Source organism: Helianthus annuus, chromosome 10 (assembly GCF_002127325.2).
Source record: "Helianthus annuus cultivar XRQ/B chromosome 10, HanXRQr2.0-SUNRISE, whole genome shotgun sequence".
In the NCBI taxonomy this organism is placed as follows: domain Eukaryota; kingdom Viridiplantae; phylum Streptophyta; class Magnoliopsida; order Asterales; family Asteraceae; genus Helianthus; species Helianthus annuus.
Window position 1 is genome coordinate 123813704 of NC_035442.2, and position 144179 is coordinate 123957882.

At 38.7% G+C, this 144179-nt stretch overlaps 1 non-coding gene across 1 annotated transcript; it reads right to left on the minus strand.

The window, feature by feature from the left end:
- Positions 1-74948: 74948 nt before the first annotated feature.
- On the minus strand, positions 74949-75054 carry LOC118483606. Its single transcript, XR_004870893.1, has one exon. It is a non-coding gene; the product is annotated as a small nucleolar RNA R71 (small nucleolar RNA).
- Positions 75055-144179: the final 69125 nt, after the last annotated feature.

The following is a 144179-nucleotide window of genomic DNA, read 5'->3' on the forward strand; positions in this document are numbered from 1 at the left end:
TCTAGTCAAAATTTGTGGTCGTCACTCCGCCAAACCCTCAGCCTATACCTTTGCAATCTGCTCCCGCTACCTTAACTACCACACCACAACAAAGAAACTACACTAGGACATGGCCCAAGTGTAGCCAATGCACCTACCATCATACTAATGGCACCCCATGTCGCAAATGCATAACCTGTAATAGGCTTGGGCATTTCGCTGATCGTTGTCGCTTTAAGCCAAATCAAGATCAAGCCATTGTTGCCAACCCTGCTCCCAACCAGGTTCAACCCCAAGCTGCTCCTATTCAAGCACGTTTCAAATGTGGCGAACTTAACCATCTCGCCAATGCTTGCCCCCAACGAAACCAACCTCAGCAACAACCCCCGCAACAACAACAACAACAGTAGCAGCAGCAGCTACAACAACCTGATCGAGGTGGAGCATTTCTCCTTACCACCGCTCAGGCTCAGAACGTAAATGATGTTATTACTGGTACGTTCCTCGTGAACCATGTTTATGCTTTGTGTTTATTTGATACCGCGCCGATAAGAGTTTCGTATATATAGAATTCGAATCTTTGCTTAAGTGTAAATGCTCTAAGTTACCAAGATCATTCACTGTCAAAGTCGCAAATGGTAAATCTATCACTGTCAATTCCGTTCGTTCTAAGTGTTCCTTGATTCTTAACGATCATACGTTTTGCATTGACCTCATACCTATCCAAATGGTGATTCCCTACACGTCTATGGCGAGAAATCTTCTCAAGGTCTCAAGCTTATGTCGTGTATCCAAGCGAACAAGTGCTTGCGCAAGGGTACCATCGCCTTTCTCGCCCACGTTGTGGAAAAGAAGGACAAAGGCCTAAGCATGAGTGACGTTCCTGTTGTACGTGATTTTGCTGATGTGTTTCCCGATGATCTTCCTGGTCCACCACCTACTCGCTCTGTTGATTTTCGAATCGATTTAGTGCCTGGCACTATGCCTGTCGTTAAGTCTCCTTATCGTTTGGCACCCTCAGAGATGCAAGAGCTTTCGAGCCAACTTCAAGAGCTTCTTGATAAAGGCTTTATACGCCCTAGTACTTCTCCTTGGGGCGCTCTCGTTTTGTTCGTCAAAAAGAAAGATGGATCGTTTAGAATGTGTATTGACTATCGTGAGCTCAACAATCTTACTGTCAAAAACTGATATCCTCTTCCTCGTATTGACGACCTCTTCGATCAACTACAAGACGCGACTTGCTTTTCAAAGATCGATCTTCGTTCTGGATATCATTAACTTCGAGTCCTTGAAGAAGATATACCCAAAACCGACTTTCGTACGCGCTATTGTCATTATGAGTTCGTGGTCATGCCCTTTGGTTTGACCAACGTGCCTACTGTTTTCATTGATTTAATGAACCGCGTGTGCAAAGCGTACTTAGATCGCTTCGTGATCGTCTTCATCGACGATATCCTCATCTATTCCAGGACTCAAGAAGAGCAAGAGCGACACTTGCGTCTTATCCTTCAGCTTCTACGTACTGAACAACTTTATGCCAAATTCTCCAAGTGCGAATTTTGGTTAAAAGAAGTTCGATTTCTTGGTCATACGCTCAATGAACTTGGTATTCACATTGACCTTGCTAAAATCAAAGCTGTGAAGAACTGGATTGCACCTAAGTCTCTGTCTGAAATTCGTTCGTTCCATGGTCTAGCTGGTTATTATCATCGTTTCATCTCCAATTTTTCTAAAATCGTCGTTCCTCTTACCTCCTTGATTAAAAAAGATAAACCCTTTGTTTGGGGTCCTGAACAAGAGGAGTCTTTCCAAACCTTCAAGGACATGCTTTGCAATGCTCCTATTCTCGCGCTTCCCGGTGGTAACGACGACTTTGTCGTGTTTTGCGATGCTTCAAACCTTAGCCTTAGTTGTGTCCTTATGCAACGAGACAAGGTTATCACTTACGCGTCGAGGAAACTCAAGATACATAAAAAAACTACACTATGCACTACCTTGAACTTGGTGCAGTTGTTTTTGCCTTGAAGATATGGTGACACTACCTTTATGGTACTAGGTGTGTGGTCTTCACCAACCATAAGAGACTCCAACACATCTTCAACCAAAAGGAACTGAACATGCGTCAACGTCGTTGGGTAGAGATGTTAAACGACTACGACTGCGAAATTCGCTACCATCCAGGGAAAGCGAATGTAGTGGCCGATGCACTTAGTCGTAAGACTCACGTTAAGGGTATTCGTTGTCTCCAACTCGTTAACGATTTTCAAAACCGCATTCGTGAAGCTAAATATGCCTCTATTAACGAAGGTAGCCTCTCCTTCGAGATACGAAGTGGTGTTGAAGAAGATCTTGTGTCTAAATCCGATGGTATTCTATACTATCTTAATCGTATCTAGATTCCTAATCGTGAAAACCTCCGAGACTTACTGTCGCAACCCCCGTCCCCCTTTAACAAACCCAGGAACGGGCGGCCGCGGCCAGTTTCGGTGGTATCCTGTTTTTGTCTATTTTGGCAGCAGAATTTACATTAGGATCGTAGTTAGGAAATATTTTATCAGAGTAAAATACCACGCTTTCATAATATTAAACACATGGGATAAAACCCAAGTTTTCAGTACACACATTTTCATAGGAATAAATCCCATTTTTATTTAATAAAAACATCTAATTCTTTTAGGTAACTTTATTGCCACTTTTCCAAGCCTTCAGTGCTGTCCAGCTGGCTTCTATTTGGCTTTTACATCTTGTTACCTGAAACGCGTTTTAAAAACATTTTGTCAGTGGGAAATACTGGTGAGTGAATCCCAGTTCAATCAAGTTTTAATAAAAACATTTGTTTCTAAGTCATATCAATTACCACCCATGGTACTGTCGTTCCGACTTACGGTCATGTTACTCCTCGCAAGGCAGTAACAAATTTTGTATACAAAACCCCAAATTTACCGACTGTAATTGTATCCTTACAAATACTCAATAACTGCTTAATATATAATTAATTGTGTGAGGTTTTTTAAAAACAGTTTGCAAAAAGGAGATTACTCACATTGTTGTCTTAGGTTTTCAGTAAGGATTTCCTGGGAATAATCTATACATTACACAAATGCACACGTGTTAGTATAATAACCCATTTTAACATTAGTAATACCCTCCCCGAGACGGCATTCCAACGACTACGTCGGGTAGAACCACGACAGTCGTTACGGAACCCTAGATCAATCGGGCAGAGTATCTAATACGTATCCAGGGGTTATAATACTTACAACGGAGCAGAACCTCGTTATTTAGGTGGGTATTATGCCCGAGTATAATACCTACTATAAGAAAATTTGAGAGAGAAAGTCGAATTTTGAACGATCAGACTGAAGGCCCGAGCTCCAGCTTTATAGGAGCTGATTCTGGGTTCGTCACGCCCCGCGTAGCCCATAGCCAGGGCCTTCGCGGCTCGCGACTTGGTGCGTAGGGCCTAGCTTTGACTCGTCACCCAGTATAGCTTCGCCACGTGTCGCCACGGGGCGGCTTCCGGAGGAGGGCGGGTGGCCAGCCTCGTCGCGGCCTGCGTCAACTAAAGACAAGGGGCGTCGCGCCCTGCGATGACCCAATTATTTTTGTTTTTATTTTATTTTTAATGTTTTAACGTATTTTAGGCTCGGTTTTCGCATACGGGTTATATTCTAAGGCATATTGGGACATTTTAATATATTTTTAGGGTGTCAAAATATTTCGAGAGTGTCGGTTTAGGATTATTATATCCTCCCCACCTTGTTTTAGAGCTCGTCCTCGAGGTCTACTGGAACAGGTGTGGATATTTCCTTTGCATTTCTGATTCAAGTTCCCATGTGTATTCTGGTCCTCTTTTGGAGTCCCACTTCACTTTGACTAGAACTAATCTCTTATGCTTGAGATTCTTAACCTTCCTGTCTTCAATTTGTAGAGGCCTTTTTACAAATTTGAGTTGTTCATTTACCTCTATGTCCTTAAGAGGTACTACGAGTGATTCATCAGCTAGGCATTTCTTGAGATTAGATACATGAAATACATCATGTATTCTTGCCATTTTCTCTGGCAGTTGTAGCTGATAAGCTACAGGTCCCATTCTTCTAATAATCTCAAAAGGTCCAATATACCTGGGTGTCACGGCCCCCGTCCCGGTTTAACCCGGTCCAGGAGCCGCGGGACAGAAACCCGTGGTATTTATTATTTGATTTGACAGCGGAAGTTTAACAGGATCTTTAAACTTGAAAATACCCAGTTATTTTATTTCATAATTTGGGACGAACCCCGTACTTTACAATAGAGGAATTTAACGAGCCAATGATTCAAGATACCCCACGACTTAATCCCTGTAATTATCACTGTTAGGTGTATGAACCTAACCGTGAGAAATTAGTAATGTGCACAATACCCCACTAGCCAGTGATTCAAGATAACCACGACTTAATCCCTGTAATTATAACTTTGAAAATAATTGGAGTATTGTAAAACATTGTTGATAAAAAGAGAATGACTCACATTGCAAGTTTAACCGGACAGAACCTTGCCTACTAATTTAACCTTGTAACCTAATTTAAATAACAATGCACACGAAACTAGGTAAGTAACTTAATACAACATTTACGATAAGCTCACAAGATAAAAACCCTCACGACGAATGACAAAGTATAGCCCTAATTTGGGCTGCACTTAAACATCCATCGGATTGGTTTCAATCGATCGGATATTGTATCGTAGCAGTGATCGAGTTAATACCCAGTAATCTTAGCAGCGTTTCCCTACTTAGAACTTCGAATTTGAGCAGTATACTTCGTGTTTGAATGAAATTTTCGAGCACAGGTGAATGTCCCATGCACAGGCTACTTATAGCAGAAAAATGAGTTTTACGCGGCCCGCGTAAACCTTAACAAGGTCTTACGCGGCCCGCGAGGGTCACCTATTCTACAACTAGGGCTAGCGTGTCACACCTAGGTGCGCCACGTGTGCGACGCGTGGCCCGGGAAGCTTATCCGGTCATTGTTAAGTTGACGCGGCCCGCGTAAACTTCTCTTATGGTTTACGTGGCCCGCGTGAAACCCAAATTTCTTGATTTCTTGGTTTTTCATGTACATTAGGGTTTTGGAGGTCCGGGTTTCCACTTATGGGTCGTTTTGGGATATTTTTGCAAGTCCTTACATCCTCCCCACCTTATTTAAAATCTCGTCCTCGAGATTTACTGGAATAAGTGAGGATACTTTCGCTTCATTTCCGATTCTAGTTCCCATGTGTATTCAGGTCCTCTTTTTGAATCCCACTTGACCTTGACCAACACTAGTCATTTGTGCTTCAGAAACTTGACCTTTCTGTCTTCTATTTGGAGTGGTTTCTCAACAAATTTTAGCTTTTCATTTACCTCTATGTCCGGAAGAGGTACCACCAGTGATTCATCGGATAAACATTTCTTGAGGTTGGATACATGAAACACGTCATGTACTCCAGCTAGTTTTTCTGGTAGTTGTAGGCGATAGGCAACTGGTCCTATGCGTTGAATTACTGGGAATGGTCCTACGTACCTTGGACTTAGCTTTCCTTTCTTACCAAAACGGACTACCCCTTTCCAAGGAGAAACTTTTAAGAGTACCTTATCTCCAACTTGGAACTCTAGCGGCTTACGTCGGTTGTCTGCATAACTTTTCTGGCGATCTCGAGCCATCTTTAGTCTTTCCTTGATTTGAGTTATCTTGTCAGTGGTTTCTTGTACGATTTCGGGACCTGACAATTGACTTTCTTCTATTTCTGCCCAACAAACTGGAGTTCTACACTTTCGTCCAAACAGTGCTTCGAATGGGGCAGCTTCAATGCTTGCATGATAACTATTATTATAGGAGAATTCAATTAAGGGTAGGTGGTCGTCCCAATTTCCACCAAAATCTATCACACATGCCCTAAGCATGTCTTCTAGGGTTTGGATCGTCCTTTCACTTTGTCCGTCTGTTTGGGGATGGTAAGCTGTACTTAAATTTAACCGCGTCCCCATGGTTTCTTGGAAACTTTTCCAGAAATGCGAAGTAAAACGACTATCTCTATCTGATACAATAGAGAGTGGAACTCCATGTAAGGATACTACTTCGTCTACGTATAACTTGGCTAATCTTTCCATACTAAAGGTTTCCGTCATGGGTAAGAAATGAGCGGATTTGGTTAATCGATTCACAATTACCCAAATTGCATCGTTACCTCTTCTGGTTTTAGGTAACTTAGTAACAAAATCCATGGTCATTAGTTCCCATTTCCAGACAGGCATTTCTAACTGTTGGAGTAACCCTGAAGATTTCTGGTGTTCTGTTTTAACTTGCGAACAAGTCAGACATTTAGATACATATCTAGCTATGTCCTTTTTCATTCCTATTCACCAGAAATTATTTCTTAAATCTTGGTACATCTTATTGTTTCCTGGGTGCATGGTATACCTAGATTTATGGGCTTCTTCTAATATACGGTGGCGTAGATTTCCTAATTTAGGTATCCACATTCTCTCTTTATGGAATCTCCAAATTCCATCTGTTCCTTGTTCTAATTCTTTAATCATTCCTTTTAGTTTTTCAGTATCATTCTTGATTACTGATTCTTGTGCTTTTCTAATCTGATTGTTTAAATCAACTTGTAGATTTAATCTAAGAGAACGTACCCTTTTTGGCTTTTCATGATATTTTCGACTTAAGGCATCAACCACTATATTGGCTTTTCCTGCATGATACTGAATATTACAATCATAATCACTAAGAATCTTCATCCAGCGTCTTTGTCTCATATTCAACTCTTTTTGCCCGAAGACATACCTTAAACTCTTATGATCTGTGAATATGTTAAACTTACTACCATAAAGGTAATGTCTCCCAATCTTAAGGGCAAAAATTATAGTTCCTAATTCAAGATCATGGGTTGAATAATTTTCTTCATAATTCTTAACCTGTCTAGAGGTGTAAGCTATAACCTTTTGCGGTTGCATCAACACACATCCATAACCAAACTTAGAAGCGTCGCAATAGACTACAAAGTCCTCAGTTCCTCCTGGTAACGCTAGTATAAGTGCGTGGTGTGACACCTGTGTCACTTCAACCATCAAACAAATACCAAACCAATGAAATATTGTATTTCATACTTGGGATTTGTATAAATATGTGTATCGTTTGCACATATTAATTCTTGTTCGATTTCGGGCTTTAAATCGCTTTCTGGAAGGTTATACGAGATCTGATGCGTAAATATAACCAGTTTAATGCAAAAAACACTCTGGAATAGTGACATTGGCTTAACATACCTTAAACAGCCCTTACATAACTTAGAAATAAGTTTTGGATGGTTTGGTATGCCGAAATCAAGTTTATTCGCTTACAGGGACTAAATTCGACAAACAGCGAAAGTATGTCAATTTGCACTGTAACAGACCTTCCGGAACTTGATCATAAGTTAAACACACCCTAAATATCCTTTACATAGCTTAGAAATAGGCTTTGAGGTGTTCGGTGTGCTAAAATAAACTTTATGCTCATTCAGGGACTAAAAGCGTCAAAAAGTGCATAAGTTTGCATTTTCACGCATAACTTACGTTCTGAATACTTCCGGACAACCAAAAATTTATGTAATCATTAAAATATTATGTTTAGTGATTGGCATGATAAAATTCCATTCGTCGCTTAATTTGGATCGTTTTTGCGTCCGTTACGACTTCCGTCGTAATTAACCGAACAACGCAACCGTACGACCAAACGAACCGACATCCGAGATGTTTTTGAGCATGTTTTGAGTTCGCTATACTTTAACTTCATTTTAGAGCCTTGAAATGAGGTTAACGGGGTCTAAACGCATCGAAAAAGGCCTTAAACACGTGTAGGGACCAAAATTGTCATTTTTGAAACTTTTCTGAAGCTGGCACTTGCTAGCGCTGCGCGAGCAACTCCTGCCTACCTTGTGGCGCTATGCGAGCAACTGATCTGGGCAGAAACTCCATTTTTGCACTTGCAAGTCCATTTTCAGCACTTCTCTTGAAGTTTAGGGTCTATTTTGTAAGTTTTTCAATACTGTTAGCTGGTTTTGGGGCACCCCTAGTATCCCAAAACCATGGGCCACATGTGTACGATCCTGATCGAAGCTCAATTATCGAGGAACGATCCTAACGGTTGTGCAAAAACTATAAATACCCACCTCCTCTTCACTTCTTCTTCACACATTTGCTCTCAACTTCTTCTCTAAGTTGAAGATCCCCTTGTGGAACTTCATACCTGGGAAATTTTGGGTTCAAATGTTCAAGGCTTGGACCCGTTGTAAGTATTCTTTCGTTCTTTTGTTCGTTTTAGCGTTAAAGTCAAACTTTGTTTGACTTCCTGCATTGACGAGTTTATGGTCAACGCGAAGTTCGGTTGAACATCATAACGTGAGCGTAATCACGATGGTTATAGTCCCTAGTGACTATACCTACTGATTACCACGTTATCTAGGCTCAGTGACGAGTCGTAGTTTCGGCCAAAATGCGTTTTCTCGCGTATTTTGTAGCCAAACTACTCTAGGGTATCAAAACCGTTTGTTTTAATACCAAACCTGTTTTCTAACTTTACTAAACATGTTCTAGCATGTTTAGCTCGTCGCTTTTAGTTTTGTGCTTGTCTAGCGTCGTAAGGGTAAGCGATCTAAACAATCGCTTATGCTTTCGAACCCTACCCAATTGGTAAATCTTTAGGATTCGATCAAACGCATTACGTGACCATAGTTGTATAGGGAATAACCTTTTGAGGTTATACCTTATGGTCACGTCGTTTAAGTAGTTGTATGATAAGTAATTCTTATGCCTTAGGTAAATTACCAAAATACCCTTTTTACGCATAAATTCATTTTAAGCATAAGTAACCTAAATTTTGACATCTAAACTGATTAGGCAACTATATTAGACATGTTAAGGCATATTCTACTTGTCATAGGACTAGTTAGGCGGTCCAAACGCGTTTCACGCGAACGATGCGTTAAAATAGCATAAGCTACCTAAACGGGTCGTAATGGGTCGTAAGCACTTAGGTTAGGTTTCATTTTAGTATGTGGGTTTTGTTTAACCATATCATAAGAGTTCCAATACTCATTTAGTTTACGAAACCTCATACTATCCAATCCTCCGTTAGGTCCGGTTATTTATGTAGTTATCTATATAGGGTGCCGTTTGATTCCGTGATCCCTCTAGCTTTGCTTGGTTGTTGTTCAAGACTTCTAAGCACCCTCAAGTGAGTACATAGTCCCCTCTTTTACTGTTTTTCAAACATTTTGGGGTGAAACACATGTGCCTACTTGTTACTTTCATGTTTTCATATCATATACTTGCTATGTTCACTAGTACACTATTAGTACATGATTTCATTGTGTTTTTGCTATGTATGCCCATTGTGTGCATACTTAGTACATCGTTTTACATGACATTTCATGCTATGTATGTTCATCATACTTAGTACATTTTACATCACATGCTATGTATGTCCAATTGTCGCATACTTAGTACATTGTTTGTGCATGTTTACCTATGGTTTAGTTGATACATATTTCACTTGCCATACATGACATTATGTTTACACATTACTCGATTGATGTTTGACATTGACATTTTGATATTGATATACACATTTCAAGGGCTACATTTTGACATAAACATTTTGACATGGTTTTCACAATGACATTTGACAAATGGTTTAGACGTGGGCAATTTACATTGGAGGTTTGTTTGGGTAAGTTTTTTAAGTAACGAGACGTATGTAATGTGATATAAGCATGGTGGATACGCCGCTGGTACTTCCTATATATAAGTGCTTGTATTATATTACATGCCGTAGCGTTATTTAATTCATTCAATTTGGGCTTATACATTTATACACAAATAACATATTTTTCACAAGGCTTGTTTTACAAAACAGTTAGTTTTATACAAACTCATTTTACTTGGTTATTTATTTAACCTTACATCATTTTTTTACTATACATATCTATCATCGCTTTTCAAACGATTTATAAAACAAAACTTTTTACAAGGATCATGACTGACCTTTGTTAAACAACTTTTTCTCAACTTATAAGTCATGAATCCTAATTCAACAAAACCTATGTACTCGCCGGCATTTTTATGCTGACGTATTTTCACATGTGTTTCAGGTACAATAGTTGGTGATATATGATGATGATATTGGTGTATGCTCACGTAGGAATGGACAAGGCCTTAGTGACACTAAAAGATGCAAGACTAGTTAATTATGTTGTGTTTCCTTGTTGTTAAGACATTGTAACTCATTTAATTCAATAAAACGAAATTTGTTTAATCGATGGTTGTGAAACAATGATTCTGTTACAACACTCCCCGACGTTTCCGCCACGTTTTGTTGTTTTACGTGGTCGGGGTGTGACAGAAAAGTTGGTATCAGAGCTAATGGTTATAGGGAATTAGGTTATTAGTAATGCTTTGACCTAGTCTATAACCTTCCTAGGACCCTAACGTGAGTTTACTTGCGTTTAGTCATAAAACAATATCGTCACTTATCCTTAGGTGACAACCACAACAAGAACATAAATTTGATCTGCCTTGAAAACTAATCATCTGTTCTAGGATGATTTATTATAAGGTTTTGAACCCTTCCAGTTTGACTCATATTGGCTTAGTGCCTTTTGAGTTTTCAAACTCGTCAAAGTTTGGGTCTAAATAATGTGAACACGTGCAAACTGGAAGAGTGGGTGCCTGTACTCTGAGTCTTCTGTCTAAGGCTAGAGTGTTCGTACAAATCCGCAGTATCGGACCAATCACTCTTACCTGGGAATTCTTGGGTAAGTGTCCACTTATAGGCGAGCATGTCTTCGCGATACATTATATTGACCCGCTTACTTTGATTAGTCACCGTCTCATTTGTTTGCCTTTGGTAACAAACAAATGGTCACAATCTTCCTGCGTTGTCATTCTCTTTTGGCTATCTTTCGCTTGTTTCCTCCTAAGCCTTCCATTGTCTTCAAGATGCCTCTTCATCGCAACAACACTCAAATGTCCGAACCAGGTGCTGCAACTACCCAGCAAATAGGCGTCGTACTCCAGAGGACCGTTGATTTAGCTATCACCATGACTCACCTCAGGGATGAAGCCGTATAAGGGAACTGCTCCTTGGTGCAATCAATGCCATCGTCATCATCCGAATCAAATACCCTGTTTCAAATGTACCCACAGTGGACGATGGGGACATTTGGTTAACATGTGCCGCTTTGCAATCCAAAGCAAAGCTGTTATAAATCCTGCTGCTGCTCAACCTTCAAATTCTGCTTCATATGTCGCCTTGGCATATCTAGCGCCTCAACCTGATGAACTTTTTACCCTGTGTATCGACTTAAGCACGCCTAGTGCAAGGTGTCGGAACACCTCTCGTTACACAAATTCCAAAATCCATGTAGGATCTTTCTATCCTCATAATTAGATCCGTGTCGATGGGTATCGTTCATCGGAGCCCTTAATTGAATTCTTTGTATGATTCAATACGTACATTACAATTCAATAAGGACAAAGCCGAATTCCTATTAAGATTTTTCTATCTTCATAGATAGATTCTTGAAAATGATTAAAGTGCCAGATGAAATCCACAGATTGGATTCCTGGTGTGCTTTAAGTATTCGCGTCCAAAGATAACAAATTAAAAGTCAAATTAAACAATTATGTGATTATGTGCTTATGTTCTCCCTTTTATGTTTTTTGTGATCCAAATTTTTGTTATCCAAATCCTCGTAGAATCTTCCATATCTTCGTATAAGGGACTCATAGTAGGATATCAAAAGGTACTACCTCAATCCTTAATGGGCTTCAACATTATAGTTAAAACCCTTGGATTATAAAGTACTATTCCAAAGTTTAAAGACATCATGTGTTGATGTAATTGAAGATTCCTCTTGGGTAGTGTAGTTAAAGAGATTGATTCGTCAATCTAGTTAAAGACATCCTCCGTTGATGTAGTTAAAGATTCCTCATGGGTAGTTTAGTTAAAGAGATCATTCGTTGATCTAGTTAAAGAGATTGGTTCGGCAATCTAGTTAAAGATATCATGCGTTGATATAGTTAAAGAGGCCCTCTGGTGGTCTAGTTAAAGAGATCATTTGTTGATCTAGTTAAAGAGATTGGTTTGGCAATCTAGTTAAAGATATCATGCGTTGATATAGTTAAAGAGGCCCTCTGGTGGTCTAGTTAAAGAGATCATTCGTTGATCTAGTTAAAGAGATTGGTTCGGCAATCTAGTTAAAGATATCATGTGTTGATATAGTTAAAGAGGCCCTCGGTTGGTCTAGTTCCAGAGATTGTATGTTAATATAGTTAAAAAGATCCTTTGGTGACCTAGTTAAAGGGACTCTATTGAAGTCTAGTTAAATCACCATAGGAATATTCGTTTGATATTTTCAACTTCATGTTTCAAGCCCTCACAAGTTTCCTCTAAGATAAATTTCGGGACGAAATTTCCTGAAGTAGGGGAGACTGTGACACCTGTGTCACTTCAACCATCAAATAAAAAAATACCAAACCAATGAAATATTGTATTTCATACTTGGGGTTTGTATAAATATGTGTATCGTTTGCACATATAAATTCTTGTTCGATTTCGGGCTTTAAATCGCTTTCTGGAAGGTTATACGCGATCTGATGCGTAAATATAACCAGTTTAATGCAACAAACACTCCGGAACAGTGACATAGGCTTGACATACCTTAAACAACCCTTACATAACTTAGAAATAAGTTTTGGATGGTTTGGTATGCCGAAATCAAGTTTATTCGCTTACAGGGACTAAATTTGACAAACTGCGAAAGTATGTCAATTTGTACTGTAACAGACCTTCCTGAACTTGACCATAAGTTAAACACACCCTAAATATCTTTTACATAGCTTAGAAATAGGCTTTGAGGTGTTCGGTGTGCTAAAATAAACTTTATGCTCATTCAGGGACTAAAAGCGTCAAAAAGTGTATAAGTTTGCATTTTCGTGCATAACTTACGTTCTGAATACTTCCGGACAACCAAAAATTTATGTAATCATTAAAATATTATGTTTTAGTGATTGGCATGATAAAATTCCATTCATCGCTTAATTTGGATCGTTTTTGCGTCCGTTACGACTTCCGTCGTAATTAACCGAACAACGCAACCGTACAACCAAACGAACTGACATCTGAGATGTTTTTGAGCATGTTTTGAGTTCTCTATACTTTAACTTCATTTTAGAGCCTTGAAATGAGGTTAACGGGGTTTAAACGCATCGAAAAAGGCCTTAAACACGTGTAGGGACCAAAATTGTCATTTTTGAAACTTTTCTGAAGCTGGCACTTGCTAGCGCTGCGCGAGCAACTCCTGCCTACCTTTTGGCGCTACGCGAGCAACTGATCTGGGCAGAAACTCCATTTTTGCACTTGCAGGTCCATTTTCAGCACTTCTCTTGAAGTTTAGGGTCTATTTTGTAAGTTTTTCAATACTGTTAGCTGGTTTTGGGGCACCCCTAGTATCCCAAAACCATGGGCCACATGTGTATGATCCAGATCGAAGCTCAATTATCGAGGAACGATCCTAACGGTTGTGCAAAAACTATAAATACCCACTCTTCTTCACTTCTTCTTCACACATTTGCTCTCAACTTCTTCTCTAAGTTGAAGATCCCCTTGTGGAACTTCATACCTGAGAAATTTTGGGTTCAAATGTTCAAGGCTTGGACCCATTGTAAGTATTCTTTCGTTCTTTTGTTCGTTTTAGCGTTAAAGTCAAACTTTGTTTGACTTCCTGCGTTGACCAGTTTTTGGTCAACACGAAGTTCGGTTGAACTTCATAACGTGAGCGTAATCACGATGGTTATAGTCCTTAGTGACTATACCTACCGATTACCACGTTATCTAGGCTCAGTGACGAGTCATAGTTTCAGCCAAAATGCGTTTTCTCGCGTATTTTGTAACCAAACTACTCTAGGGTATTAAAACTGTTTGTTTTAATACCAAACCTGGTTTCTAACTTTACTAAACATGTTCTAGCATGTTTAGCTCGTCGCTTTTAGTTTTGTGCTTGTCTAGGGTCGTAAGGGTAAGCGATCTAAACAATCGCTTATACTTTCGAACCCTACCCAATTAGTCAATCTTTAGGATTCGATCAAACACATTAGGTGACCATAGTTATATAGGGAATAACCTTTTGAGGTTATACCTTATGGTCACGTCGTTTAAGTAGTTGTATAATAAGTAATTCTTATGCCTTAGGTAAATTACCAAAATACCCTTTTTATGCATAAATTCATTTTAAGCATATGTAACCTAAATTTTGACATCTAAACTGATTAGGCAACTATATTAGACATGTTAAGGCATATTCTACTTGTCATAGGACTAGTTAGGCGGTCCAAATGCGTTTCACGCGAACGACGCGTTAAAATAGCATAAGCTACCTAAACGGGTCGTAAGCACTTAGGTTAGGTTTCATTTTAGTATGTGGGTTTTGTTTAACCATATCATAAGAGTTCCAATACTCATCTAGTTTACGAAACCTCATACTATCCAATCCTCCGTTAGGTCCGGTTATTTATGTAGTTATCTATATAGGGTGCCTTTTGATTCCGTGATCCCTCTAGCTTTGCTTGGTTGTTGTTCAAGACTTCTAAGCACCCTCAAGTGAGTACATAGTCCCCTCTTTTACTGTTTTTCAAACATTTTGGGGTGAAACACATGTGCCTACTTGTTACTTTCATGTTTTCATATCATATACTTGCTATGTTCACTAGTACACTATTAGTACATGATTTCATTGTGTTTTTGCTATGTATGCCCATTGTGTGCATACTTAATACATCGTTTTACATGACATTTCATGCTATGTATGTTCATCATACTTAGTACATTTTACATCACATGCTATGTATGTCCAATTGTCGCATACTTAGTACATTGTTTGTGCATGTTTACCTATGGTTTAGTTGATACATATTTCACTTGCCATACATGACATTATGTTTACACATTACTCGATTGACATTTGACATTGACATTTTGATATTGATATACACATTTCAAGGGCTACACTTGACATAAACATTTTGACATGGTTTTCATAATGACATTTGACAAATGGTTTAGACGTGGGCAATTTACATTGGAGGTTTGTTTGGGTAAGTGATTTTAGTAACGAGACGTATGTAATGTCATATAAGCATGGTGGATACGTCGCTGGTACTTCCTATATATAAGTGCTTGTATTATATTACATGCCGTAACATTATTTAATTCATTCAATTTGGACTTATACATTTATACACAAATAACATATTTTTCACAAGGCTTGTTTTACAAAACAATTTGTTTTATACAAACTCATTTTACTTGGTTATTTGTTTAACCTTACATCATTTTTTTTACTATACATATCTATCATCGCTTTTCAAACGATTTATAAAACAAAACTTTTTACAAGGACCATGACTGACCTTTGTTAAACAACTTTTTCTCAACTTATAAGTCATGAATCCTAATTCAACAAAACCTATGTACTCGCCGGCATTTTTATGCTGACGTATTTTCACATGTGTTTCAGGTACAATAGTTGGTGATATATGATGATGATATTGGTGTATGCTCACGTAGGAATGGACAAGGCCTTAGTGACATTAAAAGATGCAAGACTAGTTAGTTATGTTGCGTTTCCTTGTTGTTAAGACATTGTAACTCATTTAATTCAATAAAACGAAATTTGTTTAATCCATGGTTGTGAAACAATGATTCTGTTACAACACTCCCCGACGTTTCCGCCACGTTTTGTTGTTTTACGTGGTCGGGGTGTGACACATGGGTTAATCTTTGCTTAAGGGTTCTAAAGGCTTCTTCCTGTTTTGATCCCCATTCACTTAATGGATTTACAGATTAACTTGGTTAAGGGAATGGCTATTCTAGAAAAATCTCGAATATATCTTCTATAATATCCAGCCAATCATAAGAAACTTCTAACCTCTGTTGGTGATTCAAGGGTTTTCCATTTGGTAATTGCCTTGATCTTTGCTGGATCCACCTGAATTCCTTCATGATCGACTAAGTGTCCAAGAAATTGTACCTGTTCTAACCAAAACTCACACTTGGGAAACTTAGCGTAAAGCTTTTCCTTTCTTAATAAACTTAAAAGTAAGTGCAAATGCTTTGCAGGATCCTTCTTACTCTTAGAGTAAATGAGAATATCATCTATGAAGACAATTATGAATTTATCCAAATATGGCTTACATATTTGGTTCACCATGTCCATAAATGCGGCTGGGGCATTGGTTAAACCAAATGGCATGTTAGTAAATTCATAATGACCATACTTTGTTCTGAATGCAGTTTTAGGTATGTCTTCTTCTTGTACCTTCAACTGGTGGTATCCGAAGCGTAAATCTATTTTTGAAAAATATCTAGCTCCCTGAAGTTGATCAAAAAGATCATCAATCCTAGGTAATGGGTATCGATTCTTAATTGCAACCTTATTCAATTCCCCATAATTGATACACATTCGCCTCGAACCATCTTTCTTCTTTTTCTTTTTTTTTCTCAAACAACACTGGTGCTCCCCACGGGGATGAACTAGGTTGTATGAATCCTTTTTCCAGCAATTCATCTAATTGTTTCTTCAGTTTCTGCATTTCGGCGGGTGCCAAATGGTAAGGTGCTTTGGCAATCGGTGCCGTTCCTGGTAGTAGATAGATTCTAAATTCAACTTCTCTGTCTGGCGGTAGTCCTGGCAATTCTTCTAGAAATACATCTGAAAACTGAGACACTACGGGAATGTCTTTTAGCTCCTTTCCTTTAGTGTTATTGATTATAGAAATCAAATATACTATAGATCCTTTTCTTATATAACTTGCAGTTTTCATCACCGAGATGAATTTCGTGGATCTAGATGGTTTATCTCCTTTAATTGTGATCTTTTCACCCTTTAGTGAATTTACTTGGATTGACTTTTGATCACATAAATTATTGGCTTTATTGGCTATTAACCAATCCATTCCTAATACAACATCAAATCCTGCCAGATTCATTGGGTAAAGGCTTGCAAAACGAAGTATTAATAAAACTTTGGTTTGCACTAGAGTCAAATAATACTTTAGCAAAAATATCATTAACTAAAAACGTACCAGTGATCACATCCGGGATCATCTTTGCTTCTTTTGTAGTTAGAACAATTGCTCTAGCATTTTCTTAGGTACTTTAGTCATCTTAGCTAACCTTAATTTATAGGTTTCACAAAAGAAAATCTTTATACTTTTAATGAAATCCCAACTGTAAAGAGTTACTGCCGTTCATTTCGTCGTATGAATTACTAGAGTGATGATTAAATAAAATAATGTTTATCATCAAAATTTATAGATACACACACACTGATAAACCTAAATTTATCATTTGTCATACATGTTCTTGATTTATCCTTAAGGGTCAGTTATTTAAGGCTTTCGAATTTCCTTATAGATATACATATCTATATAATTATTTATTTCATGTACACCTTATTCATAAGGTCAATATATATAATAGGTTTACGTTCCCAAAAATAGGACAGACATTGCTGGAGTGATTTTATTAACATATACCCCATCTCACCCGGTTTCACTGGAGAGGTATCCTCATCTTACCCGAACAAGCTGGAGTGTTACCACATCATACCTAGCTTTGCCGGAAAGGTAATTATTATTGTATTTCTCATACTTAGAATCACAAATGTTCATTATTCAGTATAGCTTTTATCAAGAAACATGGAAATTAGTATTCTCATGATAGATCACATTCTAGAATCGAGTAATACAAATAAACAAGATATAACAGTGGCCAATTGTTATTGCTTATTTATCATATTTGCACTTTTCTAGTTACCATCCTCATGATATGCCAATATCCATCACAATTTATCTATACAATTATTTAGCTTATACTAAAGCATTAAAATTTCTTGTACTACTAAGGGTTGGGTTTTTTTTTCCATTATTCCGGTTTTCCTGATTTACTTCGTTGTTCATCTGAATATCTATCAATTATTAATTATCATAGGCTAATATTTAGTACAAACATTTAGGTACAACTGTACAAACATATTTAATTAAAAATGGCGAACATTACGACTTATATATATATATATATATATATATATATATATATATATATATATATATATATATATATATATATATATATATATATATATACATGTCTATTACAAATTACAACTGAAATTCAAAATATACTAGGGTTGTGCATTCATAATTTATTTTAGTCTATCTAAGAATATTATGCTCAGCATGCTTTTATATAAGGTTTATTCTATCTCCTCTTACTAAGTTGTTTATCTAATGGGCAAAGTTCCTTTAAAGTTTCTGGCTCATAGATGATATGGGTGCTAGTACTGGGTCAGGGTGTTGAGAGATAAGATAATTTATAAACTTTTCTGGTTGAGATCTAATTTCATTGGTTGGTCCGGGTTTGGCAGTTTAACTTAATTAAAAGTTAACATTTACTGCTGTAGTGGCTAACATATAGAGATTTGCCCATTGTCCATCTAATTCATCTTCCCATAGTGGGTTATTGCCTATTTCCTGAGTTTCCTTATTAATTATCACCCCTTTTGGTTGTGACTTCTTTATTTTCTCTTGACTTTTTCTAATAATCCAACTTCTTTTCTTAGTGGTAAGTGGTTTCTCAGACTGTGCCTTACGAATAAATATTCCTTCCTTAGTATCTGCTGAGTATCTTGAGGAATTTGATTGAAATGAGGTTCCCTTATCTTTTGGTGAACTATCTAATTGACGATAGATGTCCGAAATTCTTTACCTACCCATACTGTAAACTAACAAATAGTCAAATAACACATAATCACATAAGTTATTTCCTAACACGGAATTTTAGAATTTAAGTGTTAGCAGAACACTTCTTTGGCTTAGACCAGTGGCATGGTTCTGATACCACCTTTTTCTGTCACGGCCCCCGTCCCGGTTTAACCCGGTCCAGGAGCCGCGGGACAGAAACCCGTGGTATTTATTATTTGATTTGACAGCGGAAGTTTAACAGGTTCTTTAAACTTGAAAATACCCAATTATTTTATTTCATAATTTGGGACGAACCCCGTACTTTACAATAGAGGAATTTCACGAGGAAATTCCCTGTTTTACAAAACATGTTTATTTATTTTTCTGAGCCACCACTTCAAGCTTTATGAGTGCTCCGTAGTACTTTTCCTTGATTCACAGTAGGTCATCTGAAACATGTTTTTAAAAATATTTTTTTTGTCAGCGGGGAAATACTGGCGAGTCACTCAATTTGATAAAACGACACATAGCTATCAATTACAGCATAAGAGCGATTACAATGGCTTTTATCTTATTTATATCTCGCGTCGTGTCACACCCTGGTGACGATGGTCATACCACTATTGGGTCCTTTCACCCAAGTAGTGATGATTATCACTGTTAGGTTTATGAACCTAACCGTGAGAAATTAGTAATGTGCACAATACCCCACTAGCCAGTGGTTCAAGATAACCATGACTTAATCCCTGTATTTATAACTTTGAAAATAATTGGAGTACTGTAAAACATTGTTGATAAAAAGAGAATGACTCACATTGCAAGTTTAACCGGACAGAACCTTGCCTACTGATTTAACCTTGTAACCTAATTTAAACAACAATGCACACGAAACTAGGTAAGTAACTTAATACAACATTTACGATAAGCTCACGAGATAAAAACCCTCACGATGAATGACAAAGTATAGCCCTAATTTGGGCTGCACTTAAACATCCATCGGATTGGTTTCAATCGATCGGATATTGTATCGTAGCAGTGATTGAGTTAATACCCTGTAATCGTAGCAGCGTTTCCCTACTTAAAACTTTGAATTTGAGCAGTATACTTCGTGTTTGAATGAAATTTTCGAGCACAGGTGAATGTCCCATGCACAGGCTACTTATAGCAGAAAAATGAGTTTTACGCGGCCCGTGTAAACCTTAACAAGGTCTTACGCGGCCGGCGTAAACCTTAACAAGGTCTTACGCGGCCCGCGAGGGTCACCTATTCTACAACTAGGGCTAGCGTGTCACACCTAGGTGCGCCACATGTGCGACGCGTGGCCCGGGAAGCTTATCCGGTCAATGTTATGTTGACGCGGCCCGTGTAAACTTCTCTTATGCTTTACGCGGCCCACGTGAAACCCAAATTTCTTGATTTCTTGGTTTTTCATGCACATTAGGGTTTTGGGGGTCCGGGTTTCCACTTATAGGTCGTTTTGGGATATTTTTGCAAGTCCTTACACTGGGACTTAGCTTTCCTCATTTGATGAATCTTACCACTCCTTTCCAAGGAGAGACTTTTAACAATACTTTATCTCCTACTTGAAATTCCAATGGTTTGCGTCGGTTATCAACATAGCTCTTCTATCGATCACGTGCTGCTTTCTGTCGTTCCTTGACTTGAATGATCTTATCGGTTGTCTCCTGCACTATCTCAGGTCCAGATACTTGCTTTTCCCCAATTTCTGCCCAACAGACTGGGGTTCGGCACTTTCGTCCACAAAGTGCTTCGAAGGGTGCAGCATTGATACTTGTGTGATAACTGTTATTATAGGAAAATTCTATTAAAGGTAAGTGATCATCCCAATTACCTCCAAAATCAATTACACAAGCTCTAAGCATGTCCTCCATTGTCTGGATTGTTCTTTCACTTTGTCCGTCTGTTTGAGGATGATAAGCTGTGCTTAGATTCAACTTGGTTCCCATTGCTTTTTGGAAACTTGCCCAAAAATGAGAGGTATAATGGCTATCCCTATCAGAAACAATTGATAAAGGAATTCCATGTAATGAAACTACTTCATTTACATACAATTTAGCTAGCTGTTCCATGCTGAAAGTTTCTTTGATTGGTAAGAAATGAGCTGACTTGGTTAGCCTATCTACAATCACCCAGATTGTATCATTACCTTTTCTTGTTTTGGGTAATTTTGTAACAAAATCCATTGTTATCAATTCCTGTTTCCAAACTGGCATTTCTAGTTGTTGTTATAAACCTGAGGGTTTCTGGTGTTCAGCTTTGACATGTGAACAAGTTAAACACTTAGAAACATAAGCTGCTATATCCTTCTTCATTCCTATCCACCAGAATTTTTTCCTTAAATCCTGGTACATCTTATCGTTTCCTGGACGCATCGTATATTTAGATTTATGGGCTTCTTCTAATATACGATGACGAAGGTTTCCTAATTTAGGTATCCACATTCTTTTCTTATGGAATCTCCAAATTCCATCTGTTCCCTGTTCTAATTCCTTAATCATTCCTTTTAATTTTTCAGTATCATCCTTGATTACTGAATCTTGTGCTTTTCTAATTTGCTCATTTAAATCTACTTGTAGATTTAATTTAAGAGAACGTACCCTTTTTGGCTTTTCATGATACTTCCGGCTTAAAGCATCAGCCACTACATTTGCCTTTCCTGCATGATACTAGATATTGCAATCATAATCACTAAGTATCTCCATCCAGCGTCTTTGTCTCATATTCAACTCTTTTTGCCCGAAAATATACCTTAAACTCTTATGATCAGTGAATATGGTAAACTTACTACCGTAAAGGTAATGTCTCCAAATCTTAAGGGCAAAAATTATAGCTCCTAATTCCAAATCATGGGTTGAATAATTCTCTTCATGATTCTTAAGTTGTCTAGATGCGTAAGCTATAACCTTATGACGTTGCATTAATACACATCCATAACCTATTTTAGAAGCGTCACAATAGACTACAAAGTCTTCAGTTCTTTCTGGGAACGCTAATATGGGTGCTTGGGTTAATCTTTGCTTAAGAATTCTAAAGGCTTCCTCTTGTTTTGGTCCCCATTCAAACTTAATGGATTTACAGGTTAACTTGGTTAAGGAAATGGCTATTCTAGAAAAATCTCGAATAAATCTTCTATAATAACCGGCCAATCCTAAGAAACTTCTAACCTCGGTTGGGGATTAAGGGGTTTTCCATTTGGTAATTGCCTCGATCTTGGTTGGATCTACATGAATTCCTTCATGGTTAACTAAGTGTCCAAGAAACTGTACCTATTCTAACCAAAACTCGCATTTTGAAAATTTAGCATAAAGCTTTTCCTTTCTTAATAGACTCAGAAGTGTATGCAAATGCTTTGCATGTTCTTCTTTACTTTTAGAATAAATGAGAATATCATCTATGAAAACAATTATGAATTTATCCAAATATGGCTTACATATTCGGTTCATCATGTCCATAAATGCGGCTGGGGCATTGGTTAAACCAAATGGCATAACAGTAAATTCATAATGACCATACCTTGTTCTGAAAGTGGTTTTAGGAATGTCCTCTTCCAGTACCTTTAGTTGATGATATCTTGATCTTAAATCGATTTTAGAGAAAAATCGAGCTCCTTGCACTTGATCGAACAGGTCATCGATTCTTGGTAATGGGTACCGGTTCTTAATCGTGACCTTGTTCAATTCACGGTAGTCAATGCACATACGCATTGATCCGTCCTTCTTTTTGACAAATAAAATTTGTTCTCCCCATGGCGATAAGCTTGGCTGTATGAATCCTTTTTCCAATAATTCGTCTAACTGTTTCTTCAGTTCCTGCATTTCGGCGGGTGCAAACGGTAAGGTGCTTTGGAAATCGGTGCCGTTCCTGGTAGTAGGTGGATTCTGAATTCAACTTCTCTCTCTGGCAGTAGCCCTGGCAATTCTTCTGGAAACACATCTGAAAACTGAGACACTACTGGAATGTCTTTTAGTTCTTTTCCTTTAGTGTTAGTGATTATAGAAATCAAATACACTATAGATCCCTTTCTTATATAACTTGCAGTTTTCATCACAGAGATGAATTTCGTGGATCTAGATGGTTTATCTCCTTTAATTGTGATCTTTTCACCCCTCGGTGAATTTACTTGTATTGACTTTTGATCACACAAAATACTGGCTTTATTGGCTATTAACCAATCCATTCCTAATACAATATCAAATCCTGCCAGATTCATTGGGTAAAGGTTTGCAATAAAGCTCCCTGCAAGATTTCAGAAATCCTAATCTTTTCTCCATTTGCTGTCTCTACTAGACATTCTTGTGAGAGTTTAGTTAATAGTTGATTGAGAAGTTTGCAAAACGAAGTATTAATAAAACTTTGGTTTGCACCAAAGTCAAATAATACTTTAGCAAAAACATCATTAACTAAAAATGTACCGGTTATTACGTCCGGAATCATCTTGGCTTCATCTGCAGTCAGAACAAATGCTCTAGCAATTTTAGTGTTCTTGTTGTTTGCAGCTGGAGCCATTTTCGGACAATTTGGCTTGATGTGACCTTTTTCTCCACAATTGAAGCACAGTCCATTAGTAGATTTCCTTCTGCAGGTTTCTTCCCTGTGCCCTGGTACTTTGCAGAAATTGCAATAAGTGGAGCATTTTCCTGAATGCTTCTTTTTGCAGGCTTTGCAGTATGGTGCAGAGGTAGAACCTACATTCCTACGGTTGGAATTCCCGAAATGGAATTCTTGGTTAAGCCTTTGGGTTAGGTTTCTCCTCTGGTCTTCTTCTCTAGTATGGACTAATTCATCTATCAAGGTGTTTGCTAGTTCTACAGCTTCTTCTATAGTTTGAGGTCTAGCTGCTTTGACTACGTGTCTAATCTCTCCAATTAATCCCCAAATGTAACGAGAGATTAATACCGGTTCAGGCGATGCAAGGGTTGGCACTATTCTAGCATATTCGAAGAATGTGGTAGTATAACCCTTACTATCTACCCCGGTCATTCTAAGATTCTGAAACTTATTCGCTATCTGTTCCTTTTCATTGGGAGGGCAGAATTTCCTTTCTACCATATTTTTAAATTCCTCCCATTCCATGTTGTATACCCTATCACTTCCTCTTGACTGGAGGATAGTGTTCCACCATTCTAAGGCTGAGTTCTTGAATAGATTAGAGGCAAACATTATCTTATCTTCTTCAGCACACTTGCTTATTTTTAAAACAGCCTCAGTCTTTTCTATCCAGCGTAGAGCTGCAATGGGTCCTTCATTGCCCGAGAATTCTATTGGTTTGCAGGACCAGAATTCTTTATAAGAACAACCATATGGCATGGTTCTTCTTCTCTTAGGAATGGGCACTTGAAGTACGAGTCCATTGTTTACGCTGTGTTCTGGTTCAGTTGGTCGCTTACTGCTATGCTTGCTTTTATTTTCCACTTCCTTAACAGGTTGGATAATAAATGGCATTGCATCTATGATTCCTTGTGCCACTATGTGTTGGATGGCACTATTATCCATTTGATTTCCATTGTTATTGTTGTTCGGATTCTCATTATTCAGATTATCGTTATTCAGGTGATTATCACTCTGTTTTCCTGGTTCACTTCGTTGTCCATCTGAAATTTAAACATTTATCACGTATTAATATAACAAAATAATATTTAACATAGCCAATCACATGACACGCATTTTGGTCAAAAGCGTCGATCATTGCGACTTTACTCTATTCATATAATATGCATCTATTACACACCAGTACTGAAATTAAAATTACAATACCGACTGAAATTTAAAGTTACACTAATAGGAATAGGCATCCGTAGTTTTTTTTTTCATACACATACACACATATTTTATTATTATATTATTACTACCATTTTCACCATCCCATTCATGGATATGGATTCATCCAGAAATCCATATTGCGCTCGTCGTACTTCCAGACGAGTCGCTCTCCCACCTGTCTCATCCTTTCACTATTTTCTAAAATTTCCTCACCGAATGTCCTAAGTTCTTGTACGTTTTCTGCACTCATTGGGGGTGCAGGTTCTATGACTGGGTTCAGAATCTGGGGTGCGGGTTCCTAGTATGGAGGTGTAGGTGCCTGAAATGGGTAAGGATTCTCTAAGATCTCCCTAATGTACACATCGTTGTCGAAATAGGGATCTAGAGGATCTAAACCTGGGTAGGCTCCTAGGTTTTGCATTGGCATGTCTTCTGGAATAGGGTAACGTTGCACATAATCCCTATTGTCGTCCCACCATGGGTCATAATTTGGGTCTAAGGGATATGGTGCGGGTATCCTAGGTATTTCTTCCGGATTAAAATCATGCATTTCTACTTAATTTTCAGGGTTTTCTATCTCCATTGGTTGGTCAGGAATTGGTGGTTGTGGTTGGGGTGCTAACATTTGCTCCTGGTTAGGGTCAGCTGCAGTGGTTGCTAATATGTGGATATTGGCTATACCCCTATTGAGCAAATCCTGGGCATATGCATCGGTTTCTCTTTTAGCTGCGGCTAGTGCTCTCTGCTCTTGTAACTTTTTCATACGCTTTCTACGCTCATGTGCTCCCCTACTGAACCATCTCCTCTTTTTCTGAGGAAATGGCTCTTCAGATTGAGCCTTAAATACGAATATTCCTTCTTCCGTATCAGCAGAGTACCCCGAGAGGGCAGGCTGAGAAGAGGCACCTTCGCTTCTAGGCAAACCAGACAATTGAGGGTACGCGTCAGATGGTCCTTGGTCGCTCATACTGTAAACTAACCAATAGTCAAATAACACATAACAAGAAAATACAATTATGCACGTATTTTCCGTAATTTATTTCCTAACAAATTGAATTTTGGTGTCAGCAGAACACTTCTGTGGCTGAATCAGTGGCTTAGCTCTGATACCACCTTCTGTCGCAACCCCCGTCCACCTTTAACAAACCCAGGAACGGGCGGCCGCGGCTAGTTTCGGTGGTATCCTGTTTTTGTCTATTTTGGCAGCGGAATTTACATCAGGATCGTAGTTAGGAAATATTTTATCAGAGTAAAATACCACGCTTTCATAATATTAAACACATGGGATAAAACCCAAGTTTTCAGTACACACATTTTCATAGGAATAAATCCCATTTTTATTTAATAAAAACATCTATTTCTTTTAGGTAACTTTATTGCCACTTTTCCATCCGACATTGAATCAGTCACCACCATCCTTCACTCCAACACCTCATCTTCATCATTCATCATCCTCCAAGTTCCAAGATGATCTAGAGCAAGCTTCCAACATCAGGTGATCACGTCATTTCGATCATGCGTGGCTAATTCCTCGGAGGTTTCACCCTGGTGTAGACTTTTGTAAGATTTATGATTTATTATGTTTTGATGTTTGATTTGTGATAACTTGAATTACATTTGAATCTTTAGACAATTCTCCTACGTTTGTATTGAATTTGCGAATTGTCGAGTGAATGATTAAATTTGACTTTGTGAAATGAATACACGTATTTATGCCTTGTCTTTTGATAGGATTTTCTAGTCCAGAGTAACGAAGTGCATCACGGTCCGTTGTCTATGACGTTGATAGTGATTGGCACCTAAGCTTTGTGATTGTTGACCCGTTAATGAATTATTTCGAGTAAATCAAATTAAAACACATAGTAACCCTAAGTCTTGCATTTGTTGAAACCGGGTGTGAACCTTATTAGTTCATATTATTTTTCTAATCAAGTTTCCTTGCAATCGTTAACATTTAATAATTAATCAATCCAATCATTTTAGTAATTTTATTCAACATCTTTTTAACCAAAAAAAAAACTACAAAAACAACTTAGCAAGCTTCATAAAAGTGACAACTTCTACAAATCATTCAAAGTCCATTCACAAACCACATACTCTTCGTGGTTCGACCCCTTGCTACCACTAGCTATTTGTTAAGGGTAATTAGGGCTTATAAATCTTATCTTTGACCGGAGCGCGACACTCCGATTAAATTTTGGCGCCGTTTCCGGGGAGTGCGTGCGCTTTGTGTTTGGATTATTGTTTGAATTTTTGTGATTAACTGTTTAATTTGTTTAGTTTCTTTTTGTACTTTGTCTTTTTCCTTGTTACACGGGTTGTGTTACTTGTGTATATTACAGGTAGTGCATGCATACAAGGAACTTCGGGAGGACTTCACCGTTAGTCTACGAATCGGAAATTGAAAGAGTTGCAAGAAGGAACCTAGCATGCCGGTTAGAAGCAACCCTTGTTTCTAAACAAGCCACCCAAACACCACAATTCACACCATCCATTGAAACCGATTCAATCGCAAACCAAAATTCAAACCAAAACCTCAATCAAAACCAAAATCCAAACCAATTCCAATGCCGAGGAAATCTCCGCCCAGCTCAAAATATTCAACCTATACCTCAAGATCAACTGGGTGGTGGTAACAACTCAAGACCACCCACACCACCTTTCCGAAACCAAAATCCCAATAACAACCAAAGAACACCCCCAACAACAAAATCTTCACCGACATAACTCCTTACCCACTCAACTTGATTACCGAAATGTTAATTCCGATCGTAGAGGCAACCGAGATCGTGGCAATCCTGCGAATGACGACCCGTCTTTAACATAGATGATTTAAGAAATGCTATCCCCGATGATGAGCCGTTTAGTGTTCCCGATTACCAATCGCCAGAGCACGCGAGTATTCATTCGGAATACTCGGATGATGGGGGTAACTATGATGATCGGGTCGATGATGATGATTGGGGGTATGTGAACTGGGGGAATGTCTACAACGCTAGAGGGTTTGATGACGATGAATTTGGCTATCAAAATGCCAATTTTGTGGGGAATGACAATTATGGGTATGGGAATGTGAGAAACGACGATTACGAAAACAAACGAAACCCACGAAACAACAATCAAAGGAACCGGAATGATGGGTTCTACAACAACAATAATAATGTGAACCTTAACCGGATTCCTCGTTTTGTGGGAGGAGGTAATCAAGGTGGAAACCAAGGTGGTAATAGAGGAGGTGATCGAAGGGATAATCGAAGACCGGTTGATCAAGAAGTTAACGGCCCACGTCGTCGTCAACAACCTCCAAGGGGCATTAATAACCGTTTTAGGCTGGTAGTCACCGACAATGACTCACCAATTGTTTGCGAGAGAAGAATGTCTGATTGAAAGCTCCATTACATCAATATTCTTCCCCACTTAAATGGGAGGTCTAATGATGAACCATACACTCATTTGGCGGAGTTTTCGGCCATATGTAGCACTATTGGAGGGCTTGATTTTGCATTGGAAGAGGTCAAGCTTCGGTTATTTCAGTTTTCTCTAAAGGATAAGGCGAAACAATGGTTCCTTACACACCCGACGAATAGTATTCGTACATGGTCCGAAATGCAACAAGTTTTCCTTGACGAATACTACTCGATGGCAAAGACCGATGATGCTCGAGATGAAATTAGGTCTTTCCACCAACTCTCAAGTGAACCATTACATGAAGCATTCACTCGGTACAAGGAATTGATTCGGAAGTGCCCACATCATCAAATAGAAAAGTGGGAGTTGGTTAAGTGTTTTATAAGAGGATTGGATGGCGAGACATGGAATCACCTCGAATCAACGAGCAATGGAACTTTATTGAGTAACCATGAAGATGACGATTGGGAATTTCTTGAGCGGATGAGCAAGCAGTCAAAATCAAAAGAGTCGGTCGATAGAGCTAAAAAACCTCCCTTTCCCGGTCACTTCCCGATCTTAACTCTAACTCTAAGGATCAGATTTCTACACTAGAGGAAGGAGGTGAATGCGGTGCAATTCGCGGTTTGTGAAGATTGTGGGGAGATTGGTCATCAGACCGATCAATGTCAAACGGGACCGGGTGACTACACCTAAGAGGTAAATCAAGTGTATGGGGATCGAAAGCAATATGATATGAACTCCAACACTTACCATCCGGGTTTGAGAAATCACCCGAATTTCCGATATGGTAATGCTTCGAATCAAATGAACCCAAACTTTCAATCGGGAAACCAAGGTGGGCAAGGTGGTTATTCTTATCATAATCGGCAAGGTGGTAACCAAGGGGGTTATCAAAGGAACTACAATCAAGGGGGTAGCCAAGGATACCAAAATCGTGAAAACAATTACCAACGTGGCTACAACCAAGGTGGAAATGGGGGTGGTGCTTCAAACTCTCAAATGGGAGGTGATGACTCGATAAATTCTAAGTTTGATGCACTCATGAACGCTACGAACGCCCTCACTACTTCAAATCAAGAGATCAAATCCGAAATGATGAAGGAGTTTGAAGTAAGAGATAAATCTCACAAGGCATTGGAGAAGCAAGTTGGGCAACTTGCACAAGAGATGGCTCAGATTCATGGAAGCGGAGGAAAGCTTCCAAGTGACACCACGATGAACCCTAAGCATCAAGGGTCGAGCTCGAAGAACACAAGTGAGGTACCAATTAATAAAATATATTTACGTAGTGGTCGAGTCATGGATAATGGTGTCAAAACACCATCACCCCAGTTTGTTGAAGGGTGGTGGATAATGCTAGTGATGAAGAGTGTGAGAATGGTCAAACGGGTGAAAACAAAAATAATTTAAAAATTAATAATAACACCCCCATTGTGACCATCCACGTCCCTAAGGCTAAGGAAACGGGTGTGGAGGTTAATACCGCCCCTTATCCAGAAGCATTAAAGGGACCCGTGAAAAAGGTTGTAAACAAAAGAGGTCCACAACAAGAAGAATTGTTGGAAATTTTCAAACAAGTAAAAATTAATTTACCCCTTTTTGGATGCAATCAAACAAGTACTGTCTTATGCTAAGTACTTGAAAGAATTGTGTACCCAAAAACAAACTCACAAATTTCCTAAAAAACTAGATTTAACCGAAAATGTGAGTTCGATTCTTTCGGGTGCACTTCCACCTAAGCTCCAAGATCCGGGTGCGCCTATCATTTTAATTCAAGTAGGCGGTTTTAAAATCAACCAGGCACTTTTAGATCTTGGTGCTAGTGTGAGCATTCTACCGGGTAGTTTATATGACCAATACGAGTTTGCTCCACTTCGATCGTCAAACACCACTGTGGTGTTAGCCGATTTGACACCCAAACTACCCCGTGGAATTGTCTCGGATGTGATAGTAAAAATCGAGGATTTTTACTATCCGGTGGACTTTTTAGTACTTGATTATGTGGCCAAGGACCCAACCAAACAACCTACGGTGATTTTGGGTAGACCGTTCCTAGCAACTGCAAATTCTCAAATTGATTGCAAAACAGGGACGGTTGACATGACATTTGGAAACCGAAGGTTGAGGTTACATGTTTTTTCGCGATTGACGACTCCTTCAGTTGACGATGAATGCTATATGGCAGACATTGTTGACAGGTGTATACCTCTTTGCGACACTGTTGTAGATGAGGAAAACACAATGGAGGATTGTTCTATGTTTGACAGGTCATAGGTGGAGATGAATCGGAGCATAGACGAGGAGGTGAAGAGTTTGGAGGTGCTTTCGGTAAAAGAAGGGAGACCGATGTGAACGCACCAAGTGGAAAGCTTACCGGAAACCATTGAAACAAAGTTGAAACCGTCACTGGCGGAGCCACCGGAAGTGGAGTTAAAGGTGTTGCCAAAGCATCTAAAGTATGCTTATATTGGTGAAGGCAACACGCTCCCGGTCATTATTGCATCAAATTTGACCGAGGAGCAAGAAGAGAGATTGATGAAGGTATTAGTCACCATAGGGCGGCTATTGGGTGGACCATAGCGGATTTGAAGGGTATTAGTCCTTCAATAGTGATGCAGAAGATCATCAGTGATGACACCATAACACCCGCCCGCGATGCACAAAGAGGGTTGAACCCAAACATGCGGGAAGTTGTCGAAAAGGAGGTGCTAAAGTGGCTTAATGCGGGTATTGTTTATCCCATCTCTGATAGCCAATGGGTGAGCCCAACACAAACCGTCCGAAAGAAAGCAGGTATACAAGTCGTCAAAAATGACGCAGGTGAGGAGGTAGCTACCCGACCGGTAACTGGGTGGCGTATTTGAATTAATTATAGGAAGTTGAATACCGCAACTTCAAAAGATCATTTTCCCTTACCGTTCATTGACCAAATAGTGGAAAAATTAGCCGGACAAAAATTTTATTGTTTCTTGGATGGATATTCCAGATACAATCAAATTGCTATTCATCCGAAAGATCAACAAAAGACTACTTTTACGTGTCCTTATGGCACCTTCGCATTTAGGCGAATGCCATTTGGATTATGTAACGCCCCAACCACCTTTTAAAGGTGTATGATGAGTATGTTTTTGGATATGGTGGGGGAGTCTTTGGAAATCTTCATGGATGATTTTTCCATTTTTGGGTCATCGTTTGAAACTTGCTTAGACCAATTAGAGAAAGTGTTGAAACGATGTGTTGAAACTAATTTGGTCTTAAGTTGGGAGCAGAGCCATTTTATGGTTCAAGAGGGGGTAGTGTTGGGGCATGTGGTGTCGAGTCGTGGGATAGAGGTAGATCATGCAAAAATTAAAGTCATTTCTACACTACCATATCCCACGAGTGTTAAAGGCATTAGGTCGTTCTTAGGACATGCGGGTTTGTATAGAAGGTTTATTAAGGGGTTTAGTGATATCTCAAAACCATTGTGTAGCCTTTTGTTAAAAGACATTCCGTTTGTTTTCGATGAAAATTGTAAAAATATCTTTGACGTTTTAAAACAAAAGTAGGTTGAGGCCCCAATCTTGCAATCACCGAATTGGTCTTTACCATTCGAAATCATGTGTGATGCAAGTGATTATGCGGTGGGGGCCGTATTGGGTCAACGGGTAGACAAGAAACCGGTTGCCATATATTACGCAAGTAAGACTCTCTCGGATGCACAATTAAATTATACAACTACCGAGAAATAACTACTTGCGGTGGTATATGCGTTGGATAAATTTCGTGCTTATATATGGGGTACTAAGGTCATTGTTTATTCTGACCATTCTACAGTTATGTATCTCATGGACAAGAAGGATGCCAAGCCGAGATTAATCCGATGGGTTCTTTTGTTACAAGAATTCGACCTGGTGATTCGAGACAAGAAAGGAAGTGAGAATGTGGTTGTAGACCACTTGTCTCGATTGATAGTGGAGGAGGATTCTTCTCGTGTGGAAATTAATGAGAATTTCCCAGATGAGCAAATTCTGAAAGTTTCAATATTACCATGGTATGCGAATATTGTTGATTAATTGGTTATAGGTGACATGCCAACTCATTGGGATAGAAGGAAGAGGTTGCACTTCCCTTCGCAAATCAAGTTCTACACATTGGAAGAACCGAACTTATACAAGATATATCCGGATCAAATCTTTCGAAGATGCATACCCGACGAGGAGATTCCTAGTGTCTTGATGCACTTGCATTCATTTGCTTATGGGGGCCATTTCAGTGGTCACAAAACCGGGCACAAAGTGCTCAATAGCGGTCTTTATTGGTCGACTATCTTTAAGGACGCATTTAATTTCGCTAAAAACTGTGTCGAGTGTAAAAAACTACGGGGTATTTCTTAAAGGGATGAGATACCCATGCAACCGATCCTTATTGTAGATATTTTTGATGTGTGGGGGATCGATTTCATGGGCCCATTCCCTAATTCGCATGGCAACTTATACATTTTGGTGGCGGTTGATTATGTATCCAAGTGGGTAGAAGCGATTGCCACCAAGACGAATGACCATACCATAGTTTGCAACTTTGTACAAACAAATATAATTTCTAGATTTGGGATTCCCTGAGTGATCATTAGTGATGGGGGATCTCACTTCAAGAATTTTAACTTTGGCAAACTCTTGAAACTGTATGGCGTTGAAAATCGAATTGCTACCCCCTATCACCCACAAACCAGTGGTCATGTGGAAGTTTCCAATAGGCAAATAAAGGAAATTTTGCAAAACCGTTCGACCAGACCGAAAGGATTGGTTGACGAAGTTGAATGATGCTTTATGGGCTTATAGAACGGCTCATAAAACGCCTATTGGAACTACACCATACTGCTTGGTTTATGGGAGAAATTGTCATTTACCAGTTGAGCTTGTACTTCGTGCTTGGTGGGCCGTTAAAGAGGTTAATATGAAATACGATGATGCAGGTAAGGAGCGAAAGTCAAAGCTTTGTGAGTTGGAGGAGCTTCGGGAAGAAGCGTATGAGTGTGCCTCAAAGTATAAGGATGATATGAAAAGGGCACATGACGCGATGTTGAATCCGAAGGAGTTCGAAATGGGACAAAAGGTTTGGCTCTACAATTCGAGGCTTAAGTATTTTCCCGGTAAGCTTAAAAGCAAATGGATGGGCCCATACGTGATTACACGGGTCAGGAAGCTTGGAGATGTTACAATCAAGAACCCGAAGGATGGTCGAAGCAAACAGTTAAAGGGCACCGCCTTAAACCATTTCTTGATGGTAACGAAGGAAAAAAGGATGAGAATGTGAAGTTGGTAAACTTCGTGGTAAGTGTGCCAACTTATGAGGTCAACTGAAAGGACCGGTAATAAGTTCTGTAGAGTTTTGTATAATTTATTTGATTGTATGATAGTTTTGGTGATAATCGTTATCGTTCAATACTAACCTCCATTGATTGTGTGAAGTTCAAACATTACAAACGGGTCATGAAGACAAAAGGTATGTTTTTAGACTTATTTTTGTGTATTAGGGGCAATACATGGCTTTTTCGGGGGGTGGTAGGACCGTTAAACGGTTTCGTGTTTTTAAATTTTAAACTTATAAAAATTTATAAAAACATTTTTAATATTTTTTAGGATTTTTATTTGTATATAGTTCTTTTATAAAAAGTTCATATTTTCCTTCATATTTTTCATTATATATATATATATATAGAGAGAGAGAGAGAGAGTAAATTGTCCTTTATGTTTACAGCGTTTTGCAGGCAGTGTCCTTTAACGCAAAAGTTAACAAGTTCTGTCCTTAATGTTCCAAAATCTTGCAAGGTATGTCCTTTATGCCAAACCTAGTTAAATTTTTGGTTAAGTATGATCACGTGCCTTGCATATGAGGGCATTCTTGTAATTTCATCTTTCTAAGGATTATTGTATAAATAAAAAATATCCATGGACTATTTTGTAAAAAAGAAGCTTTAATAAAACACCATCACTCCCACCAGTTAGATCTCTATTACCAAACCTTTAATCATCCACCCATGAACCACAATCACAATAACCCCCTTACCACCACCATCGTAAAACCCCCAAATCCACCACCACCACCCCCAATAACCTTCACATCCCCAGACATCTTCGCCGCGAAAACCCTCTTCACCACCCTCACAACAAAACATTCACATATCCTAAACAACAGGCTCTGCAACAAGATTCTTGAATCTTTCACCTCTGTTTCACCAAATTGACACAAATGTACTGCTGCAATCGAAAAGGGATATGGGGCTTTTGATCAATGATACAAAACGAACAAAATGCAAACCATATTTTATCTACTTGCGTTGTGCGGAAGAGGAGAGACGGTGGCCAGAGTTCGTACGTTGTGCAGAAGAGGATAAACGGTTTCTGGTGATTTTTGGCTTCAATTACAGAAGATAAGCGGGTGGGATTTTGTGACATTTGTGCTTGTAATCATTGTGAACAATTTAGTTATCAATGAAATAAAGTTATTTGATCCCAAGGTTTGTTTGTTTATGTTTGATGTTTTTCATATTTTGAATTTTACTCAATTTCAAACTCTATATCGCTTTCTAGAGAATTATACGCAAACTGGTGCGTAAACGTACTCAGTTAAACGCGAAAAATACTCCGAAACATCAATTTATGCTTAACATACCCTAAATAACCTTTACATTACTTAGAAATAAGTTTTGAAGGCTTTGGTATAGCAAAATCCAGTTTATTCGCTTACAGGGACTAAAATTGACAAACTGCGAAAGTATGCCAATTTGAACTGTAACAAACATTCCAGAACATGCCCATAAGTTAAACACACCCTAAATATCCTTTACATAGCTTAGAAATAGGCTTTGAGGGGATCGGTGTGCTAAAATAAACTTTTGGGTCATTCAGGGACTAAAAGTGTCAAAAAGTGCATAAGTTTGCATTTTCGCGCATAACTGATGTTCTGAATACATCTGGACATCCAAAAATTTATGTAATCATTAAAATATTATGTTTTAATGATTGGCTTGTCAAAAATCCATTTGTCGCGCAATTTGGACCGTTTTTGCGTCCGTTACGACTTCCGTCGTAATTAACCGAACAACGCAATTGCACGGCCAAACGAACCGACATCCGGCATATTTTTGAGCATATTTCATGTTCCCTATGCTTTAACATCCTTATAGAGCTTAAAAATGGGTTTGACGGGTGTTAGAAGTGCCAAAACACGACCATACGCGCACAAGGACCAAAGCTGTCAAAATGCAAAATATGCTGGTCTGCAAGGTCCTTACGGACCGTATGGGTATGCTTACGGTCCGTAAGCCATGCCCGGATCAGCAGAATTGCATTCCAGCCATTTCCAGCTGTTACCCACCTTTGCACATGGTTTTGTTGAGTCTATGGGCTGGTTTAGGGGCTCCCTTGGTTTTCTAAAACTATGGGCTCGATGTGTACGGCTAGGATTGAATCTCGGATAACGAGGAACGATCTTAACGGTTCTACTACACATATAAATACCCCCACCCATTTCACCCATTTCCTCACATTTGAATCTGATTCTACACTCTCTGAGTGGAAGTATATGCTTCTTACCTGAGAGTGAATCGGGTTCGAATCTTGCGGGGACCTTCTGTAAGTATTCTTTCGCTTTTTTCGTTCGTTTTAGCGTTAAAGTCAAACTGTGTTTGACTTTCTGCATTGACCAGTTTATGGTCAACGCGAAGTTCGTTTGAACTTCATAACGTGAGCGTAATCACGATGGTTATAGTCCCTAGTGACTATACCTACTGATTACCACGTTATCTAGGCTCAATGACGAGTCGTGGTTTCGGCCAAAATGCGTTTTCTCGCGTATTTTGTAACCAAACTACTCTAGGGTATTAAAATCATTTGTTTTAATACCAAACATGTTTTCTAACTTAACTAAACATGTTCTAGCATGTTTAGCTCGTCGTTTTTTAGAATTGTGCTTGTCTAGGGTCGTATAGGTAAGCGATCTAAACCATCGCTTATGCTTTTAAACCCGACCCATTTGGTCGATCTTTAGGATCCGACCAAATACTTTAGGTGACCATAGTTGTTTAGGGAATAACCTTCCGAGGTTATACCTTATGGTCACGTCGTTTAAGTAGTTGTATGATGAGTAGTTCCTATGCCTTAGGAAAATTACCAAAATGCCCTTTTTGCGCTAAAATTCATTTTAAGCCTACGTAACGAAATTTTTGACATCCAAACTGATTTAGCAACAATATTAAACATGTTAAGGCATATCCTGCTTGTCATAGGGCTAGTTAGGCATTCCGAACGCGTTATACGCGAACGACGCGTTAAAGTGGCATAAGCTACCTAAACGGGTCGTAACGGGTCAAAAGCACTTAGGATATGTTTCGTTTTAGTATGTAGGCTTTGTCAAACCATATTACATAAGTTTCCACACTTATTTGGTTTACGAACCCTCGTACTACCCGATCCTCCGTTAGGTCCGTTTATTAATGTAGTTACCTATATTAGGTGCCGTTTGAATCCGTGATCTTCTAGCTTGCTTGGTGGATATCTAAAGTCTATTAAGCAATTTCAAGTGAGTACATATACCCCTCTTTTACTGTTTTTTCAAACATTTTGGGGTGAAACACATGTGCCTACTTGTTACTTTCGTGTTTTTTTGTTTTCACATCATATACTTGCTATGTTCATTAGTACATTATTAGTACATGATTTCATTATGTTTTTGCTATGTATGTCCATTGTGTGCATACTAGTACATCGTTTTACATGACATTTTATGCTATGTATGTTCATTTAGCGCATACTTAGTACATTGTTTTACATTACCTTTTCATGCTATGTATGTTCATCATACTTAGTGCATTTGTTTTACATCACATGCTATGTATGTTCATCATGCTTAGTACATTTTCATTTCATCACATGCTTACATTTTGGGTATGACATTTGGTTTGTTTAAGTGGGACCATATACATTCATTAACTTTGATCACGCCACTCGTTAGTAGGTAATGGTACCATAGGAATTAACAACTCCCATTCCTGACATCCTAGGTATGTTTAGATGGAAGGAATGACCGAATTCGATTAAAACATAACACAGATAGACCTTTAATTTGTTTAAAGGTTTATCACCATAGTCACAAGGCTTGGATGTATGTATTTTCACAATACCGCATAAATGTCTGTATTCAGTATAGCATGCATTTCCACAAAACATAACATTGATTTAAACCACATTTTACTTCAATACATTGTTTTGTGCATTTTTACCTGTGGTTTAGTTAATACATATTTCACTTGCCATACATGACATTTTGTTTACACATTACACGATTGATATTTGACATAGACATTTTGATACTGATATACACATTTCTTGGACAACATTTTGACATAGTTTTCACAAAGACATTTGACAAATGGTTTAGACATGGGCAATTTACAATTGGTGGTTTGTTTGGGTAAGTGATTTAAGTAACGAGACGTGTGTTATGTGATACAAGCATGGTGGATATGCCGCTGGTACTTCCTATATATAAGTGCTTGTATTGTATTACATGTCGTAGCATTATTTAAATCATTCAATTTGGATTTATACATTTTTACAAATAACATATTTTTCACAAGACATTGTTTTACAAAACAGTTTATTTTATACAACTTATTTTACTTGGTTATTCATTTAACCATACATTATTTTTTTTATACATATCATCTGATTTTATCGCTTTTCAAACGATTTACAAAACAAAACAATTTACGAGGTTCATGACTAACTTTTATTAAACATTTTCTTAAACTTAAGTCATGAATCTTATTTTCACAAATCCTATGTATCTCACGGGCATTTTTATGCTGACGTACCTATTTTCACATGTGTTTCAGGAGCTAATGCATAGGACGTTCGTGACACGCTAGGGTGGACTTGGGCCTTAGTGACAATAAAATGAAGCTAGACTAGATAAAACATGTTATGTACTCTTTGTTTGAGTTGTTTTAAGACAATGTAACTCGTTTGTTTGATAAATACAATATAACTTTGAATGCCATGGTTATGAAACAACAATTCTGTTACAACACTCCCCTACGTTTCCGCCACGATTTGATGTTTTACGTGGTCGGGGTGTGACAGAAGAGTTGGTATCAGAGCCAATGGTTATAGGTAATTAGGTTATTAGTAATGCTTGACCTAGACTATAACCTTTCTAGGACCCCAACACAAGTTGTCTTGTGTTTAGATCTTAAAACATGCACTTCACCTATCCTTAGCTGATCACCAAAACAAGAACCCAGTTTTCTAAAACGATTTTTGAAAAAACAATCTTCTGTTTTCAAATGATTTATTATATGGTTTTGACCCCCTTTTTGATTTTTTTTCAAATTGATTTTGAAATTTTATCATTTGTTTTTGAATGATTCTTTTTGGCCTTGTGCCTTCCAAGTTTTCAAAATCTCGTCAAAGTTTTGGGTTCTAAATAGTGTGAACACATGCAAACTCGAAGGGTGAATGCCTGTACCCTGGGTTTTCTGTCTAAGGCTAGAGTGTTCGTACAAATCCACATAATCGAACCAGTCACTCTTACCTGGGAACTCCTGGGGTGAGTGTTCAGTTATAGGCGAGCATGTCTTCGTTAAGCATTATTTTTGGACCCATTTACTTTGATTAGTCACTGTGTGTCGTTTGTTTGCTTTATGATACAGACAAATGACCACCATCTTTGCCTTTGTTGATTTTGTTTCCTCTCGTTCTTTTCATATAATCATCTCACTCGTTTCCTCTCATGTTTCCTCTTTTTAGCATGCCTCCTCGATGTGAAAACCCGTTAACAAATGCCGAAATGGCAGATATTCTGGCACAGCACATGGCTGCCGCACTCCCAAACATTATCGCTCAGGTGAACCAAGCGAACAACAATTAGAATGCTCCTTGTAACTTCAAAAGTTTCAATTCGGCTAAACCACTCAAGTTTAGTGGTACCGAAGGGGCAACTGGGCTCCTTCAATGGTTCGAGAGCATTGAGAGTACATTTCGTCATGTTCTGTGTCCTGAGAACCGGAAGGTCGAGTTCGCTTCTAGCGTATTTCAGAAGAGGGCTTTGACATGGTGGAACGAGGTTATGAGAGAACGTGGTGCAGAAGTTGCTCTTGCACAAACATGGGCTGAACTGAGAACTCTTATGATGAGGGAGTTTTGTCCTCGTCATGAGCTGCGAGCATTGGAGAGGGAATTTGATGATCTGAAGCAGGAAAGTGGTGAGCACCGGGCGTATACGGACAGGTATGAGGAGTTAAGCTTACTTTGCCCAACAATGGTTACCCCACTCGATAAGGCTATCGAGAGGTACATCGATGGTCTACCTGACTCCGTGCAAGACATCGTTACTGGTAGTAATCCTACCACCGTCCGTCAGGCAATCGAGCTATCTGCGACATTGACTGAGTCGCAGATTCGAAAGGGTAAGTTGCACAGGAAGGGTGACAAGAAGGGTAAGAAGCAGGAGTCTGATAAGAAGGATAGCAAGAAAGGTAAAAACAAGCAGGGTAAAGATTCGGGTTCTGCAAAGGGATCTAGGAAGCGTAAGGCTTCCCAAAATTTTGCCGTCACTGCCCAACAGAACCAGGCACCTCCCAATCAGACAGCGCAGCCTCCAGCAAAGAAACGATATAACGGAAATGCACCTTTGTGCAATAGGTGCAATAGTCACCATCAACAGCAACTTCCGTGCCGTTTCTGTACCAACTGTGGGAAGTCTGGACATCTTGCAGAAGTTTGTCGTTCTACTCGAAATCAGGTCGCTCAACAGGTAGCTCAACCACCTGTTCAACAGCAAGTTGCACGACCTCACTATCCTCCTGGCTCGTGCTTTAATTGTGGAGACCTGACCCATTATCGAAACTAGTGTCCAAGGCTGGTTAATGCGAATCCAATTCAGGCTCAGGCTCGTGGACGAGCTTTTAACATAAACGCACAAGAGGCGCAAGCAGACAATGATGTGGTGAATAGTACGTTCTTTGTTACTAATCAACCTGCGTCTGTTCTTTTTGATTCAGGGGCCGATAAAAGTTTTGTGTCTTTATCTTTCGAGCCTTTGCTTCGCGTGTCTAGAACGAAACTAGGTAAGCCTTTGACAGTCGAAGTTGCGAGTGGTGAACCCGTTGTTCTTGATTCTGTTCTTCGCAACTACCAGTTGAACCTTGACAACCATCTCTTTCCTATTGACCTCACGCCTCTGCAACTTGGAAGCTTCGACATTATTGTGGGTATGGATTGGTTAGCCAAGCATCGCGTAGAGGTAGTTTGTTTTGAGAAGATTGTTCGTGTGCCGCTTTCATCAGGTGAGATCCTACAGGTTCGTGGTGAGAAACTTGTTAGTAGCCTCAAGCTTATGTCTTGTTTTCAAGCTCGGAAGTATCTGCGAAAGAATTATGTGGCCTTCTTGGCACATGTTACAGCAGATAAGGGCCAAGGTAAGTCTATTCAAGATATCCCTGTTGTTCGGGATTATCCGGAGCTGTTTCCTGAAGAGTTACCTGGTCTACCTCCAGCACACCAAGTCGAGTTCCGTATTGATCTTGTACCTGGTGCAAATCCTATTGCCAGAGCTCCATATCGTCTTGCACCGTCTGAGATGCAAGAGTTGTCTAAGCAGCTTCAGGAGCTTTCCGACAAAGGTTTTATCTGTCCTAGCTTTTCACCTTGGGGTGCTCCTGTTCTTTTTGTCAAGAAGAAGGATGGATCCTTCAGAATGTGTATCGATTACCGTGAGCTGAACAAGCTTACCATCAAGAATCAATATCCCCTACCTTGCATTGATGATCACTTTGACCAGTTACAGGGTGCTACTTGCTTTTCGAAGATCGATCTTCGATCTGGGTATCATTAACTTCGTGTGCATGAAGAGGATACTCCCAAGACAGCATTCCGCACTCGTTATGGGCATTATGAATTCACAGTCATGCCATTTGGTTTGACCAATGTTCCTATTGTTTTCATGGACTTAATGAATAGGGTCTGCAAGCCTTATTTAGATAAGTTCATCATCGTTTTTATTGATGACATCTTGATTTACTCTAAGACGCAAGCTGATCACGAGCAACATCTTCGTCTTACTCTGGAACTCCTAAAGAAAGAGCAACTTTTTGGCAAATCCTCCAAGTGCGAATTTTGGCTTAAGGAAGTTCAATTTTTGGGACATATTGTTAACGAACAAGGTATTCAGTGCGATTAAGGATTGGGATACGCCTACTACTCCTACTGAGGTTCGTTCTTTTCTTGGTCTTGCGGGTTATTACCGCCGCTTCATTGAGAACTTCTCGAAGATTGCAGTTCCTCTAACTGCTCTAACTCAGAAGAACAAACCCTTTGAATGGGGTCTTAAGCAAGAAGAAGCATTTCAGACCTTGAAGCAGAAGCTTTGTGACGCACCTATTCTGACTTTGCCTAAAGGCAATGATGATTTCGTCGTTTATTGTGATGCATCGAAATTGGGTCTTGGCTGTGTTCTGATGCAAAGGAACAAAGTCATAGCCTACGCATCAAGGCAATTGAAGGTGCATGAGAAAAACTACACCACTCATGATCTTGAGTTAGGTGCAGTTGTTTTCGCTCTCAAAATCTGGAGACACTATTTGTATGGCACAAAATGTGTGGTTTTCACTGACCACAAAAGTCTTCAGCATATCTTCAATCAGAAAGAACTCAACATGAGGCAAAGACGTTGGGTAGAACTCCTAAACGACTATGATTGCGAAATTCGCTACCATCCTGGTAAAGCGAATGTTGTGGCTGACGCATTAAGTCATAAGGAACGTACTAAGCTTCATTGCGTTCGTGTTCAATATGATATCCAAGCTCAATATGATATTCAAGCACGCATTTCTCAGGCTCAACATGCTTGTGTTTCACATGACTTGATGGGTAAGGAATTACCCTATCACATTAAGCCTGATCTTGTGCTAAAGGAAGATGGATCGTATTATTTCATGGACCGTTTGTGGGTTCCAAGCCAAGATGATCTTCGCGCCTTGCTTATGGATGAGGCCCATAAGTCTCGTTATTCTATTCATCCTGGCTCAGATAAGATGTATAAGGATCTTCGTACTCGGTATTGGTGGCCTGGTATGAAGAAAGACATAGCCTTGTACGTTTCAAAGTGCCTTACTTGTCTTAAGGTTAAGGCTGAACACCAACATCCTTCTGGTCTTTTGGAGCAACCAGAGATTCCAGTTTGGAAATGGGAAAACATCGCTATGGATCTCATTACCAAACTTCCGCGCACTAAGAAAGGTCATGATGCCATCTGGGTAATTGTTGATCGTCTTACTAAATCAACGCATTTTTTGCCAATTCGTGAGGATTTTTCTACTGAAAGGCTGGCTAAAATCTATGTGGATGAAATCATATCTCGACATGGTGTTCCCTTGAACATTATGTAACACCTCGAAAATTTACATCCAATAATGCATTGACACGTGTCATAGGCTTTGCATATGCGAAAACATACTTTAGAGGGACTAAAGTTGACAAACAGTGAAAACTATGGAACGTAAGGGTCCAAAGTGTCAAAAATGGATAAATAGACTCTATAATAACCCTACATGGTGTTTATAACCCTAAACGGATAGATCATGGATCATACGAAGCGGAAAATGCACGAAAGTGAGGAATTACAAACTACAGGGACTAAAAGTGTCAACATGTTGAATTTATACCTCTGAGTGATCTTTTAGCAGCCCCGAAGCTTTGTAATGCTAGAATATACTCACTAGAATATGTGGTAAAAATTTCATGAAGTTTTGTTATCGTATGAGAAAGTTATGGCCAAAACCGTACTTGAGGGGTTAAAAGCGTCAACGTCGAATTTCATGACTTTTCGGGTGAGCGCAAAGTTAACCGAGGACTTTACCATGTTGGTAAATGTCCCAAGGTTCCTAAAAACCAAGTTTGAGGGTTTACGAGTCAAGATAAACGGCAAAAACCTCGCGTGCGAAGAACAGGGACCAAACTGCAACATTTAACAAAGTTGTGAGGTGCTGCAGACCCCAGGCGGCCCACCTGGGCAGCCTTAAGCGGGCCGCGACCCGTGCCCAGATGCAGAAACTCGCGAACAGTGGCTTTTAAGTCTGAATTTTGAGTTGGTTACAGCTGGTTTCACCTCCAAAACTCACCAATAGATTTACATGCATGTATGGACACCTGTGAGCCTCTCATAACCTCTGAAACACATTAAAATCAGATCAAATTCTTCATTTGAGGGCACTTGAAGTTGTAACCAAGAACACTTGAACATTCAAAAAAATTCACAAGGCAACTTCTGGAGCTTCCTGGACGACAAGGCACCTTCATAGTGATAACTAAGCTTCATTAGGACTCTTGTAAGCATTCATAACCTTCTCTAATTCGTTCTATCTTAGATTATTAGCCAAAAGTCAATCCGTAGTAAATATAGTTTGACTTTTCGATTAAACGAAAATGGCTCAGTCATTTCTCAAATTGAAAGTACATACAAGTTGGTATTTATGTGGGAAACAAACCCTCAAAAGGGTATTCTCTGATTCCCACTCTAAGCATGCTATTTGTCGAGTCAAAGTTGTTCTTAAAAAGTCAACAGAACTTGTTTTTGTAAAATCTAGCATAAATGGTAATGTCGATGACATGCAATCAGTTTGATCATCAAAAATAACTTTATAATGAATGTAAGAATATGTTTTATCATGATCAACTCGACAATCTTTAGTATAAGCCCGGATTGGAACCGGAAGTCTTACAAAACGACTTTTTCTTTGACTCTCGATTCGGATCCGTGCATGCATGTTTGAGATCTGCATTAGAGCTTATTTTGGACCATTTTTATTTATGTATAACTCTCTGGAATTTTACAACTTGATTCCATGCTTAACCGATTCATATGCATGTTTCCGATTTATGCTTAAAGTTGACTATTTTGCCCTTTTTGCTATAAAACGTGATTTTTGGAAAAGTGAAAGAGTAGAAACCTTTATTACAAATTTATAAACTTGCACCGAAAATTTGATATCAGTTGGAGGTCCAGATTTAAAGTTATGGCCGATATCGTAAAACTAAAGCTTTATGTTAAATAAACGGCGCATTTAGCGTATAACCTATTTAAGGCCACGTTTTGATATAAAACTTTTTACCCACTGATGTTATATAATATTTTGGCTGATCGTATCATAGGTCTCTAAGTTGATTCGATTAATACCGGTTTTGACCTTTTAAGCCATAAAATGAGTTTTATGCATCCTTTTGACCCCAAACCTTTTTCTACTGATTTTATTTGTTAAATAAATTATTTTGAGCATTCTGGAAATATAAAAATCTCAGCTTTCTTTTGAAAACCCGGAAACGGCTCTAAATCGCCTTTCTAAGCGTTTTTAACGCATGGTATGCGTTATACCCATATTAAACATATAAGGATTATACCTACTGATGTATTTAGCATATTTTTATAAAATAACAGTAAGCATAAGTTTTTGAACTCAGATTTCCAGTTTTGACATTTTTAGCCCTTGTGAAATTACCAAAATACCCCTAAGGTGCATAGTTTGATTTTAAATGATAAGTTTTGTATATGGGTCATACCCTACTGTTATAATATGTCAAATTAAGTATATTTACTGTATAAATCAGACATGTAACTCAGATTTCCAATTTAACCCTTTTATAATCTTTTAAATGACCAAAATGCCCTTATAAGGCATAAAGTGAGTTTAAATTCATTCGGGGCATAATGGAACATAACTTGCTGATATTATATCATATTTAAAGCATATTATCTCAGGGAACTTGCATATGACTCTTTTGGCTACCCATAACGCTCTTTTAGCGCTCGGTTCGGTTTATGTAACTAGTTTGCATAAATTGACCGAAACGGGTCAAACGTTATCATTTTTGTCTCAAAATCCAGAATGTATTTAGTATACCCATATTATACAAGTATTCAAACTTGTCGGGTCTAAATCACATTCTATCCGGTCTTCGCTTAATCGTGCGCTTGAACCGTATCGTCCTTAAAACTAACCGGTCTAAGCGTAGGCTTAAATAAAGACCCGTTAGGAATCTAATAGGTTATTATAAACCTTTGTTCCAGAATAGGAGGCCCAGTAAAAGCTACCCTCACTTGCCAATTGTGATTCATACTTACTCAGGTAAATACTTTTAACTTATTTTCCCTATACGGGCTTGGGTTACGGTATATAGAATACCGCTTGATCGAGTGTACAAATCTTGCACCCTTGGGTGTTCAATTGAATAATTTGACCGGCTCGTTTAAACAGTCTTGTTTTACTTTAAGCCTTTGGGGGGTTAATGACCATGTCCCGGATATCCTTGGCATCATCTTACGAGATGGCCACGACCAGAGCACAAGGTGTAGGCGTACACCTGTCAGTGAATAACTCTTTAATGTGGTGTGTCTATTGATCTTTAACCCGGACAAGATCCGGGCTACTGAACGCACAAGTAACATGTAATTCGTTCACAAGATTATATGGCATAATTATCCCAAGTTATAAAAATATTTTATGCCATGTGCATTTAAATCAATTTTCAATCATTTTCAAAATGAGTCAGTTAATTTGTATTTACCAGTGTAAACTGACGTATTTTCCCAAAAGGTTAAGTGCAGGTACTACACGTACTAGGCTGGTTGTCTCCTAGAGCGTCCACAATAGTCTCGCAAGCTCGGACGACAATAAAACTGTTGAACAATTATCTTATTTTATTTGATCCGCCTGTGGATCCGTTTCAACTACTCGTGATATTTAATATTACATTTTATTTAAAGTTGAAATGAATCTAATTCTGCTTCCGCTGTGCATTATTATATTGTGTTGTTTGTCTATGATGATGCCAACTACGTCACCATACCCTCCACCGGGCCCACCGGTGACACGTGGAAATTGGGGGTGTGACACATTATTTCTGACAGAGATGCTCGCTTCTCTTCACGTTTTTGGAGAACCATGCAATCTGCTATGGGAACCCAACTTAATCTGAGCACAGCATATCATCCACAAACAGATGGCCAAACTGAAAGAATAATCCAGACTTTGGAGGATATGCTTAGAGCTTGTGTGATCGACTTTGGTGGTAGTTGGGATTCACATCTTCCCTTGATTGAATTCTCCTACAACAACAGTTATCACTCCAGCATTAAAATGGCTCCTTTCGAGGCTCTCTATGGTCGAAAATGTCGTTCACCAGTCTGCTGGAATGAGATAGATGAGGCTCAGCTTACTGGACCTGACCTCATTCTAGAGACAACTGACAAGGTTAAGAAAGTTCGTGATAACTTACAGACAGCTCGAAGTCGTCAAAAGAGTTACGCGGACCAACGAAGCAAGCCCATGGAATTTCAAGTCGGTGATCGTGTATTACTTAAGGTCTCACCTTGGAAAGGTGTGATCAGATTTGGAAAGAAAGGAAAACTTGCACCTAGATACGTTGGACCATTCAAGATCGTCGAAAGAATCGGCAAGGTAGCCTACAGACTTGAATTACCTCCTGAACTTGGAAATGTTCATCCAACCTTCCATGTATCCAATCTCAAAAAGTGCCTAGCTGATGAGAACCTCCACATACCGCTCGATGAAATTCATGTTGATAAAACACTACATTTTGTTGAGAAACCTGTGGAAATTATGGATCGTGAAGTCAAATGGCCTAAACACAAGCGCATTCCTTTGGTTAAAGTTCGCTGGGAATCTAAATGCGGACCTGAGTTTACTTGGGAACGTGAAGATCAAATGAAGGCAAAGTATCCGCATCTTTTCCCACGAGTTTCCTCTAAACAAATTTCGGGACGAAATTTCCGCAAGTAGGGGAGACTGTGACATTTGTGCTTGTAATCATTGTGAACAATTCAATTATCAATGAAATAAAGTTATTTGATCCCAATGTTTGTTTGTTTATGTTTGATGTTTTTCATATTTTGACTTTTACTCAATTTCAAACTCTATATCGCTTTCTTGAGAATTATACGCAAACTGGTGCGTAAACGTAATCAGTTAAACGCGACAAATACTTCGGAACATTAATTTATTCTTAACATACCCTAAGAAACCTTTAAATAACTTAGAAATAAGTTTTGAAGGCTTTGGTATGTCAAAATCAAGTTTATTCGCTTACAGGGACTAAAATTGACAAACTGCGAAAGTATGCCAATTTGAACTGTAACAAACATTCTGGAACATGCCCATAAGCTAAACACACCCTAAATATCCTTTACATAGCTTAGAAATAGGCTTTGAGGGGAACGGTGTGCTAAAATAAACTTTTGGGTCATTCAGGGACTAAAAGCATCAAAAAGTGCATAAGTTTATGTTTTAGTGATTGGCTTGTCAAAAATCCATTCGTCGCGCAATTTGGACCGGTTTTGCGTCCGTTACGACTTCCGTCGTAGTTAACCAAACAACGCAATCGCACGGCCAAACGAACTAACATCCGGCATATTTTTGAGCATATTTCATGTTCCCTATGCTTTAGCATCCTTATAGAGCTTAAAAATGGGTTTGATGGGTGTTAGAAGTGCCAAAACACGACCATACGCGCACAGGGACCAAAGCTGTCAAAATGCAAAATATGTTGGTCAGCAGGGTCCTTACGGACCGTATGGGTATGCTTACGGTTTGTAAGCCATGCCCAGATCAGCAGAATTGCATTCCAACCATTTCCAGTTGTTACCCACCTTTGCACATGGTTTTGTTGAGTCTATGGGCTGGTTTAAGGGCTCCCCTGGTTTTCTAAAACCATGGACTCGATGTGTACGGCTAGGATTGAATCTCGGATAACGAGGAACGATCTTAACGGTTCTACTACACCTATAAATACCCCCCACCCATTTCACCCATTTCCTCACATTTGAATCTGATTCTACACTCTCTGAGTGGAAGTATATGCTTCCTACCTGAGAGTGAATCGGGTTCGAATCTTGCGGGGACCTTCTGTAAGTATTCTTTCGCGTTTTTCGTTCGTTTTAGCGTTAAAGTCAAACTATGTTTGACTTTCTGCATTGACCAGTTTATGGTCAATGCGAAGTTCGTTTGAACTTCATAACGTGAGCGTAATCACGATGGTTATAGTCCCTAGTGACTATACCTACTGATTACCACGTTATCTAGGCTCAATGACGAGTCGTAGTTTCGGCCAAAATGCGTTTTCTCGCGTATTTTGTAACCAAACTACTCTAGGGTATTAAAACCGTTTATTTTAATACCAAACCTGTTTTCTAACTTAACTAAACATGTTCTAGCATGTTTAGCTCGTCGCTTTTTAGAATTGTGCTTGTCTAGGGTCGTAAAGGGAAGCGATCTAAACCATCGCTTATGCTTTCGAACCCGACCCATTTGGTCGATCTGTAGGATCCGACCAAATACTTTAGGTAACCATAGTTGTTTAGGGAATAACCTTCCGAGGTTATACCTTATGGTCACGTCGTTTAAGTAGTTGTATGATGAGTAGTTCCTATGCCTTAGGAAAATTACCAAAATGCCCTTTTAGCGCTAAAATTCATTTTAAGCCTATGTAACGAAATTTTTGACATCTAAACTGATTTAGCAACAATATTAAACATGTTAAGGCATATCATGCTTGTCATAGGGCTAGTTAGGCATTCCGAACGCGTTATACGCGAACAACGCGTTAAAGTGGCATAAGCTACCTAAACGGGTCGTAACGGGTCAAAAGCACTTAGGAGAGGTTTCGTTTTAGTATGTAGGCTTTGTCAAACCATATTACATAAGTTCCCACACTGATTTGGTTTACGAACCCTCGTACTACCCGATCCTCCGTTAGGTCCGTTTATTAATGTAGTTACCTATATTAGGTGCCGTTTGAATCCATGATCTTCTAGCTTGCTTGGTGGATATCTAAAGTCTATTAAGCAATTTCAAGTGAGTACATAGACCCCTCTTTTACTATTTTTCAAACATTTTGGGGTGAAACACATGTGCCTACTTGTTACTTTCGTGTTTTCTTGTTTTCACATCATATACTTGCTATGTTCATTAGTACATTATTAGTACATGATTTCATTATGTTTTTGCTATGTATGTCCATTATGTGCATACTAGTACATCGTTTTACATGACATTTTATGCTATGTATGTTCATTTAGCGCATACTTAGTACATTGTTTTACATTACCTTTTCATGCTATGTATGTTCATCATACTTAGTGCATTTGTTTTACATCACATGCTATGTATGTTCATCATGCTTAGTACATTTTCATTTCATCACATGCTTACATTTTGGGTATGACATTTGGTTTGTTTAAGTGGGACCATATACATTCATTAACTTTGATCACGCCGCTCGTTAGTAGGTAATGGTACCATAGGAATTGACAACTCCCGTTCCTGACATCCTAGGTATGTTTAGATGGAAGGAATGACCGAATTCGATTAAAACATAACACAGATAGACCTTTAATTTGTTTAAAGGTTTATCACCATAGTCACAAGGCTTGGATGTATGTATTTTCACAATACCGCATAAATGTCTGTATTCAGTATAGCATGCATTTCCACAAAACATAACATTGATTTAAACCACGTTTTACTTCAATACATTGTTTTGTGCATTTTTACCTATGGTTTAGTTAATACATATTTCACTTGCCATACATGACATTTTGTTTACACATTACATGATTGATATTTGACATAGACATTTTGATATTGATATACACATTTCTTGGACAACATTTTGACATAAACATTTTGACATGGTTTTCACAAAGACATTTGACAAATGGTTTAGACATGGGCAATTTACAATTGGTGGTTTGTTTGGGTAAGTGATTTAAGTAACGAGACGTGTGTTATGTGATACAAGCATGGTGGATACGCCGCTAGTACTTCCTATATATAAGTGCTTGTATTGTATTACATGTCGTAGCGTTATTTAAATCATTCAATTTGGATTTATACATTTTTACAAATAACATTATTTTCACAAGACATTGTTTTACAAAACAGTTTATTTTATACAACTTATTTTACTTGGTTATTCATTTAACCATACATTATTTTTTTTATACATATCATCTGATTTTATCACTTTTCAAATGATTTACAAAACAAAACAATTTACGATGTTCATGGCTAACTTTTATTAAACATTTTCTTAAACTTAAGTCATGAATCTTATTTTCACAAATCCTATGTATCTCACAGGCATTTTTATGCTTACGTACCTGTTTTCACATGTGTTTCAGGAGCTAATGCATAGGACGTTCGTGACACGCTAGGGTGGACTTGGGCCTTAGTGACAATAAAATGAAGCTAGACTAGATAAAACATGTTATGTACTCTTTGTTTCAGTTGTTTTAAGACAATGTAACTCGTTTGTTTGATAAATACAATATAACTTTGAATGCCATGGTTGTGAAACAATAATTCTGTTACAACACTCCCCGACGTTTCTGCCACGATTTGATGTTTTACGTGGTCGGGGTGTGACAGATTTGAGAGCATCTTTATGTAGGGAAAAGTTTGAAATGGGATTCTTGATTGAGTTAATATACCAATTTTATCACAAACAATTTTATCAGTAAGGTTTTGAATTCAGATTAGAGAGAGAGAGAGAGAGAGAGAGAAAAGGGAGTTTTATATTTTTAAGTTTTGTACAAAATGGTCCCTTAATAAAAGTTCTTTACAAAATAACCCAGAGAAGGTGAAATGACAAAAATGTCCTTGCACATGACCATACTTAACCAAAAAATCTAACTGGGTTTGGCCTAAAGGATAAAACGTGCAAGATCTTAGAACATTAAGGACATAACTTGTCAACTTTTGCGTTAAAGGACACCGCCTGCAAAACGCTGTAAACATAAAGGACAAAACTTGTAATTTACTCATATATATATATATATATATATATATATATATATATATATAAATTTGAAAAATAAAAAATTGAGAAAAGGAGACCCGTCGGCGACGGGGTGCCTGCGCGTCCGAGACGGGATCGAGAAAAGGGCGTTGGCCACTTTACCCCGTATACATGAAGATAGTGTCTCGCCAGAACTCGAAAATTTTAGGACCCGTCGGCGACGGGGTATGGTGCATCGGCGAACATCAAACCAAACCTCATAAAACTCATTCCAAACATCATTCTAGACCACATAAACAACCAAGAACCTGTTCCTCTCACCCACTCATTGCATAACCTAAAAGAATCTCTGCTCTCTCTCTCTAAACCTCACCTTTTCACTTCATCTTCCTCATAAAACCTTCAAGAACCCTAACTCTTCAAGCTCTCATAACTCCTTCAATTCTCAACCAAATCAAGCGATTCTTGAGTCCATTGTGTGTAGATTTTCGAGAGCAACAAAACCCCTAATACGGTTTTCACCAATTCTTGCTCATTTTCAAGATTTCTGAACTTAAAAATTCGGGTTTTTGAAAGGGTGTTCATCAAGTTTAAGGCTTTGCATCTTTTTCTTAGTTATTCTTGTCTACAACAACAAAGGTATGGATTTCACTTAAATTTAAGCATGATTATCATATGGTTAGTTGTTTTCTTCCGAAATTTTAAACTTTTTGTTTAAGAGTAGGCTGTTTTTCACAATGTATGATGTTCTAGCATAAGTTTAAGGATGATTGGTTGATTTGGATAGGATTTGAGCATGTAATAATCATAGTGAAGTAATTACACTTGTTATTTGCATGATTGAACATAGTGATGATGTTGAATATTATTGAACCATAAGAAATTGTGAATAAACATGTACAATTGATGTGTAGATGACAAAGTAGGCGACTTTGGAAGTTTAAAAAGGCGATTTTGAATTTACTTGTTAATTGAAAAATTCAACATCATACATTGTGTTCAAAGTTTGAGAGTTTGTTGAAGATTGGGTTTATATTGATGATTCTTTTGTTTTTTAATTGTAGTTATGGCCGGAGGTAGGAAGAAGGCAAAAATTACGGGTCAAGGATCATCATCCGGAGTTGGATCTTCCTCCGGATTGCTATCGAGAAAGTTGGAGCAACTAAGCTCAATAGAAGAAGGCGATGCGAGGTTATATAGGCAGGATTGGGCAGGGGAGAAGTTCCGAGATAGTCGAAGTGCTAGGGTCTGGGATGACGACAAGAACAAAACTCTCTCGACTTTACAAGACAAGAGGATGGAAATTAAATTGTGGAAATGGAAAATGGTTAATGGTGTGTCTACTGTGGTACCGGATAGAGTTGTGTGCGAGAGGGCAGTTAATGTTGAGGAGTTTAGAAAAATTGGCATTGTGCAAATGTTTGAGCGTCCTGGCTGAGAAAGAGTTTTAGATTGGTGTGAAGACAACACCTCCCGGGTTTATTTGTCAGAGGTGTGTGAGTGGCTTGCGTCGTTGAGGTTTAGAAATAAAGATGGTCCCCCGGAACAGTGGAGATTGGTTGGTACTACAAGCAGGGGGAGATGACAATGTCGTTTGAAACACTAAATTGTATCGCGCGATTCGATTCGCTTGGGGTACAAGAATATGATTATCCAACCATCAAACATTTCTTGGATAACCACGCAAACGACCATGATTCGGATGGTATGACTGAGGCGATATTACCATACAATGAAGGGGGAGTGGCCGCAAGGAGCCACCTGACGGTTGAAGGGAAGATTCTTCAAGGAATTTCCTTAGAAAATGCTATGGTTCGGTTTGGAGACATGGGGAAAGTGAGAGCGTGTGATTGTAGAGTTATCCATGCCTTATTGTATGGGACACCAATGTTGTCATGGAGGCACATTATTATGATGAACACATGGATTACTCGGGAGTCATTCCATAGGAGGATGATTCCATATGTGTGCCTCATCAGTGCCATGATCCGACAACAAAACTTTCTACCCCCTGAATCGCTTTGGGTATCTAAGCCCATGGAAGAGTTCAACTTGGCAACAATAAAAATAAATTGGAAGATCCAAGTGCAACTTTCTGGAAGCAAGTATTCGGTGACCGACGAATTAGGTCACAAGTATGAATCCGTTGACCCTGACGCAGAGCAAGGGGTTGAGGAAGATGTTGAGATGGTTGATGACGAAGATGAAACTGAGCCTGGTGGTCCACGGGGACCAAAGCAGAGGTACATTCGGCCACACCGAGAATTGAATGCAGATGTGGCAACTTTTGTGAATTTTAGACGGGTACCTTCGTACCGGGACTTCAACCAGGGTCAACAGGCGGTGTTTGATAACATCTCCGTGGGCATAGGAGAAGGTAGAGAATATGAGAAGAGAAGGAAGAACTGGGAGGAAACACACGGAGCCTAGATGCAGGCACAGTGGGACATCCAAGCGGCCCATCAGGAAAGGATGGAAAAGTTTATGGAAGAGCAGCAAATGTTCCAAGCTCTACAAAGATCACAGATGGAGCATTTGGTACAAATGCAGGAGCAAGAGGCGGCCCAAAGACGGGCATGGGAGGAAAATGACGAGAAACAATGAAACGAGCAAAATACATTGGAAGCCCGCCGATGGAGTGCTTTATACGTCTCTACTGAAACGGCTATTAATAACCCCAAGGTCCTCCATGATCAGGAGCGATACCGGAGAGATTGGGAAGCCGACCTCCCCTATGCCAAACACGCAGAGTGGACCGACTATGCCAACCTCCCTGTTCCCCGAGGCCCCTGTGATCTGTCATCTCATTGGCCCGAGGCAGTTGGGTCTAGTTTCATCCCGCTACCATTCCAGCCGCCAGCACAAGGAGAGCCGGGTCCCCTCGACAACTACTGGGAGATGTTCGAGGCTCTCACTGGTTACTCATACCACCCGAACCCACCAGTCGACCCGAACGAGAGATACCAGCGGTGACGGCGAGGTATGTATTTTGTTGTTGTTGTATATCTTGGTTTTCTTTATTTTTGTTTCGTTAGTATTTCTTTTTCCTAGTTAAATGAACGTTGTGGGTGTGTTCTCTATATAACCCTCACGAGACCTACTCGTCCTCCCAAGCTATTAGGGGGTTTAAAAGGGCTTGTTGCATAAGCTAAATGCAACCATGATTCCTACGAAAGTGAGTTAGGACTGTTGTTGTTGTAAATTAATTTTCCACATAAATCAAGGTAAATTAACGCATGACTTGGTAACACTTTCATAAAAAATGGTAGAACTAAGTAGCTAACAAATTTCAATGGTTGTGAGAAGCATGCTTCTACACAAGGGTTAAGATTTGTAGGTACATCATGTTCGAGGGACGACCGTTTTTCTGAAGAGAAGAAGAAAACATAAGCATCTAGCGAGAAAAATCAGGTGCATGCGTTTCCTTTTACCTTGATTCTTAGATTAGTAATAAGTGGATTGTAATTGTATTTTAGTTTTCGGGGTGGAATTTTTGGGAAGTTAGCCTTGTCACATCCCTTGTGTGTTTCAAAAAAAACTCTAGTTCTTACACCTTGTGGACAATGTTTACCTCAAGTGTGGGGATGGGGGAGCAGTAAAAATTTTTCAATTTTGACCCGTTCATTTAAATACTACACATTGAGGACAATGTTTACCTCAAGTGTGGGGATAGGGGAAAATTTCAAAAAATTTTCAAAAATGTCTTGTTTCGAAAGCGATCTTAAAGCATAAGTAACTAAGTCAACGAGGGATGGCACAACCCATTTGATCTTTTGTCATGGTCAAGTTCAAATTAATAGCATGACGGGTATTAAGCAGGTGGTTATTTGGGAATAATCCGCCTAAGAAACTAGCACATTATGCATGTCACATACCATACCCTTTATATATGTGAGGTTTTGAGCCACTTTTACATCATAGAATCACATGCTTATGTTTCTTTGTTTGAGTGGACCATTAGTCATGTATTGTAGAACTTGCAACTTTTGATACGTTTGAGACCATAGACGGAATTCAAGCACAAGAAATATTAAGGCATTAGATAAACCTTTTCCTTTTACACCGTTTATATATCCTTACCCAAAAATTTATCCCTTAGTAGCCAAGTTTGAGCCTAACCCTTTCGTTTGACAACCCATTTAGCCCATAACCTTAAACGTTTTTCTTTTAAACCCGTGTGATGGAAATTCGATTGTAGGAGTTAAGTTTGTAGTGTTGTGAATTGTTTGTTTGCATAAAAAAAAGAAAAATCAGAAAATGTTGCGAATACGAATGGAAAATCATTGAGAAAAGTACAAAAATACGAGCTATTAGTTTGTTGAATAAAAGGCGAAAAGTGTTGCCTTCTAGCGTGATGTTTATAGTTAGTTATGTTTAGTATAATTGTTTTGTAATAAAAATCGAATTTTCATCACCTTAGCCCCTTCCAAATATCCTATTGTCCTACCCTTAGCCTAGCCCCGTTACAACCCTTACAAAGACCTTTTGACTTGTGTTTAGTAGTCGTGATCAGTGGTGGAGAATGATTGAGTTGCAAGCCTATGCGGGTACATGTTCTAATCGGTTTGAGTAAATAAATCAAAAGCGCTAATGCATCAACTATTAGCCAATTTTAAACCGAGTGGAGAGAACATTGTGAGGGATGTGCATGATTTGTTGGTTTCACGGGTGGTTTACTCTTGGATAACTACTTTGTACATAATTAATCAATTATTGCTAAATATGTTGAAAATTGTAAAAAGTTTGAACTTGGGTATGACAATTGACCTTAACCTTCGTCTCGGGAATGGGGAGTGTATTCTTTGTTCGACCCACGTAAAAGTGAAAAACAGATTTGCATGAGGGCAAGCAAAAGACAAGTGTGGGGATGTGATACGTGGTTGAATAAAGGTGCTCGTTTGTGTTTAAGTTTAGGTTTTTACTTGAATTTTAATCTCGAATGGCCTACTTTTAATTAAATTTGGGTTTTGTAGGTTTGACAAAGTTTAAGGAGCTTTTCGGGAGCTTTACGGGTCACCGGCGCGAAAAACAGACCACCGGGACGCGTTACGGGTCACACGGGAACTCAAGGAGCGAAAAACAAAAACCGGGAGTTGGGGAGGTCATCGGCGACGCCCCTTAATAAAGCCTGTCGGCCAAAAATTGCGTAACCAGGAAAACAAGCCGTCGGAGAAGGTTTAGCACCGGAGAGGCCGTCGCCGACGGGTCCCCAGGCCATCGGCGACGCCCCTTAATTTGGCTGACGCGAGTTTCTTGTGTTTTATGTGTTTGGAACGATTTCTATTGGCGAGGGGCCATTCAATTCGGGAGTTACACATTATTTTGAGTTTGAACTTTGATCTTGGAGCCTAATCCCATAACCACTACACTTCCAATCCATCTAGATCACAATCCATCATCCGAATCATTCGATTAAACATTCGAGTCGTCATCATTACCATTCCAAAACCCTAATCCATCCGACATTGAATCAATCACCACCATCCTTCACTCTAACACCTCATCTTCATCATTCATCATCCTCCAAGTTCCAAGATGAACAAGAGCAAGCTTCCAACATCCGGTGATCACATTTGTATTGAATTTGCGACAACTTGAATTCCTCGGAGGTTTCAACCCGGTGTACACTTTTGTAAGATTTAGGGTTTATTATGTTTTGATGTTTGATTTGTGACAACTTGAATTTCATTTGAATCTTTAGACAATTGTCCTACGTTTGTATTGAATTTGCGAATTGTCGAGTGAATGATTAAATTTGACTTTGTGAAATGAATACACGTATTTATTCCTTGTCTTTTGATAGGATTTGCTAGCCCAAAGTAAGGAAGTGCATCACGGTCCGTTGTCTATGACGTTGATAGTGATTGGCACCTAAGCTTTGTGATTGTTGACCCGTTAATGAATTATTTCGAGTAAATCAAATTAAAACACATAGTAACCCGAAGTCTTGCATTTGTTGAAACCGGGTGTGAACCTTGTTAGTTCATATTGTTTTTCTAATCAAGTTTCCTTGCAATCGTTAACATTTAGTAATTAATCAAACCAATCATTTTAGTAATTTTATTCAACATCTTTTTAACAAACAAAAAAAAACTACAAAAACAACTTAGTAAGCTTCATAAAAGTGACAACTTCTACAAATCATTCAAAGTCCATTCACAAACCACATACTCTCCGTGGTTCGACCCCTTGCTAACACTAGCTATTTGTTAAGGGTAATTAGGGCTTATAAATCTTATCTTTGACCGGAGCGCGACACTCCGATTAGAAACCCGTCGAGATCATGGACCGAGGAGCCAAAAAATTGAGGCGGAGTCAAATTCCTATCGTTAAGGTTCAATGGGAAGGAAAACGTGGCACTGAGTTTACTTGGGAACTCAAAAGTGATATGAAGACTAAGTATCCGCACCTATTCATTGTATCTTCCTAAATTTCGGGACAAAATTTCCTAAAGGAGAGGAGACTGTAACACCCTGCTTCTTTGTACTTTCCACAATTAGAAAGCATTGTTCATTTTTGGAAATCTTGTATTCCTTGTAATCGTATTTCCGTTGTACCATTGTAAATCCGAGACTTCGATCGTAATAAAATTGATCTTTCTGGTGAAATATTTATTGATTATACATGTTCATACATTAATACGTGCATTCGTTAGATACATGATTCGTAATTCGCATAAACGTAAGTTTAACTCGTAAACCATGATCGTATATTCGTAATTCTTAAACCTTCCATACATGCAAGACATTTGGTTATTCGATTACGAAACTTATACATATTTAGCGATTCATTAGATGATACATACACATGTTTAAACATTCCAATAATTCACTTAATTCTTACAACAATAAGTTTATGTTTAGTGGCTTGATTTAACACTTGATTTCATGTTTATTATACGTGTTAAACCTTGCTCTAAGATAAACAAACATTGATATATAATATTTATATAAAATTATCTACAATTTCTACAATAATTAATGTCAAAAAAAAGAAAAAAAATATAAAAGATGGCAGAACAAGCGACCATGACTGCCAAACATGTAGTAGTTATCTTCTTTTTATTTGTTTAAACCATTAGCCATTTGATGTTTTAAATAAGTTAGTTATGTGTTTGAATAACCTAACTTTATATTATGCATTACCTAATCTAATATGTCATAAGAAAAAAGAACTTAATGAAACCACGAGTTCTGATCGGACAGCCCTTTGTGGCTTATTTCCTTGTTTATTTAAAGGTTTAAATCACCTAACCACATCGTGTTTTGATGGTTAGACATATGTACAATTAAACTATCATAGTGCCTAACACATATGTTAAAATAATAAAAAAAAGAAGAATAAACAAGGCTAGTAACAGCCCACTTCCGAACAGCATAGATGATGTTTTAATTGTTGTTTCTTTTAAACTTTTAACCACCAACAACCTATGCCAACCAACTTAAAACCTAATCCTTCCCCTATATATACCCACTTATGTTCAGCCTTTTTCACACTTTTACAACACTCAAATCTCACTAAAACACTCTCCAACTCAGCTCTATTTTCAGCAGAATCTGGACAGAAACATTCAGCCTTTTAAGTGAGTTTCAACTCACTTTTACTTCACCTTTACTCTTTTCTTTCTTTTTAACACTTGGAACACCTATAGGAGTGTTTCCATAGGTTTTCCATGGAAAACCAAGGATAGAACATCACCATAATGAGGGTAAAAGTGCAAGAAACTTTCTGATTTGTACTAAACTTTGTTAAACATACTTAAACTTATGTTTTCTTCATACATTCCTATGTCCTTATGCCACTAATCAAGACTATGATTATGTGTGCTTAAAAACAAGGTTGTAACATACAAATCCAGAGGTTTTAATCCTTTAAACTTTCTGTTTTTAAAAGGGTTTTAACCCACAAGTGATGAACAAGTCTTGAACTTGTGTATGTGTGATTATTTGGTTAGCTTGGGCTATCCTACTCACAAATCCACACTTCACTTGATCATTTCTCTTAGTTAGTGTGTATATTTCATTTCCGTAATAATCCATTCATGACCATCCTTGTTGTCTTATGACAACTTGTGCAATGTTAAAAATACAAAAAGAGGTCTTAAACGGAAGGTTTATCCTCTTACCTCATGCATGATTTCTATGACAATCCTTGTTATATTGTTGGACTAAACTTATGATAAATAATACATAAAATATATAATATCCATAGTAACCGAACCCTTGAAGATAATCTAATGGTTATTCATCAAGTTACTTAGTTACATCACTTAAGTTCTTAGTTCCTCGTTACGATTCTAATAGGTAGTATACCTATGAAATCATTCTAACCCCTTAGGTTTTCATAGTGTCAATAACGAGTGCTAAGACTAAGTGATTATTTTCTTGTATATTTACCTTGTTATACTTTTCATTCCAAATCCCTAATCCTCCGTTATCATCCAAATACTCATACACCTACGTTTCCTCGTGTAGAAGGACTTGGTGTTTCATCCTCCAACAACCAACAAACTCCTTGCGGATTAACAAGTGGAAGCTTGCAAAACCGTGAGTACACTTGACCCGTTTTACTTTCAAAACACTTTGGGTTGTAACATGTTAATATATAAACTTCACAATCACACACTTAAACATGCTTTATGATCTCAATCCTATATACATGCTACTTGTTTACCTAGGTTCATGCTAGATTATACATGCTTTATGTCATTAACTTTGCTAAGCCCTCAACTTAACATATATTGCACTATAGGAGTAGCACACCGGCCGTCGGGGTCTTGTTAAGTCTTTATTCTAAAACGGTCTCGTCACTTTTGTCGCGAGGGATGCTAAATACTAGTGGACACTTGGGTTTGACGTATTGTGATGCATGTTAGTTACCTTGTTTACAAATTTCCATCTGGATTCGAGAAAATACTTTTATACACATGCTATATTTACTCAAACCTTGTGTACTCGCCTTTGCTTTTGCATTGAACTTTATCTTAAACATGTTATAGGTTGATGTTGATGCCATGATGAATCTAGTAAGGATGACTAAAAACACGCTCAAGATTACTAGACTTGTTTATGTTTTGTTATGTTATTATTGTTGTATTTGTCATTTCCATGTTGTACTTGTACTTCTTTTGTTGTATTGACAATTTATGATTATTAATGAAAAACGGTTTTGATTTAAATATTGTCACAATTAGCGTTATGTGTGATGAGCAATCTATCTTTGTCCCACTCCGATGATTCCGCCATTGGTTGGGGTGTGACAGTACAAGGCATCAAACCTGATTTTGTAACCCGGACACCTATAATCGTATTCACCGCTAGGCATAACAAACTAGAAAAAACCAACAGGAAAAAGTTGACGGCAAATCTAATGCCTAATTAAAATAAGTAAATAAATGCTTACCTCCTTCGGGTCTAGCAATAATGGTCTACTAGGCATAACAAACTAAAAATAACCAACGGGTAAAAGATAACGGTAAATCCAACGTCTAATTTAAATAAATAAATAAATGTTTACCTCGTTCAGGTTTTGGCAACAACAGTTCCGTGTGATAAGAACGAAAGCTGAACACAACCTCATCCACATGATCATCACTTATACTTGATGACTGTCATAAGGGTCATGCAAAAACCTAATTAAACAAAGTAGATAACGTAAGTAGGGTATCGTATCTACGGGGAATATGTGGTTAGTGTTTAGCTAAATTATTTAATTAACTACTACTAATCTAGAATTAGGGGTTTTAATTGATTTGAAAGATAGCTTTAAACTAACTACGAGAAAAGAAATCAGATTTATAAAACGTAACTTCCTCCAAACTTTAGGTTCTAGGTTTCACAAAACTCAGTTTACTCAGTTAATTGGCCATCACATAGACATGATGCTGGAAAGTTGGTTACTTTAATATGGTAATAAAAATAGGTCTTTGTCATCAGATCTTTTATAATTTGATTAACCATATTTACTAGCGTGAGTCAACCTACTCTATGTCACTCAACAAGTTACTAGGTTTTGTCATCAACCGAACAAGTTGTAAAGTAAGAACTCAAAACACATGCAAATAGTTCAAATAAACCAACACATCAACGTATTCATACAACGTTGTCAAGGTCAAAAATACATCCAAACCTGAGTATAAACTGAGAAACGTAAAAACCTAACTGAACCGTCCGCCTGGAGGAAGCCACGGAGAGCCTAGCCACTCATGGTTGTCATAACCACTTCAATTGTCATCCCGATTCGATCTGACCATACGCAAGTGGCTTGAAAGATGAAAATTATGATAAAATTCGTCCCGGGGTTTCATGTATGACGGCTCAAACTTTTAATTATGAATGTGATCCTTTAAATACATATTCAGCCGATTTAAATAAGGAATTCTGTAAAGAGACCCAGCCGCGTGTCGCAGAACATGCTCACAAACCCCCGCGTGTCACGGGGGTCCTTCGTTTGACCGACATGAGTTTTAATGGAGCCGACATTGAATTGAGTGCCTAGGCGGGTCGCGGAGGTGATCCAACAAGCTGCCGCGTGTCGCGGGCCTTGTCAATCTGATTTTCTTTTGTTTTAAAGCTTGCATTAACCCGTGGAACCCATCTTTCAAGCTTGTTTCTCTCGTTAAACCTGTTTTAATACCTGTTAACATACAAACATCAACACATTATAAGTAGCAAAACCAGTACGACTTAATGTATTTAAATAACTAATAAACGACACTAATTAATATAAACTATACTTATTTTAACCCTACATCAATACTCCTATCGTAAGAATCAGGGACGACAGATCCCTCCTAAAACAACGACGTGGTAAGTATTTCATAAACAAAATAGGTTAATAAATACTATACCACATTGCTTTCCGGAATAAACGTGCTCGTGTTGCCGGACGATTCGCCAAAAACGTAATTGAGGTCGAACCAAGGCATCGCTAATCGTTTGAATCGTTTGTCGAAAGAAAGAAAAAAGAAAAATGAATGCCCATCTTCCTTCCTTCGGTTTTTATAGAGGGAGAATGCAGATCAAAAGCAAATAACTTTCACAGTTCTATACGACTCGTATACTCGCATAGTCCTATACGACTCGTATTGGGGTGACGTAATATCACATCCATCACTTGTTGTCACTGTTGAGTGACATCGTACTACCTCATATTTAATACGGGGCGTCTAGCAATATACGACTCGTATAGAGTTCACATGTGACAACATTCTTAGCCTTTGACTGACCTTAGGAATTGTTAGTGACCTATACAGGTTGTATAACAATGTTTTAAAATCCGTTTTTTATACCGTACAGATTTGGCTAAGAAACGGTTCAACCGGTTGTATCGGGTGGTTCAACCGGGTGTATCGGGCGGTTTAACCGGTTCTACCGGACGGTTCAACCGATAGAACCGGCTGGTTTGAACCGGTTTTTAAAAAATTGTTGTATAATACTATACGACTCGTATAAAGGGTGTCGATCTAAAAACCCAAGGTCACCCTATCATTTATTGTAAAAACACACACTTCGAAGAACCTAATAAAACAAAAGGACAAAAAATCGTGATCTAGTGTACACGATGAATGATAAAAATAAATAAAAATAATGATATTTGGTTTAATTAGTTCATTGTTTGATACTATTCTGACTCTTGAACGTTCCCCTCATCTTTCTCTTTGATTTTCAAAGGTGTATCAGTCTCTGTATTATTTATGTTCATATTTTACAATATAATTTTTTTTCGAAGGGAATCAACCAAAGTGCCCCTCTAGTCAAAATCGTACTATTTAACATGATTATTATTAGGTGCTACTTTCTACACCCCCCTATTTACTTTTTTCACCCCCCTCCTCTTACATACTTACAGGTGGGGCCTGCGTGGGACCGACAGTTTTCCTCTCACAAGGGAAGGGTGTAATCAGGAAGGAGGGGGGGTGTATAGAATGGGCCTTATTTATTGTACAATTAATTGTCTCTTGATGCGTTGATATGTTGAGAAGATAATAATTAGGATCATGCTAATCACACACGCCAAAATAATTTTCACACCCCTAAGCGCTCCGCTTTGGCCATAGCGCGGCGCTTAGGGCGACAAAAGGTGATACGAGGTTTCGAATGACTGACTGAGTGACAGACTGACAGACATAAAGGGTGACTAGGTTTCAGTCACCCCGTGAACCCTAAGCGCCGCGCTTTGGCCATAGCGCGGCGCTTCGATCCCAAATTCTGGCTTTAAATCACTAGCCAGACAACAGATTCATCACTCGAATAGTTTTCGGGCCTTGTTTTCTGTCGATCTTCTTTGCTCTATTAGTTAATTTTTTTGAAAAAACGATGTCGTGGTTCAGTAACTATCTTTTCGGTGATTATTCTGACGAGTCGGTTGTTCCTGATTCTTACGAGGGGACCGCTATTTCTGACTCGTTTGAGAAACCGGTGTCGTCCAACTTGAGGGAGACAGAGGTTGTATCTGGCATTCGTTATCGTGATAACACGGTGCAGCTGGATTTGAATACCCCTGTGGAGGACCCTTACGCACAACAAGGTTATTCGAATTTCGGTTACGGTGGCGACTATAGCTTTGTACAGCAGGAGTGTTATCCAAACGACAGTTACGGTTGTCATCAAAGGTATTCAAATTTCGGTTACGGTGGCGAGCAAAGCTTTGTACAGCAGGAGTGTTATCCAACCCAGAGTTACGGTTGTGAACAAAGCTTTGAACATCAAGTCTATTCGAATGTCGGTGACGATGGTGAGCCGGAGGATGCGTCTGTTGACGAGGAAGGTTGTTACCCGGTTACATTTTCGTTTGATACAACGCAGACCTTTTCGTCACGTAAAGAGATGGTGCGTTGGGTACAAGACACGGCAAAAGACAATGGTTACCTCATTGTGACAAAGAGGTCGAATAAAAGAGGAGAGAATTACAAGATTTGGTTTCAATGTACTTTTGGCGGGGAGCATAAGAGTGTAGCTACACAGAGGAAAACGGGTAGCAAGAAAATAGGCTGCCCGTTCGAGATGATCGGGTTTTCGGAATCATCCGGAAGTGTTTGGAGGATCGAGGTGACGAAGGCGAAGCATAACCACACTCCCATTGAAAACTTCGAGGGTCACGCGTATGCGAGAAGGCTTTCTTCGGAGGACAAAAAACTGGTTAAGGAGTTGGCAGAGCAAGATATTCGCAACCAAAGTATTTGGCGAACGCTGACAAAAAACAATCCGGCTAGAAAGCTTATTCCGAAAGATATACACAACGCTGTTCAGAAGATCAACGCCGAAAAAAATGTAGGTAACTCTCCGATGCAAAAACTTGAAAACATTCTTATCGAAAAAAATTACACTTATTACATGCGCACGAATGAGATATCGAACGAAGTTGAAGACGTCTTCTTTGTTCACGAAAAATCATTCATTATGTGGTGTGCCTTCCCGCATGTGCTAATGATTGACGCCACATACAAAACGAACATGTACAACCTGCCATTTGTTCAGGTCGTAGGCATGACGTCGACAAACAAATCGTTTACGGCTGCTTGTGCTGTAATTTCCGCCGAGAAGTCAGAGAACTACCTATAGGTGTTGCAGAGGATCAAGTCTATGCTGGCAGGATGTATGGAACCGCGCGTGATTTTAACAGACAGGGATTTTGCGCTAATGAACGCGTGTGAACAAGTTTTTCCAAAAGCGCATAAGTATCTTTGTCGGTTCCATATTCAACAAAATATTAATAAGAACAGCAAGAGGAAATTCTCTGACAAGGAGTGGAAAGAATTCGTACGTACATTTTGGACATTGTGCGAGTCTACGACCGAGGAAATATACATGTATAACTTGGAAAACTTTGAAGCACAGCTGAAAGAAGCTGACCGTGAACGTGAGTATTTCTTACATAATTATGTTCAAATTTTATATAATAACAAAAACTGACTATTTACGTTTTTTAATTTTAGAGGTTTATGATTATATGAAGAAATCCTGGTTGGATCCGTACCGTGAAAAGTTTGTATCTTGCTGGATTAACCAAACTATCAACTTTCGCCAGACTACGACCAACAGGGTTGAGAGCATGCATGCAACATTAAAAAGTCACTTTCCAAGTCATCGCAACACACTGGATAAACTTGTACTGTATGTTGATCATGTTGTTGCTAAACAATACACCGAGATTAGAAATACCTTTGAAACAAGCCTCAGAAAAGTGATGACGCACCACAAGAATCAGCCCATGCTTGCATATATTCTCAGAAAGGTTTCAATATATGCGATTGAGCTTTTGAGTATGGAACTAAAGCGTAAGGAAGACGGGTTGAGAGCCTACGGTGCAAGCTGTGGTTGCCAACTTTTTACCAGCTGTGGTTTGCCATGTGCCTGTCGTTTGGAAAAGTTGGAAAATAAAGGTAATTATTATTTTTGAACTTTCCCGTTATGATTTTGCCACCTAATTTGTTTTCATCCACAGGTCAGGAAATCCGGATCACACACATAGACGTGTTTTGGAAGAAGCTTGACTTCAAGCCTGCAAGGAATAAAATAGAGGATATTGATGTTGATGCGGAATTTGAAAAATTGAAAAAACAGATCGATCCAACACCCCCTCAAGTGAAAAGGAGCTTCTTTGAAAAGTTTCAGCAAATCCTCAATCCAGGGAACAGTAACAAAAACCTCCTGCTGTTTTGAAGAAAACCCGTGGTCGACCAACATTGAAAACGCAGGAAGAAAGAAAGGCTGAAGCTGCTAGACAAAGCTCCTACATTCCGTCAGAAGAAACTTGGGTCGATGCCTCAGACGATCTTCCCCGTCACAGCTCGTACATATCAGCCGAAGATTCTTGCAGAGGAAAGAATACCAAACCGCTCAACCTACACCCTGATTTCCCGAATATCAAGCTCGGTCCTAAGACGGATATAGCGATCCGCAACTACGCATCTCAGATTCCCAACGTGATCCATCCATACATCGTTAAAATAAAGGATGTGAAACCAGATGGTCATTGTGGATTTAGAGCGGTGGCTGTTGGGTTAGGAGTGAAACAAAATTCATATTTGAAGATCCGGGAACAGCTTTTAAAGGAGTTACGTATGCACGAATCGCTTTGGAGGCAGGTTTTCGATCCGGAAAATGTAGGACATTATGATGAGCTGGTTAAACGGATCGATTTCAAGGGGGTGGGACGAGCAGGTATCGAAAATTACATGACGATGCCTGAGACGGGGTTTCTTATTGCCCAACGATACGGTGTGATTGTTCACACCTTCGACATTCGTGGGAGTGATACAATTTTCCCTATACTGGGCGGCCCAAACGAAGCTGATGAACCTCACCTGGTAGTTGCGGTTGTGTTCGTCGACAAGGGTCATTTCATACATGTAGAGCTTGAAGGCTCTTATCCAATGCCTCCCCCAAACCTACTATGGACAGCGAACAGAACAGAGCGCGCAGCAGCCTGGCATACATTATACAGTGATCAGATCAACACGTACGAAATGCTTACGTATCGTGCCCCCGACCTTAATGCAACCCCATATGTTCACGATGTATCTTAAATGTGTTTAATAATAATCACGTTTGTGTTCATGTATCCTAAATGTGTTTAATAATAACCACGTTTGTGTTTGTTCAATATACGCGTTACATCACGTTAAAAACCGAATGTCACCGACACGACCCAATCGGATTCAATACGCACTTGTACGACCCGAAATGACAACATACATCATAATACTGCAATTAATGAAAAATTAAGTCATGTTCATGTATGGTAGGCGGCTGTTACACATAAAACTTCTCACAGGAGTACTTGTGATTTCAAACCTAAATGACACGAGATAACGGAATAAGACATCACACGTAACCGATTTGATCCGAAACTTGCCGTATAGTCCATATATATTAAAAAATGATGTATAAAAGAAAAAACGGCAAATTTAGACCTTTTATTGACCCGTTTGTTAATTAAATACAATTTTAAAAAATTAAAAAAAACACCAAAACGCCCCGCTATGGCCAAAACGGAGCGTTTTGGGCCCAAAGCGCCGCGCTTTGGCCATAGCGGGGCGCTTTGGTCCCTCGTTATACCCTGAAGCGGGGCATCTCCCCCCTCACTTCACCCAAACAACATCACACACACAAACAGTGCGATTTCACACACTCGAGCCATTTTCGTTGATTTTCCGAGCTTTTCAGCGGCTAAAAGGTTAGATCTAAAGCCCTTAGTCTTCGTGTATCATTTAGTGTATATTTTAGAGCATGTTTGTGTTGATTTGAGGTTAGATTGCTGCTGTGTTCGCTGCTGTTCTTCAAAATGAAGAACCAAAGCGCCGCGCCGAGGCCATAGCGGGGCGCTTTGGTTCAAGTTTATTTTTTTTTTCTTTATTTAATTATCTATTTAATTATTATTATTTAATTATTATTTGTTTAATATTATTATTAGTTTATTATTATTAATAATTATTTGTTTATTTATAATTAATTGTTTAATAATTATTATTAGTTTATTAATATTAATAATTATTTGTTTATTTATTATGTTTATTAATATTTGTTTAATAATTATTATTTGTTTAATAATTATTATTAGTTTATTATTATTATTTAATTATTATTTGTTTATTTATTATTATTTGTTTAATAATTATTATTTGTTTATTTATTATGTTTATTAATATTTGTTTAATAATTATTATTTGTTTAATAATTATTATTAGTTTATTTATTATTATTTAATTATTATTTGTTTAATATTATTATTAGTTTATTATTATTATTAGTTTATTATTATTAATAATTATTTGTTTATTTATAATTATTAATAATTATTAATATTATTATTAGTTTATTTATTATTATTTAGTTATTATTTGTTTAATAATTATTATTAGTTTAATAATTATTAATATTATTATTAGTTTATTTATTATTATTTAGTTATTATTTGTTTAATAATTATTAATATTTGTTTAATTGATCAACGTGCAGGGATGGATTTATCCGATGAGGAGATTGAGCATATTGATGAGGGATTGGAGGGGGGCGAGGAGGAGCCGGAGTGTCCGTATCTTCAGTTTCCGGTGGGGTCACGAGCGAGGGGGAGATGCGCTCGGTTGCGCACTATACCGATTGGGGAGCACGTTGGGATAGACTGGGAGCTGCTAGCTACCGTGGGGGAGATCGAGCGGGCGCGAGATATAGTTGGGCTAGATACTCCTTGGTCGCGCCTATTTCAGATGGCGATGGAGGACTCGTACCCGGAGCTTACGTACGAGTTTTGCTCTACGTTTACATACGCGCCGCATCCGGCCGATTACGTGGAGGACCCTTTATTTCCGGTACCCGAGGTTACATTCCGGCTGGCCGGTCAGCAGTTTGAGATGAGCGTGCGGGAGTTTGCTGTCCACACAGGTTTGTACACTGAGCCTGAGCTTGATACTGATTTATATACGCAGGCTGTTACGATGTTGGACAGGCAGACTCTTATTAGTTTCTGGAGGGCCATTTCCCGGGTTCCCTTTGGGAAATCCTGGCAAAAGGCCACCACCATCAGAGATCCCTTGTTCCGATACCTGCACCAGGTGATTGCGTCTACTATCGTGCCGCGAGGTTCCAGCAAGGAGAAGGTCAACCTTAGTGACCTTTTCTTTCTTTACTGCCTACTACGCGGCCAGCCCTGCGATCTAGCAGCCAGCCTGGCAGATTACTTTGCTACTGCATACCATCGGCAGCTCCGCGGGTTTCTTCACACTGGCTCGTTTATCACCGCCATTGCACGATCGCTAGGGATCGTGCCCGAGCTAGATCCGCTGCTGTCCGATCCGGTCCCGTCATCTAGGTTGGGCCGCGCGTCAGTATCCGCTATGCAGATCACCCGTACCTATGATGTCGGGCTCCGGTTCAGGGGTGCTGACGGGCTGATTTGGCAGCCAGAGGTGTTGCCGGAGGTCATCCCGGTTGTTATCGAGCTGAGGCCTGGGGTGTTAGCCCATCCTGAGGTTCAGCGGGAGGCTCGACGGGCTCAGCGACAGGCTCTGGGCATCGATGAGCCTGAGGATCAGCCTGAGGGTCAGCCTCAGCCTCAGGCTCAGGCTCAGGCTCAGGCTCAGGCTCAGGCTCAGGCTCAGGCTCAGGATGATCCGGCGCAGGAGGAGCCTGTCGAGGAGGTTCACGTACCACCAGTTCAGCCAGCTCCTGAGCCGCCACAGTACCCGCAGCACGTTTACGCTGACCTACCTCCGGTAGCGCGTGAGGTGGCTCGGGATTTCGACCGGCGCCTCAGACGTCAGGGCGCACGCATTGACTGGATCGTCCAGACGCTCGTTGAGCTACGAGAGCTCGCTGCGTTGCCTCCACTTCCCCTCCCACCGTCCCCACCGCACGAGGATTAGTACATTAGTTTGTTTGTTTAGTGTTTTGTTATGTATTATTATTGACTCAGTTGTACCTTTTTGTTGTGTATTGTATGTACAAACTGATATATATATATATATGTTGCAGTTAATCTTTTATTTAAATCACGTTGGTTCTGGATTGTTTACGTTTAATGCTTTCTGTATATTTTATTTAACGTGTTCGCTTTATTTAACGCTCGTTCAACTTATTATATACACCTTCTGTAAAAATAACGACGTAACGACGTAATTATAAAACAACGTTAATTTAATAAAATAACGACATTTTAATTCAAAAAAGGCAACATTCAATCATTCAAAAACAAATTCCCATTCATAACGGCAAATATCACATAAAAATTTTTTACTTCAAAAATATCTACCATACTAATTCAACCAAAAATCCCTACAAAACTAACCAAAATCAACCCAAATAATCCCCACCCCAAGCCCCAAGCCGTTTGTCTTTTTGCACACTCAAAGCGCCCCGCTATGGCCAAAGCGGGGCGCTTTGGCTTAGGTCAACAGACAAGGACTGACAGAAGTCAGTCCTTGTCTGTTGACCTAAGCCAAAGCGCCCCGCTTTGGCCATAGCGGGGCGCTTTGAGTGTGCAAAAAGACAAACGGCGTGTGCGAATAGACCCAGCCTAATAATTATTGGCACAAAAAGTTATGATGTTTTTTCGAAAGGAATAAACCAAAGTGCCCCCTAGTCAAAATCGTACTATTTAACATGATTATTATTGTACAGTTAATTACCTTATGATATGTTGATATGTTGAAAAGATAATAATTATTGTTACAAAAGGTTATGATAGTACGATTGTAATCGGTGCATTAAATACAGAAACAATGCATCAGGTCAAACTCTTTTTTGGTGTCAAGGTAGTTGCGATGAATAGTCATCGACTTCGAGGAAGGCTAGAAGAATGGGACCCATCGTGGGACAGACAATGCATTACAGACGTATGATCATTACGCTTCAACCGGGTTATTCTATTCCACCTCTTAAAAAAAGAACATAAATCAAAATAGTTAATAGCATGACGATAAATTTATACAAAACTTCTACCCCGAGCACACGCAATGAAACCATAGACAGTCAAGTGAAATCCAATCCACGAAATAATTTGATCTATAGACAACATCATTATGGTAAAGGTCGTAATGCTAGAGGAATCATTACTGCAGGGCATAGAGGGGGAGGTCATAAGCATCTATATCGTAAAATAGATTTTTGACGGAATAAAAAGACATATATGGTAGAATCGTAACCATAGAATGCGCCCTGCATCGAAATGCATACATTTGTCTCATACACTATATGGATGGTGAGAAGAGATATATTTTAGATCCCGGGAGGCTATAATTGGATATACCATTGTTTCTTGTACATAAGTTCCTATAAAAATGAGAAATCCCCTATCTTTGAGTGCGGTTTGAACTATTGATTTAAGATTTGCTTTAGTAATCTTAAAATTAGAAGAAAATAAAAAAAAATGTTGTATTTTTTTATAGTTATCTTTCTCTTCCAATTGTGATGTGATGCATGATAAAATCAAGAGGTAAATGAGAAGATAACACTTATGTATTTGTGTTATCATCTTGTTATTAAGTGGATAAATTAGACATAAAAAAGATTATGTCCCTCATATGAATTATTATAACCCTTCCTATGAATTAATATTGTTCATTTTCTACTCAAAGTATACATTCATTATACTTTTATACAAGAGCATAAAAGTATAAAGAATTGATGCAACCATATAATTTTTTGGTTAAAAGTTATTAACCTTTATATTAAAGAAAGATTAAATATCTGATGTATTATATAAAAAATTTAGGTTATGTGTTAATTTGAAGAGTAACACTAAAATTTATATAACTTTGAACACCAATTTTATTTGTTGTCTGGGGGAATTTTAAAAGGTAGTAACAAGGAAATAAATATTTTAAACGTGTACTCTCTTCAAAAAGTTTCCAAAAAAATATTTTGTGGGATAACATTGGGATGATCAGAGTGGTGGGTTATTTTGAGAGATTTTAATGTGGCCATCCAGATGAAAGGAGGAATTCTACGTTCAATAATGTGTGTGCTTCGAATATTAATGATTTCATTGAGGATAACGGGTTGAGGGAGTATAGCATGAAAGGTCGATAATTCACTTGTCACGTAATAAACTCTGTAAAATTGATTGTTTTTTGGTATGTCAACTTTTTAACGAGTGGCCTCAGGCGTGCCTTAGGGCTTTGCCAAAGCTCCGCAGTGACCATTGCCCCCTCATCATTACAACGATTCAATTTTTTTTTTGGAGCAAAACCGTTCCAATTTTTTTAATTCTTGGTTGGATAGGGGGATTTTGAGGGGATGGTGGTGAAAGCGTTAAAAAACTTTGTTGGGTTTGGGGAGGCTGACAAGATTTTGATGAAAAAGTTCAAAATTATTCGGGATAACATTAAAAATGAAAAAAAGAGGTTTTGTCAAAGGAAGGGGAGACAAAAGCGATTTTAAGAGAAGACAATGAAAATTTGGGCGAGCTGGCAGAGCCAAAAGACCTCTCGGTAGAGGAAATGTTGTCAAAATTGAATGTATGAAAGGATTAAGAGAGTTGGAAAGCTTTAAAGTAAAAGATATTAAACAAGAGGCTTAGGTAAGATGGGTGATGGAGAGTGCAAAACACGAGCGTTAAGTGTGTTAAATTACGTATCTTATTGTGTTTTAAGTGATTTTGTGTGGCAAGTATGATAACTACGGGTTTTTATGATGTTACAGGTAAAATGCCTAATATTAGAGAGAACATCATCATTATTTTGGGCAGCCATATACATGCACATAGGGACTTCTTGAAAAGAATTGAATATATCAATATACACGCACAAGAGGTATGATGATTATGTTTATTTTCAAGAAGTACAAAATAAAGAGGCAGACATCACGTGATTGATTGGACAAGAATCAAAGGTTTTTTTTAAAACTTTAAACATCATAATATATGTTATTCATATAGGGGAATGTTTTGTGCAGAACACTAAATATTACGAGAACAGGCAGAACAAAATGAATCACTCATTTTTTCAATCCTAAAAACCTAAAAACGAAATGAAAATGTTATAAATGTAAGATTTATTGTTTTTCACACAAGAATTTAAAAAAAATATGAAAAATCTTCAGTTTTTAAATAACCTACACACATGTAGGTTATGTGTAGGCTAAATTACCTACATGTATGTAGACTATGTATAGGAAAAATATATGATTTTTATATGTATATATAATACACATATGAATGTAAGAAATATAAAATTCAAGAAATATGAACCTTAAATCCCAAAATGTAGTCATTTAGAGTTATTTTTTTGTTCTTGCAATAATTAGTGTTCTGTAATGATCCTTATCCATTCATATATACACGTAGAAGGGGAGCTGCCATATTCTATGGGAATCATTAGTTTAATAATAAAAATCAATTCATATCAATATTTTTGGGAGTAGTCAACGCAAACACAAAAAGGAACAGAGGGTTTGAGCCATAGGTCACGGTTACCAACCGTGGCTTACGGTTGACTTTCCGGAAAAGAAAAAAACACGCAGGCTTGTTGGATGATAAAGGGATTTTAACCCTAATTTTTCGAGGGGACTTCTTCTCCTACGATTTTTTTGGCAGCATCTCCACATAATTTTGGCTTTCAAAATTCATCCTCAACATCAAAAATCCTTCCACCAAGATCCGAATCATTCATGCAAGGATCATCTTTTCAAGCTCTTGAACATTGTTCGTGCAACATGAGCAGCTAAATCCACCCGTGATCATCTCCGGGACTAGGGTTCATGTTTGAAACATTGGGTTTGTTTATTTTTACAACTTTTTGGATTAAGATTGGATTAATCATTCGGTTAGTCTTTCTTATTGTTGCTTGTTTCGATTAAACGATTGTTTGGTTATTGTAGACATTCATTTCATCCATTACTTGGTTTTGTCATCAACAATTGGGATTAAATTCTAAGTTGTCATTGTTCTTAAACCTCTAATCATTGAACTTGTTTATGTTTATGAAATCTAGGATTGATAATTAATTGGATTACTATTCATTTGCATCAATCTTTCGGTTTCGATCATGGATCATTGCAATCAAATATATTATATGTTAGTTATTTATCGAAACAAGTTTTATCAAATCATGTCTATGTGATTTCCAACTAGTAGTAATTAAGTTACCCGATTTTCTACACAACCTGAAAACCCGGAGATTGCTCCATTTTCTCATTATTGTTTACAACCACAATTATTAAGTTTGTTTTCCATAATCACTCTCACAATCTGCAAAAAGCAATTAGTTTTAAATTAGATAATCATCACAAGCAATGAACTTTTACACTTTCCACTGATTCCCCGTGGATTCGACACCCTACTTGCTCTTTACTAGTAAAGGTGAATAGGATACTTTTTAACTATATTTTTGACGGCCTTACGACATCGATCAAAATGGCGCCGTTGCCGGGGAGTCGGTGCGCTTAATGTTTAGTTAGTTTTTTTTTCTTAAAAATTAAAAATCCTAATAATTAGAAAAAACCAAAAATCCAAAAAAAATTCCTTTTATTTGTCTCTTTTTGTTTCGTTCCGTGTTACACTTGGTTTCTTGTTTGTCTGTGTGCAGGTGATTCTAGTGTTACATGCATACCAGGTTTTCAAAGAAATCATCACCGCTGTTATTTGACCCAGAAATCGAAAAGACTGCTTGACAGAATCTCGTTCTCTTACATTCGGCAGTAAGAGCTAAAGCTCAGTCATCAACTGTTGCTCAAGATCTTGAACAAGCAGCTCACGAGATGGCTGATCAACAGCCACAAAACCAAGCACAAAATGAACCAATCCCTACAATTCCAGATCCACCAATTCCGCAAAATCGAAACCAAAATCAAAACCAAAACCATAACCAGCTCAATAACCAAAACCAAAATCAGCCACCACCAAACCCGTTTCCACAATTCAACCCAGGCCCACAAAACAAACCTGCGAATTTAAATCTCCGACATGGGGAAATTGTTCATCTTAACCAACCATAACATCAACACGGGTATGATTAGGGCCCCAATACAGAGAAGGCAGTATCCACACTTGGGAATCTGGTTGGTAAGATGATGATTACCAAAACTAATATGACGGGAGATATGCGGATTGTAGGTATGATGAAGGGTACAATGTGAACCAAGGATATCCAGTACAACAACAGGGTAATCACAGAAATCATATCCCCAACCCAATTCCACAAAATCAAGTCCAACATGGAGTCCCACAGTTTAATGCGGGGAATCAAAGAGTTAATAATCGGTTTGGGGGCGATCAGCTGCAATTTATGGATGGTGTCCCACAGGTTGTTGAAAGCGCACCAGTTCGAGGCGTTGAAGGTCATTGTCAACCAGTTGTAGTACCCAACTTGTTAGCCATAGTTACACCTATTGGGGAGAATGGTAGAGCATTTGAGGTGAGTCCTCAATATTTGGGCCATCTTCCAGAGTTCTATGGAAAATGGACCGAAGAACTATACTTGCACATTGCAAGTTTTGACTCAATTTGTCAAACTATTGGGGGGTCAGGTTTTTCAATGGACGAGGTGAAGCTGATGCTGTTCCAATTTACCTTGAAAGACAAAGCACGTCAATGGTTCGCAATATTACCTCCAAATAGTATTTATACGTAGCAGGAGATGCAACAAGTTTTCCTGGAGGAGTATTACACAATGAACCGAATAAGTGAAGCTCAGGATGCAATAAGAGCATTCCAGCAACATTCAGGGGAAGCATTCCATGAGGTGTTTACAAGGTTTAAGGAGTTGCTTAGGAAATGCCCTCATCATGGCATTCAGACATGAGAGTTAATTAAAGCGTTCTATGATGGATTGCTTCCTGAAGATGTTAGGGATCTTATAGCTGTCAGCAATGGTACGTTTCTCACGAATACAGAAGCTGCAGATTGAGCGTACTTGGAGAGACAGAGTGCCACTTCTAACAGAGTGCCACTTCTAAGAGGCAGGCACAGTCTAGCAGGAGAGCAAGATCAGCGTCAGCGAGATCAGTTGATTATGAAGCTGAAGAACGAGTCGATAAACTGAAACACCAGAACTTACTGTTAGAGCGACAACTGGCGCAGATGAAGTTGGGACAGGGAACCGAAGTTAGGGTAGCTGGTGCATTTGCGGTGTGTACGGATTGTGGTGAGTTAGGACACCAGGTTGTACAGTGTCCCGCAAGGATGGGTCAGAATGAAGAAGTGAATCAAGTATTCGGTGAATGAAAACAATATGATATGATATGAAACTGAATACATATCATCCAGGTTTGCGAAATCACCTAAATTTTAGTTATGGAAATACTGCTAATCAAATGAACCCTAATTTTCAGGTACCCATACAAGGAGGCCAGCAGTATCAGAACCGTTAGGTAATTACTCACAGGGAAATTACCAAATTCAGGGCCCGTATAATCAGGGTAATCAGCAAGGGAACTCCTCAAGTGCTAGTGGTGGAACGAGTGATGAAAAAATGGATGCTATTATGAAGTTCATGAAGGACATCCAGAAAGATAATGAAGTTCAAGACAAAACTATGAAGCCATGCAGAAGCAGTAGGGGCAATTAGCAGAAGGCTTGGTTCAGCTGAGAAGAGATCTAGGTAAGTTACCAAGCACTACCACAGTTAACCCAGCACATCAGTCATCTAGCTCGAAAAATGGAAGAAATGTGCACGTCAACGTGGTAAGTATTCTTCCAACTTCTAAATTTGGTAGTGTCACAATTACTCCACCATCACAATTAGTTGAGGAGGTGGTGGAGGATGTTGATACTAAATCGGATTCTCAACATGATCAGGAAAGTACGAAGTTGAAAAAATCTCTTTATGAAAATGAAATGTTTAGGGAAGTTGATGGTAAGAAAGTTAAAGTTCCATTTCCTATGACATTATTAAAACCATCTGAAACATTTGTTTTGAGTAAACGGGAGCCACCAAGGGATGAAAGGTGGGAAAATTTTAAACAAGCTAAAATTAATCTACCCTTACTCGATGAGATTAAAGAGAGTCCCAATCATGTTGAGTGTTTGTAAGAGTTAAGTACCCAAAAACGACTTCACAAGCTTCCTAAAAAACTTGATTTAACCACAAAAGTGAATGCCGTTTTGTTGGGTACCCTTCCCCCGAAACTCCAAGATCCAGGAGCACCCATTATTTCAGTACAAGTGGGTGAATTTAAAATAGAAAGGGCACTGGGGATCTTGGAGTGTGTGTTACTATTCTACTAGGGAGTCTGTATGATCAATATGATTTTGGTCCGTCACAAAAAGTCAACACCACCGTGGTGTTGGCTGATCAGACTCCCATGTGTCCGAGGGGGATTATAAGAGACGTAATTATGAAGGTAGAAGAGTGTTACTACCCAGTTGACTTCTTAGTGCTTGATGGTACCACAAGTTCAAAGAACACGCAACCTCCAGTCATTCTGGGTAGACCGTTCTTAGCGACTGCTCATGCAACTATCAATTTTGTTAATGGAACGGTAAGTATGAAGTTTGGTGACCGTGAATTGCGGTTAAATGTGTTTTCAAATGCGACTAATCCTTCCCTTTCAAGTGAACACTCAAAAGTTGGAAGTGGTGAAGAAAATGTCTCTCCTGCAAAGGAGATTCAAACCAAACATGATTGTTTTATGGTTGACAGGTTTGAAGTGGCAGGGAGCAAAACAGTATGAAAAAAGGAAGGTGTGGCTCATGAGGGGTTTAAGACAGAAAAAGGGAAGCCACGAGGGAAGAAGAAGGAAAAGAAACCGCCTGAATGTGATAATGCAAAAAGGAGGTTAGAGTTATTTGGTCCAATGTGGAATACAGTAGATGACTTACCAGAGCATTGGCAGAGTACATACTTAGAGGCCTTGGGACGCAAGAAGCTCACTCAACCACTATGAGGGTATATCAGGTATGGTCTGGCTGACGACCTATAAACTTAGCGCTCTCGGGAGGCAGCCCGAGGATGTAGAGTATTGTATTTGTTCTTTTGTTTTGGTGTTGGTTCTGTTTTGGCAGGTTACTACATTTAATCTTCACGGATGCAATGATTCAAGTGTGGGGATGTTTGGTAACATCCCCGATGAGATGTCAGAGAATCCAAGAGATGTTTACGACCCTGTTCGATCACAACAGCTGCATCATCACCGACACTTGCTGATTTACTGATCAGGTCAATGTGTCTCTCTATCCTGTCTTTATTTTTATTTGTGTTTTTGGTGGTGTTGAACTATTGGTGTTTAGGGAATGTGTTTATGTTATTTATGTTAGGGATTGGCCGCTTATGGGATGGTTTGGTTGTTATTCCCGGGTTTGTTTTAAAAGCATTATACATTGGCATGGTTGTAAAACAAGGTTTCCAAGGCCGAGTACTCCCCGAGTAGTCGCTACAAGGTAGGCTGCCGAGGCGACTTTCTTTGACTCCGCCTAATTACTCGGAATCGGTCAAACGCAGTCAACCTCGGCCAAAATCGTATCTAGTAGGTTAACTCGGACCGAGTTTGACTTAGAAAATAATAAAACATAGTTTCTATGCCTATCATATTAAAGAATGAATATCATTTTCACGTATTTTGTTATAGATATTAGTAAATTTATGTTATTTGACATATATTTAATTTCCAAAAACTCATTTCTTTATAATTTTACATGTCCGAGTACTCCCCGAGTACTCTTCGCCTAGGCCGAGTACTCTCAACTCCCCGGTCGACCGACTAGGGAGCGCCTAGCGACTTTTGCAACCATGTACATTGGGGACAATGTCGCCCAAGTGTGGGGATGTGGGAACCCGAGAAGGGAAACGTTTGGGATAAAGGCTTGAAGAGGTTGAAAGTGAGTGAAAACGATGAAAACTGAAAAAATTGAATATTTTGAATATTATGAAAAATTTCATCGCCTTAAGTGAACTAAATGGATACGAAAACCGAACGTTTCAATCACTAATGGGTTCCTTGCCGGTGTCACTTGTCATGGCCGTTCCTTTAAGTTTCATGAGAGTAGGTCTGACGGGAGTTTTTTTAGAGAAAAAGAGTTGGAAAGAGATGTCTATTTCGGGGTAACATGCTTTAGATTACATATGCTACATGTCGGTAACCTTTTACCCTTTCTTGGTGAGATCTTGAGCTTGTAGAACTGATAGAATGATTTACGTTAAGAATTCATTTGTTGAGATCAGGCCACATGTTATTCTGTGTTAGAACTTGTGTGATTTGATGCATGCTAAGATTGTGGATCTTACATGTGCACGTAAATGATAAAGGTGTTAGTGCATATTTTGTATGTCTGCCACTGTGCGAATAGGCTAGATAGAGCATGTGTTGAATATTGTATAGAATCGTATGAAATCCAGTACGAAGCAAAGGTGTTGTGATGTAATAGCTCCTTCGTACGAAGGGAGTCCCTTCATACGAACGTACATATTAGCAGCTTCATATGAATGAGCAAGACCAAGCCGGTTCGTACGAACGCACCATGTGTGGGTTCGTACGAAGCCACCATGCCTATATATATGGGCTTTGGGGTCTTGTGATGGACAAGCTTCTGGTCCCTGAGGGGAGATGTTGTCCAGCTGGTTTCGCGGGTATGTAACTTTCATATATTAATAGAAACCAGATTATAAGTGATTGTTCGGTGTCGTTTCTATCTTCTACTCATTTCTTATCATCGAACCAGTTATCTCGGGACCAAAGCTCCGTCAAACTCGACGTTTCCTGGACTATCAAGTGGTATCAGAGCTACGGTACCGATTCAATCGATCTAACAGTTGATTGAATCACCTACGCGCATAGATTTTGGACGTGTAGGGAGTTTTAATGTAAAACATAGAAAAACATCAAATTAAAGATCAATTCACGGATAGAATTCAAAATTGAAGACATCATTATGTTCGGAATTGATTTTTCGTACAATCCTGTGAAGTTTCATCATGAAATTCAAAGAAATAAAGATTCTGGATCGAAAAATGTTATTGGAAATGTTCTTGAGGTTTCAGCGCTGCTTCATACGAACACGCAACTTCGTACGAAGGGACATTTCTAGTTGTCATATGTGTTGGTACGAACCCACCCTTGGGTTCGTACGAGAGGACATCCTGGATTCGTACGAAGGTACATGTGGGTTTGTACGAACCGGCTTGGGAATCAATTGTCAATTTATCACAGGTTCGTGCGAAGCCACTTCATGGGTTCGTACGAAGGGACACTTGGTGTTTCATTGTCAATCCATCCAGGTCTTTAGCCAACATATTTGATGATGGATCACGGATTGAAGAATTTCGTGGGGTGTAACACCCCGAAAACGGTTTTGGTAATCAAACCACGTTAATACTAAAGGACGGGTAAAGTACCAATAGTGGTAAAAATAACCCGGTAAATATTAGGATTTAAATAAATAAACTTAATATTAAATAAAAGTTGAACAAAAACTTTTGAGTAAGTAAAAGTTTATAAACAACCCGAGATAACGGGACCCGAAAATATAAACCCTTATATTATAAACTTAATATTAAAATAAACTGAGTCGTACCCGAAAATATAAACCCTTATATTATAAGTTTAATGTCGGATATAAATGAGATGGAAATAACTAGAAATTAATAACCTAGTTAATCACAAGTCTTGTAGTAATGAGGAAACTTGACTAAAACACCCTAAATAAAACTTGGGAAAAAGTTAAGGGGCCAAAGTAGGACAAGTCCAAACTAATTTTAATAAAACAAAAACTAAAACACCAAAACACACATTTTGTGTGTGTTCTGGTTGACTTCTTCCACAGGAGCCAAGGAGGACTCCATGTTCAAACCCTAACAAGTCTAAATCCAAGAAATTGAAAGGCTAAATCAGTCCCAAATCGAAATCCAAGCTTATATTAGTGATCGCCTAAGTGAAGGGAACACAAGGTATGTCAAATCTCATCTTTTGGTTATGTCTTGAATTTTGGTGAAAACATGAAATCGAAAATTAAGTTTGCATGACCAATGTTTGAATGAAATTGGGGATGAAAGCATGTCTAGGAGTAAACCCTAGTCAATAGCTTGTTAAATTGGTGTTCAAAAATATGAATTTCATGATTATCCATTTATGTGTTAAATGGGTTTTGTAGAAATAAGATGAACCCTAGAATTTTGACTATCAAAATGGTGTTAACTGATTTACAAAAGATAAATCTGAGAATAGTATGCATGCTAGACATAATGGAGTTAAAATTTATGTTTATGTTGGGTAGAAATAACTAGTTATGAACTAGTTTGTAAATGTGTAAAAATAATGGCCACAAGGTGTTTGATAAAATGCCTAAGTGAAATCGCACATCTACTCGGTTGTATGTAGAATTTGACTTGATAGGGTATCCGTAGGAACGCCTAATAACATGATAAAAAGGGGTTTCATTTATAGATGAAAACCCATAGATGTTGTCTAATGAATATTGTGTCTTTGATAATAGATGGGTTTGCCTAAATGAGTTATTGAACGCAAATTTGTATTTTTGTATGATTAAGAATAAATGACTTTTATAAGTCGTATCAACCAATGATGAAGTCGAATAGTAGATTCAACCTAGAATTCGTAAGATGGAATAGTCGTATGTGATAATGACTAATCTAACCGTCTTACGAATTATGGTGATAGTTTGACACTTGACAAGCTAGGTGGAGGCTTGGAAAGGAAGCGGGTAAAACAAATCATGTGTGAAGGAAAAGCGTGTTTTGGATGCAAGGTAAGTAAAGTTTACGCCCCTTTTTATTTACAAAATACTCATTTGCGAATATTACATATGAACAAGGTGATTTAAGTAATTGAAGTATGATGTTCCGCGCAAAAAATTACGGGTCGGAACAAAGGAAAATGGTAAGAAGCCATAAATTATGCAAAAAGGGTAAAACGGTAAATAGTCATGTTTGGGTAATAATGGTAAAATAGTAATCCGGACACAAGTTGACGGTTAGATAAAAAGCTTTGAAAAGACACCATATGGTGTAAATCATAATAGGTCAAATGGTAACGTTAACACCATTTGGCAAGTAACAACTAATAAGTGCTTGTCGAGTATGATGCTCATAGGGTAAAACGGCATATGGGATTTCACATTTGCTATGTATTAGCAAATTATTGAGGCAAGGTGTTAAACGGGTCAACACTTTGACCCGAGCTAGGTACGCATAGCTAAGATTATAGTTAAACATGCTATTTGGTCAAATATTTAGTAAAGTCCTTCGTCGTAAGATGATGGACTAAAGTTGACCAAAGCACCCTTGATTAATAACCCGGGCAAACGACCTCTAAAGGTCATTTAGATATGAGTATTGACACTAAGTAAGTCTTTGGTAAATGCATAAGTTAATTTCATAATCCTTTTGGGTCAAACGCCCAAAAATGGACCTTTCTGTAAAAGTTGACTAACCGAAGGGTAAACTTCGGAATAGTTAGATTACGATAGTAAATCCAACACAAATGTAGTTGTGGTGGAAGGCAAATAGACATCCTAATGTGGGAATAAGATGCCAAAATAAATGAGCGAGAATCACGCGTAAAAGTGTTTAAATACCCTTAACGGGTCAAAATAAACATTTAAGTAAAGACGAGTTTAAGAAGGTATATAAATCCTTGATTTAAACCTAGCATGATAGGCAACATTAAAATTATGAGGTTCATGAGAAATTGGGATCAAACAAACATGTTTGTTTGATAAATACATGAACGGGTCAAAAAAATTAGTAAAAAGGTAATAAACCGAGGGCTTAAAAGTCTCAAATTTTGTTAATACGGATGTTAAATTTTTACTCCATGAGATGGAGAATTAAATTACGAACGTGTAGGAAAAAGAATCACACAAATCGGACAAACGGATAAAAAGTTATGAGGGTTTCCGTATTAAAAACGGAAAACAAGCAAAAACCTGCAGGCAGACCGTAAGCTACGGTCCTGGACCGTAGCCTACGGTTCAAAAGTTCTGGTTGAAGTATTAAGGTGAACCGTAAGCTACGGTTTCAGAACCGTAGCCTACGGTCGATTTTTAAACAAAATTTTGATTTTGATTATTTGATGATTTTGAGCTTTTGGGTTCGTTTAGACGGGTTCTAAGACCTCACATACTAGCGTTTGTGATAAATTTACAATGTAGGTGTGTTTGAACTTAGGATGGATGAAGATCAAGTGACGAACATGAACCGAACACACGTTAAATGAAGCTTCCGCGTTAAATCTTGTTTTGTTTTATAAAAGTGGATTATGTAAACACTTTTAATGATATTTTGGATGTTGAAAACATGTTTAAATACTTACTATGTAAAAGTTTTTGTTAAGTGGCATTTTACATATAAAATGCTTACTTTAATTTTATAGAAATGTTAAAAATTACTATGGGTGTTACAAGTTGGTAATCAGAGCTCAAGGTTGAAGTGTAAAGTGTGTTCGGTTCGAGGCTTGATCGCAAAATCCGGTAAGTATATTACCTTAATGGTGTAGCATGATTTAAGTGTTGTGAACAACACATGGGGTTTTCGGGTAATACACGTTACCCCAACTAAATCGATAAAGGATCAAGATAGATGACGAAATTACGTGCGTTGGCACGTATAGTAGAAAAGCCTCGTATTATAATACGGGCGTTCATTAAAGTTGAAATTACTAACTTTTATAAATATTTTAGTTGAAGGACACTTGCATCCCAAGATTGCGGGAGTTTAACAGATTGCGGATCTGACAAAGGAACGGTCCAAGGTATGACGAGTAGAGTATGCTCGACAAGAACCTAAGCCACGTGACGATCGCAAACAAGGTTAATAGCATGGAAAGCCCGTTAGGGCAAGCATCACCAGGTGCACACTTTTAAATTTAATCGCACAAGTAGTAATATGCAATAAACACGTAAGAAATGATGGTTGCGTATATATGATAGAACTTGGGAAAAACCTAAATAGGATATCCATTCAGAATGATATTTCCAAGAGAAATTTAATAGAAAATGTGTTATTCACGATGATGAATAAGAAAGAAATAATAGGATTAGTTCATATGGAAACTTGGACGGGGGTAATTATCCAAGTGGAAAACTCTCAATTTAATGATATTGAGAAAAGTAGCGATCACATTAACGAATATGATTTTATACTAGTTCGATAGAAAGGAAAACATTTTATATGTTCAAATGTAAAACTAGTAAAACTAATGATTGTTGTTTTGCAATTAAATAAAGTTCCACTAAATGAAATCAGAAATATGAAATAAATATAGGTGTTACTTACACAGGGCGTGATGTGAAAACTATAAAAAGGTCATGTGTGTCATGTGTGACAACTCGTATTTCGAACCCACTTTTGTGTAACGTAACGTGATTATGTGAACATTAGTAATAACGTGATATATGTGAAATTGTGATATGTTTATATGGTGCATGATTAGACCGTACATAACCCACTCGATTACACAATTTACCTCGGCCCACTCGGTTTACACTCACTTGGACTCGAGACCAAGGATGACTCGATAATGGGTTCGGCCCATTCCCAACACACAAAAACACGACACCCTTGGGGGTGTTCCCTCATTCTCGCAAACTCACACAAGTTACACAAACCCTAGAACTCTTGCATTCCCTCTCGACTCGGAACAAAGGCAGCCGACACCCCTTTCGCGAAGCTTGTAGTTCGGATTAATCATCTTTAGCATCTCGGTTAGTGTTCATGTTTACCGATTACCTGTTGAATGATGTTGTGAAGTGTGTGTTACAATAATCATACATGTTAATCTAGGGTTCTTGTTAGTATGATTGTGGTGTTCATGTTATTCGGTTCATGATAGGGTTAACTATGAGTATATAAGGTTGCATGATGTAGAACTGAATGGATAAGTGTAACCGGCTGTGATGTTATGATTTGGGAATATGATTTAGGTTGCTTGATAGTCTATGAAATCGATGGTCACATGATCCGATCCACTGTTCTTGATGATAATGGTATGAACATGCATGAATCTTGGTTAAAAACTGTTGTTTGATCCGTATGAATGCCATTGAAAAACTGTTAATTGATCCTGATTGAACTGCCAAATTTGTGCATAATCTGTTACGAAATTTAGAAGCTACAAATCAGGAAGTCAATTACACCGGGTTGCGACAAGAGGTTGCGAGTCGGGAACACCTAGTCTCGACTCGAGACCTCACACCGACACACAGCAGCACAACTCGAAACCGTGGTTGCGAGTCCAGTTGCGACTCGAAACCGACATAAAACAGCATGAACCGAAACCACGGTTGCGAGTCCCGTTGCGACTCGAAACCGGACCATGACAAACCGAAACGACCCTTGTTGCGACTCGAGACCTTCCTCCGTTGCGACTCGAAATCTCGACTCGAGACCATGTAACCGTACACGCTGATATTGGGCCTGCACACTATCACGAGCCCAACTGATTGGGCTGAACACTTGGACTATGCTTGTTATGTAACTGTTTACGCTGATACCTATACGATGATGAATACTTGTACAACCTGTTACAATACGTGTAGAACCTACGTGCAATACTTGAATACGAATCTGATTGGTATGATAACTTTGGTAGGACGTGGTTGATCGCTTTTTAACTTAATTGAACTGTGTGTATCATACCGAGCAATCCCAGGTGAGTCATTGCATTTTCTCAAGCATGCGTCCCGGTGGTTTGGGACAATTAGTAAACATTTGGACGGGAAACATTGGGTAAACAACTTAATCGGTTTTGGTCATTGCCTGGAGGGCAATGGGGGTAATTAGTTGATAGCGCTATTAGGTACTAATTATCTGGGTTTCACTATGGTTGTTTAGAGGCACACTCCTCGGTTACGTAAGGGCGTTTTCCCTAGGGTAACTAACTGAACAACATAGTGGGTTGCTAAGAGGCACACTCCTCGGTTACGTAAGGGCGTCGTCCCTAGGGTAACTAACATGAGCAACAACGTAACACAACAGTGAATCGTATTAACATATATCTGGTAACACAACTCATGTACAAACCTTGAACTCACCAGCGTAGTCTGACACACTTGTCTGCATGCTTGTAGGTCATTAACACTTGGGACATGGATTTGCTATCTGGGAGTGCTGGAGTGGTCATGGATCGAGGCTCTTGGATTTATTTACATCGGATACTTTGGTTTTAAGTATTATGAAACAATTGCTAAACAATTTATTATATGCTTCCGCTACACGATACTTTGGGAATTGACACTATATTTTATTTAAGTATTTACTATTGGTTCAATATGATTGGTGGCTCAAACTCTGATGCGTAACACGCCTCGCGGGGGTTCCCGCTGGTGGAATTATTGGGGGTGTTACAGTTGGTATCAGAGCCACTGGTTATAGTGAACTAGGTTTTAAAACGTTTTGTAAAACCAGACTATAACCGAACGCCTTCGAACATCGATCATGACACTCAGCTCCAGATTGCAAGGTTCGTCTCTCCCTTTATACATTACTAGCTTAGCAGTCACACACTCACAACGTATATGAACTGACACATTTAATACTGTAGTGACTGGATAGTGTGACACTACTCGTCGATTCATATGAACCATAGACTTGTGATACCACCTGTTGTGTTGCTTGAACGGAAGAAACTTTGAGCGCAAGCTAAGAGGCACTGAGATAAGCATGCAAATTGCCTTATTATTATGGGTGCACACTTAATAATAACGCGGGATGCATGCAAGTCCCAGTGAGGCTTATCGAGCGTGAGAAGGGTTCTGCCTTACTATGTGTAAACTTGGTAGTATAGAGATATCTGTATGACACCTGACTTCCATCTCGTTTCGATTTCTAAATCGGTTTATTCCCAACTATAGAAACATGAGTGGACGAGGACACGGACGTGGCAACATCAACATGACTCAGGCTGAGTTGACTGACCTAATCAATACCCGCGTGGCTGAGGCCTTAGCAGCCTATCAAGCTGGTCAGCAAGCGCAACCTCAACCTAACCAGCCTGCGTGTACATTCAAAATGTTTATGGACTGTAAGCCACAGACCTTCACCGGAACTGAAGGGGCTGTGGGACTTCTAAGATGGTTCGAGAAAGCAGAGTCTGTGTTTGCTATCTGTAACTGTCCCGCTGGGGACATGGTGAAATATGCTACGGGTACCTTGGCAGATGGTGCCCTAACGTGGTGGAACGCCCAGGTACAGTTGTTGGGCATCGAGGCAGCGAATGCCACAACCTGGGAAGACTTTAAAGAACTGATCAGGGAGGAGTACTGTCCTCGGGATGAAGTCCAGAAGTTGGAAAACTAATACTACGACTTGAAGATGGTTGGATCTGAAGTCGAAGTGTATGTGAAGCGATCGTATGAACTGGCCGACATGTGCCCGAACTTGTCCCGGCCTATGTCTCGGAGGATTGAGTTATTCATCAAAGGGTTGCCTCCGCGTGTGAAGAGCTTGGTCACTGCAGCCCATCTCAATGATTTGACACAGATCGTTCGTCTGACTCATAAGATTGTGGACCAAGAGGTGGAAAACGATTCGTTACCTCCGCGTATTTCGGCCGCTACTGCTGCTACACCCACTGCCACTGCGTCCGCTAATGATAACAAGCGGAAGTGGGGTGATTATGACAAAGCATCCAGTGCTGGCCAGACTTAGAAAAGGCCAGACAACAGCAACCGCAACATCAGCCAGTCGTCTTCTGTCAATCAAGGCCAGGGAAGTGGCCACAGCCAGGGTTCTTATGCAGGGAGAAAGCCACGGTGTAACAAATGTGGCTATCATCATTGGGGGCCGTGTGGTCGGACGTGTAACAAGTGTGGTAAGCCAGGCCATGAGGCCAGGGATTGTAGGACCTCACAACCCAAACACCAGCAACCACAGAACCAACAAAACCAGAGACAACAGGGACAACCACCTCAGCAGAACCAAGGTTTCAGGAAGGGGTGCTATCAGTGTGGTGACGAGGGCCACTTTAAGCGGGATTGCCCTCAGTTAAACCAGAACGCCAACGACAACAACCGCCCAAATAATAACAATGCTGGGAACAACAACAACAACAACAACAACAACGGCAACAACGGGGGTAATGGTGCTCGGGGCAGAGTGTTTCAGCTTGGAGCAGGGGATGCCAGGAATGACGGCAACGTTGTAACTGGTACGTTTCCTGTTAACAATCGTATTGCTTCTGTATTATTTGATTCGGGTGCCGATTGGAGTTATGTGTCCCTAGAGTTTAGTCAATGATTAGGGATAACCCCAACACCTTTAGAAGTTAAACAGGTAGTAGAACTAGCAGATGGTAAAACGATAGAAGCCTCGAACGTCCTTTTCGGGTGCAAACTAGATCTCGTGGGTCAGGTGTTTGATATTGACCTCCTTCCCGTTACGCTCGGTAGTTTCGATATAGTGGTAGGCATGGATTGGTTGTCCAAGCACCAAGCAGAAATTTTGTGTAAAGAGAAGATCGTGTGTATCCCTCTCCCTGACGGGGAGTCACTGTTAGTTCAAGGGCATCGTAGTGGGGCGATGGTTGGGATTATCTCGGCCATGCGTGCACAGCAGTATCTACAAAAGGGGTATCCAGCAATGTTAGCGTTAGTTACCAACGCTCAGTCTGAAGAGAGTAAGATTGAGGATCTACCAGTGGTGCGAGAATTCGCTGATGTATTTCCAGAGGAGCTACCAGGGTTACCTCCTCACCGTCAAGTAGAATTTCAGATTGATCTTGCACCGGGAGCGGCTCCAATTGCTCGAGCTCCTTACCGGTTAGCACCAGGAGAGTTACAGGAACTGTCTAATCAACTGCAGGAGTTGTTGGACAGGGGCTTTATTCGACCCAGTTCTTCGCCTTGGGGAGCCCCAGTTCTGTTCGTAAAGAAGAAAGACGGGTCATTTCGTATGTGTATCGACTATCGAGAGCTCAACAAGGTGACCATTAAGAACCGCTATCCGTTACCACGCATCGACGACTTGTTTGACCAGCTGCAAGGGTCAAGTTTCTATTCCAAGATCGACTTAAGATCAGGTTATCACCAGGTAAGGGTTAGGGAAGAGGATGTTCCCAAGACAGCTTTTCGAACGCGCTACGGACACTATGAGTTTTTGGTCATGCCGTTTGGATTGACTAATGCACCAGCGGTTTTCATGGATCTCATGAACCGCGTATGTAAGCCTTATCTCGATGAATTCGTTATAGTATTCATCGATGACATCTTAGTCTATTCGAAGAACAAGGAAGATCACGAGCGTCACCTACGTCTCATCTTGGAACTTTTGAGAAGGGAACAACTGTATGCGAAGTTTTCTAAGTGCGACTTTTGGATTCGAGAAGTGCATTTCCTTGGGCACGTTGTTAACGAGAAAGGGATACATGTGGATCCTGCAAAGGTGGATGCAGTTAAGAATTGGGCAGCACCAAAGACTCCGTCTGAAGTGCGGCAATTTCTTGGTCTCGCAGGGTATTATCGTAGGTTCATTAAAGATTTCTCGAAAATCGCGCAACCCCTCACCTTACTGACACAGAAGAACACGGCGTACTCTTGGGGAACGAAGCAGGAAGAGGCCTTCCAATTGTTAACACAGAAACTTTGCAGTGCACCGATTCTGTCGCTACCAGAGGGAACCGAAGATTTTGTGGTTTATTGTGATGCTTCGATTCAGGGTCTCGGTTGCGTGTTGATGCAATGCGAGAAGGTGATAGCTTATGCTTCTCGTCAGCTGAAGGTGCACGAGAAGAACTACACGACACACGACTTGGAGTTAGGAGCGGTGGTATTTGCGTTGAAGATTTGGAGGCACTATCTGTACGGTACCAAATGCACCATCTACACCGACCATAGGAGTCTCCAGCACATCTTCGACCAGAAAGAGTTGAATATGCGACAACGACGATGGGTGGAATTATTGAACGATTATGAATGTGCCATCAAGTACCATCCGGGCAAGGCGAACGTTGTAGCTGACGCCCTCAGCAGAAAGGATAATGCACCTAGGCGTGTGCGAGCATTGCAACTCACGATCCAGTCCAACCTTCCTTCCCAGATACGAGACGCTCAGTTAGAAGCGTTGAAACCAGAAAATGTTAGAGCTGAAGCTTTACGTGGCTCGAGGCAACGACTAGAACAAAAGGGAGACGGCGCTTACTACGTAACCGGGCGCATTTGGGTCCCATTCTTTGGCAACTTACGGGAACTTGTAATGGAAGAGGCACATAAATCACGTTACTCTGTACATCCTGGATCAGATAAGATGTACCATGACTTGAAAACTACCTACTGGTGGCCCAGCATGAAGGCGCATATAGCAACCTACTTCAGCAAATGTTTGACTTGTGCTAAAGTCAAAGCAGAACATCAAAAGCCCTCAGGTCTACTGCAGCAACCAGAAATACCCACCTGGAAGTGGGAACAGATCGCTATGGATTTTGTGACAGGGTTGCCCAGAACTCAGACTGGGAATGACACTATCTGGGTGATTGTTGATCGCCTCACGAAATCAGCACACTTCTTAGCAATCAAGGAAACAGACAAGTTTTCTCAATTGGCAGCAATCTACCTTAAGGAAGTGGTCTCTAGGCATGGGGTGCCAACTTCTATCATCTCAGACCGTGATCCGCGTTTCACTTCAGAATTATGGCAATCAATGCATAAATCGTTTGGTTCCCAACTCGACATGAGTACCGCTTATCACCCACAGACGGATGGTCAAAGCGAGCGCACCATCCAAACCCTCGAAGATATGCTTCGAGCATGCGTACTCGACTTTGGGAAGGGATGGGAGAAGCACCTACCGTTGATAGAATTCTCCTACAACAACAGCTACCATTCAAGCATTAAGGCAGCTCCGTTCGAAGCACTGTACGGACGGAAATGTCGCTCACCTCTCTGTTGGCATGAGGTGGGTGACAGCCAGATCACAGGCCCTGAGTTTGTCCTTGAAGCATCAGAAAGCATCGTGCAGATCAGAAATCGTATGGCCGCAGCCCGCGATCGTCAGAAAAGCTACGCTGACAAGCGTAGTAAACCACTGGAATTTGAAGTTAATGACCGCGTTATGTTAAAGGTTTCACCCTGGAAGGGTGTGGTGCGTTTTGGGAAACGCGGCAAATTAAACCCTCGTTATGTAGGACCCTTCAAAATTGTGGAACGGATTGGAAAGGTGGCCTACAGGTTGGAATTACCGGCTGAGTTGGGTAATGTCCATGATGTATTTCACGTATCACAGCTAAAGAAGTGTTTGGTTGATGAAACACTAGTAGTACCATTCCAAGAGCTAAAGATAGATGACAAATTGCAGTTTGTCGAAGAACCAATTGAGATTATGGATCGGGAGGTTAAAGTTCGTAAACACAGCCGTATACCGATTGTGAGAGTTCGTTGGAACTCAAGACGTGGTCCAGAGTTCACGTGGGAACGCGAGGACCAGATGAAACTTAAGTACCCACATCTGTTCCCCGAAGACCAGTCTAAACCTAGCGAACCTAATGTTGATGCGACTAGCGAATTTCGGGACGAAATTCCCATTCAAGTTGGGGAGGATGTGACACCCCAGGAAAACCAGCAAACGATATAACCTACCTAGCTTTAACTTATCTAGCTTCTCAGTAAGTGCGTACCAAATTTCGGGACGAAATTTCTTTTTAGTTGGGGATATTGTGACAACTCGTATTTCGAACCCACTTTTGTGTAACGTAACGTGATTATGTGAACATTAGTAATAACGTGATATATGTGAAATTGTGATATGTTTATATGTTGCATGATTAGACCGTACATAACCCACTCGATTACACAATTTACCTCGGCCCACTCGGTTTACACTCACTTGGACTCGAGACCAAGGATGACTCGATAATGGGTTCGGCCCATTCCCAACACACAAAAACACGACACCCTTGGGGGTGTTCCCTCATTCTCGCAAACTCACACAAGTTACACAAACCCTAGAACTCTTGCATTCCCTCTCGACTCGGAACAAAGGCAGCCGACACCCCTTTCGCGAAGCTTGTAGTTCGGATTAATCATCTTTAGCATCTCGGTTAGTGTTCATGTTTACCGATTACCTGTTGAATGATGTTGTGAAGTGTGTGTTACAATAATCATACATGTTAATCTAGGGTTCTTGTTAGTATGATTGTGGTGTTCATGTTATTCGGTTCATGATAGGGTTAACTATGAGTATATAAGGTTGCATGATGTAGAACTGAATGGATAAGTGTAACCGGCTGTGATGTTATGATTTGGGAATATGATTTAGGTTGCTTGATAGTCTATGAAATCGATGGTCACATGATCCGATCCACTGTTCTTGATGATAATGGTATGAACATGCATGAATCTTGGTTAAAAACTGTTGTTTGATCCGTATGAATGCCATTGAAAAACTGTTAATTGATCCTGATTGAACTGCCAAATTTGTGCATAATCTGTTACGGAATTTAGAAGCTACAAATCAGGAAGTCAATTACACCGGGTTGCGACAAGAGGTTGCGAGTCGGGAACACCTAGTCTCGACTCGAGACCTCACACCGACACACAGCAGCACAACTCGAAACCGTGGTTGCGAGTCCAGTTGCGACTCGAAACCGACACAAAACAGCATGAACCGAGACCACGGTTGCGAGTCCCGTTGCGACTCGAAACCGGACCATGACAAACCGAAACGACCCTTGTTGCGACTCGAGACCTTCCTCCGTTGCGACTCGAAATCTCGACTCGAGACCATGTAACCGTACACGCTGATATTGGGCCTGCACACTATCACGAGCCCAACTGATTGGGCTGAACACTTGGACTATGCTTGTTATGTAACTGTTTACGCTGATACCTATACGATGATGAATACTTGTACAACCTGTTACAATACGTGTAGAACCTACGTGCAATACTTGAATACGAATCTGATTGGTATGATAACTTTGGTAGGACGTGGTTGATCGCTTTTTAACTTAATTGAACTGTGTGTATCATACCGAGCAATCCCAGGTGAGTTCATTGCATTTTCTCAAGCATGCGTCCCGGTGGTTTGGGACAACTAGTAAACATTTGGACGGGAAACATTGGGTAAACAACTTAATCGGTTTTGGTCATTGCCTGGAGGGCAATGGGGGTAATTAGTTGATAGCGCTATTAGGTACTAATTATCTGGGTTTCACTATGGTTGTTTAGAGGCACACTCCTCGGTTACGTAAGGGCGTTTTCCCTAGGGTAACTAACTGAACAACATAGTGGGTTGCTAAGAGGCACACTCCTCGGTTACGTAAGGGCGTCGTCCCTAGGGTAACTAACATGAGCAACAACGTAACACAACAGTGAATCGTATTAACATATATCTGGTGACACAACTCATGTACAAACCTTGAACTCACCAGCGTAGTCTGACACACTTGTCTGCATGCTTGTAGGTCATTAACACTTGGGACATGGATTTGCTATCTGGGAGTGCTGGAGTGGTCATGGATCGAGGCTCTTGGATTTATTTACATCGGATACTTTGGTTTTAAGTATTATGAAAAAATTGCTAAACAATTTATTATATGCTTCCGCTACACGATACTTTGGGAATTGACACTATATTTTATTTAAGTATTTACTATTGGTTCAATATGATTGGTGGCTCAAACTCTGATGCGTAACACGCCTCGCGGGGGTTCCCGCTGGTGGAATTATTGGGGGTGTTACATCATGTGTTAATCGCTTACTCTGGCCAAGTAAGTAGTGGCATATGAAACCATGAACTTCTTGTAGTGGACACATTTACGTCCAATGTAGTAAGGACGAGGTGGATGGGATAAACTAAAAAGGTACCCAAATGAATCAAATAAGCATGATGTCCGATAGTAGACGTAAACGCAAGCCGGATGATGGAAGCGTATTACGTTAAAAGATGAGCCCGGGGGAAGGGACAAGAAACAAGGTAAATAAAAATACAGACCGACTAATAGGAATGCTAAGGTATAGAGATAAAAGTTTGACTGTCACAAGTGAGGAGATTCACACAGACAAGTCGAATGAATTAAATAAAGAATAAAAGACTTGACTGAATAAAAGCGATGAATTTCTCTAAGACGACCAAATAAATTAAAATGACGTCTAAAACCATACAAGAATGGTTATTAGATGATGACTTCGGTAAAGATACCCAATGGATGGGTAGAATTGTGTGTGAACATGTAAACCAAGAGACGAGAACGCAGATTGAAAGTCAAAAGACTCGGAATAAGAGTTATTACTAAAAGATGACAAGACTTTTGCAAAACATAAATTTTGATAATTACGTTCAACTACTTCAAAGTTGGACGGGTCGAATAAAGAACGAAGTTTGACACTCTTAAGTGATGAAAGTTCACCCAAAATGAGTCAAACGAGTTAATTAAGGAATAACGCTTGATATAAGGAAAACGCAAACCGGTGAAACCGGAAAGCTAAAAACATTAAGATAAAAGAATCCGGGTAAAGGGGTGAAAAGAAGTATAAATATGGACCGAGAAACGGTAAGTGTAAGAACAACCCGACGGGTAAACGACGTAAGGAGTCGTAAAGTCAGAAGATTAGTCCGAAAGTAAACGAATGTAGCCTTAGACTACGACCAATAATTCTGAATATATATAAAGGGGTGCCTTGACACCATATATGTACACATATATATATTTGAATAAAGACACGAATAAAAGACGATCAACGGGATCATCATAACCTATGGGATTAAAAGTAGTGTCAAGGTCTACGGGACCAAAATGATCCTTGGGTCACATATAGAAAGAAACAAACTTTTGGGGACTCACCTTAAAAAGGTAGAGATATGATAAAATAGCCTACGAGGCCAAATAAAGGAACCTACGAGTCGATAATGTAAAGCGTGGGAACTAGTTGTGATTCCCCACGTAAAATAATAATGAAATGAATAAATCTTGGGTCGTCATATCCCCGATAAGAGTAATCGACATAAGTTAAAGAGAAATAGTATACCCGGGTGACAGGGTATGAAGTGACGGCGACAAATTAGTCAAGCCGGAAAAACTATGCAAAGTCAAGATAGTGTCATGACCACTAAAAAGCGCTTGTCAAAATAAGACAAGCAAGGAGTAAACGTGTTGACGGACTAACGCGACTAAGTGGTCAAGTGACAACTCGGTCAAATAGGCGACAAAGATAAGAAAAATAAGATGAAAGTTATGGTTCATGAGGACTTACACATAAAAGACACTAAAGAATGAATATCACAAAAACGAAACTAAATTCGTTTAGTCAAAAAAATTAATGAACTACATAAATAAGGTTTCGGGGACAAAACCTTTTTAAGGGGGGTAGACTTGTAACACCCCAAAAACGGGTTTGGTAATCAAACCACGTTAATACTAAAGGACGGGTAAAGTACCAACAGTGGTAAAAGTAATCCGGTAAATATTAGGATTTAAATAAATAAACTTAATATTAAATAAAAGTTGAACGAAAACTTTTGAGGAAATAAAAGTTTATAAACAGCCCGAGATAACGGGACTTAAAATAAACTGAGTCGTACCCGAGAATATAAACCCTTATATTATAGGTTTAATGTCAGATATAAATGAGATGGAAATAACTAGGAATTAATAACCTAGTTAATCACAAGTCTTGTAGTAATGAGGAAACTTGACTAAAACACCCTAAATAAAACTTGGGAAAAAGTTAAGGGGCCAAAGTGGGACAAGTGCAAACTAATTTTAATAAAACAAAATTTAAAACACCAAAACACACACTTTGTGTGTGTTCTGGTCGACTTCTTCCACAGGAGCCAAAGAGGACTCCTTGTTCAAACCCTAACAAGTCTAAATCCAAGAAATTGAAAGGCTAAATCAGTCCCAAATCGAAATCCAAGCTTATATTAGTGATCGCCTAAGTGAAGGGATCACAAGGTATGTCAAATCTCATCTTTTGGTTATGTCTTGAATTTTGGTGAAAACATGAAATCGAAAATTAAGTTTGCATGACCAATGTTTGAATGAAATTGGGGATGAAATCATGTCTAGGAGTAAACCCTAGTCAATAGCTTTTTAAATTGGTGTTCAAAAATATGAATTTCATGATTATCCATTTATGTGTTAAATGGGTTTTGTAGAAATAAGATGAACCCTAGAATTTTGACTATCAAAATGGTGTTAACTGATTTACATAAGATGAATCTGAGAATAGTATGCATGCTAGACATAATGGAGTCAAAATTTATGTTTATGTTGGGTAGAAATAACTAGTTATGAACTAGTTTGTAAATGTGTAAAAATAATGCCCACAAGGTATTTGATAAAATGCCTAAGTGAAATCGCGCGTCTACTTGGTTGTATGTAGAATTTGACTTGATAGGGTATCCGTAGGAACGCCTAATAACATGATAAAAAGGGGTTTCATTTATAAATGAAACCCCGTAGATGTTGTCTAATGAATAATTGTCTTTGATAATAGATGGGTTTTCCTAAATGAGTTATTGAACGCAAATTTGTATTTTGGTATGATTAAGGGTAAATGACTTTTATAAGTCGTATCAACCAATTATGAAGCGAATAGTAGATTCGACCTAGAATTCGTAAGATGGAATAGTCATATGTGATAATGACTAATCTAACCGTCTTACGAATTATGGTGAGAGTATGACGCTTGACAAGCTAGGTGGAGGCTTGGAAAGGAAGCGGGTCAAACGAATCATGTGTGAAGGAAAAGCGTGTTTTGGATGCAAGGTAAGTAAAGCTTATGCCCCTTTTTATTTACAAAATACTCATTTGCGAATATTGCATATGAACAAGGTGATTGTAGGATCGTTGTGCTACCTTAACGAGTCGTTCAGAAGTGTTTTTGATCAAAACGAGAGGCGGAAATAGACGTTTTGATGTTAAATCAGCTTGTAATACACAGAGAATCACTTAAACTATTTCTTGTATTGATATGAAAGCTTTACACGACCTGGAGACACTTCGGCAGAGCTTCGCTACCGGAATCCAAAGTTATAAATGAAATCTCAAGCCACCTATTTATAGGATTTTTCATTTCGCACGAAATGGACTTTTCATTTTGCACGAAATGGACTTTTCATTTCGCACGAAATGTCATTTCGCGTGCAACTCTCATTTTGTGTGAAACTACCATTTCTTTCGAACTACATGACTTGATCTATTAAATCTATTACAAGACTCGATACAGGACGAAGTCGACAGACATATGCACCAACAGACTCCCCCTTGGATGTTGACAAAGTCTTCGGTGTCGAGTCTTCAGTTTAACGAGTCTTCAGTCTTGATCAGTCTTCACGCTCTTTCCAAAGTGTCTGACATTGTAAGCATCCTCAAACTTCTCTTTATCAACTTCTGCAGCTAACCTCCCCCTTGGATGTCGATCTAATAAATTCTTCAGGATCAGCAGCTGGCTCGGACAGCAGGATTTGACACTGGTTCTACTATCTTCAGACTCCCCTTTGCTAGAAGCCTCCCCTTTAAATTGTTCCGGGATCGCAATCTGACATAGCACTTTCACAGGTTCAAGAATGATTCCTGGCTCTCCGTAGCAACAGCAAACACGGGGATCTGCATAAATCTCTACCCAACACATAAGTTTTTACAATTATTAAAATTTAACAGTTTTAATCTCTACTAACCACTTGTAATTGAAACATACAAATTTGGTATTTCATTAAAATCATTTCACATTTCAAACACACTCTCCCAACCCAGTTGCCGTCATGTTTAGCACACGGAATTTTGAAAATCAGCTTTTCAACATCAGTTGTCGAAAATAAGATGAAATAAAATCTTTTTGGATTTTTCAAATTTTATGCTAAAACACACTCTTTTTGGATTTTTGTTTTTAAAAGAAAGCAATAAAAAAATATTTACAGACAATATTTTTGTGAGTTTGTGTAAGAGGATCATATCAGTTTATGAGACAAATCACTAACACCGTTAAGCTTTAAACATTTTAAGTTCTAAACGATTCACTTAGATTATCAGTATACTGATCCACTTAAATTTTCAAACAAAGTTCAATTGTTCCGAGATACGAGATTAGTGTTTTAAGCACTTAAACTTATTCGCGTGTACCACCTCAGAATATACTCCCGTATCCAGACTTCTATATTCAGTCTTACAGGTGAATGTACACTAATGATATCTGTAAACCGGTAAATGCGAGACCATGAGAGCTCAGGCTAGAAGTTCCGTTCAATCAGAGAGATGATGGCTCGTCTTTTAGGTGTGTCCCGTTTGGGGATCTTTTCTTCAACAGCACATGGTTAGCATTTTTCAATTTTTCATCATTTTTTGTACTGAGTGTGAGCTTAAAGATTTAAGCAGTGCAAAGTATTATACGAGGACTACGCTATTGCTTCCGCAAAATCAGAAGTCCATGTATAATACCCCAGATATCATCACGCACAAAGACCTAGTATGTCAGAAATAGAAAGCCCTTCAAACAAGATTTCGGGGGTTACCCATATATCCGAGAGATGTTCCCCACGAGATAAGTAAGCATTTGATATTTATGTTTATATCTCGAAAACAATCTACTGAATGTATAAAAACCTACTGGCACATCGACAGTGAGATCATTTATCACATTTGACTTTCCAAATCTTTAGCGTATTGTGATAGTCCACTGATGTACTATCATTTCCTCTTTTTCACAACAAAACTCGTTTTTGAATTTTTCGATGTTTTTGGCTTTTTAAATTTTATCATATTTTTGGATTTTTTTTCAAATTTTCTAATGTTTTTGGATTTTCTGAAATTTCTTACTCCCCCTAAAATTCAAAATCATTAACAGAAAAATTGACAAACTGAAGAGAATTGCTTCAATTCTCCATTCACTTTGCATAAACAATCATAACTCCCCCTGACAACAAACTATTTTCCCATTAAGATTTCAAAACACTTAAGTTTGTTTTAATCAAAATGGTTTTTCCGGAAAATTAGTTTTATTGAAATTCACCAACCACTTGTAGGTTAGGGAATATGTTCATCACTTTGTTTCTTTTCTCTTTACAATGAATGAAACCCCTTTTTCAACCACTTATATGAAAGTTAAATCAAGTTCAATTTAATGACCTTGATTAACTACTTGTAGGAACAATCACTTGTATGTTCACTACTTAACAATACCATTTGTAAATTGAAATATGACAATTTTCAGTGTCACTACTTGTAGGCTTTCCAAACAAACATATTCAAGAATGATGCCGATTCCTGCTCCACGATTACCAACTTGGGAGCTCCGGCAAGTCAGGATTTTTAAGCAAAGAATACAGACACCCAAGCCTGACCAGCTTTGGGTGTGACCTTCTCAACTTCACCTGGGGTTTGAACATTTCTTTTTCTTTCATAAAATTCGTTTACCCCTTTAGCCCTTCCATTGACCATTTTCCCAAAAATATTTTTCACTTTGCCATTGAAAATCTTTTCGACATCAAATTCTTTCTTTTCAGAATAGAATTGATTTGAAATTTCTACTTTACTAACTTTTGATTTTAAATTTCAGCCCGCAATGGTGGAAAGTTAACATCATCCATTGGCGGTACTGAATTTTCACTCTTAACCTCAACTTGTGGCTCCTCTGACTTCGACAAGTCATATTCATCACCAGATTTTACATCTGATTTCTTAACAACCCACATTTGGTTGTCAACATTCACCCTTCTTTTGTAAAACCTTTTCGAAACTTCATATGTTGAATTTTTAAACACTTTGAATTTTTTAGTTGGTGGTTCAGTTTTATCAACAACTTTTTCTTTGAGTTTAGAAACAACTTCCTGTTTTGTGTTGGTTGCCTTTGGACAGTTCCAGGCAATGTGACCAACTTCTTGACATCGGAAACAGGTTCTTGTCTCTTTTCTCTGATGAACTCCATTCTTCTCATGTTTTTGTTTTTCAGCAAAGAATGCTTTGTTCAATTGCTTCCAGAATGAGCTCTTTGCTTCTTCCTCAGAACTTGACCCTGGAACAAATACTGTTTTTGTTTTAGAAATTTTCTCATTTTTATGATTTTCGGGTGCAGTAAAACCTAATCCTTTCTTTTTGAAATTACTGTTATGGTTTGGTTTCTTTTGAAAACCAGAACCAGAACTGTAACCTTTTTTTCTTGTTCAATCTTTGTTGAACTCTTGAAGTGTATTTTTTAGGTTTGTCATTAAGATTTACATCTTTTATTTCAGAAATATTAATTTCTGTTAATTTGAAAACCTTTTTAATCTTTTCAATCTGAACACTTCTTATTGGAAATTCCTCATCAGAATATAATTTGTCTGAATCATTCAAAGTATATGCCACTTTGATTGGTTCGTCATTCAAATTATTTTTTGATAACAAAAATTCTTTATTGTAGACCCTTTTGACCAATGATTTTGGACTGTCAACTGATGAACTCGAATTCTCGGATTCGGACTTTGACTCTGACTCCTCATCTTTTTCCAACACCTGATCGACCACTTTTTTTATTAACTCAGACTCATGATCAGTGTCAGACGATGTGAATGTGACATCAATGTTATCTGGTAAATCATCAGTTGTTTCGGACTTTAACTTTATATTGACAGCCTTTTTGACCTGTTCCTCATTTGGTTTTCTGGGAGAATAACCTTCCCAGATTGGAGGCGGACACTTTTTATAATTTTCACTTTGTTTTCTTACCAGTATCCTTCTTTTCCATCTTCTCATCTTGAAATGCTTCAAAACTTGCGACAGTTGGATAAATTCTGTCAATCAAATAACCGGAACTTGAATAACTTTGCAGCAATCTTCTGATTCTTTCATTCTCTATTTTTTCAGTCTCCAACTCTTGCTTCAACTTTGCACATTCTTCAATATAGTGATTGATAGCCTTTTGCTTAGACATCATCACTACATTCATCACGATCAAAGCATCTTCCCTTTAAGAGTTCGTCTTTTGCAGACTGTTCACCGTTCTGTTCAACACATCATATGACTCTTTCACGTGTTTGACATCGAACAATAATTTTTCTTTCATCTCATCGAGCTCACTATACTTCTTGTCTTTCTCTTCACACTGTTTGCAAGATTCCAAACATTTCAGACAAGGTTTAATGACTTCTATAATCTTTTCAACTTCTACAATCTTCTCAACTTCAACTATCTTTTCAACTTCAACTACATGCTCAACAATTTTAGCTTCTTTCCTTTCTTTTGCTGCTCGTCTCTCCTTTAACTTCTCCAATTTATCTGCAAAATAAAATTTGAAACTTTCAGCAGATAAATGAGTTTTTCCAATGTTAATTTGATTAATTTTCTCATCATCATCATTGCTATCAGATGATGATTGATCAGAATCTAGTGTCTTATCTGAGCTTTCTGAAGAAACAAACTCTTCATCTTGGCTTTTCTCATCATCAGCAAACACATCCAACCACTCTTTCATCAACTCTAGTTTTTGAATGATTTGAGCAATGAATGCTCCAAGCCCTGAATCAGGCGGAATGTATTTATCCCAGCTAAAGCCTTCTGCCATTTTTTCATCGTCTTGATTCACTAGATAAGCTTTCTTCTTTCCATCTTCAATTTGTTTAGTATTGGATGATGATGGTTGTTGTTGATTCGGCTGTTGAGCAACTTGATGATAAATCGCTTTTCTATAATAATCATTGTTGCCGAACGGGTTCTGAGCTCCACCTGCTCCTCGATTGGTACATTCTCGCCTGAAATGTCCTTTTTCCCTGCATCGAAAACAAGTAACTTTAGATTTATCAAAACCCAAAGTAGAAACATTAGCATCACGGAAGTCATCTCTTCCGGTAATCTGCTTAAATTTCTCAGCTCTTCTAAGCACACTTGCTAAACACCATTTAATATCCATAAGCTCCATTTCTTCACCATCAATCTGATCGTAATCCTCTTTTGTCAACATAGGATTTCCGATCCTCCCCGCAACCAAACTCTCATAAGATTCCAACACAGTAACAAGCAATGCCATGTGACCTTTGGCGACTTCTTCTGAGAAATTCTGACCATTCTGAAGATGCAACGCGATGTTGCAATGTAACACATGACCATTGTTGTTTAAGCTTTGAACACTTGGATTAACACTCGGATATGAAGAAAATCCACTGGAATTGAATGAACTTTAATTGACTGATCCTGATGAATTTTCTGTGTTGAAAGCATTTTGGATCTTTGGACTAGCTTCAACATTTTGAACATTTCCTTTGTAATACAACTTGATATCTTGTTGACCACTTGAATTGTTCATTCTAGCAATCTTCTGTTGTTCAAGATCCTGTCCCTCAAGTTTCTCAATAAATTGTGTAATCGACAATCTGCTATACTCTCCGGAATTCTATAAAATCATGAGGTATGTACCCCATTCTTTTTGCGGTAAAGCATCAGCTAACTTCTCCACCCATTCTTCTGGAGTTTTGGTAATCTCCAACCGAGACATTGACCGCACAAGATGATAATATCTCTCAATGAGAGTCTTTGTAGTCTCACCTGGCACACTTGTAAGCAATTCAAATTCTTTCTTCAATAATGATTTTTTACTCTTTATCATCTCTGCACTACCTTCGAATTTTTTACGAAGTGCATCCTAAATCGAATAAGCACTACCATCATGCTGAAGTAAAATGAAAATATCCTCTTTCACGGCTTGTTGAAGTAAACTGACCATCATTTTTTCTACTTTGTACGTATCTCTCTCTTTATCCGAAAATTTTGAGATAATCTTTGCAACTCCCAAATCAGATAATGGTCTAGCATACTTAGTTTCAATACTTTCCCAAGACCTTAGATGATTTTCTTGAACCCAATTCTCGAAACGCTCTTTCCAACTATGATACTCTTCAATTCCCATCAGTTTTGGAGGTTTCTGTAACGTTCCGGTTTCATTTTCCATGGTTACACTCTGAGCAACGGGTAACCGGCGTACCCGGAGTTGTAGCAAACGCATTGTAAAACTCGGTTTCCATGTTTCGATATCGAAGGATTTCTCACACAAGCTTTCAAACGAACTGGTTCACCTCGTGAAAGACCTGGAGAATAAAAAAAATGATCAGTTGAAACGAAACTGAATATGTGAATGTGTGTAACGGTTGAATCAATCTAGGACTCGTGTCGAAGATTCGCGGACACGTTCAATATATTTCGGCTATAGTCACTGAATGAATGGGCCAAACACACAATTGACTTTGATATGACCTCTAATTTTGGACACTTATCTCAATCAAATGGGCCGACACACTAACATTCAACCTTCCATTATGTGGTCAACAACAATAAAAGCTTCGCATGCAATTTTTAATGGCTAACAACTATATCAATTCATATGCAAACAATAATCATTTTCGACACTTCAATTAATATTTCAAATTCAATCTCGATAACTGAATAATATGATCCACAATTTTAACTCTCAACTCAACTTGATCGGGCCGTGATTAAGTGGACAGACAACAAAATTAATTGGGCCGATAATCTGACAATCACATGAATGATTCTCGATCTAGACTTGTTTTCCGATTGGGCCTTTAATATTTGATTAGACAAATTCAATTGGACCTTTCTAAACTTTGTGTATCTGACACTAATCCAAGTCACATGGGCCGTCGGTTTCAATATTCAAACTTTGAAAGTGGCCAACAATCTCAATTCTCATTGGGTCGTTTCATGTCTCAATCACATGGGCCTTCAAACTAAACAGCTTTGATTGGACCTTCAATAGTTGGACGATAATCTCAAACACTTGGGCTGGTGAATGTGATTGGACCGGTGAATGTGATTGGAGCCGATAAAAACAATGGACAGAATTCTATTTCAAGTTATTTCTATTGGACCTTCACGAAAAATGCCTGTCACATGCAGTCTTTGATAATAACAAATGTATTAAGTGGCCGACAAACTTGGTATTATTCAATGCTAATGATCTTAATTGGACCTTAAATGTGCATGGCCTACAACTGTTGATCATATATTGTGATTGGGCCGCTATTAAGCACAATGGTCACACATGTAAACTGATAAACATGGGCCGTCAATTTCGAACAACAATGTGAAGCTATTGGACAGTCACTTTACCAACCACGTGCGACCTGAACACTGTATCTCAAACTGATGATTATTCAGTCGACCTCGAAGACCAATTTGTACGAAATGATGACCTGGGTTCACTTCAAATGAAATGAAATAACTTTCAAACGAAATGGGATATTTCAAACGAAATGATATACTCACTGACCAATCCGTGCGAAATCAATTCTTATTTCACACGAAATGAAAGTATCTCGTACGAAATGGAGTCAACTCATGCCAATCCGTGCGAAATGGATTGTATCTTCACACGAAATGACAATATTCAAACGAAATGGAGTTTTATTTCATGCGAAATGACGACATGTTCGAACAAGTTGATAGAATTTTGACAAATTGATCAACTTTTAAGATGAACTAGGGTCTGATATGTTTAAGGATTGATTAAAACCATATTTCTCATGTAATATATGAAAATTAGTTCATTTTAACCGTAAAATCTCGATGAATTTTGAAAAATGTGAAGAAAGTGAGTAGAAGAGAGATTTTTGGATGAAATCAAGCTGAATCGGTAAGAACTGTTCCTCCTGAGCTCTGATACCACTTGTAGGATCGTTGTGCGACCTTAACGAGTCGTTCAGAAGAGTTTTTGATCAAAACGAGAGGCGGAAACATACGTTTTGATGTTGAATCAACTTGTAATGCACAGAGAATCACTTAAACTATCTCTTGTATTGATATGAAAGCTTTACATGACCTGGAGACACTTCGGCAGAGCTTTGCTACCGGAATCCAAAGTTACAAATGAAATCTCAAGCCACCTATTTATAGGATTTTTCATTTCGCACGAAATGGACTTTTCATTTCGCACGAAATGGACTTTTCATTTCGCACGAAATGTCATTTCACACGAAATGGACTTTTCATTTCGCATGAAATGTCATTTCACGTGAAACTATCATTTCGTGTGAAACTGCCATTTCTTTCGAACTACATGACTTGATCTATTCAATCTATTACAAGACTCGATACAAGAGGAAGTCGATAGACATATGCACCAACAGTGATTTAAGTAATTGAAGTATGATGTTCCGCGCAAAATATTACGGGTCGGAACAAAGGAAAATGCTAAGAAGCCATAAATTATGCAAAAAGGGTAAAACGGTAAATAGTCATGTTTGGGTAATAATGGTAAAATACAAATCTGGACACAAGTTGACGGTTAGATAAAAAGCTTTTAAAAGACACCATATGGTGTAAATCATAACAGGTCAAATGGTAACGTTAACACCATTTGGCATGTAACGACTAATAAGTGCTTGTCGAGTATGATGCTCACAGGGTAAATCGGCACATGGGATTTCACATTTGCTATGTATTAGCAAATTATTGAGGCAAGGTATTAAACGGGTCTATACTTTGACCCGATCCAGGTACGCATAGCTAAGATTATAGTTAAACATGCTATTTGGTCAAATATTTAGCAAAAGTCCTTCGTCGTAAGATGATGGACTAAAGTTGACCAAAACGCCCTTGATTAATAATCCGGGCAAACGACCTCTAAAGGTTATTTAGAAATGAGTATTAACACTAAGTAAGTCTTTGGTAAATGCATAAGTTAATTTCATAATCCTTTTGGGTCAAACTCCCAAAAATGGACCTTTCTGTAAAAGTAGACTAACCGAAGGGTAGACTTCGGAATAGTTAGATTACGATAGTAAATCCAACACAAATGTAGTTGTGGTGGAAGGCAAATTGACATCCAAATGTGGGAACAAGATGCTAAAATAAATGAGTGAGAATCACGCGTAAAAGTGTTTAAATACCCTTAACGGGTCAAAATAAACATTTAAGTAAAGACGAGTTTAAGAATGTATATAAAGCCATGATTTAAACCTAGTATGATAGGCAACATTGAAATTATGAGGTTCATGAGAAATTGGGATCAAACAAACATGTTTGTTTGATAAATACATGAACGGGTCAAAAAAATTAGTAAAAAAGTAATAAACCGAGGGCTTAAAAGTCTCAAATTTTTTTAATACGGATGTTAAATTTTTACTCCATGAGATGGAGAATTAAATTACGAACGTGTAGGAAAAAGAATCACGCAAATCGGACAAACAGATAAAAAGTTATGAAGGTTTCCGTATTAAAAACGGAAAACAAGCAAAAACCTGCAAGCAGGCCGTAAGCTACGGTCCTGGACTGTAGCCTACGGTTCAGAAGTTCTGGTTGAGGTACTAAGGTGAACCGTAAGCTATGGTTTCAGAACCGTAGCCTACGGTCGATTTTTAAACAAAATTTTGATTTTGGTTATTTGACGATTTTGAGCTTTCGGGTCCGTTTAGACGGGTTCTAAGGCCTCATATACTAACGTTTGTGATAAATTTACAATGTAGGTGTGTTTGAACTTAGGATGGATGAAGATCAAGTGACAAACATGAACCGAACACACGTTAAATGAAGCTTCTGCGTTAAATCTTGTTTTGTTTTATAAAAGTGGATTATGTAAACACTTTTAATGATATTTTGGATGTTGAAAACATGTTTAAATACTTACTATGTAAAAGTTTTTCTTAAGTGGCATTTTACATATAAAATGCTTACTTTAATTTTTTAGAAATGTTAAAAATTACTATGAGTGTTACATGGGGTAGTCATGGTACTGGTGCATAATGTTTATCATCTGGGGTATCTGACTATTTATGGGTCGTAACGTTAAATCCGCATACATGAAAAGCTGACTTTCGGTGCAGATATTGTCATATTCTTAGTATAGTCAAGTTTTTCAGAGATGACAAAAAACTGAATTGCTCAGTTTGAGAGGGAATTCAGTAATAAGACGTCAGAATTTGCAAAAATGAGTGGGAATAAAAATTTTCAATGTCATATATTGAAATTTCGGCATTTTTGAAATTCGTGACACTGCAACAGTATTCGGGTGGTTCCGACTTCAGAATTGTCCGGGAAAGGGAATCTGATTGTGGACGAATGCTTTGGAGATCAGTATACATTACCAGATGATTCATTTTCGATAAAGATTTGCTGAGTGTGGAGATTACCGTTTACACGGATCTATCATTCTTGAAGGTGTTTAACGTTGATCACGGTAAAAGGGATTTCAGATTTTCAGGGGTAATCACAGATTTGAAGTTAACCAGTGGAGTATTTGAAGTTTCTATCAATTGTCGGTTGGGTTTTTGTACAATTACCAGATCAAGCAGGCGGAATGCGAGATCGATGGAGATCGATGTTGCTGAAATGTCATATCAAAAACTGAACTCGGATGTGGTTAAAGTTGAAACAGAGATTGCTACATTGATTTATTTCTAGTTGGTGATTGTTCGTGAAGATTGCAGTTTAGAAAATCAGAGGAGGAGTTGTGAACTATACAAACAATGACCTGAAGATTCATTTCGGGGGAATTTGTGCATAACATTGTCAAAAGCAAACCTGGATCAGCAATCAAGTGGGAATTTATTAAAGATTTCAAGATGCCTAATTGGAGTTGCAGAATATGTGAAGTTGCAGAATATTCAAACACAACTCAAGGTTTTCAAAGTGACGATTCGACAGTGACAGCCAAGGGGGAATCAGTTGGTGCATATTTTGTATGTCTGCCACTGTGCGAATAGGCTAGATAGAGCATGTGTTGAATATTGTATAGAATCGTGTGAAATCCAGTACGAAGCAAAGGCATTGTGATGTAATAGCTCCTTCGTATGAAGGGAGTCCCTTCGTACGAACAGACATTTTAGCAACTTCATACGAATGAGCAAGACCAAGCCGGTTCGTATGAACGTACTATGTGTAGGTTCGTACGAAGCCATCAGGCCTATATATATGGACTTTGGGGTCTTGTGTTGGACAAGCCTCTGGTCCCTGAGGGGAGATGCTGTCCAGCTGGTTTCGCGGGTATGTAACTTTCATATATTAATAAAAACCAGATTATAAGTGATTGTTCGGTGTCGTTTCTATCTTCTACTCATTTCTTATCACCGAACTGGTTATCTCGGGACCAAAGCTCCGTCAAACTTGACGTTTCCTGGACTATCAAAAGGCATTAGGTTCCTACTTATACCTTTTTGTGTTTGTGTTATGTTTACCTAACCATTACCCTTAGTAGCCCTGTTAAGCCTATACACCTTTCGTTTGTCCACCCAATGTGAATTGTGTTGATACCGACTGTGAATGACAAAGCAGTGAATATTTGAAAAAAAAAGAAAAAAAAACAAAAGAAAAAGAACAAAAATACCTTTTTGTGTTTGTGTTATGTTTACCTAACCATTACCCTTAGTAGCCCTGTTAAGCCTATACACCTTTCGTTTGTCCACCCAATGTGAATTGTGTTGATACCGACTGTGAATGACAAAGCAGTGAATATTTGAAAAAAAAAGAAAAAAAACAAAAGAAAAAGAACAAAAATAGAGTTGTTATGAATATTGTTTATGTTATTGGGTAGAAACCAACCCAAATGTGTGAGTCGTTATGTTTTGCAAATAAAGTTGTCACGGTGTGGTCTTTCGTTTGTTCCCCACATAAAACATATAAATAAAAGCCAAAATCTCTTACCCTTAGCCTAAAACCAAAACCCGAAAGTCCTTTTGATATGTGTCGTGTTACATGATACAGTGGAGGTGTGATTGTTATACAAGCCTATGATTGCAGAATTTCATGTTAGGTTTTGAGTGTTATACATACTAGCACATTACACGCTTGTTCAGATAGTAAACCGAGAGGAGAGTATATTGCAAGGGGCATGTAACATGTGTTCTAATCGTAAGCATGTTAGTTTTAAATAGATAAGTCTTAGGTTTTAAAGATTGCACCAACTGCTTGTCATACTTTCAATCGCGATTGTGTTAGTCTATGGGACGGGTATGACTTGGGAACTTAGATTGTTGAATTGGTTAAGGGATTTAGAGGTATTGTTACTGTGGTGAGTAGTTCCAGATTGGTTGCTTGAGGAAAATCAAAGAAAAGTGTGGGGATGTGATGGAGAGTGCAAAACACGAGTGTTAAGTGTGTTAAATTACGTATCTTATTGTGTTTTAAGTGATTATGTGTAAGGACCTTCAAAAATGTCCCTAAAACAACCCGTAAATGAAAACCCAGACCCCTGAAACCCGAATCCGTATAAAAAATCAAGAAATTCAAGACACTGGTCTTCAGGCGGGCCGCGTAAAGGATGACCAGACCCTTATGCGGGCCGCATCAACTTGAAATTCAACCGGATAAGTATCCGGGCCACGTATAACCCATCTGGCAACCCTAAGCCCATGACCCAGCAAACCTACATGTAGAATAGGTGGCTAGGCGGGCCGCGTAAGGGTGAGCCTATGGCTTACGCGGGCCGCGACAACCCCATATTTTTGCTATAAATAGCCTAGCTCAGGGACTTTCATTCTGTGTCGACGAAAACTTTCATAAAAGAATTCTCACTACTCAAAATCGAAAATTACTTTCATAATAGCGAAGTGCTGCTACATACCAGGTATTAACTCGATCGCTGCTACGATTCAATGTCCGATCGATTGAAACTATCCGACCAATGTTTAAGTGCTGCTCAAATTTGGGTTTATACTTTGTCATTCGTCGTTAATTCGATAGATGTTTAAGTATCGCAATTTGTCATTTGTTGTAAGGGTTTAATCTCGTGAGTTGTCGTAAATGCTGTATTAGTTACTAACCTAGTTCGTGTGCATTGTTATTTAAATTAGGTTAACAGGCTAATCAGTAGGCTAAACTCTGCCCGCATAAATCTGCAATGTGAGTCAGTCTCTTTTTACCAAATTTGCTTTCAAATTCATGTTTGGTTTTCAAAGTTATAATTACAGGGATTAAGTCTTTGTAGTCTTCATTACAGCCGGTATGTGGGGTTTTGTATACATTACTTGTTATCCGTCACCATTGGACAACGAGTTAGCCAAGTGGTGATATGACCATAGTCACAGACACCATTGGACAACGAGATAGCCAATGGGTGGTCGAGTGACAAATACCGTGGGTATATGGTTGACATATAGAAACATTGTAATCGCTCTTAATACTGTAAATTATAACAATGCAGCGTTTTAGACAAAAAGAATGATTCATTCAGTATTTCCCCGCTGATAAAACCTTTTTTTAAACATGTTTCAGGTGATCTGATGTGATCCAGGAAAAGTGCCGTGAAGCACTACAAGCTTAAGGATGTGGCTCAATATAAATAAATAAAGAAACATGTTTTGTAAAATAAAGATTTCCCAGTGAAATCACTTTATTGTAACTTACAGGGTTTATCCCTAATTATGAAATAAATTAAACGGGCATTTCAAGTATTAAAAGATCTTGTATTAAAGTCTTCCGCTGTCACATCAATTAAATACCACGGGGTTCCTGTCTCGCGGCTCTTGACAGGGTTAAACCGGGGCTGGGGCCGTGGCAGGAAAAGGTGGTATCAGAGCCACTGATTTAAGCTAATTAAGTATTCAGCAAAATACTTAATTTTACTAATTGCCATTTTGTGATTATATGTTTTATTATTTGAATATTTGTGTACAATATGGGTAAACAAAGACTTGCGGACATTTATCGTCAATTAGATAGTACACCAAAAGATAAGGGATTATCATCCTCAAAACACTTCATAGATACTGGGGAAGGAATATTTGTCCGTAAAGCACAGTTTGAGAAGCCACTTTCTCCCAATAAAAGAAGTTTGATTATTAGGAAAAGTCAGGAGAAAGGAAAGAAATCACAACCAAAAGAAGTGAAGATTAATCAAGAAACTCAGAAAATAGGCAATAATCCACCATGGGAAGACAAATTAGATGAAAAATGGGCAAATCTTTATATGTTAGCCACGGTAGCAGTAAATACCAACCTTTAAAAATATCAGTACCATGAACCAGTATTAGCACTTATATTACCTACAAGCCAGAAGCTCTATGTTTACCCAGTAAATAAATAAGTTACAATAAACCCTAGTATGTTTTAATTTTCAGTTGTCCTTTGTATTAAATTAGTCACACAGTATGCAATAATACTTAAATATTTATTTGTGAAATTTTGTTATAAAATTTTAACTTAGCATTTTGTGTGCATTTTGCATATATGCTAAACAGCATGAATGAGTTATCTAAAGCCCTTCAGAATATCAATCTCTATCCCGTACCAATAGAGGTTTCAAAAGACTTTACTGGTTACGTTGCCGATGTGCAGGAACCTATGGAATTTCAAGCTCCACCTCTGGAAAAATCAAAGCCTAAGAAAAGAAAAAGATATGTAGGATGGAGGAAAGTACGCAGGAGGAAACCAGCAACTAGGAAAGTTCCCAAAATAGAGAATCCTATGGATAAAGGAAAAGGGATTGAGATCGGAAAAAGTTCTAGGCCAGCAGGGATAGAAATCAGAGAAAGTTCTAGGCAAACAGGAATAGAAATTGGGGAAAGTTCTAAGCAAACTAAAGAATTTCCATTTCAGGAGGAATTAGATCATCTACTGGCAAGCTGTGATATCATTAGACCTATCACCAACAATCTCTACCCTTATCCTGCTGAAACCCAACTTCCAATGAATTTGGAACCAGCTATTCCAGACCCTCTAATCCACACCCAACCTTTAGGAGAAATGGACGAGTGGTGGACTAACGACTGGCAGTTTCAAAACCTCCTTAATAACCCTTATACCTTTTTCCCTCAGTTCGACCCAGAACCTATACCAAACCCACCGTTGAGTAATGAAAACTTAGCCAAACTCCGCCATTTTGGCGAGGAGCTGATAGGTACAGGGAATAGGATCCGGGAGATGGGAGAACAAATCTCCTGGAAGTACGACGAGAGGGAACGTCGCTTCTAAAAATGCCAGCTGACAAGGGAATAGTGTGGTTGGGAGGCTGTGTTTGTATAATAACAGTAGTAAAAAAAATATAACTCTGTAAAATACCTTAAAAATAAAACTTTTGTAAAATAACAGTGTGTACGGATGCCTAATATAATCTATAAAAGTAGAAGTCGAGAAATCGACAATTTTGGTTATATGTGCTGGTGTGATTATGTGCAATTGTTTTGTTATATGTAATTATCAATTATTGGACACTAATAATTTACACCTATAATAATTATCAGATGGAAAACGCTGGTAATGAACCAGTTAATGAAGTGAATCAATCTGAGCAAAATCAGGAAAATCAATTTATGACCAGGCAAGATATCGAGAATATCGTTGCTCAAGGGATAGCCAATGCTATTCCAGCAATACTGGCTGTTGCCCAGAAACCTGTTGAACCTCAACAAATTATTCCTAGTAAACATACTCAAGAAGATTGTTGGTGCACTGAATGTCTGTTAACTACGTCTGTATCGAGTCTTAGGTCTAGATAGGTTGTACGGAGTTGGAAAACAGAAATTAGGGTTTAAGATGTTAATTTCGCTCCTAATGACATATGGGTCATTAGAAGCGAAATCAGTTAGTTTGTTAATTTCGCTCCTAGTGTTCCATTTAGGTTAATTTCGCTCCTAGGGTCTTTAGAGGTTTCGCCCGAAATCACATAGGGGTTTCGCTCCTGACAGTTTGGAGCGAAACCAGCTGGGCTATATATAGGTGTTGTGTGATTTCGCTTAGTTCAGTCTTTGGAGCGAAATCTAAGCTGAGGTGCTGCCGGATTTTTGTCAGAATACATTGTAAAAGCCTGGATTTCAGTAATATAAGAGGAAATTAAGAGGAAAAGCTGTTGTTACTTTGTTTACACTGATTCCACCTTTGTACACAAAGATGAACTGCCTTAACTGACTATTTAGGGTCATACAACGGTCCAACAAGTGGTATCAGAGCTCAGGACGAGGAGTTCATACTGTTGCAGCTTGATTCTACCAGATTCTCTTACTTCTACTCACTTCTTCTCATACTTTTCTGATTTGAACTGGTTCCTACGGTTGAAATGGACTGAATTTCGAGTATAACGTGTAAAACATAGAATTAACAAACCCTAGAAAGAATCAGGTTAAAATTCGGCTTAAAAATGGTAAAAATTACTTAAAAACTGATTTCGCTCATAACTGACATCGAAAGTTTCGCTCTAAAACATTGATTTCGCTCGATATTCTTTGGGACATTTGGAGCGAGATACTAGATTTCGCTCGTAGTGACATAAATTGCTAATTTCGCTCGTGGGACATTTGCTGATTTCGCTCGAAGTCAGTCAAAAACTGATTTCGCTCGAAACTGTTTACTGATTTCGCTCGTAATCAGACACTGATCTGATTTCGCTCAACATTGCTCATTGATTTGCTCGAAATAGCTAATTTCGCTCGAAATCACAGTTTTTCAAAATTTCGAAAATTTTTCTAAGTGTTTGCTGATCTTTCAGGTACATTCAAGATGGATGACATTTTCTTGAACTCGTTTAGCGACATGTATGCATTTGCTGGAAATTCGGGAGATAATACATCTACAAGCAACAACAATGAGAACCCGCCAAATGCCAAGAAGAAATTATCGGATGCTTTGGAGGTTGAAAGTGCTTTCGGAACTTACAACAAACCACCAAAGTTGATGGCTATCGAGGAGTATAGTCGGTGGGCAAAGAAATTCGAAGATTGGTTGATGGCTTTTGCGTTTCCTAGCTGGAAGAGTCTCAAAAATGGATACGATGCTGGAGGCAAAAAGGGTGAAACTTTATCAACATCTGATGAGATAGAATCGTTTGTCGCTGAGCAGAAATGTATTGCGTTGCTGTTTCAATCTGTTCGTGAAGATATTATCTCGTTGATCGAATACTCTAGTGCAAAAGATCTCTGGATAAAGTTAGAAAAGAAATGCTTAGGAAGTACAGAAATAGTGAAAAACAAAAAGAAACTTCTTAGAAAAGAGTTTGATCTGTTTGGATGTTTAAAGAATGAATCAGTTTCAAAAATGATCGAGAGGTTTGGGCACCTAAAGCTGGAACTAGCTAGACATGGAATTAATTATCCTGAAGATGAGCTAGTTGACAAATTATTCGATTCGTTGCCATATGAGATGGATTGGCGATATTATGCGCTGATGATGAAAAATACTATCAAGGCACCAGAAGTGTTGACTATAGATTTGCTGATTGAGAAACTTGAGAGTCACGAGTTGGAATTAAAGAAGACATTCAAAGTCAATCACTCATCTTATCCGCAGAATTTGGATTTGTATTATCCAAAGAGCATGATGCCAAAAACAACATCTCCTAAGACTGCGTTTTCTGCTGAGAATGTGTCCACAACTAGCAAAGAAAGTCAAAGCAGTCAAAGTAGTGGATATCATAGTGGTTATCACAGTGGATCTTCATCAAATTAAAACCAGTCTGATGCAAAGAACTTGTTTCACTGCAACATCGCTGTAGATATGAAGAACGCTCAGAATTTCAGCGAGGAGTCGGCAAAGCAGCAGATGGTTTTCCTTGCGTCACTATTGGAATCTTATGAAAGTCTTGTGGCAGGGAAGATTGGCAATACCAACCTAACAAAAGAGGACTATGATCAAATAGATCCTGAAGAAATGGAACTGATCGACATAAGGTGGTGCATGGCCAGTGTTGTTCGTCGAGCACAGCGTTTCATGGAAATAACCGGCAGGAAGACAATTGGTGGACTATCTACCAAGTTGGGCTTTGATAAGTCTAAGGTGACATGCTTCAAGCGTAAGCAAAAAGGTCACTTCAAGCGTGAATGCAGAAACGCGTATGCTGATGAGTCTGAGAATCCGTTCAGGGAAGATTACTACAAGAAGGCGATATATCATCAAAATAAATCGGAGCCGCCAAGAATGAAGCAGATTGAAGAGAACAAAGAGAAACCTAGAGCTCTTGCAGTGATTTATGATGATGAGGGTTATGACTGGAGTGAACTGTTACCGGAGGAAGATGCGGTTGGTTACGCTTTCATGGCAAAGAATGAACCTGTTCCGTGGAAAGACAACAGAACCGAAGAATAGAAGTATAATTACAGAAGGTTGTTGGCCACAAACAGAATGATCAGAATATCTGGTATCTTTTCGGAAGCAAAAAGAGCAAATAGATGGGATCCAGACAGGGAGTGTTATCTTGATCCATATGGAAACATTGCTATTGACCACAATACTCTTGATTTAGAGGCCATAATCAAAGAGTTAAAAGATGATGATGATTATTGGCAGAATAAATGGTGGGGAACTAGAGATGAGAAAGAGAAAGAAGAGAAAGAGAAGAAGGAGAAAGAAGAAAAAGAGAAGTCAAAGAAAGTTGATACTGGGATCATTGACACTACTCAGGAGTTGACTGCTGAAAACCTTGGAAAAATGGCTGACAAGGTGCTGGCAGCTAAGGCGATTGAGGTAGATTCTAAATCCATCTCTGAGTCTAAAAGCCAGGTCAGTTCAAACACGTCAACGACTGAATCAGGTAAGAAAGTCAATGGGGATGTTGATTGCAAAAATTGCATCAAAGAATGCAAATTTTGTAATACGATCATGTATCTCAACGGAAAGAAGGTTGATCATCTGACTGCAATAGTCAGAAGTGTTGAGGATCAACTTCTTGATCGTGATAAGATGGTGAAAGCTTCAACTGAGCGGTCAAAAGAATTAACTAACAAAATTGAAAATGATAAAATTGATCATGAAAGAATTAGACAAGAAAATGAAAAGTTAGTTCTTGAAAACCGTCAAATCACTGAAAAATTTGAGAAGCTAAAAAGTACAATGAAAGATAATGATGACCGAAATGGTAAAACTTATAAAGAAAATGTTCAATTAAAAACAGTGCTTCGGTTAAAAGAAGAATCAATCAATGAACAACTGGATGAAATCGCTAAATTGAAACTTAAAGTTCAAGAGGCTGAAATTGAAAATGAGCGAATCCAGTTGAAGCTTAACAGTTACAACTCTGCAAGCTTTGTTTTGCAACACATTGTTCCCAAACCCATCGGGAAAAACAAAGCAGGCGAGGATGTGTACTCAGATGGAACTGGGGTGGGTTTTCATCAAGTTCCACCGCCAATTCTTGAAAATTATACGAAAAAGCAATCTGGGTTGGTTGAAATTGAGGAAGAAAATGAAGTTAAACTTCCGGAGAACATTGATGTTACTTTTTCTTCATCATCTGATGATAGTGGTCAGACAGAGATTATTAAGAGCACAGCTGAAAGTGTTTTGATGTCTGATTCAGCTGAAGATGATGGATGTTTCTTGGATAAATACATTCCGAAACAAAAGTCCAAAAACAACTTAAATGATGAACCTACTCTTGTCATGTACAAGATGTCGGGATCTAATAAGTTGTATTCGGATTCAGAGTTTCCAATTGAGAATGTGAATGTGAAAAAGTTAACAAATGTTTTCAAGCTTGTTGAAGTTGAATTGTCAGAAATGAACAGTTTGAGTCAAACAAAGAGACAAATGAACTTTGAAAAAGATAAATCATACTACAAGAAACTTGTTGTTCCACCTTGTTTTTATAATAACAAAAATCGAAACAATTGGTCGAGTGGTTATCAGGGTGGTAAGAATTATCAAAAGAGAAATGTTCATGGCAAGAGGCTTGTTGAGAAGAAAAAGTTCGTGAACAGTTCAAGTTCACTTGCTGATGAGGAGAAAGAGATCTTTTTAAAATCGAATGAAGAATTCTTTGAGAAAAGAGCTTCACAGTCTCATTCTGAAGGCACAAGTCGGGTAGTTGATACTCGAACATGCTTCAGATGTAATCAAGTTGGTCACATTGCACGAAAGTGTACCAATGTGAAGCCTAAGACTGAAACTGTGAAGATTCAACAGAAGAAAGTTGAGGTGAAGGGTAAAGCACAAGTGGTTGTTGAGAAAAATAGTGTAAAAAATGATAACATCAAAGTGAAAAATGAACCCGTAAAGAAAGTGGTAACTAAAAATGACAAGTTTTACAAACGGGTAGCATTATTTCAACAAGTTTGGAAACCTAAAACTGAGAAAAAGATTTCACCTTCTGAGGATTCAATTCCGATTGATTATGATGCAAATTTTCCAAATCTGAAGGCTGAAAACTTTAAAATTCAAATTGCGAGAGTTAAAAGTGTTAAAGTTACACCCAAGACTGATGAGGCTTGGGTGGACACAATGTTCGACTAAACAGTTTGAATTGCCGGAGCTTCCTTGATCGCGAAGCATGAATCGGCATCTTTATTGAAGTGTTTGAGTCATTTTTGTGATATGTGCAGGATCTTCCGAGGTTAGTCTCACGCTGGATTATGGACAGTGGAGCGTCTCGACATATGACAGGGAAGACTGCGTTATTGTATGATGTGAAGAATATCAATGGAGGTTACGTTGGTTTTGCGGGTAATCAAGGAGGGAGGATTATTGGTGAAGGAACGTTATCCAACGGGATTGTGACGTTTGAGAGAGTTAACTACATTGTTGAGCTGGAGAATAATCTGCTGAGTATTTCGCAGATTTGTGACAGGATGTATACCACTCACTTCACTGATAAAGAATGTTTGATCTTGAAACCAGGATTTGTTATCCCTGAGGAATGGATTATCATGAGGGCACCAAGAGTTAATGATCTGTACGTGTTGGATATGAGGTAGCTACTACAACCACGGGTCAGGCTCATTGTTTCGTGTCCAGAGCAACTGAAAAAGAATCAAGATTGTGGCACCGGAAGATGGGGCATATACATCTTAGAAAAATGAATCACTTGGTGCACAATGATTTGGTTACTGGAGTTCATGTCAAAGGTTTTCATCTGGAAGGGGAGTGTATTAGCTGTGTTAAAGGTAAGCAGAAGAAAAAGTCACACCCTACAAAGCAGTCAATTCAGTCTCAAGACCCCTGGAGAGACTTCACATGGATTTGTTTGGTCCGGTGAATGTCAAGAGTATTACGGGAGACAAATATTGTCTTGTGGTTACTGATGATTATTCCAGATTTTCGTGGGTTTCATTTTTAAAGACGAAAGACGAAACGTTTGACAGTTTGATGGCGTTGTTCAAAAGAATTGAGAATCTGTACCAAAGGCATATCAAAAGAATTCGAAGTGATACTGGTACTGAATTCAAGAACAGCAAGATGGAAGAATTTTGTGATGAAAGAGGTATTTTGCATGAGTTTAGTGCTCCGTATACTCCACAGCAAAATGGAGTCGCAGAATGCAAAAACCGGACACTAATCGAGACGGCTAGAACTATGCTCGCAGATTCAAAGTTACCAATAAATTTTTGGGCTGAAGCTGTTTCCGCCGCATGCTATACGCTCAACAGAGTTCTCACTGTCAAAAAGTTCAACAAAACATGCTTTGAGTTAATCAATAACCGCAAACCTAATTTGAAGTATCTTGAACCGTTTGGGTCACCCTATACTGTTCTAGAGCCTTATGGAAAGTTTGGTCCGAAGTGCATTGAGGGTATATTTGTTGGTTATGCAAGTCCTTCGCGACGTGTCTTCGTTCCAAGTGAGAAGCGGATTATTGAAGCAGCAAATGTTGAATGTCAAGGTTATACTATGCCACCACAAAATCAAGGAGATTCATGGCGTTATCATTATGACAAGTTGTGGGATTCGTTTGATATGAGAGAAGAAGAAGAAGAAGAAGAAGAAGAAGAAGAAGATTTCTTTTGATGAATTGGATATTTTGCGTGAGTACGAGTCACAGCAAAGGTTTCCAGCTGAGTATTCAAGGCGACCACGGGAAACTTCAAATGACGATGAAGCAGGTCCGAGTAATGCTGGTAAACACGATGATGTCCAACAAGATGAAGTTGCTCAAGGTAATCAGTCGGCAGAGGATGATAATCAAGAAGCTGAAAATATGCCAATATTTGATCATGGAGATTCAGATTCTGAGGGGGTGCAGATTCAGGATTTAAGTCAAACAAACCAAATTGGTGAACAAGGTGCAAATCAAAATGTTACTAATCTGGAAGGTGATGTGGATGTTCCAAGCGAAGTAATGCCGCGAACTCTTTCATATCATCCAGAGGAGTTGATCATAGGAGAATTGCAATCAGGCGTTCGCACGAGACGTCAAATTGACCAGGGCTTTACATGTTTTTACTCTACAGTAGCACCTTTACAAACTGAATTTTCATTGAGTTGTTTTATTTCGCAGATCGAACCGAGAACTTATAAAGAGGCGCTTACTGAAGACTCTTGGGTCATTGCGATGCAAGAAGAGTTAAGTTAGTTTGAAAAGTTGGGTGTGTGGAAGCTAGTGGATTTGCCGGATGGTCACAAGAAAATTAATACGAAATGGGTATTTAAGTGTAAGAGAGACGACAGAGGAGTTATTGTAAGGAACAAAGCTCGACTCGTTGTTCAGGGCTTTAGTCAACAGGAGGGGATTGATTTTACTGAAGTCTATGCTCCTGTGGCACGACTAGAGGCTATCAGAATTTTCCTCACATTTGCGTCTTGGAAGAACTTCAAAGTATATCAGCTAGATGTAAAATCGGCGTTTCTTTATGGGAAGGTTAAAGAGGAGGTTTATGTCGGTCAGCTGCTGGGCTTTGGGAGGCTTTGATCACTACCTCAATCAACATCCACAAAAAGCTTTTCATCTCAAACCCCAAATTTCTTTTTGTATTTTTTTCATTTTATATTTTTTATATTTTTTTTTTAAACACAACACCACCAACCAACACCAACCCAACAATCAATCACATGATCAATCACCACCCATCCTCCCAACCATAAACTTAAACATGAATATATACAAAGGTGCACAAAATGAAAACAAGACACGACCTGATCAGTAAATCAGCAGTGTTGGTAGTGATGCAGCTGCAGTAGTCGGACAGGAACATAAACATCTCTTGGATTCGCTGATATCTCAACGGGGATGTTGCCAAACATCCCCACACTTGAATCATTGCATCCGCGAGAGTTGAAATGTAATAACCTGCCAACACACAAACACAACACCAAAACAAAACCAAACAAAGCAAAACAAAACAAAACAAAACAAAACAAAATTCAAATACAATACTCTACATCCTCGGGCTGCCTCCCGAGAGCGCTAAGTTTAAAGGTCTTCAGCCAGACCATACCTGATATTCGTTATGGTGGTCTTAATGCACACTTACCCGCAACATTTCCAACAAATGCCCGGAAATTTACATGCCATCTCCATAGATTTGTCAGTATATTTGGCATGTTAAAGCTGCTCTTCCGGGCTTTGCTAGTCCACTTCATGACATATACCTTAATGTCTGGTAGTTTCACCCTTCTCATCTTATTCCTCGAACCCTTTTCCCCACACTTGTTAATTTGAATCATTGATATGGGAAGAGGTTCGGTACACATATCCATCCCATCAACCTGCTCTACCTCATAATCTGCACACATCATCTGATCTACAAGTGACTCTTCATCAGATAAAGGACTCATTGGTGTGGTATTATCCTCCACAACCTCCTCCTTCATGTGAGAATAATCTCTAATATCGTCAGGTAATGGTGAAAGGCGTTCTTCTATCTCTATCTTCAATTTTAAAGTATGACACTTAGAAACTAAGCAGCTGATTTGGTCTTCATCGGACAGGTTGGGTGTTGCTAAATATTGCTCGAGTTTGGACAAAGTTACTTCCAATGCAGCAAGCTCTTTCTCCTCATCGGTCTCATAAACATAAACACCCTCGGGCTCAGAATATTCTTCGGGATGATATTGTCGATATCCCTGATATGGTCTATAGATGCGCGCTTCCATCATCTTTTTATTCCAATACTTCGGGTTTTCCGAATACACCGGGCACACATCATAATCATAAGTGTGATCGCGACCGCAACAAAAACATAGATTATCCATCCTTGCCTCATAATAAACTTCCTCGTCCCGCTCGTATCCATATGAATAATAGTCATCCTCCATTTCTGATTCATAATCGTCAACGTATGATGGAGGTGGAAGCTGTGAAACATAAGACACCGGTTTTCCATGTGCCCTTCTGTAGTGAGCCTCGTGGCAACCAATACACGGATGTCGTGGACCCCCGCACAATCTACACGTAAATAAGCTGAAATTTGTGTAATGCCCTGTCATCCTGCATAACACAACTCAACTACCAAGTGTAAATCATGAACATAAAAGAAATCTTTTTGGGATTTTTTTTTAATTTTTTTTTCAAACTAATACACAAGATAACACACGTTGCGCACTACTCCCCGGCAACGGCGCCAAAATTTGACGTGATGTCGTGGTCACAATCAAATTTAATCCCAATAACAACTATATAGATAGTGGCAAGTGGGTATCGAACACAGGGAGTTTGTGGAATATGTGTTATTTGAAAGTTTATCTAATTTAACTAAATTAATCTAATTGCAAGAGAAATGAAATTCAAGAGTTGGTTTGTGTGGATTGGTTTTAAAAAAACTAAATTACTATTCTAATTGCAAAATGAAAGTGTTGGTTGTAAACAATTTTGAGACAAATGATCATCTTTAGTTTCTGGTTTGCTTTGACATTTATGCTATCATTCCACTAGAAAGAACTACATAGACATAGCTCATGTGTGATTACTTGTAGTGATGAAAGGGAACTAAGTACTCAGATTCCTAGAACGTGAGGTTGTTACCCGATGATCAATTAACCCTTACCCAAGTCTAATTTTACCCATGATATCTCGATTGCCAACGGCACCAAGAACGTATGATTTCAAACTAGATTAACATAAGAATCAACAATTTACAACAAAGCAATCACACACCATAACAAACAAATCATAAAGATAAAGATTGTTATTCTAGAAATTAGGAAATCAAAGCATAAAGTCTTACAAACCTTCAACTAAAGACAATCATAACAAGTTTAGCCACTCATGGCTTTAACAAACATCATAACAAAGTCTTGATCTTCAAAATAAGTTAGAAACATAAGAACAATGATTAAAGATGTCTTCAAAAGTCTCAATTGATGTGACTTTGTCAAAGATGATGAGTGATGAATGATGTTGCTATCGGCCCACTCCCTGTGCCCAAAGAAGTTGCCTACAAGCTGCCTAATCGGCTGCATGTGAAAGATGTCCCAAAAGTCAACATGTGATGCCGTAACCTACGGCACCAGCCGTAGGCTACGGTGCCAATCATGAATCTTACGGCTATGAACTTCTGATTTACGGTGGTGACAATTCTGAGAGAGGTGGAACCGTAACCTACGGCCAGATGGCGTAGGTTACGGCTCTGAACTTTATTTATTTATTTATTTTTTTTTTCTTATTTCTTCACCAATGGTTCACTTCTTTCACTCTTTGACTCCACCAACTTCTAGCATTCATTTATGCCTCCTAAAATCCTCATCTTGAACACTTTAACACCTGCATCATCAATATCTTGTGATTACCTAATTCACGCAAATAACCAGATAAAATATGGGATTTTATTCTATTTAAAGGTCTTAAGGGTTGTCCTACGGACCACCCGTCAGATGGTCACAAGAAAATTAATACGAAATGGGTATTTAAGTGTAAGAGAGACGACAGAGGAGTTATTGTAAGGAACAAAGCTCGACTCGTTGTTCAGGGCTTTAGTCAACAGGAGGGGATTGATTTTACTGAAGTCTATGCTCCTGTGGCACGACTAGAGGCTATCAGAATTTTCCTCACATTTGCGTCTTGGAAGAACTTCAAAGTATATCAGCTAGATGTAAAATCGGCGTTTCTTTATGGGAAGGTTAAAGAGGAGGTTTATGTCGGTCAGCTGCTGGGCTTTACCGATCCAATCCACAAGAACAAGGTCTACTTATTGGACAAAGCGCTGTATGGTTTACACTAGGCCCCGAGAGCCTGGTACGAGACTTTGTCTCAACACCTACTAGCCAACAGCTTCATACGTGGAAAAGTGGATGCCACTCTCTTCACTAAAGAGGTCGACGGACATCTTCTGATAGTTCAGATTTATATGGACGATATAATCTTTGGGTCGACATATGAGAATCTGTGCAAAGATTTCGAATCAGTGATGAAGCAAAAATTCGAAATGTCATCAATGGGGGAGATGAAATTCTTTCTGGGTCTACAAGTTGAACAACTACCTGAGGGAATTTTCATTCACCAGACGAAGTACGTGCATGATATTCTAGAGAAATTTGGAATGTCAAGTTCTACTCCAGCTGCTACCCCATTTGCAACAAATCATGGGATTCACCCAGATCTCACCGGAGACAGGGCTGATGAAACGTTCTACCGTTCCATGTTAGGTTCTTTGATGTATCTAACTGCTTCACATCCTGATATCATGTACCCAACGTGTCTCGCAGCAAGATATCAATCTAACCCGAGAGCTTCGCACATGATTATTGTGAAGAGGATATTACGCTACCTGAAAGGAACTCCTTCATTGGGGTTGTGGTATACTAGAACAGGCGATTTTACGCTCGAAGGGTATTCCGATTCGGATTTCGGATGCTGCAAAGTCAATTCAAAATCAACAACTGCAAGATGCCAGTTCTTTGGACCTAGATTGGTTACCTGGCAGTGTAAGAAACAAACGTCTGTGGCGCTATCTACATGTGAAGCGGAGTACGTATCTGCTAGCAGTTGCTGCTCTCAGATCCTGTGGATACAACAACAGATGCGCGACTACGGTTTGCAGTTTCTTAACACACCTCTTTTTTGTTGATAATGAGGCCGCAATAAATATAACAAAGAATCCAGTACATCACGCTAAAACTAAACATATAGAAATTCGTCATCACTTTATTCGCGATTGTTTCGAGAAAAAGTTGATACGAATTGAGAAAATCCACAGTGACGAACAGAAAGCTGATTTACATACCAAAGCTTTTGATAAAAATCGGTTTAAATATTTGTTAAAACTGAATGGTATGAAGCTTCTTTCGGTGTCGGATGGCATTATTGGTGTTGATGAGAGTACTATTGCGGATGAAGATGAGAAACAATCTGCAATGGTTTGTCGATTTTTTACTTGTTTTGTTATTTAGGGGGAGTACATATTTTTTTTTTCAGAAAATACAAAAACAGTAAAAAATGCAAAAATACAAAAACATGATAAATTTTTCAAAATCCAAAAACAATAGAAAGCTAAAAAGGAGCTTGTGTAAAAAGGGAAAATGATAGTACATCGGCTAGACAGTTACAGTATGCTAAAGAATTGTAAAGATTAAATGAGTTAAACAGTCTCGCTGATGATGTGTCGATAGGTTTTCGCACATTTAGTAGATTTATTCGGGATATAAACCTAAAATTTCAAACTTGCGTAATTCGTGGGGAACACTACTTGGATATATAGGTAACCCCTGAAATCTCGTTTGAAAGGTCCCTTATTCTGAGATACTAGGTCTTTATACTCAGTGATATCTGGGGTATTATTCTGGGACTTCTGCTGAATGGAAGTTCTGACCTAGTCCCCGAATAATACTTTCCGCATTGCTTGAAATATAGCACCACCCTCAGCATAAAAAACGATGAAACATTGCAAAATGCTAATCGTGTGCTGTTGTAACTAAAAGATCCTCTAAAGGGGACACACCGAAAAGTCGAAGCCGTCATCTCTTTGCGTATATGGAAGTATTGACCTGAGCTCTCATGGCCCTCGCATTTATCCCCTGACAGATATCATCTGTGGTATACTCACCTGTAAGACTGAATATTTGGGATTCTGGATACGGGAGTATATTCAAGAGGTGGGACACATGAATGAGCTAAGTTCTTAAGATATCTAATTCGTATCCTAAATAAATTGAAATTTGTGTGAGAATTTAAGATGGATCAGTATATCGACAATCGACGTGAATTGTTCAAGTCTGAGTATGAAATGAAGCTTAACGGTACTTGTAATTTGTCTGATAAGCTGATATGATTCCCTGACACGCTCACCAAAAATATGTTTGTAAATAGTTTAATTTCTTTACTTTCTGCAATTTAAGTTTCTGTATTTCATTTCTTAGTTTATAACACTTTATTAAAATCCAAAAAGATTTTTCATTTCTGCTTTATTTGTGACAAACCAAAGTGGAGAGTTAATCGTTGGATTCTCGAAGATTGAAGCAGATGCATGAAAAGTTCTGAGCTGAAGAATGAGGAGAGCTTACTTTGATAGAGATTGGATTGCTAAAAAAGTTAAAACAAGTTCATTAATTTGATGATTGTTATTTTCAAGAAAATGTTTGAAAATGTTTATCAAAATCAGTCTGTATCGTTAAAAGATCAACCAAGGTCATTAAATTGGACTTGGTAGATTAATTGAGTAATCGGGGTCATTAAATTGAACCTGAATACTTGAGTGGATTTCTAGAACTGATAGATTGTGTTTTTGTGAAAAGATAAGTTTGTAATCATTGATGTTTGAGACACAGGTTTTGGACTTCATCATTCCCACGGGAGCTAATTGTCAAAGCTTGAACCAGATCAAGACCTCAGATTCTAGCATATTGAGAGAGGGAGTCTGTGAAAGGGGGAGTCTGGATCAAAAGTCAAAGGGGAGTTTGAAGATAGAGCTAGGTCAAGAACCTGAACCCTTTGAAGATAGAGTTTTTATGATGAAAAGACAAAGTTGGAGAAAAGACTAAGACTGAAGACTCGGAGCCGAAGACTTCGTCAACATCCAAGGGGGAGTCTGTTGGTGCACTGAATGTCTGTTAACTACGTCTGTATCGAGTCTTAGGTCTAGATAGGTTGTATGGAGTTGGAAAACAGAAATTAGGGTTTAAGATGTTAATTTCGCTTCTAATGACATATGGGTCATTAGAAGCGAAATCAGTTAGTTTGTTAATTTCGCTCCTAGTGTTCCATTTAGGTTAATTTCGCTCCTAGGGTCTTTAGAAGTTTCGCCCGAAATCACATAGGGGTTTCGCTCCTGAAAGTTTGGAGCGAAACCAGCTGGGCTATATATAGGTGTTGTGTGATTTCGCTTAGTTCAGTCTTTGGAGCGAAATCTAAGCTGAGGTGCTGCCGGATTTTTGTCAGAATACATTTTAAAAGCTTGGATTTCAGTAATATAAGAGGAAATTAAGAGGAAAAGCTGTTGTTACTTTGTTTACACTGATTCCGCCTTTGTACACAAAGATGAACTGCGTTAACTGACTATTTAGGGTCATACAACGGTCCAACAAAGATAACTGCAGTAATAGCATAAACGGAGGCGGCAACCCTACTAATCACGATAATGATCCACGGCAGGCCCCACTCCCTAAGAAAATGAAAGCTGCAACGCCTGGTTGCACTTACAAAGAATTTCTTGCTTGTAAACCAGCTGAATTTGCAGGCAATGAAGGGGCGACTGCGACACTGCGTTGGGTAGAGAAAACCGAAGCAGTAATTATGATAAGTAAATGTGCTAAAGAAGACAAGGTTATGTATGCTTCGCATCTTTTAAAGGAAGGGGCGCTAGAATGGTGGAATACGGTACTTCAAGCCAAAGGAAGAAATATGGCTTATGCTATGAACTGGGAAGAATTTAAGCAGCTAATGGAAAGAAAATTCTGTCCCGGATATGAAAAGGAACAAATGGTAAATAAGTTCCTGAGCCATCGTATGGTTGGTATAGATTGTCGAGGATATACTTCAACATTCTTCGAGTATGCGAGAGTGGTACCAACCCTGGCTTCGCCAGAACCGGTGCTTATTTCCCGTTATATTTGGGGATTGATTGGCGAAATCCGTAATATCGTTAAAGCTGCGAGACCAAGCACTATAGACGATGCGGTAGAACTAGCTAACACCCTAACTGACGAACTGGTACGTACAAGAGAAGAAAACCGGAAGAAGGAATTGGCTCAGAAAATTACCCAAGGATTTCGTATGGGTAATAATAGTAAATTCAAGAAGAGGGAACCGGGCAATCTTCCATTCCGCCTTTCTGCAAGAATTGCAGAAAGAAACATTTTGGAAAATGAAACGAAACCTGCAGCTTTTGCAAAGCTATCGGACATCGTGAGGAAGATTGTAGGAAAAAGACAAGAATCTGCTATAATTGTGGAGAAACCGGGCATTTCAGAACCGAATGCCCCAAAATGGTCAAACCAGCAGACAACAAAGCTAAGACGACCGACAGAACTACTAAAAAGAATGCCAGAGCATTCCAACTGACTACTCAAGAAGCAGAACTCATTCCCGATGTGATCGCTAGTACGTTCCTGGTTCACAACGTGTATGCAAAAGTATTATTTGACTCTGGTGCAAACCAAAGTTTTATCAATACTTCATTATGCCAAGCTCTTAATTTACCATTGACCAATCTTAGGCGGATTTTTTGCAGTCGAAACGGCAGATGGAAATTCTGTTAACATAGATAAGGTTTTGCGAGAAGGAAAAATAGAACTATTAGGACATAAATTTTCCGCAAACCTATTACCTATGAAGTTAGCAAGATTCGATGTGGTGTTAGGAATGGATTGGTTAGTAGCCAGCAATGCTAGAATTCTCTGTGATAAAAATTCCGTAGAAATCCATACACCTACAGGAGAAGTAATCTCAATCACAGGAGATAAACCTCGAAAGCCACTGAAATTCATTTCAGTAATGAAGTTGGCTAGTTATTCAAGAAAACAAGAAGTAGTATACTTGATTTCATTAATCATTAACACAAAAAGTAAGGAACTTAAGGAAATTCTAGTAGTCTCAGAATACTCCAATGTATTCCCAGAAGAATTACCTGGGTTACCACCCGATAGGGAAGTAGAGTTTAGGATTCATCTAATTCCTGGAACTACACCAATAGCCAAAGCACCTTACCGGCTAGCACCCACTGAAATGCCAGAATTTAAAAAGCAGTTAGATGAATTACTAAGCAAAGGATTTATACAACCTAGTTCATCCCCTTGGGGAGCACCAGTGTTGTTTGTGAAAAAGAAAGATGTGTCAATGAGAATGTGTATTGATTATAGGGAATTAAATAAGGTTACAATTAAGAATCGATACCCATTACCTAGGATTGACGATCTTTTTGATCAACTCCAGGGAGCTAGGTATTTTTCTAAAATAGACTTACGCTCCGGATACCATCAGTTGAAAGTACAAGAGGAAGACATACCTAAAACTGCTTTCAGAACTAGGTATGGTCATTATGAGTTTACAGTCATGCCCATCGGACTAACAAATGCTCCTGCAACATTCATGGACATGATAAATCGGATTTGTAAACCATACTTGGATAAATTCATAATTGTCTTCATCGACGATATACTTATTTATTCCAAAAGTCATGAAGAACATTGTGAGCAACTGCATGCACTTTTAACTTTGTTAAGAAAAGAAAAGTTTAACGCCAAATTCTCGAAGTGTGAATTCTGGCTGCAAGAAGTGCAATTTTTAGGGCATATGGTGAATCACGAAGGTATTCACGTAGATCCTTCTAAAATATAAGCAATCACCAAATGGAAGGTTCCGCAAACAGCTATGGAAATTAGAAGCTTTCTAGGCTTAGCTGGGTACTATAGACGATTTATTAAGGATTTTTCTAAGATAGTCGTACCCTTGACTAAACTAACATGTAAAGCAGTTAAGTTTGAATGGGGACCTAAGCAAGAAGAAGCTTTTAAGATATTAAAGCAAAGGTTGACAAATGCTCCAATTCTAGCCTTGCCAGAAGGAACGGAAGATTTTGAAGTATATTGTGATGCTTCAAAATTAGGATTAGGATGTGTACTAATGCAACGCAAGAAGGTAACTGCGTATGCCTCAAGGCAACTGAAGAAGCACGAGGAAAGTTATACGACTCATGACTTAGAATTAGGATCAATAATTTTCGCCCTTAAGATCTGGAGACACTATCTGTATGGAAGTAAATTTACAGTCTATACTGATCACAAGAGCTTAAAGTACATATTTGGAAAAAAAGAGTTGAATATGAGGCAAAGAAGATGGATGGAAATCCTGAGTGACTACGACTGTGATATCCAATATCACGGGGGAAAAGCAAACATAGTCGCTGATGCTCTAAGTCGTAAGTATCATGAAAAGCAAAAGCAAGTCTGTGCTCTTAGATTAAATCTGCAATTTGATTTAATAGAACAATTAAAGAGAGTTCAAGAAACAGCAATCGAAGACGACGCTGAAGGAATGAAAGGACGAATAAAAGAGTTAGAGCAAGGAAATGATGGAATTTGGAGATTCCATAAGAAAAGAATTTGGGTACCTAAGCTGGGAGATTTAAGAGATAAAATTTTTAGAAGAAGCTCATAAATCTAGGTATACCATACATCCAGGAAACAATAAAATGTATCAAGATTTAAGAAATAATTTCTGGTGGATAGGTATGAAAAAGGACATAGCTAAATATGTATCTAAGTGTCTTACTTGTTCGCAAGTAAAAGCAGAACATCAGAAACCTTCAGGACTACTACAACCGTTAGAAATGCCTGTATGGAAATGGGAACTCATAACAATGGATTTTGTTATTAAGTTACCCAAAACCAGAAAAGGTAATGATGCAATTTGGGTAATTGTAGACCGATTAACCAAATCAGCTCATTTTCTACCCATGAAAGAAACCTTTAGCATGGAAAGGTTAGCCAAGTTGTATCTAGACGAAGTAGTATCCTTACATGGAGTTCCGCTCTCCATTGTATTGGATAGGGATAGTCGTTTCACTTCCCATTTCTGGACTAGTTTTCAGGAAGCAATGGGAACCCGACTAAATTTAAGTACTGCATATCATCCACAAACAGACGGACAAAGTGAAAGGACGATATAAACTCTAGAAGACATGCTTCGAGCATGTGTCATCGATTTTGGTGGTAACTGGGATAACCACCTACCCTTAATTGAATTCTCGTATAATAATTGTTATCATTCAAGCATTGAAGCTGCCCCATTTGAAGCACTGTATGGACGTAAATGTAGAACTCCAGTTTGTTGGGCAGAAATAGGAGAAAGTTAATTATCAGGTCCTGAAATTGTGCAAGAAACCACTGACAAGATAACTCAAATCAAAGAAAGACTAAAAACGGCTCGAGATCGTCAGAAAAGCTATGCAGACAATCGCCGCAAGCCGCTCGAGTTTCAAGTCGGAGACAAGGTACTTTTAAAAGTTTCTCCTTGGAAAGGAGTCGTACGATTCGGTAAGAAAGGAAAGCTGAGTCCAAGGTAAGTAGGACCATTTCCAGTAATCCAACGAATAGGACCAGTTGCCTATCGTTTACAACTACCAGAAGAATTAGCTGGAGTACATGATGTATTTCATGTATCCAACCTCAAGAAATGTCTATCTGATGAATCCCTGGTAGTACCTCTTCAAGATATAGAGGTAAATGAAAAGTTGAAATTTGTGGAGAAACCACTGCAGATAGAAGATAGAAAGATCAAGTTTCTTAAGCATAAACGGCTAGTGCTGGTCAAAGTCAAATGGGATTCGAAAAGAGGACCCGAATACACCTGGGAGCTGGAATTAGAGATGAAGCGCAAATATGCACACTTATTTCAGTAAATCTCGAGGACGAGATTTTAATTAAGGTGGGGAGGATGTAAGGACCTTCAAAAATGTCCCTAAAACAACACGTAAATGAAAACCCAGACCCCTGAAACCCTAATCCGTATAAAAAATCAAGAAATTCAAGAAACTGGTCTTCAGGCGGGCCGCGTAAAGGATGACCAGACCCTTACGCGGGCCGCGTCAACTTGAAATTCAACCGGATAAGTATCCGGGCCACGTATAACCCATCTGGCAACCCTAAGCCCATGACCCAGCAAACCTGCATGTAGAATAGGTGGCTAGGCGGGCCGCATAAGGGTGAGCCTATGGCTTACGCGAGCCGCGACAACCCCATATTTTTGCTATAAATAGCCTAGCTCAGGGACTTTCATTCTGTGTCGACGAAAACTTTCATAAACGAATTCTCACTACTCAAAATCGAAAATTACTTTCATAATAGCGAAGTGCTGCTACGATACCGGGTATTAACTCGATCGCTGCTACGATTCAATGTCCGATCGATTGAAACTATCCGACGAATGTTTAAGTGCTGCTCAAATTTGGGTTTATACTTTGTCATTCGTCGTTAATTCGATGGATGTTTAAGTATCGCACTTTGTCATTTGTTGTGAGGGTTTAATCTCGTGAGTTGTCGTAAATGTTGTATTAGTTTCTAACCTAGTTCGTGTGCATTGTTATTTAAATTAGGTTAACAGGCTAATCAATAGGCTAAACTCTGCCCGCATAAATCTGCAATGTGAGTCATTCTCTTTTTACCAAATTTTCTTTCAAAATCATGTTTGGTTTTCAAAGTTATAATTACAGGGATTAAGTCTTTGTAGTCTTCATTACAGCCGGTATGTGGGGTTTTGTATACATTACTTGTTATCCGTCACCATTGGACAACGAGTTAGCCAGGGGGTGATATGACCATAGTCACAGACACCACTGGACAACGAGATAGCCAATGGGTGGTCGAGTGACAAATACCGTGGGTATATGGTTGACATGTGGAAACATTGTAATCGCTCTTAATACTGTAAATTATAACAATGAAGCGTTTTAGACAAAAAGAATGATTCACTCAGTATTTCCCCGCTGATAAAACCTTTTTTTAAACATGTTTCAGGTGATCTGATGTGATCTAGGAAAAGTGTCGTGAAGCACTACAAGCTTAAGGAAGTGGCTCAATATAAATAAATAAAGAAACATGTTTTGTAAAATAAAGATTTCCCAGTGAAATCACTTTATTGTAAATTACAGGGTTTATCCCTAATTATGAAATAAATTAAACGGGCATTTCAAGTATTAAAAGATCCTGTATTAAAGTCTTCCGCTGTCACATCAATTAAATACCACGGCGTTCCTGTCTCGTGGCTCTTGACCGGGTTAAACCGGGGTTGGGGCCGTGACGTTATACGTGGCGAGTATGATAACTACGGGTTTTATGATGTTACAGGTAAAACGCATAATATGGCAAAGGTTAGAGAGATTAGTGATGAAATGGAACAAGGCACACAAAGCAAGGGGGAACATCATCATCATTTTGGGCAGCCATATACATGCACATGGGGACTTCTTGAAAAGAATTGAATATATATATGTGAGGGGTGGACATTAATTGTTCCATCATCATAATATAACAATATATATATACACGCACAAGAGGTATTGTGACAACCCAAACTTTTATGCTTTCATGATAATTGTTGCCTAATTTCCATGATCTTTAAACTGGTACTGTTACGGGTGTTCCTTATATGTGTTCTTTAGGTGTTGCTAGTAAATATACTTGATTTTCTACTTGATTGGTTATGCGAGATTTAGTGTTATTAAGCGATTACGGGATGAGTTAAGCTTAGCCGCATACCACCTTAGTAGCACACTAGAACCGCTGGAACTGGGCCACACCTTTGCGCTTGTTGCTTGTTCTTGGGCCAGTCTTCATAAGCCCAAACCGGAACCCAGCCCATCACCCACCATTTGTATACGTGAATGCATAACAGGAGGGCACACCTCTAGTCCACATCTCTAAATCATCAACACTGGTCAATATCTCGGCCCATGCTTGCATATCGGGCCAAACTACATGAGCCCAACCCCTTATGGGTTATGTATACAGGTAAAAATTAGGTGATTAGGAATACGTATGATCTGAGGATTTGGAAAACACATGGATAACAAACCCTAGTACACCCCACTCTTGGGCACATAACCCTTTTGTTTTGGCGATCGAGTCCACGGCCCAAGTGAAGCCGATAATGGGCCTGTCTACCATTGGGGCGTATATACACACATGGTTTTGTGTGTTTTATTATATCAAAACACGAATATAATCTCTAACCCTAGTACTCTTGATCGCCCCTTAGAACCCGACGACAATTCATCCATCCGAAGCTTGCGTTCCCCTTGAAACTCGTCCCTTGCGCTAGCAATAATCATTCTCCGGTTAGTACGAATATGGTTGCTGAATATATGTTTAATTTTGCTTGACTATGTGTAGCCGATTGTTATGTTATGTGATTCTGCATGATAACTGGATTGTAGGGTTTGTTGTTACCAAACACTAGATGTAATCTAGGACAAGGTGTAATACTGTTCTACCCCATGAAGTTGTTAGTGGAACATGTTTAGTTGTTGAGCCGATATATATATATATATATAACATATCAGTAGCATAAGATCATTACACGAAAACAGTTTTGCTATCTGGTAGATTGAGTTGATGAATGTGATTAGTTATCATGTATTAACTATATGATAAGGAACATGGATAATGAAATCATATTACTCACTTTGATGATTAACTGTGACCGATTGAATTATCAAATTCAATAAAGAGTATTAGAACCTAATGCACAATCTGACAATGCTTAAACATTATTGGACCTCTTAGTTGGATTCCAAGGTTCATTAATTGCCTTGGAATTATTGATGTGTGGACCGAACAGAAATCACATGGGCTGTGTTGTTGAATTGAACATTGGATGGGAATGGTGGGCCGCACACGGTTACTGAACACACACACACCCACTTAGATTAGTTATAGCTGGGCTACTATCACTTAAACACTAGGTTGCATGAATAATCGTAGATATATTGATATGAATTGTATTGCTTATACACTCAATCGCTTACTATAATCTGCGTTATAATATACGTGTTACATATTCGTAATCTGTGTGGTATATGCAAGTATGTATATATTGCGTGTGTGCAAGTAACTGACTAACTTTGATAACCACAATAGGGGGTTAATGAACCAACTGGAAAATACGTACTTTAATCTTACCGAGCAAACCAAGGTGAGTTCACTGTACTTTTCTCAAGCATGCGTCCCGGTGGTTTGGGACAACTGGTAAACATTTGGAAGGGAAACATTGGGTAAATAACTTAATCGGTTTTGGTTATTGCCTGGAGGGCAATGGGGGTGATTAGTTGATAGCGCTATTAGGTGGGAAACCTCACACCGGGCCGTAAGGACGGGCGTGAACTAATTATCTGGGTATGGCTATGGTTGTTAGAGGCACACTCCTCGGATACATATGGGCACTCTCCCTAGGGTATCTAACGAAGGCAACATAGCAAACGGTCGTTAAGGGGTACCCACTCCCCGGATACTTATGGGCACACTCCCTAGGGTATCTAACATGAGCAACATCGAAACTTCGAAACATCATACATCTTAACAACAAACAACATATCATTTTGTAAACTGTTTTACTCACTTGATCGGTAACACAACTTGGTAAATAAGCACAAACCTTGAACTCACCAGCGTAGTCTGACACACTTGTTTGCATGCTTGTAGGTCGTTAACGTTTGGAACATGGACTTGCTATCTGGGAGTGCTGGAGTGGTCATGGATCGAGACTCTTGGATTCACTTATAAACAATGCATTGATTTTGATTATTATTATGAAACGATTACATGCTTCCGCTACACAACTTTTGAGAATTGATATCATGTAGACATCTTATTTGGTAATTAATGTCATGATTTATCTAAATATTTATCATTGGTTCAATGTGATTGGTGGCTCGAACTCTGATGCGTAACACGCCTCGCGGGGTTTCCGCAGGTGGAATTTGGGGGTGTTACAGTTGGTATCAGAGCCACTGGTTATAGAGAACTTGGTTTTAAAACGTTTTGTAAAACCAGACTATAACCGAACGACTTCGAAAATCGATCATGACACTCAGCTCCAGATTGCAAGGTTCGTCTCTCTCCCACTTTATACATTACTTGCTTAGCAGTCACACACTCACACCGTACATGAACTGAAACATTTAACACCATAGTGACTCGATAGTGTGACACTACTCTTCGACTCATGTAAACCATAGAACTGTGATATCATCTGTTGTGTTGTTTGGACGGGGGAAACTTCGAGCGCAAGCTAAGAGGCACTGAGATGAGCATGCAAATTGCCTTATTATTTTGGGTGCACACTTAATAATAACGCAGGGTGCATGCAAATCCCAGTGAGGCTTAATGAGCGTGAGAAGGGTTCTGCCCTATTGTGTGTAAACTTGGTAGTTTGTAGATTTCAATGTGATACTCGACTTTTACCTCATTTCGACCCATAAGATTGTTCCCTTCTCTTATATAGAACCATGAGGGACGACGGAGGACGGGGGCATACGTTAATCAACTCCCGGGTAAACATGATGACATAAACAATAATCTTACTCCTTGTATCGCTAGAATTGCTATTGCATAACAGTTTTCCTCTCTAAGCTAGTCTATCCCCCTAGCCCTTGCCTTGGCCGACGCTTACCGTTTAAGGTGACGGTTAGTTACTGTTCTTGATATAGATAAACCTATCATTCCATTATCATGGTCACACTACATTCTCGATTGTCTACGCATAAACTCCTATTACATGGTGCTCTAGTTTAAAAATAACCTGATAAACTCTTCTTTTAATACGTAGTGATCACTTCTTGTACCCTGAGGATGGTTGTGTATTATTTTATGACCATATCATTTCGAAAATATTTTCATGTCTTTGTAATGAAACCTTTTGGTGACATACTTGATGTTCCTAATACACACGCCTTAGTTCAACCCTTCAAAGTTGGCTTCATACATGTTCGACCAATTACACACTCAATTTCGTACATAGATTTTAGTGAACCATTCTTATTCGCATACGGCAGGCTTGACGACTGTGGAGAACGCTCCGATTAAACCGGATCACTATGAATTCGACCAACCGTTACTCTTCAACATAATTCTTCTTGCGCCAACACCCTCAAAGTAACGCTCCCATCGACCAGTACATCACTTTATTTCCACTTATACTTCTTGTTTGCGACCAACTACATCCTCATCATAGGATTTGCTACTTTACTCATGATTCTAAAACAATTAGATGGAACAGATTGATGATAACCGCGTTTTGGTATATTCTTCGCGTCTTATCTTGTTGTGCTAAAATGAATACCATAGTTCCTGCATAACCCTGTTATACGCTAATCCTCGCTTGGCTAAATCACTCTCTACGAACGTCACTCGAGGGATGAGTCATACTTAAGATCATCAAGTGCAAGAACATAAAATAAAATTTTTACTTACGTAAGGTATGCCAAGGTCAAAATTCCTTCTTGTGTGAAAGCACCATACTCATGTATAGCTTCATCGACCTCTTTGTTCCATGCTTATCTCTCTTTGATCGAAGGCTGGTCATCTACTACAACCAACTGCGACCAAAATATCACGATCAATATCAACTGAAAATCTCTTTTCCCTCTGAACGAACGAGTCAAGATGATACCAGTCTGAAGTAGGGATTAATGCCTAACTTGAGTTTTCATTCAATCGATTGATTGAATTGCTTGAATCGCCTGTTCCAAGAAATTATGTTTTTTTTTCTCATACGATGGCATCACCTTTGATCTTCGATAGGGGTGACTGCACCCGTTCTGATCGCCAGTAGCGATACCATATATAAACATATATCTCTTAAACTCACTTTATCACATTCACATACTTTGCTTCGAGTAAATCTTGGTGGTGCACCCAACACACGTGATTTCAAAGTTGAGCATTTTAGCCTGTAACAAACTACCTTAACACATTTCCAGTTCGGTTTATTTCGTCGACCCTTCGTTTATGAAGTACGACATTCGCCTCAATTCTGGTAAGCTCTAGATATACATTAGATACTTTTGCTTCGTGAAGTGTTGGCTACTTAATATACAACATCCATGATAACTAAACACTGCCTTTTCGCAAGTCCCCAAATTCGAAGGCGTATAGCTCACCCAAGTTATATTTAGTGCAACAACCCCCCCCCCGGTCGCACATGTTAAATGCATCCGGCAATGCCATACAGATGTATGACACACTCGTATTTCAACTTTTGTGAGCATCTCTTGAGCTTAGCATAACTTGTCACAACATTCTTCATTATCAAGCTTCTATTAACTCAACTTGTATCTCTACTTAAGGGCAAAACATTTTTAGTTTAACACAATTAACACAAACTCTATTACCTCAAACACTCATTCATGCATAACACTCACATAACGGTAATTCGGGGAATTACGGAATTACACATAGGTTGTACTCGAACGTTGATGAACAATTAGAACACTATTCCGGAACAAATAAAGAAATATAACTTATGTGAATTTATATGTTATCTGACTTTATATGCTATATGACTTATATATTATTTAGTGAACTTTCGTGAAACCGTATTTAACTACGTGTTTGGCGAATTATCGACAAACTCATAATTGGAGTCTAGAGTATAATATAGCCTAAATTTCGAGGACGAAATTTCTGTAACATGGGGAGGATGTGACAACCCGGGGAAAATCTGCATCAAACTCGATTTATCACTTCACTGCACTATGTGTACTCGTCAAATTTCGGGACGAAATTTCTTTCAAGTAGGGGATGATGTGACAACCCAAACTTTTATGCTTTCATGATAATTGTTGCCTAATTTCCATGATCTTTAAACTGGTACTGTTACGGGTGTTCCTTATATGTGTTCTTTAGGTGTTGCTAGTAAATATACTTGATTTTCTACTTGATTGGTTATGCGAGATTTAGTGTTATTAAGCGATTACGGGATGAGTTAAGCTTAGCCGCATACCACCTTAGTAGCACACTAGAACCGCTGGAACCGGGCCACACCTTTGCGCTTGTTGCTTGTTCTTGGGCCAGTCTTCATAAGCCCAAACCGGAACCCAGCCCATCACCCACCATTTGTATACGTGAATGCATAACAGGAGGGCACACCTCTAGTCCACATCTCTAAATCATCAACACTGGTCAATATCTCGGCCCATGCTTGCATATCGGGCCAAACTACATGAGCCCAACCCCTTATGGGTTATGTATACAGGTAAAAATTAGGTGATTAGGAATACGTATGATCTGAGGATTTGGAAAACACATGGATAACAAACCCTAGTACACCCCACTCTTGGGCACATAACCCTTTTGTTTTGGCGATCGAGTCCACGGCCCAAGTGAAGCCGATAATGGGCCTGTCTACCATTGGGGCGTATATACACACATGGTTTTGTGTGTTTTATTATATCAAAACACGAATATAATCTCTAACCCTAGTACTCTTGATCGCCCCTTAGAACCCGACGACAATTCATCCATCCGAAGCTTGCGTTCCCCTTGAAACTCGTCCCTTGCGCTAGCAATAATCATTCTCCGGTTAGTACGAATATGGTTGCTGAATATATGTTTAATTTTGCTTGACTATGTGTAGCCGATTGTTATGTTATGTGATTCTGCATGATAACTGGATTGTAGGGTTTGTTGTTACCAAACACTAGATGTAATCTAGGACAAGGTGTAATACTGTTCTACCCCATGAAGTTGTTAGTGGAACATGTTTAGTTGTTGAGCCGATATATATATATATATATAACATATCAGTAGCATAAGATCATTACACGAAAACAGTTTTGCTATCTGGTAGATTGAGTTGATGAATGTGATTAGTTATCATGTATTAACTATATGATAAGGAACATGGATAATGAAATCATATTACTCACTTTGATGATTAACTGTGACCGATTGAATTATCAAATTCAATAAAGAGTATTAGAACCTAATGCACAATCTGACAATGCTTAAACATTATTGGACCTCTTAGTTGGATTCCAAGGTTCATTAATTGCCTTGGAATTATTGATGTGTGGACCGAACAGAAATCACATGGGCTGTGTTGTTGAATTGAACATTGGATGGGAATGGTGGGCCGCACACGGTTACTGAACACACACACACCCACTTAGATTAGTTATAGCTGGGCTACTATCACTTAAACACTAGGTTGCATGAATAATCGTAGATATATTGATATGAATTGTATTGCTTATACACTCAATCGCTTACTATAATCTGCGTTATAATATACGTGTTACATATTCGTAATCTGTGTGGTATATGCAAGTATGTATATATTGCGTGTGTGCAAGTAACTGACTAACTTTGATAACCACAATAGGGGGTTAATGAACCAACTGGAAAATACGTACTTTAATCTTACCGAGCAAACCAAGGTGAGTTCACTGTACTTTTCTCAAGCATGCGTCCCGGTGGTTTGGGACAACTGGTAAACATTTGGAAGGGAAACATTGGGTAAATAACTTAATCGGTTTTGGTTATTGCCTGGAGGGCAATGGGGGTGATTAGTTGATAGCGCTATTAGGTGGGAAACCTCACACCGGGCCGTAAGGACGGGCGTGAACTAATTATCTGGGTATGGCTATGGTTGTTAGAGGCACACTCCTCGGATACATATGGGCACTCTCCCTAGGGTATCTAACGAAGGCAACATAGCAAACGGTCGTTAAGGGGTACCCACTCCCCGGATACTTATGGGCACACTCCCTAGGGTATCTAACATGAGCAACATCGAAACTTCGAAACATCATACATCTTAACAACAAACAACATATCATTTTGTAAACTGTTTTACTCACTTGATCGGTAACACAACTTGGTAAATAAGCACAAACCTTGAACTCACCAGCGTAGTCTGACACACTTGTTTGCATGCTTGTAGGTCGTTAACGTTTGGAACATGGACTTGCTATCTGGGAGTGCTGGAGTGGTCATGGATCGAGACTCTTGGATTCACTTATAAACAATGCATTGATTTTGATTATTATTATGAAACGATTACATGCTTCCGCTACACAACTTTTGAGAATTGATATCATGTAGACATCTTATTTGGTAATTAATGTCATGATTTATCTAAATATTTATCATTGGTTCAATGTGATTGGTGGCTCGAACTCTGATGCGTAACACGCCTCGCGGGGTTTCCGCAGGTGGAATTTGGGGGTGTTACAGGTATGATGATTATGTTTATTTTCAAGAAGTCCAAAATAAAGAGGCACACATCACGTATTGATTGGACACGAATCAAAGGTTTTTTGAAAACTTTAAACATCATAATATATGTTATTCATATCGGGGAATATTTTGTGAAGAACACTAAATATTACGAGAACACGCAGAACAAAATGAATCACTTATTTTTTCAATCCTAAAAACCTAAAAAGTAAATGAACTGTAGCTCACGGTTACCAACCGTGGCTTACGGTTGACTTTCTGGAAAAGAAAAAAAACACGTTGGTTTGTTGGATAATAAAGGGATTTTAACCCTAATTTTCGAGGGGACTTCTTCTCCTACGATTTTTTTGGCAGCGTCTACACATATTTTTGGCTTTCAAAATTCATCCTCAACATCAAACATCCTTCCACCAAGATCCGAATCATTCATGCAAGGATCATCTTTTCAAGCTCTTAAAGATTGTTCGTGCAACATGAGCGGCTAAATCCACCTGTGATCATCTCCGGGACTAGGGTTCATGTTTGAAACATTCGGTTAGTCTTTCTTATTGTTGCTTGTTTCGATTAAACGATTGTTGGGTTATCGTAGACATTCATGTTCATCAATTATTTGGTTTTGTCATCAACAATTGGGATTAAATTCTAAGTTTTCATTGTTCTTAAACCTTTAATCATTGAACTTGTTTATGTTTATGAAATCAAGGATTGGTATTACTATTCATTTGCATCAATCTTTTGGTTTCGATCATGGATCATTGCAATCAAATATATTATCTGTTAGTTATTTATCGAAACAAGTTTTATCAAATCATGTCTGTGTGATTTTCAACTAGTGGTAATTAAGTTACCCGATTTTCTACACAACCTGAAAACCCGGAGATTGGTCTATTTTCTCACTATTGTTTACAACCACAGTAATTAAGTTTGTTTTCCATAATCACTCTCACAATCCGCAAAAAGCAATTAGTTTTAAATTAGACAATCATCACAAGCAATGAACTTTTACACTTTCCACTGATTCCCATTAGATTCGACACCCTACTTGCCCTTTACTAGTAAAGGTGAATAGAACACTTTTTAACTATATTTTTTACCGATCTTACGACATCGATCAATGGGCAATAGAAAGGGATGAAACACAACATTTTTTCATGGGTATGTGAACAGTAGGAGGGCTAGCAACAATATCCCTGGCCTTCTTGTTGATGGAGAGTGTATCACGAAGCCAACTCCGGTCAAAAAAGAGGTTATGTGATTTTTCAAAAATGCTTTTGAAGAGAAGGTTAGGTCAAGACCGAAGTTAATCTGTCACAACATATAAAGATTATCAAATCTGGACGCCTAATCACTTACAGTTCCCTTCAGCGATGATGAAATAAAAAAAGCGGCGTTTAATTGTGGGTCAAACAGGGCGCCGGGACCGGACGATTTCAACTTTAGATTCATCAAAAGATTTTGGAACATGTTCGAACAAGACTTCAGGAATATCCTCTCCTCTTTCTACAACAACGAATATATATCCAATGGGTGTAGTTCTTCTTTGATTGCTATCATTCCAAAGACCAAGGACCCCGAGGAGGTGACGGATTATAGGCATATTAACCTCATTGGGGTAATTAGCAAAGCTATTTCAAAGATCATGGAAAATCATCTCAAAAATGTAATTGGCTCGGTTATCTTGGAAAATCAGATGGCGTTTCTTAAAGGAAGGTACATTCTCGATAGCCCTCTCATGCTTAATGAAATTCTCTCGTGGCTTAAAAAGTTAAAAGAAAGGCTTTCCTTTTAAAAATCAATTTTGAAAAGGCTTATGATAATGTTAACTGGATGTTCCTAACTGGAACTATGAAGCAAATGGGTTTTCCTCCGCTTTGGTGTAATTGGGTATATGGGGTTCTGGCTTCGGCCAGGTCTTTTTTTTGGTAAATGGGTCTCCTACTTTTGAGTTTAAATATTCTAAAGTGAATAGGCAAGGTGATCCACTATGGCCTTTTCTATTTTTAATAGTTATGGAGGCCTTATCATGAATGTTTTCGAAAGCGGGGAAGAGGGGGCTTTGAAAGGGATCAAAACACCTAATGATGGTCCGGTCATATCTCACTTGCTATATGCTGATGATGCCCTCTTAATTGGTGAGTGGTCGAGAGATAACATTGTTAACGTGTCCAGAATTCTTAGATTCTTTTATGCGTGTTCGGGATTTAAAATTAATTTGTTTAAATCTAATCTCTATGGGAATCGGGATGGGTGATGAGGAAACAACTTCTATTGCAGAAGTGTTAGGTTGCAATAGAGAAGATATCCTTTTAACATAATTGGGGATTAAGATGGCCGCTAATATGAATAGAATTAATCATTGGAAGCCAATCATGGAAATTTTTTATAATATGCTATCCTTGTGGAAAGCCAAAACTCTATCAATTGGGGGGAGACTTACTTTGATTAGGGCGGTTTTGGAAAGTCTCCAGATTTATTATTTTTCTTTATACAAAGTTCCAATTAGAGTTTCAAATTAGTTAGAAGCGAAAATGAGAAAATTTGTGTAGGCTAGGAATAACGATTTGTACAAAATACACTGGGTGGCTTGGGAGTGGGTAATGCTTCCTAAAAATATAAAAGGGGGGGTGGGTATAAATTTCCTTAAAAATGTGAATGAAGCGTTGCTTGCTAAGAGGGTTTGGAGGTTTAAGGAGGAAAATCAAAGTTTGTGGAGGAAATTAGTGGAGGCATGTCACTTCAAGAGAAGTGGATGGAGCTTTTTTCCATATAATGAAGCTATTGTCGGATGCTAGAGTAACATAGTTAAATTGGAGATGAAAATGAAAATTAAAGGGAAATGCCTTCTATGTTTTATAATAGGAATGGTTGGGATGGGAGGGACATTAGATGCTGGATTGACACTTGGTTGGGAGATTATTCGCTAAAAGACAGATGACCCCGTCTTTTTAACTTGGAGGTAGATAAGTCTTGTAAAGTCGAAGAAAGGATTCATAGAAATCATAATATGTTTATGTTTGGAGGAGTTTGGAAATGGCATAAGGATCCTGAGACGGAGTTAGAATGAACAGAATGGCAGGAGTGTCAGGACTCTATGGCGGAGGGGTGGCTGTCAACGGACAAGGATGTTTGGAAATGGATAGGTGACGACATGGAAAGTTTACTGTAAAGTCGATAAAAACCTGATGGAAGAAGATAGGGGAGGTGGTACCGAAGTAGAGTTTAAATGGTGCAAGTGGGTGCCTTTAAAATGTAACATTATGGCTTGGAGGGCTAATCTCAATAGATTAGCCACCCGTGTGAATTTGAGAAGAAGAAACATTAACATTTCATTGGTTCTATGTATGATGTGTGGACAGATAGAGGAGGAGAGATAGAGGAAACTTCGGAACATTTGTTCACGACTTGCATATATTCTAACCATGTTTGGTTGGGTTTGAGCTCTTGGTGTAATATTCCTCCTATGTTCGTTTTTGCGGTTAAAGATCTTATGGAAATGCATGGGTTCTTGCAGATGGTAAAGAAAGCGAAGAAAATTATTCATGGTCTTATTTTAACCACATTATGGAATATTTAGAAAGGGAGAAACAATGTTATTTTCAACAATAAAAAATGTAGATCGCAAGATGTGTTAGGAGAAATTAAGTCTAGTGGCTTTGTTTGACTTAAAAATAGGTCCGTTTTTTTTAAATATTAGATGAGAATATTGGTGTAAGTCGCCTTTGTACATGTAATTTTGGCCTCTTGCCCGTTAGAGTCGGGAGCGTGTATATTGTTTAACTTCTTGCATGTTTGGGTCGGGGGTTTGTTTTAATGAAGTATACTTTAAAAAAAAAGGATAAATGCAACATCACACTACATATCATGAGAATGAAATCCACAAAGGACGTGACAACGTTTTGATAGCTATCTTTGTGGATGCTCTTAACGGGCATTTATTTTTCATTCGCTTTCCGGCGAAATGCAGGGGCGGAACTACAGGGGGGGTCAGGAGGGTCCGCTGACCCTCCGGCCGCCGGCCGTCCATGCAAGTTTTGATCCTTCATCCTGTGGCTTTTTGTTTTCTTGACCCCCTAAGATTGTTAGTTCACCAGTAACTCAGTAAGTGTAGCGAAAAATGAAGAAAAGTGTGAAAGGTAGTTATCGGAATCTGATTCCGAACGGAAAGTTTACCAGAGGAGGGAAAATTAATGTTGTGAAGAAGATGATGTAGATAGGGGTGTTTTTGTAATTTAAGCATGTTAAAAAGAGTCAACATCTATTTAGTAGTCAACGTCAGTCATTGTACGGTGCTTTCTTCTTTATAAATGGTTTAATTCTTTTTCTTTCGGATATTAAATAGGGTAATAGTTAATAATAATAATAATAATAATTAATAATTTAACCTAAATCTTTCATTTATCAGAATTTCCTCTTTCTATTAATTTTGTTAGCTTTTGTTCGTGTATTTGATTTGATTTAGTTTATAAAAAGTGAAGATTATATTCTTTTGTTACTCTTTTTTTTTTCTTTCTAATCTTTTTACCTAACTAAAATGACAATTATTATACACCAACAAATGTGTGTATGTATATTATTTCGACCGTCCGGTTAAAATTTTCTAGTTCCGCCACTATCCGCCGCAACGCGGGAAACTTAATACTAGTTATTATTAAAATGAAAGCAAATGGAGAAAACCACAAAAATCTCTCGTGAAGTTTTGCAAATAAGATAGGCACAAATTTTGTTCAACATTTTTTTTCACCCAACAATGCATAGCAGAATCATTGAGATCTGAATAATGCATAGCAGAATCATTTTTGTTCACCCAATAATGCATAGGAGAATAAACATTTTCCTTTCTTTTTTCTATACAAAAACTACATATTCTTCACTACTGAGCGAAAAGTTTAGGGGGTCGGCCGCCCCCTCCCACCCCACATTTAAAGTTGGGTTATGTGAAGTCTACATCAAAAGGAACACAATACATACAATGATATCTCATTCACAAGATATGGCATCCAATTTGATTTCAATACCTTCTACAAATGTTTATGTTCACAGTTAGTCCCTCAGAATCTCAGATGGCACATGGTGCTAGAGATATATACCCGTCTCAAATGGGATCTAAGTAGATACTGTTGAGAAAAGTAACATTTCAGTTGTAACCACTAATGAGTTCTGAATAAATAAGCAAACCACTGTTTGAGGTTAAACAAGACAAATAACTGGTTGCATTATAAACACTGCTTGTGATCAAACACTGATGGTGATTAACTGCTGAGGGTAACAACTGATCATGATAAAACAGCTGCTGTTGAAATAAGCAGTAGATAGTGAATC